Below are 136,865 nucleotides of genomic sequence, written 5' to 3'. Positions count from 1 at the left end.
AATTGATTAGATATGCATAATGAAGAAGCTAGCTTAGGTAGGAACAATAATTGTTTGTATTTGTAATAGGATATGAAGGTGGGGAATGAGCTAGCTACAGGAAAATCGAGATTTGTGGAAAGAATAGAGGAATCGATCAAGGGGACCGGACACATTGAAGTACCTTCAATAATGTTGCAGTAGTATTAGATTGCAAATAATTTATGTGTGATTATTCATTAATTGCAATTGTCAGTGCAGAAATGCCCCTACAGAATGCTACAGAATTATACGGGTGCTGTCATTAAAAGCAAGTCCAATTCTGCAAGTCATATCAGGCTTTTCCCTAGATTTGTGTTAAGTTAATTAATTACTTCGTGCCCCGAAATTAGTATATTAACCTATCTGATTTTCAAATTATATATATATATATATATTTGTTCATATTTAATTAAACAGCAATTTAGGCATCAATATTAGGGGACGAGTCTTTTTTTCTTTAAAAAAAAAGGAGTGTTAAATGAGACAGCTTTACGAATATAATTACAAAAACTGCTGTATTATTAAAAAAATATTATAACGACGTTCTTCTATAATTTCTTGGGAAAATTTTCCTTCTGTAGCTAAAAATTTTTATATTAATTTTCACAGCATAAAAACGAAATAATAATTTTCCAATATATAATGTATTTCCAATAAATACAGCAATAATTGTTCGTATTTGGATCGAGAGAAAAAAAAGATACAATATTTTTATAAATACATGACATGAAAAAAGGAAGTTAGTACAAAACTCGCATAGCATCCAATTCTTCCAAAAGTACTGCCAATTTATAGCTTCGGTAGGTTACTATGTCCCAAAATATGAAGCATATGGGAAAGAAGGTAGATGACAGTACTTGCGTTTTAGATAATAATTCAACTCAACTTGATTTTGTGCAATAATTATAAGTATTGACAAATATATCGACGTGTAAAATATATATATATATATATACATAGATCCAAAAGTATATAAATAATTTATTATTAAAAAATATATATATATAAATAAAAGTAAATGGATAATTACTCTACTTAACTAAATTTTATTTTTTTCTAAATTCAACACCGCAATTGTTGCTGTTTGTCTTTTTTCTATTTAATAATATTTTTTCACTCATAATTTTTTCTATCATTTTTTAATAATTAATTCTTTATTTACTTTTCAATATATATATATACACATATATATATATTCTTACTCATCTGTATATTTATCAACACTTGCAGTCATTACATAAAATAAAGTTAAGTCGAATCAAGATTTAACTCGAAAACCAAACGCAAGCTAAGTATCCGATAGTCATCTAAAACTCTAGAAACTATAGCCAGAAAAATAGAAAATCATCGGATGTAAAATGCACATACAGCAATTCAGTTATATAATATTCATCGTACTTGTCCTCATGAGAGAGGACAAAGGACAACAACCAATAACATCCGTGACTAGAATGACATGATTGTCGAGCAAAAAATGCGTGTGGAATCAAGAAAAACTTTGAACCATCAGGAAATATATATATATATATATATATTCTATATAACAATCTATATATCATCTCCCGACGAACTAGCTAGCTATATAAATTAATTAGATCTAATATAGTATAGGAGAAAATTAGTGGTTGTAGTTAGGTGGGAAGCCGAACTTGGCCTTTTCTTGGTGGACAGGAAAGTAATTTAAAAAAAGAATATTCGAGCAATTTAAATTCCTTTGATAGATCAACTTTTATTGTGTGGAAACACTAATAGTTAATTATTCCTAGGCACGGAATATTATACTTAATATTGTTAATTAAAATGAATAATATGCATGTGGCATGCGTAATTACAATGGTTTATCAATTCTGATTTGGCATGTGTTGTGAGAGCAACTGTGGCTACTAAACGGTATAAGGAGCAAGTTCGGTCCACTGCATATTAGATATACTTGCAAAGTTCGTGAATTCAAAATTATCGGTGCGTTTTCTAATCAACGCAGCATATTAAATTAATTATGATTGAGAAGACAATAAATAAATAAATAATAACATCCGATAATCAAACACTAAATCAATATGTGTCATCACTGCATATATATATACTAACAAGTCTAGAGTTAAGAGATTACGGCATTTACGACCAATTGCAAAGAGCAGGCCCTGCTGACGGTATGCTGACGCCATCAATAAGGAATAAAGCTTAAGTGTTAATAATGCGTTTTGCTTTATACGTAATCAACATACGTTCTTTCTTTTTTTTTTTTACTATGAGATTTTGCTCAATTTATCGACGAGGTTTAATGTTTATTCAATTTGATTATCGGCTTAGCTCTATTTGAGAGACTTTCCATAAGTTTTAAAATCATGCGCTTTATACACTTAAAATACAGTTTATCATCTGTGTCAGGCATCATAATATTTTTATATTATTTTATGTAATTTATAGTTCTTGCAAGTCATTCATGTCTGAGATGCCGGCTTGAAGAGGGGCATTGCCAACACGCCTTACCTGTAACGACCTGCACCATCCGATCCCCGTCAACGTGTACGGATGGGATCCAAGGAGATTAGAAAGGTGCGGATTAATTAATTAAAGCATTAATTAATTGAGCATTGATTAAATCATGGGGATTTAAAAAATTGGGATATTTGTCACTCTGAGCGTCTGATTGGTCGATCAAAGAGCCCATTCATTGTGTGATGGCAATGTGCCCACCTGACGGATGGTGGGAATTTGCCAGCCCCATTTTTAACTTTTTCTCGGCCTAATTGCCTTTCTTTCCTTTTCTTTTCCCCTTCTTTATTTCTGCATTTCTATTTCTATTAATATAATATAGGAAAAAGATTGAGTCCGGCCGACTTGAAATTGTTAGAAAAAAGAATTTATGCAAATTGTTAATTGCTCGATGAAGCTGAGACCGGTATTATGTTCAACTTGATAGATATTAATTCTTCCTCACCGACCATTGTTATAAGATTGAAAGTTGAACTTTGTATTGATTAAAATGGTTATATATATATATATATAATTGTGACGACTCCATTTTAATTTAAAAAAAAAGAAAACATGCTATGAAAAACTTTAACAAGAAGGCTGGCTTGATTAATGCCATAGCCAAAAACTTCATTTGAGTAGAAAATGGACATTCTTAATGTATATCTTGGTTTTATTTCGCGCGTATATGGAAAAAAAAAATTAGGGGATCGAACGGTTAATTTTTTTCAGGATAAAGTAGAATAAAAGGAATAAAATAACTTAATGAATGGAGAATAAACTTTTATGCGAACTAGAAAAAAATATATAAGAAGAGTCTACAAGGAGAAAATGTAAGACAAATCTTGTTTGCGAGATATCAATTAATCCGAATTTGTTGAAGCTAGTGATTTTCAATTAGTACCAGGTAATAAACTCGTATATAATTACAATAGAAAACAATAGTTACTAAATATTTAGTGAAAACAATAATTAATATGTGGTTTTCTTAAACCTAATCACGATATACTTTCAATAAAATTTTAATATTTACGCTGCATGTAAAATCTTTTCATTATCGATCATAATTTTATCGAAAAGTAGGTAAATAAGAGGCTCATACTGTACCGCATAAAAAGGTCTAATCACGTATGGGTATCTTAAGAGTTCATCACCTCTTTGGGTGACTCATACCGCAATAGCCGCACCAATCATGAGGCATTAGTTCATCTAATCTATAACTATCAAAAGGGCAACCCCAGACTTAAATTAAACTTTAATGCTTCCCCCTTTTTATATAATATATATATATATATATATTATATAAACAATAGACTTTGAGTTCTTATTTTCCTCTCCTTTTGGTCGAGCCGATTGCAGAACAATTAAATAAATTCATGCATCGACATCTAGAAATCGAAATATGTATGTATACATGTGTGTGTGTGTGTATTATAGGTGCTTGATCCGGCGTTGGCGCAAACAATACATTTTAGCTGACCGAGATTACATTTATTTAATTCTTCAAGACTTGCGAAACCGTATGATTTAATAATACGAATAACACGCAAAGAAAATTTTAATATGACAGTTATGGAGTCAGTTATTCAAAATATATTGAACTCGATATGTATGTGCATGGATCAGCCAATCTAAGGCGTGGTTAGGCCATCGGAATATTTATATTCTATGTTGAAGTCCTGCAGCAATCGTAGATCTCTGTCTCATACGTAGATCGACATAAACATTTATGTATAGGCGTATATAAATTATAAATATTTATATGCGTTGTATTATACGTATTTGATTCTATTCGGCCAACTATATAATGATCGGACGGCAAACCCTTCAGTCATGGCACCATGTGAGTGTTCACTATTCAATCTCCTTACTATGGGAAAAGCATAGCTTAACTAATCTAGGACTTTGTCATATGCATGTACCAATTAATGTTGCATGTCTTATTAACTATAAACAATTTGAATAAGATTCTTCGCACACACTAGCTCGCCAAAATTACAGCTGTGACATGAACATGAAATACAATATATTATGTTATATTATAAGTTTGGAAGGCTATCTTCTAAAACCAATGTACGCACCATAACATGTCGCAAATTGAAAGTGATAATGAATGTCCCGTTTACTTAATTAGATTTTCAGTTGACCATTTAATTATCCCTGCCACTCAGTATATACGAACAAATTCTTATTCCCAAATGTTAATATTCAGGTTTTGGTCCAAACTTGGGCAGGTAGAATTACATTAGAAAAAAAATAAAAAAAAATCCAAAGAAAGCACGCGTCCCAATCCACCGAAGAAGAACAAACCTTAGGGGCAAGCAAGTTCGCACTGAGCAGACAAAAAAATAACTAATCAAGCCGAAATATATATAGAATAGATCAAATATATACATCATAGATATATGTACACGTACGACCAATACAAAAAGGAGGAACATGTTATGAGTTTGTGTGCCTTTACACGTGTTCCAGTTGACAATCGCCTGTGCAATGCGGCTGCGGCTAATAAAGCATGCACTTTCATTTTCACCGCTTTTCCAAAACCCCCTCTTCTGATGAAGTACATTATTACACGAAACGTTAGTAATACTTTTCGATTGAAAGTGAGGTTGATTGTGTTTAACGTGATAATAGAGAAAAATAAAAATAAAGGAATATGAAAAGTTTTGTTGCACAAAAAAAATGAATTGGAAAAAATTATTTAATTCTAAACGAGAACGTATGTTATTGCGTTATATTTCATTCTCAATATTCCTATAATTATATTTTTCTTAAAAATATGGATGAGCCTTTTAAATATTTCCAAAGTGGTATATAAACAAACTCGTTAAAATAATGGATTTGATTTGTTGTTAAAGAGGATACTATAATGATACACGTTCTCGCTTGGTAATCAAAATGTTTCAAGTTTGATATTTGGTGTGACTACTTATGTCCTTTTATTATTATGTTTTTGTGTGAACTCCGGAATCTGGAAGCTTAATTGGACCCCGACTAATCTAGTTGAACCAGGTCGGTGCACTAAGGGATAAACCTCTCATAGCGTGAATTTTCTGCATTCATAAGAGTTCGAACCCGAGACATTACTTAAGCGGAACAAAAGTCGAACCATTTTAACCAACCCAAGTTGGCATGCCCCTTTATTAATTATTATTAGGATTTCTAGTTTTTTGTACTAGATCCGTAGACATCTCTTGTAATCGATAAATATAATAAAAGAGATGTAATAAACTGACAATATTACAATTGTAATTTGGATGTTTCAAATTCAATTTTTATGATAGGACAATTATTATCCTTTTATTATTTTTATGTTCTTTTATACTAGACTGATGGAGCTATCTCGTAACTAAAATATATGTATAATATATATATACGCGTGTAATATATATATATATATATATAATAAATGCATATAAGCCATGTGTGCATGTATTAATTAGAAGCCTTAATTGCTTGTTATTCGAAAGTCTTCACTTGTATATAATTCATACGTAGGACTGAGGTCCACCGAAATGTTTGGAAATCTGCAGGCCAGCAAATGGTTGTTTCAATCATTGCTGTTTATTCCAGCAAAAAGAAGAAAAAGGGAACATCAAATCACCCAAAGTTAGGAGGATTATGATTCATCTGATCGATTAATTCAAACATTTTCATATTATGTGTCTCAGTCTTTTAACAAACAAGGTGGATAAGGACCTCCCAACCAAAAGAACTCCGCCCACGGCACCAAGAAATAAGTTGCTTCATTTTGCTGGTTCACCGTTGACGGACTCGGATTAATAATACCTCTTAGATGGATCTCTCTGTAACCAAAGTTAGTCGATCTTATTATTGCAAAATATATACAGTCAGCCCTCCCTTTTATCATTCGATATATGGATTCTATTGATAAATCGTGTTCTTCAATTTTCAAGTGCTCTTGAAACTAATTAAAGAACTGCCTTCTCAAAGCATTACATTAATATTCCATACTGGCCGGCAGCCTTTTTTTCTTTTTTCTTTTTTAGTTGCGTGTTGGTTATGCATTTAAATTTGTACTTTCTGAACGACCGATAACTTATTAGCTGGCAGAAACGGAATGTAGCACTGTACATTCCATTGTAAAAAAGCAATATGCATGCGCCGCTCGTATTGCTTGCTTGATGATCATCGATTGGACATTATTAACTATATATCGTCTCTTTCATCACTGCAGTAATGTCGGACCGAAATTGGGAGCTCCTTTTGCAATGGGACAATGTCATGCGATAATGGTTTGTTGCATATATTGCAACCTAAGCTCATATCATCATCATTTGACAGCGTAGGCATATTTTCCCCCTATCGTGCCTCCCCTTTCAAAGTCACCGAGACATCAAAAGAGAGCCAGCTCAAGTCGCATTTCAAAAAATATGAGCCGTGCGATAGCGAGAGAGAGAGAGAGAGAGAGGCAAATAATTGAGGTGGCCCGAAGACTCTCCTCGAGTGAACTGGGAACTGGCTCCAGGTGTAATTCGACCGTTGGGTCCCACCCAAACCCCCACTGTTTGTTTTAATTATTTCCTTTGAGTTAACATCAAGGAATCGGAAAAAAGAAAAAAGAAAATTCTTACATAACTTGGTGTTACGTGACATTTTATATTGCGTCTAGTAATAGAATAAAATTTGATTTAGTTTGATTTCATGAGATAAAAACAAAAATAATTGGAAAAATTTATTGTTAATATTATAGAAGAAAATTGAAAAGTGATAATTATATTATTGAATTGATAAAAAAATAATAAATAGTCGAGATAATTTAAAATTAAAAAATAAATAATAAAAGTATGTGAGAGAATTTACTATTAAATTAAATAAAAAATAATGATTGTGTTGTTGAATTGAGGAAAAAGTAAAATAAAGTTAACTTTAATTTGATTTTGTTTCCAAATTTATAGTATTCCAGTTTGAGTATACTTTGTTTGGTTTTAGTGTTTAATTTATTTCACTCCGCTCCACTTAACTCCACTTTACTTTATTTTCAATTCAACAACACAATCATTACTTTTTCTCTTTTTTTTCAATTTTTTTTTCTTATCATTCAATTCAATTTTTAATACTAAATTCTCTCAATTATTTATTATTTTTCACATAATTCAATAATATAATCATTACTTTCCCTCAACAATTCATTACTTTTTCTTATTTTTTCTCATAATTCAATAACACAATTATTAATATTTTATTTTCTCCCCCAACCCCATTATTATATCCCAAATAAATAAATAAATAAATAAATATATATTTATATATATATATATATACATAGTTGGAGTGGAGTGGACCAAATGCTATATTAGCTTGTGTTTGTGTTTTGGAGCTGGATAATGATCCAACTCAACTTGATTTTGTGCAATGATTACAAATATTGACAAATATATTGATGTGTATGAATATATATAAGTATATATATATAGATGTGAAAGTGTTATTAAAAAATTGATATGTATATGTACATGTTAAAGTAGATAGAAAATTTATTATTAAAATGATTAAAAAGTAGAATTTATTATTTAATTAGAGAAAAAAGATAAAAATATAATGATTGTGTTGTTAAATTGATGAAAAAAAATGAGTTGAGTAAAATTTAGATTTAAAAACCAAACAAAACCTTAGTATTTTAATTCAAGTGTTTAATACTTTTGTTATTTATAATAGATGATACAAAATACTAAATATTTGAATTAAATTATTAAACACTTGAATTGAAAAAAAAAACTTATATTAATTACTTGTAATTCGACCGTTGGACCCCACCCAAACACCCCACCTTCGTTTTAATTATTTCGTTTGAGTTAACGTCAAGGGATAAGAAAAAAAGGCCTAATTACATGAGGACAAAGAATGATTGCAGGATTTGGAAAATGAAGCTTCCAACTGATAGAAGTGCGCCACGTGTCATAGTCGAGGAATCTCTCTCCCCCATCCCAAGAGAGAGAGGGAAAAAGGATCAATTATAAGTAGCTAGTGTTGGCTTGTCGAACTGATGTTTATTCGTGTCGATTCCGAGTCCGACTGACAGGCAACGTTTCCGCGTCGATAATGTTTGACAAAAGGATCTTGTGTTTTCTTTTTATCTGTGAACCTTGTGTTTTCTATTTTAGGCTAAAGCGTATCGATATCGTTCGAGCTCGGATTGACCGCGCTATGGTGCGATAGGCTGAAGTCGGGTTTTGATTGTCACCATGAAAGACGTTGAGCTGCAGCCAAAGCCCATTCAAATTCAATTGGGCTTTCACATGGGTTTTCGAAGCCTTTGAGCCTTGAAAAGGGAAGCCCATGCACAGCCCAAGCAGATCAAAAGCATCAAAATCCAAGAGAAAATGTAACCGCCGCCTGTAATGAAATCCACTTGGCAAAATCACAACCCTCTATGTTATCCTAATTTATATTGGTTCTTAGAAATATCGCAAAACTATAATTTTTAAGTGTTTTGTAATTTTTTCGCGTGAATTTCCACTACATATAACCGTTATACGCAAGACTTTCTCATAATCCAGAGGGAACCAAATGGTTCAAGGCGAGGCATACAAAAACATCTCGAGATGATCGCAATACTTCTTTTGGCCTATATATAGCATGGTACATATGCGAAATATAACTTGCGAACAAAATATTTTAAATGTATGAGTGCGTGTGCAATAACATTTTGGTTATATGATTATTCAGTTTTCACTTCGGTATTCGTAACTTCAATGGATTTCAACTAATCCATTCAAGTTAGGTTGGCTCACTAAGGAGTAAAACTCTCATAACGTAGATTTTCTCTATTCACAAGACTTGAACTCAAAACCTTACTTAAGAGGATTAAGAGTCGAACTGCTTGAACCATCTCACGTTAGCTATATGATTACTTGGAATTTAAAGTTCTTATAATAGGAAAAAATGAATAAAAAAGAAAACGTGGACGGGGATTTTCTTCGAAGAGTACATGGGTGTATATATATATATATTAAATTTGTAACCTTTCCTGAAAAGAAGGAGAATGATAAATAAATCGGTCTACCTGTCGCGGATTGTACGAGACTGGATATTTATATATTTTAATTAATATTTTGGATAATATATTTTTCAAATATAATGAATCGATCAATGCTATTACAAACTCGAATTTGTCTCTTAAAATTTACGATTTTACGTTTTTATATTTCATGGCGAGTCAATTTGCCATAGAAACTTAAATTTAGTAGACTCGTGCAGAAATGCGAGTTTGTCACTAAAATCAGTAGAAACTTGATACTACCGAGTCAAATATTGAACCAATTTATCATATTTTCATCCCAAATTAAGTTGATTGATAGACCTTTTAGCTTTTACGGCTTAGAAAAATGAAGAACTTATTTATAACTTCTTATACCCTCACTTTTTGTTCAAAATTGACATTCATGGAAAGTTCAACAATCATCATATAATAATCAAAAAATTGAAATAGAAAAGAACAAGGAGAGGAACCCGTCCTCTTCTTACCAAGACTACAAAATGTTCTTGTAAATTATGGCCCATACAAGTATATAAGCTGTGATTTCAAATCCAAAAGTTAATCATACTCTGGCAAGTTCACATTAAGGCAGAGTTCTCTCTTACTAACTGGAATCAAAGAATTAGCAGATATGTTCCGCCCAAAATGGGAATGGGCTAGGGTTATGAACTTATAATCTATAATCCGATGATCGAGTCGTGACTATAAGTTCATTCCATACCGGACCGAAATAAGGTTATAAATATTCTCATTTTGAGAATGGGTCATTTGAGCATATCTAAAGAAATTATAACAAGAATAAAATATTTGGTTGTTTTTATAGGATATTAGTAATAATGTAAAATGACAAGCAATTTTATCTCAAATAAGGTTATAACTCATGAAAATATGTATAGAATTATTTTCGAAGTACTATATTCACTATCCAAAAAATTTACAGTTTTACGATCCAATTTTACGTTTCGATTTTGTAGATCCTCCACCTTTTCTACTTCGAAACTCGATTTTGACTGCCCCGAAATGGACTTTTAATTGATATTTTATAAATAACATTTACATATATATTGCTAATGATGAAGAGTAAAATACGTAAGATTATTGAAAATATTATTGAAATTACTACTATATCGTAAATAGTATGTTAGATTTTCCACTTTTTGTTAATATATTCTTTAAATTTATGAAATAGTACTTGAAAGGAGGGGCTAATCACGGTCACATTAAAAATTTTATGTTACGTTTAGTAACGGAGTCAAGTTTGATTTAATTTGATTTAGTTTGATTTGAAGAGATGAAAACAAAAGTAATTGGTAAAAGTATGTGAGAGTATTTAAAGAATAAGATAAAAAAAAATAATGATTATGTTGTTGAATTGAAGAAAAATTGTTAAATAGTTGAGATGGTTTAGTATTAAAAATTAATTATAATAATATATAAGAAAAAATATGTGAGAATTTGAAAAAAAAAGATAAAAAAAGAATAATGATTGTATTGTTGAATTGAAAGAGAATGAAGTTAAATTAAGTTAAAAATTGAAATAGAAAAAAAAAAAGAGGAGGACCCTTCACGCTCTTAAATATTTAGTAGAGTCTTACTATAGTAATTAGACAAGAGCACTACTGTAGAATTTGAATTTAAAAATTAAGAATATATAAAATTTACACTGAAAGAATATAACCCTTTAGTGGGCCGAATTAATTCGATTGAATTAGTCGGGAATCAATTGGGCTTCTTGATATCAAGGTTCACGCCAAAAAATAATTTAAAAATTGGGGAGGGAGGAACATAATGAAGAGAAAAAAAAATGGCAAGTGGGAGTGAGGGATAAGTTGATAAGTAGTAGTTATCAATAAACTTATAATTTTAGTCTCGATTTATCGGTTTTCATTAATTAAAATTAGGTTACATACTCTTTATCTAGTCATATTTTATCAATACTTACATCATCAAATGTGCTTATCCAAAAAAAAATCAAATGTAAATAATCAATATATATTACGCGAAGGAATAAAAATAAGAAAATAAAATAAATATCTACTCTAATCTTTATAATAAAGCAACCAATATATATATATATATATAGAGAGAGATAGAGAGAGAGAGTAAATCTACCTTGGAGAAACACCATGTTCCCACCAAAAAAAAGGAAATATCATATATAAGAGTAAATGTCTCTAAAAAACTTAAACAAATAGAAGATATATGTATAAAACGAGTTTCCTAGTCCGCAATTTATAGGATTTTTGGTGCATTGAATTTGAAAAAATATTCGTATTTTGATGAGTTTTTAATATTCGAGAATCATTTTTTAAAAAGGCTCATAATCATATACCGATACATACAAATAATATGAAAATATATTGCAAGTTCGTTGAATATAATATATCAAATAAAATATGGCCAAAATTCATTTAATTAAAATTTGAAAAGACAAATACATAAATCTTCTCATTTGAAATTGAAATTTTCGAACAACTCTATAAAACAACTAAATCATGAGTCGAGAGTTTGTAAGAAACAAATTCTCATAATCCTTTGTAGACTTTTATATATTATAATAGGGATATATACAACATGGATGGTCGTAGAAAGTGAGATGAAAAGATCTTTGGGCTTTATATCGTATAAAAGAGAAATAGTAATGATCTCGGAATACTAAACGATGTCTTATCTTATAATAACATGTTGACATAGACCTAACAGAAATATCAGAATTTATCTTTTGGATTTTTTTTTTAAAAACTTCGAGCCGGAGGCCCAAGCAGATCGGAAGACGCTTCCTTGATGACCTATGGCTTTGCCACAACATTAACAACCAATGAGTATTTATGGGGTTCAGGTGGGCTGGAATAGTTGAGGTTTGTGTCGTGGAAGGTGCAAGGAAAAATATCCGCCTAGCCAACATATATAATGTCCAGTGTCGTAAAATTCGTAAATTATTTATACGTGTTTTCTTTTCTTTATCAAGTTAAACGTATGTCTAATGAACGGATAATATGTCAAACTCCGTATGATCGGGAAATGTTATACTGTACGATTGGATGTCCATCTAAAGATGGTTTTCTTTATAAACCAGGATCATATCTAACTTCACCAAGATTGTGTATCGGAAACATAAAGGATCTTATTGTAAAGGATCGGATCATATTCATAACCGATAAGTCGTAGGCCAAATTGCCAAAGTAGGTAAAGTTTGCTACTCCAACGACGGTGAGCCTATTGAGGCGCAAAAAAGAAATCATTTTATATGTTTCAAAATTATGTCTGAAAAATTAATAATAACGTATCGAATATCATAGTATGTTTAAATTCACTTTAGATGAGAATCTTATGTTTCATCCCTTCGACTGCATGCATGTCCAGCGACATTCGTAGATACTCTGCCCCGTTTGGTTTCAATTTTTTTTTAACTCTACTTCACTTACCTTCAATTCAACAATACAATCATTATTTTTTTTCTTCAATGTTTTTAACTATTCAATTTAATTTTGAATTCTAAATTATATCAATTATTCATTATTTTTTTCACGATTCAACAACGCAATGGTTACTCGCATTACGAGGTCCGGGGAGTTGGGAAGACCTGACCCGAGGGTAAAAACTAACCATGGTTAGGGCAATGTGGTGGCAGGTTTGGGTTCTTTAGAATAAGAGCAGAACTACAAGCCCTCACCGTGCAAAAGCCTTCCATTTGACAACACGTCCCGGTTTGAGGGATTGCTTTTGATTCTGCCCGGCCGATATATCGAGGGGCAGAAAGGAAAATACAACCGGCGACGGGATTGATGATGATGACGAAGCTACGTCGTTCATGGCGTCTCTGAGGATTCCCGGGCTCCCCAACCGTCAACGCCGGCGTTAGCTGTGATTAGAGGTAAAAATCGATTTGCCTTCCTCGCTCTGCGACGTTGGACTTGCGTGAACAGTGATCGGGGCCCGTTTGAGGGTTTCGTTCAGGTGCGGTTGCTGGGTTAGTGGGGATTCTTATGGGCTGAGCTGATCTAGGACTTCGTCTCGTAGATCTGCTGAAGATTTGCTTTGCTTTTAACCGGTTTCGTATAGATTGACTTGCTAGATTTGTTGTCCATTTCCTTCAACTGTCGAGGATTTTCTCTGGCATTTTGTCAATCGAAACGACAATTTTATTTATTTATTTATTTTTAAATTCCCTCCCAATCTGTTCGTCTTATATGGTAACGTTGTGCTGAAATGGAAGTCTGTCCTGCTGCTAGAAGTTTCTCGATTAATTGCTGTTTACATGTTGAGTTTCTGTGGAAGTTAGTGCTAAACTGTTCTTGCATTTTCCCTTTTCTTTTCCCGAAGCATCGAGTCCGCAGAACTGTTGGAACAGAGGATCCTGTAGCCATTGAAATTTGTTGTTGTAAACGGGGGATTTGTTGGCGAATTTGGAGAATTTAAATAGTTCTAACGGCCGGGATAGGCCGTTGGAATGGAGTGTAATAAAGATGAGGCCACGAGGGCAAAGGAGATTGCGGAGAAGAAGTTCACGGCAAAGGACATGGCGGGGGCAAAGAAATTCGCCCTCAAGGCTCAAAGTTTGTATCCTGAGCTTGAGGGCATCAACCAATTGTTGGCCACGCTGAATGTGTATGTTAGTGCAGAGAACAAAGTTCATGGCGAATCAGATTGGTATGGAATACTCGGTGTGAGTCCAATGGCCGATGAAGAGACCATAAGAAAACAGTTCAGGAAGCTCGCTCTAGTGCTGCACCCTGATAAGAACAAGTCCATTGGAGCCGATGGAGCATTTAAGCTCATCTCTGAGGCATTGAGTATGCTGTCAGATAAGGTTAAGAGAGCAGCATATGACCAAAAGAGACGGGCCAGGATATTCCAGAGGGTTTCAACTGCGACTGCCAGGTCAACTGGCCCTCCTCCAGGTGCCAATGGCTTTTCCAGTTTCACGAAACGTACGAATCCTCCCCCTAGCACGAAGGTGCACAAGGCCGCTTCTGAGCGAGCGGGCCATTCTCAATCTTCTCAGAAGCAACAGCCCGGTACCTTTTGGACTGTTTGTCATCGTTGCAAGACCCAATTTGAGTACCTCAGGGCATATGTCAACCACAATCTCTTATGCCCAAATTGCCGCGTGCCATTCTACGCAGTAGAAAGAAGCCCGCCAACTTTAAACGGTAATGTATCGTCAAAACCCTGGAATTTTTCTCTTCATCAGAAAGGTGGGAAAAATCAGGCAAGTAGTAAGGGGGCAGTAAATAAAGGAGGCAACAACATGGCTTCTTCTGGTGGTCATGATTCCTCCACCCAACAGACCTTCCATTGGGCCCCATTCAAGGGTGCCGGTAATGGTGCTTCAACTGCTGCTCAGGCTGCGACTGTGGTGCAGCAGGCATACGAGCAAGCGAAGAGGGTGAGGGAGGAGGCACAGGCAGCTTCAAAGAGAGAGGAGACCCTCAGAAGAAAGCAGGCGCACAAAAAAGGTAGTGGACCTGCTGGCACGGCGCTTACTGCTAGCTCTTATACTGCTGCAAAGCGAAGTACAGGTGATAACGATGTGAATAATCATGCAGCAACCATTACTGATCAGACAGGAGTTCAGAGTGGATTTGGTGGAGCAGGTGTGATTCAATCTTTTGCTTCGAAACAAGGAAATTTGGAAATGAGTAGGTTCGGTGGAACAGTTAAGCTCAATATGTTTAGAGAAGTACCTCAGAATGAATTACAGAGAATACTTGTTGAGAAGGCTAGGACAAAAATTCGCCAAAAACTAGATGAATGGGGAGGTGCTGTTAAAGTGAACAGGGAAGACAGGAAAGAGGATCATAGTAAAGTGGAAGAGGAACCTTTAGCAGAAGTCAACTCAGAAAAAGCAGGGACTAAAGCTCGTGCTTCAAAGGTGGTTTCAGGCATCAATGTACCAGACTCAGATTTCCATGATTTTGACTTAGACCGGACCGAGAAATCATTTGGAGAGAATGAGATTTGGGCTGCGTACGATGGTAATGATGGAATGCCTCGATATTATGCTCTCATTCAGAATGTCATCTCCTTGCATCCTTTCAAGTTGCAGATTAGTTGGCTCAATTCGAAGAGTAACACCGAGTTTGGGTCCTTGAGTTGGGTTGGTTTAGGTTTCATGAAAACCTGCGGGGAATTTAGAGTTGGCAAATATGAGACTAACAGCTCACTTAATTCTTTTTCGCACAAGGTCAGGTGGATGAAAGGTGCTCGAGGGGTCATCTGTATATATCCAAGAAAAGGCGATGTTTGGGCTCTCTACAGGAACTGGTCCCCCGACTGGAACGAGACCACCACAGGTGACATTATTCATAAGTACGATATGGTGGAAGTTCTTGAGGACTATGATGAAGAGCGAGGAGGGGTGACTGTTGTTCCCTTAGTTAAGGTTGCTGGGTTTAAGACGGTATTTTGCCGACATTTGGACCCGAAGGAGATCAGAAGAATCCCAAGAGAGGAGATGTTCCGATTCTCTCATCATGTCCCTTCTCGCCTGCTTACAGGTAAAGAAGCTCGCGGTGCTCCCAGGGGATGCTGGGAGCTCGATCCTGCGGCTACCCCACTGGAACTTATTCACGCTACTACAGTGACTGTTCAAGAAACGGAAAATCGGGAAACATTTGTCAATGAAGGTACATCGGATATCGAATATGACGTGCGAGCTGTTAAAAGGCGCAAGAAAAATGGAGAGGAATCTGGAGCACCGGAGATAATTGATGTGGAGGATTATCTTCAAACTAACAGCAAGTGATAGGCAGTTGAGTTTACATTTTGTGATATGCCCTTTTTGTCTGTGATGACTCCGATTTCGTCAATTATACCAATGTGCTACATTTTGATAACATATATCTTTCGACGAGTGATCCTCACCACCCCCCATCCCCGGATCTTCACTTAGATGTTCCAGCTCATTATAGGTACTGCGTAAATTTTGGAAAAATTAGGGTTGGTCAGTCTTCCTGCTAAATTTAGCGTATGATCCCATTTCAATTCCTTTTGATTACATTTCTGGATTGACTGTGTATATCTTCAGTGAGGGATGCCGTAATATCTTCTTATCCCCGCAATGTACTGCAAGCTAAAAGCCAGATTATTGAAGGGTTTGCGCCTTGCTTCTCTTAAGTAATGCTTGCGGTCTTCTCCATTAAATGTCGTCTCCTGCCCTTTGATGCTTAAGCTTGAAGGAGAGACCTTGAATTAGGTTCGTCTTCAGTTGACTTAGAATATCAAGAACTGCATTGACTGCTGCTAATGGTTAAGAAATTTTAGGCTGTTGTGTTTGCCGACAACGTATTTTCAGGTGTTCCGGATAATAGTCCTCTGTTCGAACGCTTGAAGTTTTCCTGCATTGTTGTTTACAGTTAATGAGATTCCGGTGAACAACCATTATGTGGTGACTAACTGCTGAAGGTTTTGTCTCGAAATATCTCTGGCTTTATGGAGAACAGTTGACTGTATCCACATTTCTGCTGTTTAACCGGGAGTTTGCAGAATCTCTTGTGCCCCTGCGGTTCGATCACTATAGTATGAACTGCATTTGTAAGGTGCCTGTATAGGGCACTTTTGCAACCGGCATGCTTCCTAAAAGTCCCTGCTGGTTGTTTTGCTGGTCTCTCAGAAATGTTTTACTCCTTATTTATATGTGCGCATTTGGGTTTGGTTTATCTTCAAGGGGCTCTTGAGGTAGCCTAGAGTTTGGTCAGTTAACAGATAACTGAGATGTGGAAGGGAGATGATTTCGGCTTACAGGCAAGGATTATCAATTTCACTCCTTATTTTCCTCAAAGGAACCTCGTCCTCCTCCCTACTCAAGTATGGTGGGTTGGTTGAGGAATGGATGAGTGAGGGGGTTGGAGAACAGCTGTTTGAGACAGCCTGAATGAAATGTTGGGAATCACTTGCCCACTTGAATTGGCAAAGTTAAAAGTCAACCCTCATCTTATCATAATCTTATAATAGTGGTGAAATATGGGTGGTCTGAGCTAATATTTGGTGAGTTATTAATTAGCCATTTTCGGTATAATATTCAATTAGAATATTTAAGAAGTATAAAATCGGCCACACAATAAGTTCATGAATAAAACATTATGATTGGATGTTAAACTAATTCAAAATGGATGAATAATATTTGATGAATATTTGGGGTGGGGTGGGGGGGGGGGGGTGGTTGTCAGTGGTGGGGACTACCTGGGACATTTATCACGGTTGGTTCGTCCTAGGGGTCCCAATTAAGGAGGTTGGGTACAATAGGAGCCTAAGCATCGCCTGTTATAGCAGTCTAAGGGCTTGGTTTGAGGTGGTCCTGCAAATATAAAAATACTAAAATATAATTGTTAAAAAATAAATGATGATTTTAGAATAAGTTAAAATGTTTAGAAGATAATAATTTGAGACTATTAAAATAAAAATTAATACCTGAAATAGAGGATAATTTATCAAAGAAAATTATATTTTCAATGATAGAAATTAACTAAATCATGTTTTACAAAATTTTATCAAAATTGCTTATACTAAAAAGTCAAAGTCGGTAAAACAAGTACTTATACAATCTCTACCACACTCTCAAATGGAGTCTCAACTAGATTTTAGGTGATAATGACGTTGGTTCAGTCAATTAAAATGATTTCATATACCAATGGTTCAGACAAGAAAGTCATTAGAATTTTTAGGGTGTGTTTATTTTTTTAAAAAATTTCAACTCAACTCAACTTAACTCTACTTATTTTCAAAACAACATCACAATCATTACTTTTTTTTTAAAAAAAAAATTTAACCATTCAATTCAATTTTTAATATTAAATTCTCTTAATTATTCATTACTTTTTCACAATTTAACAACACAATCATTACTTTATCTAAATTATTTATTACTTTTTCACATTTTTTCTCATAATTCAACAATACAATCATTACAAACCAATTAAAATCAAAACTCAACTCAACTCAACTCAAAATCCAAACGCACTCTTAACGGTTATGATTTCCCATCATTGGAGAAACAAATGAGAGTGTCATGTGCGAATCTTATCGTTAACAAACAATTTTTTTTAACCGTTTAGCTAAATTTGCCTTATAAAAGATTAAACTGATTTTCTATTGTAAGAGGAGCCACACTTCAAACATAATTCCTACCTAAGGTGATGTTCTCGGTGCGAATTCTGGTATTTGGAAACTCAATGGATCCAATCGAGTCGGGTCAGCCCACTAATAGACAAAACTCTCTCGTAGTGATTTTTTTTTTCATTCACGAGACTCGAACCTGAAATCTTACTTAAAAAAACAAGTGTCGAACCGTCTAAACAAATATACGTTAGTTAATTCCTAACTTAAGTGTTGAACCACTTGAACAAATCTACGTTAATTAATTCCTAAGTTAAGGTGTTATTTTGATATGAGGAAATCTAAACATATTATTGGTAATGTCAGATTTTGTTTCTTTCTTGTTTTTTTTTTTTTTGGGTGGACCTAGTAATGTTAGATGAATTTGCCGTCAACTTACAAGAAGATTGTTGTGTATAATTCCATCATATTATTAACAATCCTGATCGTCATGATAATGCAAGATCAAAGTGATGATATGAATAGTCTCCATGTAGGGCGTCGACATAAATCTTAACCTCGGTGGCAATCTCCAAACGCTTACATTCAACTTTACCGGTAATTAGTGATAATTCATATTGTCAATAGCATTTTTTTTTTGGTAATCTACCAAACTCTACCGACAAATGAGCATCTTTGATATGATGTAATGAATGGCAAGAGTGGGATTTGGATTACTGCATCTTTGATATCGTATCCTGACTGGTAAGAGCTTGATTTGGATTATGGCACTAGTTTTGTAGTTTTAGAATATTTCATTTTAATTTAAAACTTAAAAAGACAAAAAAAAGGGACAAAAAGAATAATGACGAAAGCCGTTAATATGGCCGGATCATCCGTGGGTTTGAAAACGGATCACAAGTCAAACACAGGTCGCAAAACCGCTCTTCCACGTCGCGTCACTGAGTAATCCACTTGGACGACCTGTTACGTTACGATTTCACGAACCAATGGGAACAAGACACGTGGAAGGATGAACGTGTCTAGCCCAATCACGAGGAGTCCGTCACGTTCCCTTCGGTAACTGTCGCTCCAACTTAACCCGCCTCAGAAATAAATCCACCAAAAAAAAAAAAGATAAAAAAAAAATCGGAGGTGCTATATAAACGGGACGGAAAGAGATCGTCGTTCATCCTCAGAGAGCGAGAGAGGAATTGAGAGAGAGAAAAGGGCTGGGAGAGTGGAGAAGCTCATCGATCCGTCTCGATCTCTGATTTCGCCTGCGTCGACGGTTCTCGGCTATCGGATCTCCCCGGCGACAATGGTATTCTAGCTCTCCGTTCCCGATCTCTTCGCCGTCGCGTCCTTAGCTTTCCTGCCGGTGGCGGAGTCTAGCAATCTCTCTAATCCCTGCCCTGCTTTCCAAATTTCGCTAGATTTTCCGGTTGTATTGCTGATCTATGATTTGTTTGGATAAATGCTGATTGATCTCTCCATGATCTGCCATTGTATGGTTCCCTGAGCTTCCAATCGTGCTCGAGGCGCTTTTTATAGGATCGTTTCGAATTTATTCTGCAGATCTTCGTACGAGCGTAGGTTATTTTCCGAATTCCACAAGCCCGAGCTCGTGGATGTCTTTGACGCTGCATTTCAGCTGCCATTTTAATACCATGGCGAAGATGTCGTCGATATGGTTAAATTGGATTGTTTGACAGTTAATTTACATAGGAAACTGGTTGAAAAGCCTCCGTAGTTTGCAGTAATTCTCGATATTTCATTTGGTGATGATGATGATAGCATTGGATAGATCCTTGTTTTGCATGTTCTTATGGTGATGATTGTGTATCGAAATTACTTATGTTCTCATCAATGCGCAAAGGAAGGTTTCCAGATACAGATAGTTATTGATTAGTCCATTTTTCTGGTTAGCCACAGATATCAAGTCCACTGAAGTAATTATATATCAATTTTTTCCTGCACATTTCGTATGTGGATATCGAAATTGCCTTTTGTACCAATAAGATATATAACATCAGTTTAAAATGGCTGATTGGTTGGAGTTATGTTCTTGCTTGCAAAGTTGAGTGTTATTAAGAGGGATCTGAGAGTGCATGTAGCCTAATCTGTGCAAATTCGTGGATATATCTCAAATAAGTCAAGGATACGGTCCAAACTAGATAATATGGTCGATGGATAATTGTGAGAAAAATAACAATTTCTGCTGCTAATCTGTAGCTTCACATGCATGTGATGTGCAATGAGAAAATGTAATCGAAGTAGCCTCGATAATGCGACATCATTGAGGTTTATTTATTTTTTGTTTTTTAAACATTAGGAGGTTCGGGATGTGGTCTTGTTCATGATTTATTTGATCAGACAATTATGTCTAATGGTTTTGGTTGGGGTGCTTTGGCAGACGACTTCAAGGCGTCTTGCAGATAGGAAGGTGTACAGGTTTGAAAAGAACATCACAAGAAGAGGATCTGTCCCTGAAACCAACACCAAAAAGGGGAAGGACTATCCAGTTGGCCCGCTGCTTTTGGGGTTCTTCGTCTTTGTAGTCATCGGCTCATGTGAGTATTCTTTTTCATGATTCTCCTGAAAATGATTTTTCTTTTTTTCGTCTTGATTTGCCGATGCTCAATAAGTTGATATTTCATAGATGCAAAAAGCCATCCTCCACTCGGTTTCCAAGTTGAAAAAGATACACATAACCTCGTTTTTCAAGCTGACACTTTACTTAGATGTAGGGATGTCTCTGCTTTATCTACGATTGAGAAGAAGTTGTTAAGGTGTGGGAGGAAGAAAAACCTCCAAATGATTGTGTTCTTTTCTTCGGGCGTGAGAAATTTAAGCAATGAAAAGTAGTGGTGATTACGTCATTTCGACCTGGCAAACTCTTATAGAAAACTTTTAATTCCTATATGAGAAGGGATAGGGAGCTAGTACAATGGATAAAGTAGCAGAATCTGCGGTAGAAAATTCTGAACCTCTCCTTTGTTAATCCAAGCAAAATGGTTGGAATTACTGATGCATAAAGTCATAACAAATTCTTCATTAAGCGGCGAGTGGAGTCACATTCCACAGCGAACTTATTCCTTCTTTCCCCAGAGAATCCAGCTCCTTAATTTTACCATGAAATTGTGCAGAAGCATGTTTCTTACTTAAGTTCAGATCTTTCAGTTACTACCCTTTCTCCTGATGAAACCTATAAAAAAACTTAAGTCAGCAACAACACATTGCTGTTTTTAGATTTGGAGATGGATTCACCTTTCTCATTTCCATGTTCTTTGTTCTGTGATAATATCTAACATCTAGCACTGTTTCTCATAATCTTGGAAATATTTATATAGTGCTCAACCAACTGCCATTGCCACATGCACCTATTGCAACAACTAGTTTCCTGAGGATCTGTTTCTTGTTCAGACCAGTCACATCTAGCCTCATGATTGCTTGTCTCGGCATAAGGACGCCAGTTTTTGCTTGTCTAGCTCTGTTATTGGCCTTGTTGCTCTCTCTGCTCTTCAGAAGGTTAGGCCAAACATTGAGTGATCTTAACTAGGTTCAAGCCAGGCTGAAGCCTTCTTGGGTTTGTAGTCGGACCTTACTCTCTGTTTGATTCGAGAGAAACGGAGGGAAAAGGAAGGGAGATTTGTAGTAGACTACCCAAAGGATCTTTACCTTCCATAACTATTTCTACCTTTTCCTCCATTGTCCTCTCATCTAAACAAGCAGTAAAGCATTAGGGCTGCAAGGCAGGACAGTAGACAGTGGGGAATTTTGGTAGTTACTTGCTAGGTGGAAAACTTGCTTCTTCTTCTTCTTCTTCTTCTTATTTTTTTTGTGTGAACCCTGATAAGCGGAAGCCTTCTCGACTAATTCAGTCGAGCTGGATCGGCTCACTAAGGAGTAAAACTCTCCCAGCGTGGATTTTCTGCATTCACAAAGACTTGATTTCGGGATCTTGCCTAAGTGGAACAAGTGTCGAACCGCTTGAACCAACCCACGTTGGTAGCTTGCTTATTATTCTTGTCTAGTGATAATCTAGTAATTTGGATAGGCCGGTAGGCAGTAGTAGGGTGGTGGTAAAATATATACAGTGCCTTGTCGCTAGTCCAATACTGAAGTTCAGCATCATCCTACTAATGTTATGTTACTCTCTTTTCTGTTCGTGACAGCGCTGTTCCAGATAATCAGAACTGCAACGAGTGGGGGTATGGCATGACTGCTTACTGGTAGGTGATGATTTTGACACAAGGAAAATGGCGGACGACTCTTTGGGCGGTTGGACTTTGTCATCTGTAGGAATGAATATGTGCATGTACTATTTACCGTAAAGTACATTATTAATAAATTCCGGAACTCGTTTCGGCTTTTCTCGGTGCAAATTAATCTTCGTCCCAGTGCCAATGTCTGCACAGTTCTCAAACGACGTTTTGATTATCTAACCTACTAAAGTTTCACCATCCAGGAGAAAATGAAATGAAAAGCATTTGTAATTTGCACTTATTATGCAAAACCTGGTACCCCACAGTGAGAGAGAGAGAGATAGAGAGCCGAAAGGTCTCACCAAAGTAATTTAGAGAGAACAACAAAGAAGCGTGGCTATTTAATTAACACAAGAGTGGGTGCTCCGTTTATTAAGGAGCCCGAGCCACTTATAGCAGTAGCGGCGAAATACTAACAACTTGGCTTGCGATATAGGGATTATTTGTCTTACACGTTTGTACACGATAAGGCAGACAGATAACGGGCTGCATTAACCCAATGTCATTAGTTACCATGGCAGAGAAAAATTTCCCCTTCACATTGAGGGGAAACGAAGAAGCAGCCAAAATCGACATTATAAATAAGAAAATGAAGAACCGGGACTACTAATTTGTAAAAGAAATCCAGATCCAGATCCCGAACCTTCTAAGGCACGGCAGTTAGGCAAGGGTGGAAGGCAGTTCCACAGGCAATCCACTGCCTCTTCCTCCCACTGCCACGTGGCACCGTGCACCCGGGCAGCTTCACCCACTCCCCAGTCGCCACATCGTACGTGACGAGACGGTTCATCTGCCTCGACCTGAGGGACAGCATGAGCAATCCCCTGTTCCCAAGGCAGGTCATCCGGACGTGCTTCCCATAGAACTCTAAGCACAACAAGTTTGGCATTCTGTCAACCTCCTTCCACAAGAGCGTCATCCTCTGCAGCTCCCATATGCACACGCACGTGGCCGCATTCTTTGTGAGCAGGCCTGCGAGGATGATCCTACCCTCACACTCAGCAAGGGTGTGGTCGGTTAGATGGGTTGGAAGCGGAATTATGAACTGCTTCCATGACCCAGTGGCCGTGTTGTAAGACACGATTCCGTCGGGATCTGAGCGCATGAAGTATAGTGTATCACCAATAGAGACGGTCTGCGACCTGATCATACAGAAACCTTTTCAAGCACAATCTCAGGAACCTACCATTTTACATAATATATTTCTCAATTTAGTGCTTTCCTGCCTCTGTTTGATGATAACTAAACTGAATTGAACCCACAGGCAGTGGCGAATTCTGACAGCAGAATAGACCTAATAAATTGAGTAGATCCCATTTCTTGCTGTGTCGTTCTTTATTCTTCCTTTATTTCTAATGAATTTCCCATTTATGCGCACTTATTTCATTTTGAAAATTTTCGGTCACTTTGCTGATTGCATTATTTTTATTAGTTATATATATATAGATTTACCTGAAGTTGAGCGACAGCGGAAGTTTAATGCTAGAGGGCATGCTCCCAGTTCGGGCCCATGAGTTCCTCAGTGAGTCGTAGACCTCACACTCTCCATCACAACCCAACCACACAATTTTGTAGGTACCGCTCCTGGTGTTCAGAGTCATTCCCACGGCAATACGAGACCAGATACGGACTGACCGGGGAGGAAGCTCTCTGGTGGACCGCATAAGAGGATTGCAAACGTAGAAATTCTTGTGGCCAATGTCAATGAAGCACACGAGCCCCCCAGCTGAAGTCACAGGCAGTACAATCATCTTTGATGGCAGGGAAGAGATGCTTGGGTGGTGGTGCCACTTCTTTGAGGCAGAGTCGTATATGGCCCCAGAATTCACGTTCTCATGGGTGATGGTGTAGAACCATGGGGAGCCTCTTCGAACCTCAGCACAGTGCTGAGAGAAGCTCTGGGACTCAAGCAAGGAATTCCATTTCCGACAGACAGCACGGAAGCGGAAAAATGCAGGAATAGGAAGTCTTGCAATGACAGCTTCATAAAGGTCTTCAGGAAATTCCTTCCAAATTTCTCGCTCCAAGACCTCACCTGAAGCGGCACTATTTGCCGCCAATTTGCCGTGGTTACGCTCCTTCCTAGATTTCTTGGTAGGCGGTGGCGTGCAGGGATCCAAATTCTTCAAACTCGATCTGGACTTTCCAGCTGCCATCACAGGACTACAGTATTCTAAGGAGCCATCATCAACATCAAGAAAGCACCACCTGTCCAAATGGGAGAGAGTTATTTCAGTAGAGTTAAATTTTTTTTCTTTTTCTTTTTCTTCTCCAGGAAAAATGGAATGTGCATCATCATGATATGATATTACTGGCAAAGAAGGTTATTTTACGAGTTGCATGTCATGTGAACGCAAGGCTTAGACAACAAATAAGAAGGAAATGCAAGCCTTGTCCCACAATATGGTCAGACAATTAGTCAAGCAAAAAATGATGGAACGTGTCTAGCAATAGACATTAAAACACATCTTTAGCCAGTCACCTCCACTCCATGGACGGTTTGAGATTAGGATATGTGATGGATTGTTACTCTTCACAAATTCCACCAGAGATTGACGGATAGTTGACCAATGGAAAAAGAGAACCGGCACAATCAAAAGGTTAAGAGAGCACAGATAGCAGCCTTCAAGCAAGAAAAAAGATTCAGCTAATAGAAGACGATGGAAAAGCGTAGACTAAATACAGAAGCTAATGCAACCAAATAAAGCAGTATTCAGCAATCATCTGCAAGCAAAGACTTGGCCAAGACCAGATACAGGAAACATGGGCAACCATGAAAACAAGAGAATGGAACAAGAAATGCAAGCACAGGCAGCCAACATCTTTGACAGAGACACCGTGCTCGGGACAAGTTAGATCAGCTGCCGAAATGCAAAAAAAAAAATATAATCGAAGGAAACATATTTAATGTGAAATTGAGATCAGCTTGTTCGCAAGTTTATGATGGTTATCTCGACAGTATTCATGCAAAAGGGAGAGTTGTCATGACTTTTAAGTATTCTAGGCAAAGGCATGTGTATTGCGCCATGTACTAAAAAAGAAATTAGTAAAAAAAGAATCCTAAGAATATTTATATAACTTTTAACAAAATTACACAAGAACGAAGAAGTTGGAAAAAGAAACAATACTGGCTCAGATATAAAATCATTGTTTGAAAAGCTGTGAATGAAGGAAAGCTATCAGTTGAGGATTAATATTGACATCCAACTCCAACCTAGAATAGATACATCACCAAGGACATCTACATCTAACCTTGAGGAACCACAACCAGCAGATAATATCAAAATCTGCACACACATAAATAAAGTCAACAAAGAGAGACAGAGGCAACACGTAATTCTTCGCCTTCTAATTTTTTTGGAACGGCAAACGCAATTCTTTGTCTCACCAGAGATTTTCACTTCACCCAAAAAAATTAGTAAAAGTTATACAGCATGACTGGAAGCTCATTTTCAGAGGTCACTTCCATGGCAAATTGGTGATTTATAATTAACTTCTACCTCAATTGTCGGACTGCCCTGCCGCTACATTTGCGATAAACAATACGGCATCCAGTGTCAAATTATGCAGAAAAAGAAGAAAAGTAGGAAATCTCAATATAGCACTGAATCCTCCATCTACTGCTAGCTCCATTTGACTACATACGTATGAGGAAGAAGCGAGATAATCAGAAAGCAACGAATAATACGAGGGTTCTACCGAAGCTATCCATGGCTAATTCCAATCAAAACTTCTGACACAAACAAAAGAAACGCAGCTAAGGCAACGCAGACAGAAACCGGTGTCAGATTCAATTGAGGAGTTAAGATCAGCCAGGTTGAACGACAGGTATAGCATCCACTGATATAGGAAATGAGGCCGACATCACTGATCAATGAATTCCTCACACAAGAATCAACAAATCTCCTGAATTAGAGGAGAAGCACGCGAAGTGTCAGAACTGGCGAGAACAAGAAGCATTGGACGCTAGAATAGGAATAACAGAGCTCTTAACGATTGACGGAATCGCTGAACAGGAAAAAGAGAAAAGGAGGAAAGGAATCGATGAAATCAACTCGCCGAGCACATTGCCGAGGCCGACTAAAACGGAAATCCGAGAAACGAGGCCTAAAATCGCAGAGAACAGGCGCGACAGACATGCGAGGATTAAGACTCGAAACCTAAGGGAGAGCAGAAACCGAAGAAATCAAGGAGCGGCCATTAGTTACGAGCTGAGGAAACGTATATCGTGGAGAGAGGAGAGGAGAGGAGAGGAGAGGAGAGGAGAGGACCTGTTGTTGTCGAGGGGGCAATGGTCGCGTGGGAGGAGGTGGTAGTGAGAGCCGTAGAGGTCAGAGAGCTCCTGAAGCTGACCGATGAGTTGCCTCAGCATGGCCAACTCCACTTCCATGCCCCTACCCTCAGAGCTCCCTACACGCCATTGACGAGGACGAAGCAGCTTCCCCTCCTCCGCCTACATTCCCTAGCAGCTGAAGCGTGACCCCTCATCGCTCCTCTCTCTCTCTCTCTCTCTCGCGGTGTGAGCTTTGTTGTTTCATGCTTCTCGGCCCGGCACTCTCGGGCTACCCACTCATCGGGTTCCACGTCAGCATAGTGAGGAGGGATTTGTCCTCAAGTTTTGTAATTATATGGAGGCTGGCGCTGGATTCCCCGCACGCAACTTTTTCCCTCTATACCCTTTTTCCTAATCCCATCCCCCGAAATGACGATCTTGCCATCCATTTCAAAACTATTAACCCGACCCGGTTCTCTCTACGGTATTCCAAGAGGAAGATGATGCGTTTCCTTTTCTTTCACCAAAAGAAAAAAAAAAAGATGCTTTTTACGTGAGATTCTGCCCTGTGGTTAGATTTGTAGGAGGCATACGCCTCGTGAGTTCTTCATCGTACTATTTATGTTCTTGAAGATCCTTACAAGGCAAATGAAAATGTAACGGTGCGTTTGGTTTCAGAATTAAAATAACTTTGTTGAGTTAAAGTTAAAGTTAAAATTTTTACTTGAAAAATGTGTATTTTCGTTGTGTAGTGGATTAAGTTAAAGTTAAAGTTAAAATTAAAATTTTTGTTATTTTAACCTATAAAACAAACGGGCCAAGCTTTCTGGATAAGTTCGAAAATAAATTATTGAGAAAATTCACCATCATCATGGATGAATGAAAAATCTCTCAGCTCCTCTATTCTAATCCCGCTTTCAAACTTGCTTGGAATTTGTCAATTCAATATTATAAATATGATAAACAATGCTACTACAGTGAACATATGAAGATAATAAACTGCATCCAACATGTTATCTATCAGTAATCAATCTGGTCGATATTCATTCTCCCGATCCAAAAGTAGAGTTTCATGGCGGTACAAAAGAGTAACCTAATAAGAGGGAGAATGGACCAATGACAAGTGAACTCATGGTCGAAGATTAAGAATCGGATGAAAGAGGTGGATGAACACTGCCTTCAGAAAGAGAGAGAATTGATTGGATTAGAAGTATCCTCTTGTACTAATACCGTAATTGCACCCGGAGAATGAGGATTAAAGTTCATTAGATTTTACAATGGTTGATTAGATTAATATCGCCACTTTAACCCTTCATCCGGGATTAGAAGGTTGCGGGTCGGGTAATTATACATACATATAGTCAGGGAAACCGGGGGCGAAGGGGTAAATGGACAAGCCACCACGTTAACGTACTTTGAATGATTCGGTTGAACGAGGGGGAGAGAGCGGGGGGCATGGGGAAGGGGGAGGGAATAATCATACCGTGCGGTGGTCGCACGTGTGAACGGGGAGGCTTCTCGGTCAAGAAGACCGATGGACCTTTTGAACCAAAGACTTGCCCTTTTTTGGTACGTGAGGTGAGATCAACGGCTGAGGTTAAATCTTTGGCCAACGCAAAGGCAAAACTTTCTTTTCTGGCTCGTGTGTGTGTGTGTGTGTGTGTGTGTATGATTCTTTCAATTCAACTCGGGCGGGGCACACCGCCCATGATTTGTCCTTACCATTCCCACCTTTTATCACATCTAATCCATTTGACAATAATGATTCTTCTTCTGTTAGAATTACGGAATTGCCTACCCTACTGATCATTGATTCATTCATTCGTAACATATGTAATGCGACTGTTCCTCATAAGCTACCAAATTGTCAAATTATACGGAACCAACGCGACCGCGGCATCGGTCGTTACATACTTATCTGCCGGAAAAAAGAAGAATAAAATATTAATTCTACAAAATTTTCTTCGCAATTATATCACATGCACGAAACTTTTTACCATTTCGTCTAAAACTAGTCAAATTGTACAGTGATAAGTCGGCTGCTCGGGCTTCAGCTATCACATCTTGAAGCATGGATTGATCGGTCCGGACGGACGCCAACATCATATTTCTCGATTAAGTGGCTCCGGATTTCTTCCCCATCAGATGCACTTTACATGGGTTGGCACTATGAGTTTGAAGATAAAAACAAATCGATCTCATTAACGAGAAGAAAAGTCATATCTTCGTCTGTGTTCGTAATAATTACGCATGTTATATAGAAAGTAAACTCGCACTATATCATGAGATGTGAAGAGTCGAAACCAATGCTGGAGTTATTTTCCTTTTAGAGCTGAATAACTACTCGAACATAAGAAAACAAAGCAAGTTGCAGAAAAACTGCAGGAGGAACGAAGAAAATATCGCATAATCGACCTGGATCTGTTCAAGCGGTTTGACTCTTGTTCGGCTTAAGTAAGGTATCGGATTCGAGCTCTTCAGAGATTTACCCCTTACTGGGTCGATTCGGCTGGACTAAATTAGTCGGGATCCAATTGAATTTTCGGATACCGCATAAGTAAAAACAATTGAAGAATCATGGCACATAAAAAACTGCGTTATGCATCCTCTCAATTTACAAAATCTAAACAATAGATAATGTGTAGCTTAAACCTTTACCCTCTCCACAACTATGCAATTATCTTTACCTATATTGTAATGAATGTTCATAATGAAGGGTTGCACCTACACACTGTAGTTTGTTGGGTGTACGAATTATAAATAAATTTGGGAGCAAATGCATGTGTTCTGTCGTTGAAAGGCATTTGCAGCGCCGTACTCTAGCCCTTTCTGTCACCAAATTAATATTACTCTCTCTCTTTTACTTTTTTCTTTTTTCTTTTTTTTTTCCCCTTCTTTGGTTGGTAATATAATAATTAAATTATTTTTTATTATTCTGGTGATGGATTTTGTCACCAAACTATTGGTACAAAGCAATCCTCGCACACCACGAAACGTTAGAAAAGGTCATTCATCATGGGACAACACTTAATTATCAATGTTCCCATAAGTCATCGTCTAGCTCGATCGAGCTATACACAATCGCAATTAACACACGTATTATTTACTTTGATGGACCGATAAATTGTTTGCTTGTCGCTTTTGTTAAGTGCAAATAAAAAAATTTCGATTTTTCATTTGCAAATAGCGCTCTCTTAACTTCACTTTTTAAAACTAAAAAAATGCTAAAACAGTAAAATTAGAAATCTTTTGATGACTCTAACTTACCAGAAGTGCGATAAAAGCATTGGTAATCGGCTCAATCAGATGACTAGCTTTTTTTTTTTTTTTTGGTGAAGCTGTATAAGCTCATTAGGAGTTTAGTGCTGCGTTTAGTTTGTAAGTAATATTTTAAAATCAAATTTTGATTTTGAAAAAGAATTATATAAATGATTATGTATGAGATTCACCATTTGACTTTATATGAGTTATATTATTTTGTTGTGAAAAAAAAGTAATATAAATAAAATCATTCCTCTAATTTTGTATAAGTTATTTTAAAGTCACACTAATAAATTAAACAAAGCATAGAACATCGGTTATGACAGCGAATTTTATTCATTAAAAAGAAAGAGAGAAGAAATTCATTGAGTAAAAAATATTGTAAATTGGGGATGTAGAGGAGAGTAATATAGTAAAAGAGGGGTCATCATTACGAAGAGAGAGAGAGATAAAGGTTACAAAATGGGGGGGTGGAGTTTGAGGAGGAGGAGGAGGAGGGGGTTTTCATAATGATGAGGTTTTGAGAAAAACAAAGAGGGATGGGAATTGGAATCCGGTGGAGTAATCATTCCTTTATTCTTCTCTTCTCTTCTCTAGGGAAGAGAGCGATGTGCTCTTGCCTCGGTGGAAAATGTATTTATGGCTCATAATGATCATAATCATGAAATTCCTTCTTTTACGTGTTATAGTTCCTCCTTTTTCTTCATTTTTCATTTTCCTTTTCGACTTATTTGCCCTTTTTCCACTATAAAAGTTGGGTGGAATGGAAATTTTCGACTATAATAGAGAAAGATGGACCTAATTGGAAGGATACCAAAAGAAAGAGAACAAGAAAATTAGAAGAAATTTCATTTGCAAGAATTAAATATAAAAATCTTTTAGTTTTGAATAAGAATATATACCGCTTCATTATAATCATTTTTCTTAACGCGGGTGGAAGTTAGAATCGAATGTTATGGATTCCACCTGCCAATGAAGATCAATGCCTTGGAGTCAAAACACCATTATTAGTAGATATTCTTTTTCCTTTCTTTAAAGTAACCTTTTGGACTCAATCGTTAGACCAAGACATTCTATGGTCCAACGATTTGATCTGGGATTTTCGGGTGTGTGAATGGCCCCCCCAATCAACCTTGGCTGTGCACCACAATGCCTTTGCTTTTTCACGGGTAAATGTGCGTGTCTTATTTGTTCGGAATAAGATTACCGGCTCAGTTCGTGATGGAGAACATAAAATGTCGTATAAAATGACATGACTGCTATTCTAGCGTTCGATAATACGATAAATTGGTAGGTCTATCTAGATTGTAAGTACAATGTACTTTTCTTCCATGTAAGACCACAAAGACAGGAAATTTCCAACACTACCAAACATTAGTGCATGAAACAATCCACGTTCATTTCCATTTGTCACTTTATGATGTTCCAAATGCCTATTTTTCTCAAGAGATGCATTTTAAAGATAATATTGTGCGAGTCAGCCCGCTAGGTCCGATATGAATGATATCCTCTGAGGAGAACCGCCGTCTCTCTAATATATGCTCAACATATATGGTCCATTATCATATTTTGGGCTGATACAGACATTAATTTAATTCATTGAGCCCAAATCATTTCAATGCTCAAGTCGAGTCAACACAGGAGAACGAAACGGGCGTCCGTCGAAACGTCACCTCCCCACCAGCGTTCAGCTACTCGAAACGTTTCTCCCGTTGCCCTTGCTGATCATCGGCGGCCGGTGGAAACGAGGCGCGAAACCCTATCGAGCGCCTCTCTGTGTGCCTGCCTTCTTCTTCTTCCCTCGGATCCGCCGTTCAGAAGCCGAGGAGCCCACCGCGACGGCGGAATGTACGGAGAGGGTAAAGGGCGGGAGCCGTCGGACTTGGAGCGGACCGCTTTCAGGAAGGCGGAGAAGAAGTACAAGCTCTACTACGACGATTCCTTCAAGTCCTCGAAGAAGTAGGCAACTCTGCTCTTGAGCTGAATCCTTCTATTTTCATAGCTTTCCCAGCTTCTTATGTATAGTATTTCCCGTTGCTGTTGATTCCAAGGAAGAAGCAGCCGAAACCCGTGGACCTGTCGGAGGTGCTCGATTTCAAGGCCATTTTGGGCTCATTCCGTCGGAACGGAGCACTCCCTCCGGGAGTTGCGGCACTTAGTAGCGGTTTCGACTGTCCTGTCTTCTGCTTAGACAATCGACCTGGTAAGAGATTCTTATTATCTGTCGTTTCATCAGAATTTCGTTGATTCCTCTTTTACTGCAATGGATACTGTTGCGATCCGCCCGCCACATTGCCGGGTTCTGTTTGCTCGTAAAAGTCAGATTCCTTTAAGAAGGAAAGTAGTGAATCATTGAATTAGCAAAAGTGTATCCATTGATGCCCTCGTGTTTAATGCAGGATTCTACTTTATTCCCGGGGCGTTGAGTATCGAAGAACAATGCCATTGGATCAGGGAGAGCTTAACTAGTTTCCCGCAGCCGCCCAATAGAACGAATCACAATGCAATATACGGGCCTATTCATGGGCTATTCGCAGCAGCAACAGAAAGAAAAGTCCTGGTCGAGGAGGGGAGTCCAGTTGCCAGTTTGGGTTCAGAATTTGACTGTTTCGAGAGCGAAGAAAGTGTTCAGCGATGGAAATTTTCGGAAGAAAACTCTGTGCCATCGAGAGGACATGGAGGCAAGTCCATTTCAGCCTCGGTCCTTTTGCGGAAACTGCGCTGGAGCACCCTTGGTCTCCAGTTTGATTGGTCCAAGGTAATTGCTAGCTATCCCTTTTAGATCTTCGTACGAAGCTTCTGATGTTGTTCCTTCTGTCATGATCTAGAGAAACAGGCTGTTGAATTTCCTGAAACAAGCTTGGGGTTGTTTGCGTGTTAATATCCTGACAAAACATTGATAGGACAAATAATTAATTAACTCATTTTTCTTAGGAGATAAATTGTACTCTGTTTCTTAATGCCTATCGGCAGCACGTCTCCATTGACGTCTCAGCTGTTTATATCTTCTGAATTTAGCGGAACTACGATGTGTCCCTCCCACATAATAAGATTCCTGATGCCCTCTGTCAACTGGCTAAACGAATGGCTGCTCCTACCATGCCCAAGGGGAAAGAATTTAAGCCTGAAGCTGCAATAGTGAATTACTTCGGTTCAGGTGACAAGATACTCGTTTATTCTAGAAGTGACTTGGTTTCAGAAATCACGCTTCTTAGCTCATACATGTTGCTGCTCTTTGCAGGTGATACGTTAGGGGGGCATCTTGATGATATGGAAGCTGATTGGAGTAAGCCCATTGTAAGCATGAGGTATCCTGATATTTCTTTTTGCCTTTCCCCCTCTAAGTTCTTCAGAGGAAATGACCTTATCTAGAAGAAATGATTTTCGAGTCTTAACAATTTTCCTCTGCCTCAGCCTCGGTTGCAAAGCCATCTTTCTGTTGGGAGGGAAATCTAGAGACGATGCACCAGTAGCAATGTTTCTTCGGAGTGGTGACATTGTTCTTATGGCAGGAGAAGCGAGGGAGTGTTTTCATGGTAAGCCTTTATACAATTTTGTAACTGCTGTCTGCTCCCGAGTGTCGAGATAATAATTTGGGCAGTAGACTACTTGCTCGGGAAATAAGAATTTTATGTACAAGATTAACAGATGTTTCAATTGATGAAGTCTCTGACTGCATTTTCTTAGAAATAATAATCTTCTAATTTCTATGATGCAGGTGTGCCTCGGATATTTACTGACAAAGAAAATGCTGAAATCGATCCTCTTGAATCGCATTTTTGGCACAAAGACGATCACTTCTTGGACTATATCAAAAGTTCCAGAATCAACATCAACATCCGACAAGTCTTCTGATGTGTTAGTGACTAAGTTCAACCCGATTTAGATTTATTAATTCTTTGAGCTCCATTGGCTTTTCTTCTCAAGCAGCCACCTCAAGAATTGAGCAAAGCTAAACAAGCTGTTCAAACCTCACAATTCGTTTATTCTAGTTTGAGAATTTTGCTCCTACCAAAATTAGAGACGGGAAAAATCGTGAATGGATTGATAGAGAAGCACGTCTCCATCAACCGAAGCACATGATGAAGGAAGAATTTCTAACTGGTTAGATTAGTTAATGAGGATTTTGGTATTCAGGTTTTACCTGGCATCCCTTTTCAGTTGGGTGTATAATATTTGCTTCTCGTCCGTCCTTATCCGTCCTTATTTATATGGATCATTTAAGCGAACTGAATCCGAAAATTATCCTGGGTAGTATCTGGTTGTTTTAATGATATGGAATGTCAATTGGACACTCGAGTTCGCGGGGATGAAGTCCTAACAAGTAACAACTACTTTGCGATTTGTACGTACTGCTGTCTTCCAGTGTAATCTTCTCTTGATTACTCGAGAAACCAAAAATAAAAATATATGTATGCATATAAAAATTGTGCAGAGGAATGTGGAAAGTGGGATTTGAACCCACGCCCTTTCGGACCAGAACCTTAATCTGGCGCCTTAGACCAACTCGGCCATCTCCACGAATTGCTGCTTTCCGTTTCATGACTACAATAGTTGACAGATGATTCATCTGGTAGGATTTCAACTATTAAAATATACTTCGGTATTTATTGACTTCCATATATTATACTCTTACCATTTGTACACACTATATATCGAGACACCCCTCTTTACCAACTTGTGAATATATATATACACACACGATATACTGACCCAATTGGATCGAGGCCTTCCAATATTCATATGGTATCAAGAACATAGGTTCAACCTTAACCTCTCAACCCTACCTTCCTCCCTATCTCAACTCTCCCACCCGCCATGGATCCCACCACCGACAATAACGCTCAGACCAGCAGCCCCTAGACCGACCCCATTCTCCCTCCTACATCTTCCTCTTCAGCCGAATGTTCCAGCCTCCTTAGTAACCCCACTAGCTGCCACAATCCCTCCCAGTTTTCCTCCTACTGAACCTTCCCCCAGCCTTCCGTCTCTTGTTTCTCCAACCGGTGCTATAGCCACCCTAAACATCACCAATTTTGTTACTATCACCTTAAGGCTTAAACCACTCGAACTACGTGGTTTGGATGTCCCTGTTTTCGACTTTTCTCTTGTCCCATGATCTTTTTTTGGCCACGTGGATGGCACTCTGCGCTGTCCCATCGAGTCTGATCCCCGTTTTGCGATTTGGCATCGGACTGATAAAATGATTCGCTCTTGGATTTTCTCTACCCTCTCTGAGGGGCCTCTGGAGGAGGTCCATGATCTCGCCATCTCCCATCTTGTGTGGATGGGGCTACACTCTCGGTTCCTTGAGTGTTCGCGCTCTCGGGCCCTTTGACACACGGCTTGAGCTAACTCGAGTCAAACTCTAGACTCAAAAGGGATGGAGAAATACATCCGCTCGTGCAAATCTCTTGCTGACCAGCTGCTAGAGATCGGGCGACCACTCTAGGACGAGGAACCATTCACCTACATCCTCGTTGGTCTTCCAAGAGAGTATGGAATCATTCATCACATCTTGGTCGCTTGATCGTGAAACTATGTCTTTTGAAATCTTCAGGAACAAACTCCTCAATCAGGAGTCCCCGCTTCGTCAGCCCTTTCCCGAGACATCAGCCCCACCTGCCACAGCGCTTCTGTTGCAGACACAGCCCAACAAAAGTGGCCGTGGGAATCAAAATGGTGGCAGTCGGGGCGGAAGCTCGAATAAAGGTGGTGGTCGCGGCTCGGGCCGTTTCAACGATTATGGGAATGGTCCAGGGCAGCAGCATTGGAACACAAATTCCGGTTCTAAATTCGGCCGGGGCTCTGGCGGTCGAGGACAACAAGGCCAGCGCGGAGGATACTCCCTGGTGGTGTACTGTAGGGGTCAATCGACATATACCCCGTTCTCGGTAAGGACAGCTGGTAATTCTCCCTCACCTTACGAAGGAATACTTGGGCATGGTCCTACAGCATTCATATGTCAGATTAGTAACAGTGCTGACCATACGACCCTTCATTGTCTTGAGTATTATAACCATAACCAGTCTCAGCCTGTTCCCAAATCCCTTGCTGCTCTCACCCTGAATGATCATCCTACCTGCTGATGCCTGCATGACTCCGGTGCCTCATCCCATATGGTGAACAACGAAGGTATACTACTTCACCATGCCCCATATGCTGGGTCAGAGTGCAAGTTCTGTGATAATTCCTACCAATCATAATCCACTGAAATTAAATAATGTGCTTTGCGTTCCCTCTCTCAAACATAATCTCATATCTACTCAACGTCTTTGTCATGAAAATTCTTGTCATGTTGTGTGTTCACTAACACGGGTTTCCTCTGCTTAACACCACTCAGTCATCGGTTCTCTGACAGCGCCGTCTAGGACATCCCAATAAGGCTATATTATCAATAATAGAGTCTCGGAATTTAATTCCGAATCTTTCTGTTCTTAATGATCCATGTGTTTCCTGTAATCTGGGAAAGTCTTCTAGGTTACCTTCTAATTGCCTGGAACATGATGCATCTTTCCCTTTATAGTTAATCCATGTCGATGTTTGGCATTCTCCTGCTTTATCTAATTTGGGTTACAAATACTACCAATTTACGCGGTTGTGTCCTTTGAAAAGCAAATCTGAGGTTTTTGCCAATTTTAAGACGTTCAAGACCAAAATGGAAAATATCTTACACAAGAAAGTCAAGTTTTTCCTATGCGATGGAAGCCTTGAATTTAATAATTCTCAATTCCAGGAACTTTAAAATGAATCGGGAATTTCTTTTCGGATGTCATGCCCACACACCCTTCAGCAAAATTGGGTAGCAGAAAGAAAGCATAGACATATTCCAGACACGGTCCACACATTTCTAATTCAAAGTGGTTTACACGATATATATTGACCCAATTGGGTCAAGGCCTTCCAATATTCATGTCAACAATCCATTCAACACAGAGGGGGTCGTCGGATGCCATTGAATCGTAGAACTGTAATCTGTCAAGGTTTGGAAGTAATTCAATCGGCCTGGCGTGAATTGAGACACGGTATGACTTACATATATCTGTGTCATATCTACATCCGCTCGTCTCACTGGATTTGCTGCATTTGCAGTTGAGAGACTATTACACTTTTGCAGTCTCTTGTGTATATTCATCGTTATAGCTGACAGCAAGATTTTTTTCTTCAAAAATCCTCGATCGTACTGAATGTGCTGGAATCTATGTATAGCACTAGTTATGATAGTCGATTAATTTGTAAGAACCCGGTGTTTCGGTAGGATATCATCTAACTTCATGGAAGCATTTGTACATTGGAGCAGCATTTTTCAGTTCTATAGGCAGTGAATCAAAACCAGAGTCACCACAAAGTTGCACTTGTACACATTTCCCTTTCAGTACAAACACAGCCCTTCTTCCTCAGGAAAAAGGATTTCATGTCATCAAATTCAACCTCTCCCTCCACACTTCAGCCCTTTCTTTCCCATTTACCCTTCACTCCATCACTTGGGAGTAAAAGCCTGCAAGCAATGCCAAACCCAAAGTCAATCGCTCAGTCGATATCGAGTATCAGTACAGATCCAGACCCGGATTAGATCTAAACGTAAATCAGTATATGTGGCATGTAGTTATAAGCTTTTGATGTATGATGATACTCACTGCGAAAATTGTGGCGTGACCGGGGTCAGCAAGGTGGGCGAAGAGGTTGTCAATGGGGCCGGTCCCCGTGTAGATGTGTTGGAACCAAGCGCCCATGACAGCCAACATAGCCAGCCTCCCGTTCTTGATCTCCTTCGTCCTCAGCTCCTTGACCTTCTCGGGCGAGCCTGAGCCCCAACCTAAAGGGTCGAACCACAGCCCGCCTGGGTAGCCCACGTCGGTGCCGGTGAGCTTGTTGTTGGGGAAGATTGGGTCGGTATTGACGCACCCGGGCTTGATGATGTCGGCCCATCTCCTGCCCTCGGCCCACCCGATGAAGATGAGCTCGATGATGAAGAGGGTGGTGGTGTCAGTGAAGTACTCCTGCTCGCCCGCGGTGTACCACGAGGGAGTGTTCAGGATCCCGATCTTGGTCAAGAATTCAGGGATGAAGATTCCGGCGGCTCCCAGCATGGCCCACCGACAGTGGACCAGCTCGGCTTGCTGGTTCCATCTCAAGGTCTCAGGATCAGATCCTATAAATCATCAACAATATATTAGTTCACAAACTATTCCTTGCATGCTCTAGACTTGAATTATGTACGATGATCATTCAATTAACATATATTTCATGACGAACAACAACTAATTATTGGACGTACCAAGACCAAGAGGGTCGAAGCCGAAGTCACCGGGGAGGCTGCATATATCACAAATTATAAACATCTTCATTACCTGAATGATTTTGAAGGGACAGAACTTTGAGAAGTAGGAATGAGCTCATGTGTACAGACCTGCCGTCCAGCCACGGAGGAGGGGTGCTGCCAGGGAACCAGAGGGGTCTGTCAGGATCGGCAGCAGCGCATACAGTCACCAATCTTCCGGCAGTGGGCGCCGTGAATTTGCTCACCCGCAGCCTCTTCCCGGACAGGAAAGAAGCCTTTGTGGACCCAACAACTGATCCACTCTTCTGAGCACTGCAAATGTTGACGAACCAAGTTCACTAATAGACCATTACTACATCATGTCATTCGACAACAATTTACTGATCGCAATACTCGAGAATACATGGCATATAGAATCACATACTTCCAATACTAGAAACATTATTTTAATTCTACCGATCTTCCATCGCCGATGAGATCCTAAAAAACGATATCCTACATAAGCATAATTAGCATAATCTGAATGACTGCTCACAAGTGATCGACACTAGACAGTCAGTACGTGCACGACTTGAGTGCTTAGATCATAAATCTGCCTCATTACTCAGCACCGTAATGTCTTCCATACGCACAATGTGCTGTAATATTATATATACGGACTCGGATATTGGTAATAAGCACCGATTGAGGAGTAGGACTTGCCTGGGAGAAGAGATGGCAACAGCCGCAATGGCAGAAGAAGCACAGACAGACGCCATTGTAAATTCCTTCCCGGAGGGCTAACACACGACACACTTCTTCCCCCTCTATTACCAAAAGAGAGATTTTGTACCTATGAATAACGTTACGTGTCGGAAATAAGGTCGATATGTATAATAGTGCATGTGAGCTTATCTTGAAGGATAGGAGGGGGAGCACCTGATTGGCCGGTCGGGTGCCACGTGGCGAGAAGAATCTAATACGAGGCCACTCTATCTCCACTCGTGAGAGGCTCATGGGTCAGATAAAATCTGGATCTGGTGGTTTACAATGCAAGCAAAGCAAAGACGATATCTGGCTCATCTCTCGACTTTCACTTGCCCAAGACAAAGAAGGAACGTGGGGTCATGCCAACGAAGCCTTTTACTTTCATCCGTTTTTCCTAGGGAGATGAAGTTATTGGACCTATAAGGGAGGATGCATCTCGGTCGTGGAACAGTTTGTTATTAGACCTTGTGGGTCTGGTCCAATATGCAGATATAATCCGAGCTATAATGGACCGAAGAGACCGAAGGTCGAGACATATGACGAAGAAGGGCTTATTTCTTCTTAAAAGACCAAAGGTCGACAGAGATACACAATGGACTTCCATGCCAAATTAAAGAAAGACCATTATGCGGGAGCTTGAGATTAATGAACAGCTTTCTATGGTCTCAGGTTAGGCCCATAGTCTCCTCAGGCATGAGGCTGCGGAGTTGCTTTGTGCAGTCTAACTATGGGCTCATGTGCGCAATCGGGAAAACTAAGAGCCCATTATTGGCCCCCGTGAATAACACACCTCGGAGAGTCGAGAGTGCCCTTCTCATTTTTCTGGTTACACGAGAGATTCACAGATCTAATAAGGGTAAAGAGAACATGTTAGCTACTCGAAGCTCAGTTGATTATCGTTTGAAGTAAAGCCCGATAGTTGGTCCAAATGAGTATCGCCATAAGTACAGTCTCCGCTACGGAATGTATTGCTAAGGTAATTAAGATATCCAAATGGATCATACCAAAACATGTGATCTAAAAAGAGCCTTCAGTCGGTCGACCCATCCATTTTTCGGTCATCGGATGGAGACCCCGACGGTTCCAACCAGAGCCGTTTGACTGAGATCGATCAACATAATAACATATGATTAGATAATCCATGAACTACAGAAGATCTTTTTCACTAAGTAGGTGCAATCATGCAACAAAATAACCTTAAGATCTTCTCATCCTGGCAAAGCACCGACCGGGAGTGGAGATTTTCGAGTTTGGTAAGCCTTGAAAGCATAGCCTGTCACTGCTTTTCTCAACCCCAACAACAGTAAATACATTACTGAAGAAGAGGGAGTCTTTTAAGGAAGCAAGATTAAATCTGGTTGGTGGGTCGTCATTGATTGTAATTGCAATCAGTGGAAGTAATTGGATGGGTCGGATCCCATCTCCCATGTCTGTCTGTCTCTACAAACAAAATCGATGCATGTTTGATTATAAATGGGATTTCATTTGAAACCTCAGTGTTTACTTTAAGAGAGCATATCGACTAGCTTGGAGGTCTATGGAGGTCAATTTGCGTAGTTCGTACGGGATAGAGGGAAATAAAGAGAATTCAGAAGTTTCAGTGTCAAAAACCGAAATCCAAACCTCTTAGTTCAGGCGGGGGCGTGTATCACTATAAGGATCATCAATTAATGCATGTTTGATTATAAACGGGACAATTTTAGAAACCTTAATTAGTATGAGAGTGGTTGGTTAGTCCTCTAATTAGTCCTTATATCAGCTTGCTTAATTATAATTGGAATCGATTAATCCCTTGGATTCTTTGCCTTCACTTTTCCGTGCAAGTATCATGTGCATGCAATTAGTACTGTAATTATGTGTTATGAGAAAATTTGGATGAAGCGCTCCCTTAAATATCATATATGTCATCTTAAAGGGAGTGGACTAAGAACCATATATAATGACAATATATCGACTAGGTAAAACTTTACTCCCATCCGTAACGAAAAAACGGCATAAATCTGCATTATATCTCTTTATAGACTTTTGTACATCCCATGTTAATTTGGAGAGTACATTAACATACATAGCTTATTATCTCCTAACTTTGATGTGCATATATATATATATATATATATAAAATCCTCTTTCGAGTTTCGACTCGATAGCTCGAAGTACCGGGTTATCGGTGGAATCATGTACAATGGGGGAAACAGGAGGCTCATGGGTTTCCCATAGTTGATGGGTCAAACCAGCATCATTAAAATTTTGGGAGGAATAAGGATAGAGACTGGCACCCAGTTGAGTTCGATTTCGATCGATCGGTTTCTGAAATTACTAGAAAGAGCTCATCGGTGGCTGCATTTGATTATTGTTCCTAAAATGGCCTCAAAAACATCATGATTGTCTGCTAAAAAAAAACCTCAAAAAAGTGGGATAATTTTGTCGGCCTAATTCCTTCAAATTTCGGACTCAAGAAATCATCATCATCATCATCACTATCGATGATATTCTCTCTGTTTAGCAATATGTATCATCAGTCGGTCCATGTCCATTGCAAGTTCATAATAATGAGACCATGTTCACTTACATGTTTGTAGGGTTACTTTGCTCATTAGAATCGGCTTCAGGTAAAGCCCGATCAATATCCGATATAAAGCACGGGAATGAGTAAATCACAAGCAATGCAAGAACAGTATCAAGGGTAAAACACTTCCATGTTTTTGCATTATGTGAGGGGAAATGCCCTGAAATCATAACCTTAAAGGACATCCACAGGACATGATTAATCATTAAGGTCATGACAGTTATCCTTGTACCTCGACCTAATAAGTTCACAAAATATCATATCGACTACGTGGTACGCGATTACGTTGGACCACATGATACTATTATATAGACCCAGTGATTGTTGTTCAAAATAATTGGTATTCGACGTATCAAATGCAACAATACTTTACGCACATGAGATCATAAATATTCAAGATATGATCAATGACTATAAAATATATTAAAATGTTCATAAAGTGCGACTAAATGGATATACATAACGCACACATATTAGGTTAAAAGCAAAGTCTACAATGATTTGGGCAGCTGACTCTCGTAATAGATAGCTGTTTCCTTCTTTATTTTCCGCTGCGATGATGACAGTCCCCAGCCCAATTCCATATCCATGTTAATGTTACACATAATATTTCTATTATTTCAAGAAAAGAGAATACGAAAAGAAAAAAGGTAAATAAATTTAAGCAGCCTCCGACCGCAACAATAATGTACTTATCATATAAGTCTACGAAAACTATGCATACCTTTCTTTTTCATGTTCATTCTTATATCCAAAAATTTAACATATTTTAATTAATTTAGTTCTAATTGAATCAGTTCATTAAACATATCATGAATTTTTTTCATTTAAAAGACTCGAATCTGATATATTATTCTACATACGTGTACCTTTATCAACATATTTCTGGATATATTTCTTGCTCAACACATGCATATATAAGTAAACAATTGAATTTCAAGAATCTCTAATTTTTTTAATATAAAATTATAATCTATTTATGATTGAAGGAAAATCAATAGGATCAGGTGAGGTCAAAATAAAAGGCACAATAAGAATCGTAAGCGAGAATTGAATATAAAACATTTTCATTTTTGGCAAAAGTGCTTGTCGTTGTACTATACTCATTTTCTCGAATGTCAATATCTAATTTTCCTTCTCCTTTTTTTTCCATATGAATGAGGCTTGTCGGGATCATTAGATAAGAGCAACGTATATCATAGTTTTTAATAGTGAGATTGTACTATAGAGAATTGGCAAACTAGTGCTCGGTGTTGATAGATTTTACCTGCAATTTAGGAATTGAAAATCGACTAAAAATATTTTGTAGGCAGGATTCAGCTAGCTACGTGTGTCTGGAGAATAATCTTAATCATTAAATTTAGAATATATCATGACCTTTTTTTTTTCTTTACCTTTTCGCTCGAAAGAAGGAACAGGGCCAAATATCAATCAATTTACCTATTAAGAAAAATGATGTGGCCGCCTGATTGTGACTGAAGAGTCCCTTTTTTTTTTTTTAATTGTAAGACTGGAGTTCACATCACATATAATTGACCAGCAATATGTTTTTTCATTTAGCAAACAATGACACAACACACTCCTGAAATAATTACAACAATATGGATATAGAAAACTTGTTAACCTATATATTCAACCCTATCCTATAACAAAGGATCAAAACTTATTTAATTATGGGTTTAGAAATTTAAGCAATAAATTTTTAAATGGGTGTACTTATATATACAAAGACATGTACAAATTAATGAATTATTATATCCAAAAATTTAGGGAACGTGGGAAGGTGAGAATTGGTAAGACTACTACTGCCTCTAATTGACAACCCAAAGTGTACCATTAAAGTGCATGAGCAAATTACTAAATAATTTAAGCAAGATTAGACACCGACCAAACGTTAAGGTTAATTTTATAAATCGAGAAATTATTAATGATGATGAAACTTTTACTTGCTAGACCACCTAATATCCATCTATCCTCAAAATATATACATGCCTATCATGTCGATTATCCCTTGGACGGTCATTTATCGTCATACTGTCTTACTTTGTGCTATGTTTCGCCGTCTTCTTCTCCTGCCCATTATATTAAATAGGGTAAATTGTAATGGTGGTCCAAAAAGTATTACAAATATTTCAATATGATACAAAATGTTTTTTCTGCTATTTGATAGTACAAAATGTTTCAAAGTTGTTTCAGTATAGTACAAACCGTTATCTCGCCATTGACGCAGTCAAGCCGTCCTTTACAAGATCTGTAAATTTTACACCATCATGTAACTTACGTAAAATATTTTGTACTATTAAATTACAACTTCAAAACATTTTACACCATCATGTAACGTCTCACAAAAATCGATTTCGCATCATCAGTGTGGGTTTGACGACGTCAATGATAACGATTTGTACTATACTAAAACAACTTTAAAATATCTTGTATAATCAAGTAACAAAAAAAAACTTTTTGTATCATATTGAAACATTTATAAAACTTTTTGGACCACCGTTGCAATTTACCTTATTAAATATGTCCTACAAACATATATAACAAAATTAATTTAGTGATTAATTAGAGCTAGCCATTGATTAACTAAAAAATATATATATATATATCCTTTTTGGCTTTATGATGTTACATTATTGTTGATTGCTGGTTAATTATTTTAAAACTAGATAATGCTCGGTCTAAGGTCAACCATAATTAGAACAAATTGAAGGGGGAAAACTAAAGATAAAGGTGATTAAATTAGATGAGATGGAGCTCTCAACGATGACATTTTAGTTAGTTGATTTTGCATGCCATGGTGATGCACAACGAGCTAAGGCGTGCTTCTGCATGGATTCTCGATCGATCTTAAAAAAGAAAATAATTATTATCTTGTTTTAAATTAATAAGTCTTGTCACCGCCCAATTAATTCAAGCCTGTTCAACGATGCTTGTGATACATATCATTTTTCTAGTTTTCTTTTTGCGACTTTTTAAGTTCAATTACGTACATGAATCGACTGGAAAGGCCGTCAAATCACTTTCTTTACTATAAGTTTTTATGAGGTGTGACAACTTTGAACGTTACTTCGACGTATTAAGCAAGAGTATTATATTTGTAAAAGAGAAAGTCTTAATGTATTTAAGTATACTTTTCTCGGTGGAATATTTAAGTATACTCAAAGAGAAGCAACTATTTCGAAACATCTAAAACTTAGCCCAAAAAATTTATACTTCTAATAAGTATATTTGATTCTGTGGGTTAACGTAAAAAGACCGATTACAACTAACATGAATAGTATAAACTATTTGGTATTTATTTTCTTTAAATGGGGTTTCAAGCTCAAGTCTTGTGAATCGATAAAATCTAAGTTAAGAAGAGTTTTACCTCGTAGTCAGTAGGTCCAGCTCGTACCAGATAAGTCGGGGTTCATTGGACTTTCGGATATTAGAATGCAAACAAACAAAATATTATTTACCCACAAAACATTAAAATAAAAGGGTAAAATACGCTCCACTTCCTTGAGGTTATACCTAATGACACTCTAACCTAACCTTGATCAAAATAGACACTCCACCCCCTTTCTTAATGGTAAAATCGATGATCTAATTGAAAAAAATTCTTTTAGTCCTTAAATTTTTAGCTTATTTTTCAATTTTGTCCTAATTCATATTATTTTTCAATATTATTTCCACGTGATATAGTTAGTCCAAGTTTGGGTCATATTATTTAAATTATCAATAAATTAGTTGACATGCAAATTTTTTGTGGATGAAAAAAGTTTGAAAATAAGGAAATACATAAAAAAATGCTTGTAACTGCTCTGTTCGAGATCATCGATGATCATTAAGGTCTTCGATAACCTATGGTGGAGTATTTGCCATTGGTGAGTCTCTACTTGTAACATTAACGTATTAAATTGGGACCTCTAAAATCTCAGTATTCGGCCAATGTTATAAACAGTGAAAATAATCATCCGTCACTTATTGGGAGTATTGATGGCATTTACTGCAAAACACGAGTATTCTATATGGGCATGATCTCTCAGTGTCAAATGTAGTAATTCTGGTCGCGATCTTAAAGAGTGGATATTTGGTTATTGGACACCTCTGGTTTATATTTATGATGAATGGATACCATTGCTTTAGACTGTTGAGAGCTCTAATGTTTGTTAACGAGTTGTTCTCTTCTCTTTTTTATTTTAAAATATATATTTTTATTTTTAAAAATATTACACATTAATAAGTTTATCGAAAATTCAAATAGTATAACCAAATTGAATAAACCGTGTAGCGTTGAAGATCAAAATAATTCAAAAGAACAAAGATATGATGAAAGTGAAAAGAAAATAAAGGTCAATGGTCAAAAGAAATTTATCTTATTAAGTTAACAAGGTTAATGGGGTGAATTGTCTATTTTAGTTAAGAATGGGATGAGCGTCATTATGCAAAATCGCAAGGGAGGGGAGTGTATTTTACTTTAAAGAAAAACTACTAATGGTAAATGACGTGACACGAAATACCGTGAACATGATAGACAGAGTGAATCATCATATTGATTTTCACGTTTGATGTGATAATTAAACTGATTTGAAAAGGAAAAAGAAATGACAAAGTCTAACGCATAATTTGACATGTCAATAGAGGAGCCTTCTTTTTCTTTTTTCTTTTTTTGGTGGGTAAACTGGTGGTCTAAATTACAAGCAGAGCCAAGCTCAAACTAGGAGGCTAAATATCGGCTCGTTATTTGCTCGTGACCACTAGCTCAGGCTCAAGTTCAAGCCTAGTCGAGCCTAAATATTCGAGTTCAAGCTCAGCTCATTGAACAAACAAGCTCGGGCCCGGGGTCGATAAGGCTTGGCCTAGTGAATAGAAAAGCTATGGCTAATATAGTCTCGGATGAGCTCATGTTTGTATAGGTTTAGATAAGCTCAAGCTCGTTTTGGCTCGAAACAAAATCAATAACTATAAGTTTGTAACTCATACGACAAACAATATCATAAAAGTATAACCTAACAATAATGATTATAATTATATATCAACGCTCGAAAGTTTCACAAGTCTAATATTATTGAGCTCGGTTCGGATTCGATAAGATAGAGCGGAATTCAAGCTTTCATTGAATTGAGCCCGAACCATATTGTTTACAGCACCACTATCTATATTAAAACTTTGAGCTCCTTTCAATTACGCATTAGTTGATTGATAGTGAAATTGGACGCATTAAATTATACTCAAGCCGTTACTCATCTATAAATGTATAGCTTTTCTTGTAGATGGGATTTAAACTATGTGTATATATATGCGCTTATAAATGTATTATATAAATTAATTTGAATACATGTTAACTCTCACTTACCATGCACGTCAAGCAGTTGGGAGTGCATGCGTCCCAATTCACGATGGGGCTATTCACGTTGCGAGCGCTCTTTGGACGACATTGAATTGAGTTAAAAGAAATGAGGGGGGAAGTTGAACATAAACGTGTAGTTTTTGGTTAGACAACCTCTAAGCTACGCCACACACCGTACATTATGTGAAACTTTATGAATGTGAAAGCTACATCAAACTAAAATTAGAGTGATTTGTGGGATTGGTAGTCTCCGATGACTACGCCGCTACGCGATATCGATGAGTTTGATTACCATAATTCTTTTTTGGTGCATCAGCCATATTTTTACTGATATAAGAAATAACCACAAGGCACTACATGAATCTGATGCGCAACTGCGAATTAATCATGATATCGAGAAGACTCAATCCCTTGACAAAAAATAATATGTGATAGCATTTTTAAATTTTTTTTCCGGTTTCAGGGACTTTTAATTAGATACGATCAATTATTCATTACGTAAGTTCGTAGACTTAACATAGTTACATCTATATGTGACACTTTTTTTTGTCGATTATGAAAGAGGTCATGTACCAGTACAAGAAAATGAAAAGGAAATCTAATTAGAACACATGTAATTCCCACAGATGATAATCGAATTTGAAACCTCTAGATTACAGGACAAATGGCGCATGGTACTACATTAAACCCCCTTTTCCCTCTCTATATGATATCCATATATATAGTAAAATTGACTTCACTTTGCATTAAATGAGGTCATAGTTATTAATGGGGTTAAAATTGGTCAATTTATAATTGGATAAAAATGAAATATTTGATTGGATATTATTATATAACTTATATTGAAAAAAAATTAATGGATCATATATAAGACTAAATCATAAACTATTGGCATGTGAAAGAAATTAAATATATGAAATTGAGTGTAAAAATGTATAAATTAAAATTTGTAAGAGAAATTTCAAAAAAAAACTAAATAAGTTAATTAGTCCAACTATATCGAAGGTTATCATCCAAAGGTTATTATGTGCATATTTTTATGATTCTTAAGAAGCAAATTATTTTTAAAATACATATAATTATTATGTAAATGAAATAAATGTATGAAAAGATGAAATCGCTTATAATACAGATATAATACTAAAAATATATAAAAATTTTCCAAAAAAATAACACATCATGAGTTCCACAAACTTGTGGTCTTATAACTAAAATTGATTGCTATATTGATAAATGATCTCTCATTACTCATTAGTGAGCAGAATTTTAAAAAGTTTAAGAGAACTGAATAAATTATGTAAATTTCACTTATTTAATTAGATATTAACCTAATTTCTATTATGAGATTAAATTGTTATTATTATCCATGAATTTAGATAATATAAAATATTAAACAAGGATGTCACAAAATTTCCACATTTAAAAAATGGGTAATGAAGTAAATATATATGAACTTATTATAAGGATGTCATCTACCACAAATCTCTATGATATACTTATTATTAAATAAATGTATAATATAATGCTTATTCATTGGGATTGTTTGTTCTAGAATATGTAACCAACCATGCAAAATTAGCCTAATTTTATTATTTAATTATCGCATGAAACACGAAATTAATTATAAAAAATATTTTATTGTGTTAAGAAGCCAATATGTTTTACAAAATTTAGAATAATTGGTAAAAAAATTATATATAAATATTTTAAGCTCAAAAATAAAAATATAATTTTGAAAAATTTATGGTCTTATAAATGAAAAATATTATGATATAGCGCTATAAGTTTAAACTCATAAATAAAATAAAAAAGTAAAATTTTAAAAATAAGAATCTCATAGATATTGTTTAAAAAATGAGCGCGAAATGAAGTTTTATTTTGATAATTAACAAAAATATGATGATGTATATCAATTGAAATAAATATTTTTGAGATATTATTATAATAATAAACTTTGTGTGTGGCAAAAAAAAAATTAACATGCTCTAATTTTTAACAAAAAATGTTAAGATAAATATTGAAATTAAAATTAATTCAATTTTTTATATATATTTTTAACAAAAATTTGTGTTTCAAAATGTAAATAATACAATAAAAATGGCATAGGAATACCTAAAAATAAACCCGTGCAATGCACGGGATATAATATTAGTTTAAAGTAAAATTAGAGGAAGCCAATCTTTCATCGGAAAAAAAAAGGAAGTCAATCATAATTTGTAAATTTATCGTGATCATTTTTGTTACTCGCAATATATTTTTTTTAGAGTTACAAAGTGATCTCATGAGTCCAATAAGAAATAGAAGAATGTGAACTGATGGTTATATATGAGAAGTTTCACTGATGATATTTTGTCGCGAATCTCTCAGTTCTAGATCGATAAATTTATTAAATTGTATCTCTGCTCTCCATATCCTTTCTCATTCCTAATAAGGATAGTAAAATTAATTAATTTCCATTTTTCTTTATTTTGCTTATCAAAGTGGTTTTGACCAAATCCTGACTTGACTTGTGTTCACAGGTTGCAAAAGCATGTATTAGTACCCAGAATTCAATAAATTCTCACATGCTTCAGCCCGATTTGTTTAATGGGGTGGGAGGATTATATATATAATCAGAGTATGAGCTGAGAATATGTTAGGACTAAGATAGATTCATCAGAGTTAGGAAATGTCTTCAAAACCACTCAAGCAAAAGCACGTGCGCACTTTCTCATGCATGCCACCCCCGCTGGACTGACTGGGATTCTTCTTAATAATCTCAGTCGATGCCAAATACGTTAAGCAACCATTCCACATATAATATATATCCTCCCTCTTAATCCTTCCCTTCGTCCTTATCCCATTTATGGTTCGTTACGCTAAATCCTCACAAATCCCAACATACATACAATACATGTAGCCCGCCCTTTCCATTATTATAATTCGATTCCGTATTAATTAAATAATTCTGCGATTATCGGTCGGTTGAAGCATTAGATTGAGCTATATCTGGGGACGAGGATGCATGACAACGTATCTTTACGCAACCCACATTGAGGCTTGAGTTGCTGGGAAAACCGAACGAGACTGTTTTCATGAGATTAGTTTATATATATATATATATATATATATGAAATTGTGTAAGATATAGCTATAAGCTTCGAATTTTGGAAAAATAAATAAATACAGTTCATTTCGCTTGGAAATGTAGGAAATCATCACATATATTTTCAAAAAAATATGAAATGCGTATTTTTATTTTTACAGCTAAGTGATATCTATCTATCCTTTCTATATACAGAAAAAGGAATTGAATTGCAAGATTACGAAAGAATCATTATCCCTTCTTCTTCCATTGTGGAGCGACACAGTTGGCCGTGAGAATCACAGAGAAAGTTAAGGTTGGACAGTTGTGATGGCTACTTGAATAGAAATAGAAACCACTAGAAAAAAGACGCATGATATATATTTGTGTGTGTGTGTATATATTGTGTGGGGGGGACTGGAGGAACAATTTGATCAGTTCTTCCTTTTTATTTCTTTTTCCTACTGTTGATGATCTTCGGCCTTCGATCGGATTTATAAGGTTGTGTGCATACATAATTATATATATGATATGATATATACATATTTATATATATCAAACATAATTTATTCACGCTATTCTCCACTTATAAATTAATATTATCTCTTTTTAATTAAATTATATATATATATATATATAATTGCCTCCGTAACTTTCCTTTTTATCAAAATCCCGCATATATTATTTTAATATTTGAGCAAATTTCCTATTTTTGGAACCTTACTTCAAATTTTCTCCCGTAAAAACTAATTAATTACCCTCTTTCTCTTTTAACTAAGGTGGGACACACTGTGATTGCTACCGCAAAGGCAAACATTGTATAGTGTGTGGGGGAATCGGAGGAATTTCAGTTTTCCTTTTTTCTTTTTCCCTTCGGCTTCTGATGATCTTGGCTCGGATTTGTAAGGTTATGTGTGCATAATATCAAATTATATATACATAGAACATAATTTTTGCATAATTCTCAACTTATATATTAATTTTATCTCTTTTTCATTATATTTTTTTTTCAATCGATATCTCTTTTTTATTATATTTCATATATATAATCACCTCCGTGAACTTTCGATTTTATATAATCCTGAATATATTATTTTAGCTTTTGAGCAAATTTCCTACTTTTGGCCTCTAACTTCAAAATTTTGAAGTAATTAAAACTAATTATTTACTCTCTTTTCTTTTCTTATTAATTTTTGTGTATTTATATCCATTTTATTTTATAAATTTCTATGTAAGCAAAGCAAATCATGAAATATATGAGAAAACTTTCATCATAAAAAAATATATATTACACAGCAAAGTGATTGTATAAAACTAAACCAATAACTTATACATATAAACTAAAAGATGCAATAATATAGAGCCCGTAAAGTTTGTCTTTCCATCTTATTCACATGCGTCGGTGTTAATTGAATTTTACACAATCACCTGAATATTATATCTGAAGTACATATATAAGGGGCAGCTACGCTAGAGATGAATTTGAGTTAGTTCACTTACCATGCAAGTAAAGGCAAAAGCCTAGCAAAGAAGTTAATGTCTGGGGACTGGGAGGCAAAAGGGGACTCCCTCCGATGTCCATTCCCTTCCCATATCCTCTCCAACTCCAACTCTCACTCCATCCACACACATATTGCTTGCACGGCCCATCGCAGCCCGACCGACGATCGAGAAGTAGAAAGAACCCATGCATATAACGTTCCACGCAAGAAACTCCCCACCCCACAAAACTACGACTTTTCTTTTTCTTTTTTCTTTTTTCTAACGAGGAATGTCCAGTTTTCACTAGATTAATTATCGGGATTGCATGAACACTTCATAAGTTCACAGGACAAATCAATCCGGTCACACAAGTCGTGTATGTGGTCCAATAAAAAGGACTTTCATGCACGGTAACAAATTAACTCAAATTTGTATTTTACGTAGAAAGTGACATCCTCAAACCATTAGGCCAATTCTTTTACACTTTACAACCTATCTTCATAATCATTGCTTGGAAAGGACGATCCCAACTCCCTATATTTTGGGGATTTGTACCTTAGAGCGGATGGCTCGGAGACGATGACGGAGCTGAATTCAGATTCAGAGAAGACGAACTTTGGAGACGATCGAAGAAGACGATGTTGATCTCGAATTCGGAGTTGAATGAAATGATAAACATGATCTTCAATGTTGAATAATTACTTCGAGAGATGAGTTAACGCTTTCCAAAAAGAGTTATTCGCCCCCGTACGAAATTACTATTGGGTTTCTGGTGAGTCTCTTCGAGTATTCAACGAAACCTTCGTGTGTTTTACAATTAACAAACTCGTAGAACACCCTAACTCTCTTACTTTTGTGTGTTTGGTTTTAGAATTAAGTAGAATTGAGTTTTGATTTTAATTGAGTTGTAATGATTATATTGTTGAATTATGAAAAAGATGTGAAAAAGTAATGAATAGTTGAGAGAAAGTAATGATTGTATTGTTGAATTATAGAAAAAGTAATGGATAGTTGAGAAAATTTAATATTTAAAATTGAATTGAATGGTTAAAAAAATTGAAGAAAAAGAAAAAAGTAATAATTGTGGTGTTGATTTTTGTTGTGTAGTGAGTAGAGTTAAAGTTATAATTAAAATTTTAAAATTTTGATTGCGAAATTAAATGGGGTTAATATTATGGAATTGTTTTGAATGATCTTGATTCTGACTATTGGTCATCGGAGCCTCTATTTATTTGTATTCAATGGGCATCATCAAGAGAAAAGACGTGTCTTTTATTTGATAAATGTCTCGCAAAGAAGCTTTTTAATTATTTATTTATTTATTTTAACTTTTAATGAAATGACTGTTTGTTTCAAATTACAACCGCTTCTGTCCTTTACAATCGTTGGTACTGTTTCGCATAAAGTAAAGGCACAAATGACTTAACCATTGTATATACATATACATATATATATACACATATATACATATATATATATATATTAAATTCAAATTTTGATTTTCGTTCACTAAGTACATGATTACACGAATAATTAATAAGTACATGATTACACGAATAATTAATCGAAAAACAAGCCCATTGAATTTGCAATATAATTTCTCAACAATCCCTCACTGGATTGTTTATTCTAGAAAATAAAGGATTACGGTTATGCATAAAGAGTGATAAAATTCGATAAGCCTTAAAATCTTGGGTATATCTCCAAGTATATCCATGATTGCTCTTAATCCCAACTTTATCTTCGTTGACCGGGAACACCATATGAAGCCAAACATCCCCGCACTTTGGAATTTTCAAAAATCACTTTTCTATCTTTACATAACTCATATGGAGAATATTTGACAATTATTGACAGTATTCTATTTGCATATAACACACTAGAAACAATGCCTCACAACATTGAATTAACAGTATCCACTAAAGTATGATATTTCCTCTCGATTGAATATAAATTCACACTTATCCAAAAAATCATTTACTTATAAAATGCCATTGTTCATCTGCAAATATTAACAAACTTAGATTAAATTGTGCAAACCTTGCACATCTCACAAAGAACATAAAATAACATCATAAGCAAATGAATAAGATTTAACGGTTTCGTTACTTACCTCGAATGCCAACGTTAGCCTCCACAACCATCACAAATAACTATTTCCGATTGGTTGGGGATTTATACCTTAGGGTGGATGGTTCGGAGATGATGACGGAGCAGAATTCGGAAAAGATGAACTTCAGAGACGGTCGAAGAAGACAATGTTGATCCCGAATTCGGAGTCGAAGAAGATGATAAACATGATCTTTGATGTTGAATAATCTCTTCGAGGTACAGATTAACACTTTCTGAAAAGAGTTATTTGCCCCTACATGAAATTGCTATTGGGTTTCTAGCTAGTCTCTTCGACGATATAACAAAACATTTGTGTGTTCTACTTAGCAAACTCACAGAATGCCTTAACTCTTTTACTCAACATTCTGTAATTGTTTTGAATGATCTTGATTATGACTATTGGATAACGGAGCCTCTATTTATTTATGTTCGATAGGCACTATCGGAGAGAAAAAACGTATCTTTTTTTTTGATGCGTCTTACAAAGAAACTTTTAAATTAATTAATTAATTAATTAATTTAACTTTCAGTCAAATAAATATTTGTTCCAAAATTACAACCACTTGTGTCCTTCACAATCGTTGATACTGTTTCACTTAAAGGCACAAATGATTTAACCATTATATACATATACACATATACATATATATATATTAAATTCAATTTTAATTTTCGTTCACTAAGTATAAACCCATTGAATTTACAATCTAATTTATCATCACTGTATTATTATAAGGATCTACCATTTTCCAAGTGACCTCAGTACTAAACTTGTTTAATAATTATTCATGTCCCGAAAAGAATTCACATGGAATTCTATGATATACCATCATGGTTGTACACAATTCTCACGGATCGACAGATCATTCGTAGTGACGACAAATCCAAGGAAAAGAAAACGAGGATCTGACGATCGTGGAGGGTGCGTCTCATGCCCATGAGGATTTCACCAGAGAAGATCTCTAACATTTTCTGGTTTTGAATGTTTGAGGCATATATTTCGCCGTAAATATCCTCCTAAAAGATTCCTTTTAATAAATCGCGTAATTTTGAAATATTATTTAATCATAGTAAGTAACATATGTTATAATTTAATGGATATCGTATAATTATTCATTATAAATGTGAGCATCATGAAATTATTAGATACATCTTTCAGGAGGATGTATATAGAAGGAAATAATATTGAGAGTTAAGATTCTCCTTATGATAGCGTACAGGACCTGTCAAATAATTGCGCAGATCAGAGAGAGACACGACAAATCAAGGAGCAGACAATGAAATGAGAGACAAAAAACATTAACACGGAAGTCGACAGACATTGGGGTGCCGTCTGAATCGACTCGTAAGCTTTTCCATCAGTATTTAAAAAAAGAAAAGAGAAATGTCAAAAAAGATGAATAGATTTCACACAGCACAGCAACCGCAGTAACAGTAACTGCACAGACAACTCGTAAGTGAAAGCTAGGCTTAGCCCCCCCCCCCCCCCCTCTCTCTCGTCGGTCAAACCACTTGCTAAATCCTACTTTCTGACTTTTTTTTTTTTTGGGGATGCCAAGGGGAAAGCAGTGAGCCTGACCATATAGCTTGCTCAGGGCAATAACAACAGTAAAGTAACAATCATTTCATCTGTCTATACTAATTTTCACCCTAATAAGATTATACAAGGTGGTCTCCAAAGTCGAACTCACTAGAGCAGAAGATACTGATTATTTGGAACGATTCAAGAATTATATAAGTATCACAGTGCAACTTGAGAAAACGATACATAATTTTTTTTACATAGTAATAAAGGATTGGTTTAGCGTACTCCTTTTTTTGAACTGTTATTATGTATGTTAGTCTTTGTCGAACACTTGGGGGGTTACTTTTTGGTCATTTTGAAGTGTGTAGTACGTACCCTATGGTATTGGTGTATTTTGGTGATTAATTGCATATGTACGTAGAAAGTATGTACAGAATACATGTCGTAAGCTGACCCCACTCAATACTTCCAAGTGGGGTTGACGACGACGTCGATCAACCGTACAACTTTTGTCTCATATAATCAAATAAACAGTATATACAATTCATAAGAAAGTACAAATACTTATGTTAGCGTTTGGTTTAAAGTTTAGTAGAATTGAGTTTTAGTTTTAATTAGATTGTAATATTGTGTTATTGAATTATGAGAAAATATATAAAAAAAAGTAATGAATTTTTGAGAGAAAATAATGATCATATTGTTGAATTATAAAAAAAGTAATGAATAGTTAAGAGAATTTAGTATTAAAAATTGAATTGATTGATTATAAAAATTAAAGAAAATAAAAAAATTAATAATTATATTATTAAATTAAAAATAAGTTGAATCAATTCGAGTAAAGTTAAAAAATAATTATAAAATCAAATTGCCTTTTAATTCTCCGGCTTATTTAAAAAAAAAAAAAAGACGGAAGGGTTATGACTTGGGCCATACTCAAGCGTGCATGGGTAGGGTGTGCTTTTGAGGCCGAATTTGGCAACACAATTTACGAGAACAAAAGTCTCACTTTTTACTCCATTAAATAATTAATTAATCGATTAATTAAAATCGTTGCTTATTATTCTGAGGAAGTATAATCAATCAAGTGGCTAATGCGTCAAGCAACATCCTCTACGTACAAACTCTCATTCTCTGATTCAGTCAGAGGAGGCAGTTGTTTATTCTCGAAGGTAAATCAATTTATTTGAAGTTCAATCGAATCTCCCTCTTGTTTTTTTCTTCTTCTTTTTAAATCCCAATGCTAAGGAATGAGCAAGGAATTAATGAGATTGACATGATTATACGTTAATTTAGGTAATTCGAGATCTTGAGGTAATTACAAGTTACCTAGTTCACTACACATGGCCTAATTATACATCGACTACACAAATTGACCATTTTGGACTCCAAATGAATTTATTTTCCGTTTTATTTTTTAGTAAGAGGTCCTCGGCCTATTTGGGCATCTATTGAACCTATTCACAAGTTACTTATCGAAAGGTAGGGAGCATAAATTCACCCTGGGAAGAAAAATAAGGCATATTCCAGAGGGCAAAAAAAAAGAAAAGAACCGTAACGCATGTAAGAAAATCTTGCTTATGACGGATTACTAGGTGACATATCTCACAAATCAAATCATCAATGGGTGCTAAGCATATTGACACTAGTGAGTCTTACAAATTTGAGAAATAGTCTTATTTGAAAAAATAGATTTTATTTTGTTTAATTGGCTTTTTTTTGTCATCTTCCTTCTCAAGATTTTCTACTTTCCGCTAATGAACTCAAAAGATGAATTAAAAAAAGAACCTCGAATTCAAAAGATAAATCAGAATTTTTAATGATTTTCTGAAAAAGAAGGGCCAGAGAATATATGCTGGCTGGCTGGCCCAGTTAGCCGGTGGAGATGGCCGGAGAAGGCGATTCAGGCGGAGTCGATCCGGCGAACGGATAGTTGGGGCAGGCCACAGCGCGCGGCACGTGAAAGACGCGCCACCGCCGTACCACCAGGCGGCAGAGACCAGGATGGCGCGCCACGTGTCGGGTGTAGGGAAGAGCCGTGCACTTCTAGGAGGGAACAACCCACCTGTCTCGAAACCTCCCAACCCAAGAGCGGGTCCCACCTTTTACAGCAGCATCAGCTGAAAATAGACCCGCCCACGTTTGATGAAAAGTGAATGTGATGGGGCATGGGGCATGCATCGCATTCAATGGTTCTAGGCTTGTGTACGATTATTATTAGAAGGTAAGCATGTGAATCGTGATATCGGTTCATCGTCTTGTGGGAAGACTTACCTGTCCTATATACTTAAGAGATCATGTGAGATGAATAGGGATGATCTTGAACACCTCTGAAAAAGTTCAGTTTCAGAATTTATTTTTCTAATTTCTCGTCGGTCTAACTACACATTCTAACTCTTCTTTACAAACCCAATCATATCGAATCTTGTGGTTTTCGAATGAGGACTGGTCAAGTTGTGATAAATTATTATTCGGTATTAGGGTTATCGGTGGTAGACATATATAGCTCTTACTATTAGCTACCATTCACAACCTCTATGAATTCCTCATTTTCTAACTAGTTTTGTAACCCATTTTCCATGTGGTCCATGTACTTTCATGATCTGCAAAGGAATTTAATAATATACGGCGCATTTATTATTTTACTAATTTTGATCTTTTTCGTTCCCCTTTTTTTTCATAATTTTCTGCCAAACTTTTACTTATGGGCACAAGTCGCGTAAAAGGAAGGAGGAAGAGATTACTCAAGTTTTGCTAGATGATCTTTACTTACGTGGGTTTCATCACTTGATTCTTTACTATTATTTCATTAATATCACGGAAACGTACAGGCATCGAGTGAGCATCTATATATAATAAGGTCCGACGTTTTCAGAAGCACCTGACTAATCTTATTCATCTGAAAGATCACAATTTCTAAAATGAACTGAGTTGACAATGACGCGGGTAACACGAGAGTTGGATGGATAAAATTTTTCGCCATTCGATTGACAAAATATTCGCGGTAATCTTCCATGAGTTTATACAAACTTCTGAAAAATTCATCAAACCGACGAAATCATATGGAAACGAGGTCACGAATCCAATTCCAACCACCAGAACTAGAGGTTACCACAACCAATTAAACCGGCTTCAATCCGCCAACTACCCCTTTAATTTTTACCTGTCTTGATTCGGAAAAAGAAAGCATCGTCAGTGCGTACCAGATGTTAGGGTCGTAGAAATTTCAAGAAATATCCATCCTTTTTTTATTTTCTTTTTTAGTTGATTCATTTAATATGTCGTGAATCATGATCGTTGTTTTTATTGTAAGAGAAAATCCTTGGACATTCAATTATTCATGCATGCGTGCATCCTTACGCTATGAGCCTGTCCCTTTTTTTACTTACCGACATGTTATTATATTATTTTTCTAAAAATATTCGACCTTTCCAACCAAAAAAAAAAAAGACTCTGGAAGGAAAATCGAGAGACATATGATTTTTCTTAGATATGCGAGGAATAAATTATATTTCATATTATAATTCAATTGGAGCTGGCTTCAATTCAAAGAGGAGACTAGTGAGAAAGGGGATGAAATGTTGTATCGTACGTTTTTACCTAATAATCATGGAGTTTCGGGTTCAATTCTCGTTATGAGACTATCTGTATTCTTTTATTATCTATTAAAAATTTTATTTCATTAGGTTAAATTCACTAACCTCCCTTGTAAATAGGAAAAGGAAAATGTGAAAAAAAAGAGGAGGCTAATTTAGTGGGGGCTTTTGGGTCCAAATATCAAATTGATTCACTCATTCAATCAATGTGACTTGGAAAAATTGGGCACGAACAGAACAATAATTAATTGCAAAATCATCGAACACAGATGCACAACACATCCCATCGGACAGACAAAAATTAGTAATCATCGGACTCAATTTTCCTTCGAAGGAAAAGGATTGGCAGATAATTACAAAAAAGGATAAAAGTTAAACATAGGATAGAACATAACGTGGGCAATTTTCCAGATATATATATATATATACATACATACATACATATATATAATTAATGAAACATCAAGAAACTCTTTCAAACTCCTCTCCTTGGAAGTGAAGGCACCAACTGCCCGCAATTGGATATATAATAAACAATACACACAAATCGTATTCAAGCTACACCAATCTAATCTGGTCAATCTCAAGACAAACTTCTAGAGTAACCCATATGCATGTAGATGAGTTATATAATTTTTAATGAGATCGCGGAATATTTTTACATTGACTTGCCTTGACCACGAAGTGTTTTATAGTAATTAGTTTCAGGCTCCTATATTAATGGTAATGTCTTGTCTATTTGATAAAGCAGTTTGTCAATTATATTGCATTTCATGATTAATGTATAATATATTAATTACATATTACAGTCAAATCACGTATTAACCATTAACTGCCATCCAAATGGGCAGCAATTTATTGGAAGGATTTCTAATTATTGTGCACAGATAACTGTTTTGATTGATTAATTATTGGAAAGATGGGGAAGTGATGTGTAGCGTTCGCTTGTGCTCTCTTCATTCAGGATGGACCTAAGATTTTGATGTAATAATGAGAATATAAGGCGGATAAGTACATATATATATATATATATTCTTGAGCATCACCAAAAAAAGAATTAGTATGAGTCGACGAGAAATATTTACCGAAATTACATGAAAGAGATATAAGAAATATAAGCATTAATATGGACAATTTACAGATTAAATTTGGCGGTTAGTGAGGGTATAAATGGTAGAGTAAGATATCGGGTCAAAATAAAAAAATGGTGTAATATAGTGACATACGTTCTCGTTTGATATTCATCAGATTCAAAATTCGATTTCATTCTGGACTCTTCAATTTAATTAGTTATTCTTTTTATTTTTTTATAGGGTAAATTACACTGGTGGTCCAAAAAATTTTAATAATATATCAGGTTGATCCAAAATGTTTTTTTTTGCTACTTGATGGTACAAAATGTTTTAAAGTTGTGACATGATAGTACAAACCGTTATCTCGCCATTGACGCCGTCAAATCAACACTGATGGTGCAAAATCGATTTTTGTGGGATGTTATATGATGATGTAAAATATTTTGAAGTTATAACTTAATAGTAAAAAATATTTTACGTAAGTTACATGATGGTGTAAAATTTACAATATTGTAAATGACGGCTTAACGGCGTCAATGGCGAGATTACGGTTTGTACTATCATATTACAATTTTAAAACATTTTATACCATCAAGTAGTAAAAAAAATATTTTAAATCAACCTGATACATTATTAAAATTTTTTAGACAATCAGGGTAATTAATCCCTTTTTGTATTGAATACATTGGCCTCTTATACAATATATATATATATAGAGAGAGTCGAAAGATGCAGACAAGAAGTTCTTTAATTATAAAGAAGAATATCGTGTGCTATGGAATTTAATAGCTTTTCTCGAATCAAATTCGTCAATTGGATATTACTGAAAAAAGAAAATCTCGTCAGTTGGCTCCTCACACCCAGACGCTTTATCGACCACTGTAACAATGCATTTCGATGCAATTTTCCTTACTAATTTGCCCGTTACTATGCCTATCTTTGTCCTTTTATTTTTATTTTTTTGTCATAAGGTATATAGGTTTGCTCGATTAATTCTCATAGTCACTCGTACGCAGTGCTGTCCTTTCATAGAAAAAATAAACCGGCCAAAATCATACAGATTGTCCCTAAAGAATTTCGAATCTGAAATAGAGTAATTATGCATACTCTTCTTTATCATCGGACTAAACTCCTCGGGATTCTATGCTTACCTTCCTTCTTTTTTTTGAATATGCCTACCTTCCTTCTTCTTATTCTTCTTTTTTTTTTCTGAATAAAATAGTGGGTAACAGTGATGGTAAACATTGCCGCTTCTCGCTACGCAATGTTCGGACGCTTGTGTTCAACCGCGAACATATCAGACGAACTGAACAGTCAGTGCAAACACTGCCTCTATCAGCTTAGTACCACCGGGAGTCTAGTATAGTTCACAGAAGACGGAAATGACTCCAGGCCCAAGCCAAAGAGCCCACCCTAACATATGTGCCCAGAGAGATTCGAACTCAAGATCTGAATGTCTCTAAACTGCATGGGAGTGAATTCATAATCAGTAGGCCATCACCCATTTTCATACAAATAGAATGTCGTCCTTGCTAGCTGTTATTAATAAATTATTAATAAATAAAAAATGCATGCGTGGCAGCTTGGGCGGGAAAAGGCCTCCAGGTGGAAAGGAGGGACAGGTGGGGCCTTTCTAGGCATGCATGTGTGGTCGACATGACTCTCTTCCTGTCCACGTCATCACTCAGTCTTTATCCATCTTTCCCTCGTCACGCAGAAATCCTCTGTTCTCTCTCTTTTTTTTGTTCTTTCCCCTCTTTTTTTAAGAATTATAAAATGATTTTTTTTAATTTTCATCTTCTTAACAACAGAAGGAATTTTATTTATGTATTTGCTGAATGGGTAATATAGAAGGAATATTCTTTTGATTCAACTTGTGAACTTACTAATATACGCAAACGGTTTATTCATATAGGATGTACGTGATTTGAATAAATAGAACAGGATCCCTAAGGAGATGAATAAGAGTATAATATTTTCGAATTAGGAGGCAAATATATGTAATCTTATTGAAATCAAAGAACAATATAGAAACACTTTTTGAAGTTTCGTCAGGTTTTTTAAGGGGATCAATTCCCACTCTCATTTCATCCCTATTTGTGGAAAAAATTCGTTTATATATATATATATATATATTATACTTTTATGACTTCAATAAATTTTCATTGAAATTTATATCAAGATAATTAAATGAAAATACAAATGGAACTAAAGTTATATATCTTTTCTAGCACATATATATTGAGACAAACTCGCATCAAAATATTGAGATAAACTATAATGTAACTTGACGTGAGCATGCTTTCATCTATCCCAAAAAAAAAATAAAGAAGACTCGAACTGCTTTCATGTCATGATATAATTGTAAATACAAAAGTATTTACAAACTCATTCGGACCCGTGTCAGAGACAAGTGGAGCTCTAAAAGAGAATTAAATTCGGACTATAGATAAAGACATGCCATGCGATAAATTTTACATAGTAATTAAAATTATAAAATGCATGTAAAATGGACGGACTGCTTGACTAGTTTTTAATTAACTTGCCCTAGCGGCGCAAGTTAATGATGGGATCAAAGAAAACTACTCTTTTCGAGAACAAAGTCAACAGCATCATATATAAAAGTAGTTTTCAATTCCGACCAATTTTCGCGTTTTCCTCACACAAACAAATCTAATTGGGTTCTCTCTCAATTTTTTCTTTACGATAAATGATGGCGGCTTTTGAATTTGTCCTCTAACGATCGAATAATAGACTGTAAAAGGCATATTTCGTGGTGGCTAAATGAGATTTTTATACTAAACAAATATTCTCAGGCACGTCAGTGTCTTGATGTGACGGCCAGCTGTTAATTAATTCTTACGGCCGCAAACGATCGACTCGATTGTCTGTGTTCCTACGCACACTTCAGTGGTATGGGGACACTGATTCTTGATCTTATATGTAGTTTGAGTACGTAGGAGGGCGTCTGTTTTTCTCATGAATAGCCCGGGAGCGGCACGGTTCTTCGAACGGACGATATAAATCCTGGAATCAGAAGTTTGATACCGAGAATATCAGAATGATATGATTCTAAGGTCCACGGATATCGTGGACCGTTCATTGTGTGCATAAAAGAGTGATTTCAATGATCTGTTTCGTTGTACTGAAAAGTAATCTAAACGTAATGATGTGTTATAAAAAAATGACTGGACGAAACGATCGGTTATTTGACTAAAGACATTCGAATGGCTACATGGAAGAAGGCAATTTTGGCCCTTCAAACATGTTGAAATTGTGTCTTCCTTTTTGTTCTCTTTATAAGTCTCTCGAGTCTGCTCAGCTCTCTGGAGCTTGAGTGACCTGTTATCGAAATCCGCTTAGTCAAACTAATCCTAGAAAATCATATATGTTATATCTATATCTTTTTTTCTCCATTTCTTTTTCTTCTAAGCATAAAATTGATCATCGTTTTATCCTCCTTTTTGGTTACCTAGGACTGCCAATTTAAAGTCTCGTTTGAAATCAAAGTGAGATTTTAAAATCTCACTTTGACTTAATTTTACTCACAATAAAACAAAATAACTCATACAAAGTCAAAGGATGAGTCCCATTTATATAATTTTTTTTCAAAATCAAAATCACATAACTCAAATAATATCAAAGGGTAGACTCCATACATAACCATTTATACTACTCTTTTTCAAAATCTGATTTTAAAATGTTACTTACAAACCAAACGCAGCATAAAACTTTATTATATACTCATTCCGTTTGCATAATGCCCTTTTTGGAAATTAGGATTAAAATTATAATATGAAAACATATAAATTCAATTATAAGGAAGTCAAAAGTTGTTAAAGTCGTAAATCAGTGCAATCCATGAGCAATATATTAGTAATGTGTAGATATCCTTTAAAAAAAATCTAAGGCAGACAACAAGAGTCGATTCAAACGATTTGAATCTTATTATATTTAATTAAGATATTGGATTCGAGTATTGTGAATGGAGAAAATCCTTTATTAAGAGAGCTTTACTTTTTGGTGGGTCGATCGATTCGAATTGAATTAGTCAAGTTCTTTTAGATTTCTAGAAATCAAGGTAAAAAGAAAATACTGAGTCAACTTTAATTGTTTTTAAACGTTTTTCTCATAAGTGGTAGAATACCATTTATGAATGAAAAATTGATCCTTTTTTAATTAGTACTCTCCATTTTTTATTTTTTATTTTTTATTTTTGTGTGGAGTCCACCTGAACTTGTTTCTAGTGCCAAGGATCCAAATTTTCTGTTCAAAAGACCTACCCCAAGAAGAATCAAGTGCCCGTCTGATTCGTTTAAAATAAGAGGGGAGTCAAAATCAAAATGAATCATTCCGAGTGTAGTTGTTCGGTTGAAAGGAGCTGGTTTCCAATTCCCTCGGACTGGAGAAATGATTATGCCATACTGGGAATCAGTCATTCCTCAGAGCCCCTAGGAAATGAAGACGAAGAGTGGAAAATAATTTACATTTTCACCCTTATATAATTATACGCTGAATTTTTTATTAAATAATAAAATATCTTATATCTTATCCCATCTCAAATTATTTATGCAAAAAATTTACATCGTAACCACTTTAATTTTGTTGTATAGTTTGATCTTATTGTAAATATCCCTCCTACTTGTTCTTATTCTCTTAATTCAATGTAAACAAAAATAAAAACCAGTCACTTTCTTTCCATTAAAAAGACCACGCATCTTTACTTAATTAGCATTGGAAAAGTAAATCATAATTCCCATAAATCTAGCAATTCATGAACAATTTGTCAGGTATTCCACTTCATGAACAATTTAGACTAGTGTCCAACTTCTTCAACTGTTTATTTATTTTGAGTAATTATGAACCAATCTTACAATGTTTTCTAGGAATTCTAATCAAACTTTTTTTTTTAAACTTTGCAATGCCCATATTATTGAATAAATTTGGTACATTTAATAATTTCTTAAATTATTTATATAGGTTATATGAATAGTTATTGACATAGTAGATACTTGTTAGTTGTTTAATTGAAATATTACAATTGGTTCCAATTACATAAGCAATGAACTAAATAAAATAAAATTGAATTATAATTCCTTATTAAATCAAATAAAAAGAAAAAATTGTCATTTTATTTCTAAATTCTATCCCACTCCAATCTCATTTCGATTCGGTTTCCATTTTCGTTTCTGAAGTTTAAACCAAACGGCCCCAATTTCTTACTCCACCATAATGGCCTGAATCGATCTTTGTTCTCATCCTCATTATTCGATAAACGCACATATCAAAAACTAACAAATTGAGAATTTCTTTTATATGAAATGTTAATAAGCAAATGATAGCATTTTGGTAAACCATTCATTAACCGTCGGATTCTGTAACGGTAATCGGCGCATTTCAATCAGATTTAATACGTGATTGCGTTGGCCGGGTAGCAAACTTTTTTCAATTTGTCCAAGGATCCAACCTTGTTCACAAAATATGCCAACTATGAGATCGTACCCAAAGAGGATTAGATTTTTTTTACTTCATGGAGATGATCTCTTGTAGCATCCTCATTCTTCTATAAAATTAGTCGAGGATTAGTTTTATATCGAATTTTGCTAATTTAGCAACCACTGTCAGCTTCTACAACGGCCATTGTTACGAACAATGGCCAAGGATCATACTTTGTTTAAAAAGTATGCCAAGAATGAGACGATTCGATTTTTTACTCCGTCGTTCCAGATTGATTAATCTCTGTTAACATCCTCATTCTTTCTTAAAATAACTTATCAGTGAATAAAAAGTCGAGAATTAGTTCTCTATGAAATTTCGATAATTTAGCAGTCAGATCTCGACGAACTATACAAGAACTATCGGATTTTGTAATAGCAAATCTATACGTCATGATCAAATATAAGATCAAGAATATGTGGGTGAACCCCAGGAGATTAATATTTTTCACACGTCGTTACAAATTGATATTTTTCCCCGAGAGGATTTGGTTTTTTCACTCTGTAGTTATAGATTGAAATGACATTTGCTAACATCTTTCTTATATATTCCAACAACGAGGCCTACCTCAAGAAGAAACGATCTTTTTTTTATATTCCATTGTAACTAAAGCTTGAAATGGATTTCTATTTCATCCCCATATTTCGGTGTAAGTAACTGTCAACGAATAAAAAGATGGGGATCAGTTCTGTATGGAATGTCAACAATTTAAGTAGTCAACGTTCTGAAAAATCGAACTGCCTCACCCTGTAAACGGCAATAGACACGTTGCGCTCGACTGGGAAAATTGTTGGCAATCGTCAAACGCTAAGTTCAAACATTATTTGGCAACTGTAATTATTTGTTGAGGGAGAAGAAAATTTAAACTGAAAAATCGGGGTCAATAGTGACAATCAAAAGCAGCAAAGAATCAAGAAAAAGAAGGAAATTTCCGATTCAAATGGCTAATTTAAAAATAAATAAATGAAAGACAGAAAAAGGAGAGCTTGGGCCGATTCAAATGGCTAATTCCGTTTCAAACGTTGGTCGATAAAAGTTCGATACTTGTTTTATTTAAGTAAGATCTCGAATTTAAATTTTTATAAATATAAAAAATTTATAATGTAAGAATTTTACTTTTTAATTGATTAATTGAATTAATTGAAATTCAATTAAATTTTCAGATCAGATTTACGCCCAATAAAAAAAGAAAGAAATGGAGTAACTGAATAAATCCAACTGCTGACTCATCGTTTTGACCTTTACTGGCCGGGTCTTCGCCCAGAAACCGCTACCCCTGAGTTTGTTTCCGTTGTCCCTCAGGGAGCTCCCCGCACTCGCCGGCAGAGGCGCGTGCCTCGCACGTACTGGGAGAAAGAACCGACCCTCCGCGTGCCCCACACGCCCGCATCCCACGGGGCCCCACCACCCAGCCAGGTAAAAAATTCATAACTTTACCCCCAGAAAATTGACCGCGCGGTTAGTTGGCCTTTTACTCAACTGCATCCGGTCCATGGAGGGGAAGGGATTCTTTTTACCTTGTTACGGCGTGGTCAATATAAATTACTCTCCCCCCTCCATCGTTCCTCTCCCTCACGCCCCCCCCCCCCCTCTTACTGTTCTTCTTCTTCTTCTTCTGAGAAACGTGCAGACAAGGAGGAAGCATTTCTCTTGCGCTGCCACTCTGCAAAAAACTGAAAAAATTGATAACCGAAGACGAAAGGACGGATCTGGGTCAACGGGGTTTGACCAGTAAAACGACAACCCAGGGGCAGTTTCGTGATTTCGTAACGGACTAAGGGTATGGGTTATGGTGGTGGTGGTGTGTTATTTATCTCCAGCACTCTGCCCATTTCCTTCTTCTTTGTTGCTCTCGGCTCCCTCTCTTTTCCCGTCTCGTCTTCCTCCTGAGAAAACGCCATAGAACTCTGCAAGAGATAGGGAGAGGGATGAGGACCCGTAAAAGAGTCTGCAATCAGGATGGTGTGGGCATCTTCTCGGACGCGGGGACGGCTTCGGGAAAGAGGAGTCGGCGGAGGAGGACGGTGGACGGGGAGGCGGAGGCAAGGTTCTCTGCAGGGAAGCGCCAGAGGAGGGGTATTGATATGTTCGACTCCCTGCCCGATGACCTCGTCCTCTGTATCCTCTCCAAGCTCAGCGCCTCTGCCGGCTGCCCTTCCGATTTCATGAACGTCCTTCTAACGTACGTCGCTGAATCTCCTCACCCCGTTTGATTTTCATCTCATCGCATTTCTGGGATTTCTTGTATCGGTTTTTTTTCTTTTTTTCCCCCCCTTTTCAGCGGGTTTGATGAATACTATGATTTTAACTAATGGATTTTGTGACCGTACAGGTGCAAGAGACTGAAGGGGTTGGCCCTCAATTCTCAGGTTCTGTCCGTGGCGTCGTCTAAAGCTTTTGCCGTTAAAGCTGAGAACTGGTGTGACTCCGCTCACCGGTTTCTGAAGGTCTGCGCCGATTCCGGCAACCTCGAGGCCTCCTATACCCTCGGCATGGTACGGTTCTCTCATTTGATCTTCCTCCATATGGGAGGAAAATGCCTCATTTCCTGATAGGAGACTGAGTTTACTGAATTTCCTCTCTTTTTTCTCCCCTTTTTGGGGTGCAGATCCGTTTTTACTGTTTGGAGAACCGGGGTAGCGGGGCTTCTCTGATGGCTAAGGCCGCGATTGCGTCGCACGCGCCGGCGCTCTATTCACTCGCGGTCGTCCAGTTCAACGGAAGCGGAGGGTCGAAGGACGACAAGGACTTGAAGGCGGGGGTGGCCCTGTGCGCACGGGCCGCGTTCCTCGGCCACATCGACGCCATGAGGGAGCTCGGCCACTGTCTTCAGGATGGCTACGGCATCCGCCAGAACATCGCCGAGGGCCGGCGCTTCCTTGTCCAGGCCAATGCCCGGGAGCTCGCCGCCGTACTATCCACCTCCACCACGGCCGCTGTGCTGTGCTCTCGCGCATGGCTCGCCTGGGGCCAGAACTCTGGCACTAACCACCGCCATGTGGGTGGCGCGGGGTGCCCGCTGCTGAGCGACTTCGGGTGCAACGTCCCGGCCCCCGAGGCGCACCCGGCGAACCGGTTCCTGGCCGAGTGGTTTGCCGCACGGGACTGCTCACCGGGGCCGGGGCTGAGGCTGTGCTCTCACGTCGGCTGCGGGAGGCCCGAGTCAAGGCGGCACGAGTTCCGGAGGTGCTCGGTGTGCGGGACCGTCAACTATTGCTCCCGCGCGTGTCAGGCGCTTGACTGGAAGCTCCGGCACAAGTCTGAGTGTGTGCCGGCGGAGCGGTGGGTGAACGAGGACGGCGGCGAAGGCAGGGAAAACAACGGGGCGGCTGACGGTGGGCGTGACATGATGGAGGAGAGTTGACGGTGATGGAAATGGCAGCTAGTGTTCTGTTCTTTCCGGGGAGGACGAAAGTGAAAACTATCAAAAAGATGAGGGGAGAAAATATCAAGGCCAATTTTGGATGGGTAAGTCAGGCTAAAAAGAGTAGTCTTATTTGGAATCCCTTATGCGGTCAAGATTTTGTACAGAGGGAAAAACGGTTCGCGTAAATAGTCAGGAGAATTTTTACTTCATTTTCATTTTCTTTTTTCTGAATTATTTTCACCATAGTGCAATGGCAGGACGCAGGAGACTCAATTTCGTAAATTAAATTAAATTTATTTCAGAAAATGTGGGCTCCCTCTTTGAGTCTAAACAATGGTATATCTTGCGAAATAAATTTAAATATGTGATAGGCGAATGAATGAGCTCGCAGGCGTAGCTTTCTCGATCGCGGAATGCCAATAATCATATGTTTTGTATGAGTTGTGAGGGGATTTCTATCAGTAATTTGTGATATGGGAGAAAAGGCCATCAAAATGGACAGGACAGCCAAACCCACCACATGAGTCCCTCATTAATGGATGGGGGGGGGGGGGAGGAGAGGAGGAAGGGGGCATTTGCCTTAGCTTTGAGGTAAAGTTAAAAGGAAAAGGAGGCCTATGTTTTTTTCTTGTCTTAGATTTGCTAAAACAAGTCAAATTTTGAAATATCAAACCCAACAATAGCTCATATTGATTTCACTTCCCTTTCATGATAGAAGAAAACTAAGCAAATTGAGATGGGAGGGCAAGCGAGAATACAAAATTTAATAATTAATTTTTCCCCCTTAGCTTTTCTTTTCTTTTGCGAAATATTTTCTTCTTCTATTTTTGGTGGCCAAAAAAGGGCCAACACATGGTGGATTTATTGGGAGATTTGATGAATGGAGGGAAAGCAAATAGAATTGTGAAAGAGGAGACGACCATTTTTGTGGGTAGTGGAGGAGTGTGGTTGTCTCCAAAGCTTTATGCGAGGCCACAAAATAAAAAAAAAGGAAAAAAAAATGGAATAAAGTGAGAAATAAAAAATATGTGCCCCAAAAAAAAAGAAAAAGAAAAAAAGAGGAGGATGAAAGGGGAAAGGAGGAAGCATCTCATTGTGGGTGTTGCACTTATTCTTATTTCCTTTTATCCATCATTATTATTCTCCCTTTTTCTTTGGGGGGTTTCCCTATTTTCGTAGCTTTTTTATGCGCCTCATAGAAGTTGAATTCTTAATTCATGAAGGGGTGAATCTTGGATTTCATGTATGGATCACAAGTATTTTTGTGTAATTTTTCTTAACTTAGATCGATATCGAAATCAATATCCAGATTTGTTAGTATTAGTGAATATAAATCTTCAAATATTATATCGGTTTTCTTCAAAAGAAAATGTCTTCTTATGTGTGTATCCAAAAGATGGCAAAAGGAAAAATTAATTCTCCTTTATTTTGTTTTAATTTTTTTCGAAAAATTTTATTTCTTTAAAATGAGACTCTTTTTTTTTTCTGAGTAATTGAGACTTTAAAATTTAAACTTTAAATTGAGACTTGAGATTTAGTGTGGTAGTTACCAGACAAAAATTGGGGATACAAAAGGTGGTACGAGGCTAGGCCCATCAAAGGACAGTGGTTGGGTTGGCAGTTGGGGGATTTCATGCTTTGGGCTTCTTAAAGGTGTGTACATAGACGTGTGCATACATTTGAGTACGTAGGTGTATTTATATCCCGGGAAAAAGGTTCAATGAGGGAAGTCATGCGAAACAGGAAGAGATTCTAAAATCATGAACTAAATCAAGAGATTCTAAATCGGGATAATATTCACGAAGGATCGCTTTAATTGGGAATCCATTTTTAGTCTAGCTCGAGTCCTAATCTGGTCATCAAACCACTGCGTGTCTCTCCATTTCTCGAGCTACCTCACAAGCATGGTGCTTGTTTCTTAATACTTCGATCGGCCTTAAAAGTATCTCAAAATCCCTGCAGCATTAATTTTGTGCCAGCAACATGTAAGGTGCAGCTCGTTCAATATCAGATTTTCTCTGTCCAGATGGAACGTAGAGAAACATGTGAATAGCAAAATGATCACCGCTCGAAACATGCTGTCTGATTATTCAGTTGGGTTCGTTAGCTGCGATGCCGAAGAACTAAAGAATGGAATGGAATGGAATGAAATGATTCGTAGATTGCAATAATTCGGAGGTCAACAGGCCGATCACATTGGATGGCTTTGCCCTAGATAAAGCTATCAAAGCTCATTTGTTGCTTTGCTTGAATTAAGGGATTGATAGGGTACAATCACCATCCCTGGACCTTTCCCATAGAGGGGCTCTGAGCTCTCAGAGTCTGAAAGATGGTCGAGCCACTTTGGTATATATAATGAATGAGAAGGGGCCCCAGGAGGAAGGAATCTGCAAGTCCAAGGCCACATTTTGGTATTTTTATAACGAATGAGAAGAGCTTGATGGGCTTCAGCTCGAGAGTGGTGGACTCTGCTCCATGCCTTGGTATGCCCTTAAATCTGTTTTGCAAGATAACAATCATGGACCGAACCGGACATTCGGTAAGCCCACCGAGTTTGCTTGGATGGCGTGGGAGGGAGGGTAGTGGACGGGATCGTACTGCCTTGATTATACCGAGATCAAGGGTTCAGTTTTTTTTTTTTGGTGCAATCCATTCTCTTGTTGGGATAATGTTTAAAACCCATTTTGGCAAATCAACTGATTCTAGGTTTGTGTCAGATGCAGTCGGCCTTTTGCTTGTAATGGCAAGCGTATCTGGATTAACATCGAAAGATCGGGTCAAGGCCGTGCCAGACGACAGTGTTCATCTAGAGGGTAAGGCTCCCCCAATTGACCTTGTGCTAAGGCCGTAGTGGCTTATTTTGAGCCATCTTGACCAATAGTAAATTTTCTAGGCTAGACCATAGCCGGGGTGGTGGCTCAACCTGAGCCACTGCACTCGGATGGAGGATGACACTGAGTCACTGACATCAGGGAATGCCCACACCCCCATCGATGAATACGCAGATGATTCATCTCAAGTTGGCTTTTGGACAATCTATCTGGCTTGTACATCCCGCCCGAGGTGACTGTAGCAAAGAGGATAACAGTGTTGCTCTTCTTAAGAACGTCGCTATGCTGGAGATAACCACCTCTATTGACCACAAAAATTTTCCCGACTCAACACCGGACGTACTGCTGTCGGTAAGACATCAGAAGCAAAACAGATCACAACTGGGGAATGGTACTAGCAATGAAATTTCCCCAAATCATTGAACGCTGGTTCTCATGAAAGTGGGGCAGAACAAGACCAAGAGAGTTCTTTAGGATGATACATAGTTGTCAACATTTTTCGTTTTTTACAATCTACCAGACAACCACTTGCAATACCCATAAACTTCTACCACATTCGGGTTCACACACACCAGTCTCCCGCAGTTCACGAAAATCCAATCAATCTGAGTCCGAACTCGAATCGTGCACAGCGCCAGTATCTTCCTTCTCCTCTGCCTGTCCCTGCTTGAATGCCTTGGCCATCTCATCCACAGGAATCAGGGGAAAGTACCCAAACACAGGGTACCCTTTCCTCGACATCTTCTTCACTGTGTGGTTGTACTTCTTCGACCAGTGAGCTGCCGTGGGGACGGCCATTTCTGCCACATTGTGCAAGGGAGGGACCTCGTTCAGCTTGTCCCAGACCTTCACGCTCTGGCTCAGTACGAGCTGCTTCGACTCCCTGCCGGCATAGTGAAAGGCTGCCCAAGGGCCCCCGGTCTGAGCCTCGTGCACGAGCTTCTGGGCCTTGTGCGATGCAATCTCGAATAAGCCATGGACTTGGTACGCGATTTTCTTTGCTATTGGAGGAGCATGCTCATCAAACTTGTGCGAAGCTTCATCTGCCTGAAAACAGTGTTATTTCTTCAAATCAATCTTAGCAAAAATCAACACGCCAAGTTTCTGATCCTACATGCAGATTCTCGGTACATCATATCGCAAATCGCATCATATGAAATTATATTCAAAAACTGATGCATCATATGAAAACCAATGCTTAATTGCATCAATCTGCACTGCAGCTAGCTCGATCGTACCGGAACTACTCAGTCATAATTGCTTAGAAATAAATCGAAAGATACGTTGAAACAATCTAAGCTGTCGAGCTTAGCAGGCAAAGGAACAGCATCAGTAGGGATCAACAGAACATTTCTCGGAGCAATGCATCGATCTGAAGCTAAGAATCTAGGAGATTTACCTTCTCATCGAGGAACGCCAGGAGATCATCGGGAACTCCCTTGAACTTCTCGTACACAGGACCCACCACGGCGGTCACCGCACCTTCGACGGTCCCAACCGTGGATCTCAGGGGTCCGGAGTTCCGCTTGGCGTAATCGTACAGGCTCGAGATGCAGACCACCGCGTGGATCGTGGCGACCCTAACGAACCCCAGGTGCTTCAGCTCGTGGCTCTTCTTCGGGTTCTCGACCTCCATCTGCAAACAAACACGAGAGGGATGGTTTGGATCGAAACGAGAAGATGGATTCGAGCTGAAGGAGGATCCCGATTGGTGAGGATTCCGTCCAAACGCAGATTGATGATCGAATCCGATACCTGCTCCATGGGAAATTGAGCGGCGATTCCTTCGCTTGGTTCTCGCGACTTCTTCTTCTTCGTCGTCTTCTTCTTTGCTCTGTCTGAAGCGAGAGGCTTTAGGGCTGATGTCTGATTAAATATTAGTGGCCATAACGTATATTAATTTTCGTATTTATTAAGAATAATATGGGGCGAAAGGTTGATCGGACGGCTGAGGTTGGACCCGTGGTTTGCTGTGGGGTCCGATGGCGGAATCTAAAGTGCATGGACTAGTGGGTTTACGGGCACGTGGGGCCCAGTCGGGATGTTTCTAGGAGAGAGTAGCGGCCTCGGGAAGGACACGTGGCGACCCTGACATCAGATCCAGAGATATCATGGAAGGAGGCTATATTAGATTTGATCTTATTTTGTTTATTTATCAGATTTGTGATTGGTTGATCAACGTACGTTATGGAGGGAAGTGCATGGGGTCCACTTCCTTGGAATCTTGCAGGGATTGGATCTTCTCAACACACACACGCGCATATATATATATATATATATATATATAATTTAATATTCAATTTGATATTCCATTGTATATCCTTATGGTCGAAGAAAGCAGGTAAGTGAAAATTATTTCAAAAATTGTGACATCGTTAATTCATTTCATCGTCCGCATGATAGTGATTGTCAAGTGGGGCTATGATGCCGAAAACGACATCCGCTCACAATTTGATCAACCTTACGATTTTATATCTATTTTTCAACAAGTGTTTTACTTTCTTTCGGTCCTCTCTGCAATGACTCGAGTTTAGATAAGATTTATCTTCATGATAGTGAGAACGACAAGGCCCCGGGTTTACATTCCATGGGCTGCCGATGGCTTGCTTCGAGATGGATCGAAAAGTGAATCAGGACACGACAACACAACTTACGTCCAACCAGTTGAAGTCTTTATCCATATGAATTATGACCCATTGAAGACTTTCTCCATATGCAGTCGTAAAGGTCCCTCATCGATGAAAGAAGAAAGTTAACCTCAAGGAACTCGTTAAGTGTCCGAGTTCATGAGCAACCGGAGTCCCATGGCATAAAACATTTGCACGGAAATGTATTTTCCTCGATTGTCCCCGAGGATTGGACTAAAAAATTTCCAAAATGGAAGTATATAGACAACCACCTAACCAAATGAAATCATAGATTTTTATTTCACATCTTACAGTCCCCACTCCTCAAGAGAGAGCAAATGCAAAGAGAAGGCGGTATTTCTAGAACCAATTAAACAATAAATAGTGCAGAAAGGAGACCTAGATTGATAGATAAACAGCACATACTATGCAATAATCGATTGTCACCTCTCGAGAGGGTCTCCTCTCCTCAAGTTCGAGGGTGGATAAACAGCCGCCGCTATCTTCTCCTGAAGATTATACTTGTTGGCGATCAGAGGCCGAACATCATCAACTCCAGCTAAGCTCTCCAAGAACGGAAGCAGCCGCAGCAATTCTTGATCAGTACGGTCATCAAACCAGCTCTCGATAGGTATTCCATTATCCACCTGAAACCCAAAAGCCTACAATAAAGTATGTCAGTATTTTTGGAATTTGAGATTTTTCACTTTTTCGGAAACAGAAAGTTGATGGCAGTCAGCAACTAGAGACTCTTGACAACGTGTTCGCTATTTTTAAGCACAGATTCCCCAGAACAAGCAAATTATTAGACGATATCTTAATGATAAAAAACTGGAAAGATTCAAAAAATCATACTACTATCCGAAAATGTAGCAATATTCATGTTTTGTAATTCTTGCTTATTCAACAATTAATATCACATACTGCATCGGTATTTCTTGAAAGCAATAAATTACTGAAGGCAACTTCTGTGTGAGAATATATGAGAATACCTGCGGTGAGTTGTCTATGATGATGACATGTGCCAGATCACGCCCGAGAACAGACAAATCCTTGAGGTAATTTCCCTCCACATAAACACAGGAATCACGGTAAACCCGATGGCGAAATATTTTCCTTTTCGGGTCCAGCACATTCAAGAGTTGCTCTGCATATATACTCTGGCTAGCTGTAAAAATAATGATCTCAAAGAGGGTGGCGACTCTCTCCATAAAATCTCTGAGATGGGGCCGGCAACGGACATAAACTGTATATTCTTGTAGGTTAAAATTTACGGGAAATGTGAAGTCTGCATCATCACAAGGTTCTAATGTCGAGTGCACCAGCGTTTCTGCAAAGTCGGTGTCACCCTTTTAGCCTGGTCACTCGAATCAAATTTCAATTGAAACAAGAGGGTATGGCAGAAACAGAACACTGGAGAAGGTTGACTAAAAAAAATACAATTGTTTGGTAATGGAAAATAATAATAATAATAATGCCCAGTCATATGAGTTTACCTTAAAGAATCCTCAAGGGAGGGCCTAATGTTTCCAATAATCTTTTATCATCCATGATTATGAATTTTGCAGCATAAAAAGAATACGAAAAATTATCTTTTTCACTAGTAAATTCCTTACCATCCAAGTCCAACACAAGAGATGTTGAGGGGCAGCTTCGTGTCTGCTTAGGTAGCAACATGGGTCGGAAAGTGGGGACAACTGATGATAAGTCAGGTAGATTTTTTATGAAGAAGTAAGGGTCGAAGTCATCAAAGTCATCATACTCTGTGTCCTGAACGCATACATCTGCTACAACTGTTTCCTGCCCATGCTCATCAACACATTCAAGCTTGGAGTTCTTCATCGCGAAATATATGGCAGAAACTTCAGATGAAAGCCTTGTTCCATCAACCTCCATATCACAATTAGTATCCAGGGCATCTGGATATGTATTAAACACCATATCACCAAAACTAGTATCCAAAGTTTTGGATGACGTATCTTCATTTATCTCAAGATTGGAAGAACAAATTCTGTCAGTAGAAGTTGGTAAATGATCAACGCATTTCTTCTCTTCTACAAACATGCATTCTGAATAACTAACAGTATGATGATCATCCCGCATATCAGCATGCAACTGATCTATTCCTTGATGCAGGTAATTGTTTTGGTCAGAGTTAACTACATAAGATGAAACACAACACCATCAAAAATAAATGAGGAAGAAAAACCAAAGATTTTCAGAGAAACAATATGTGAGTTCTAGAAGAGTAATTGTACAGCATTTCTTACTTACCTCCTTTGGTAAGATTCGCTTCCACAATTTTAGATGAATGAAAGGTAGGAGAAAATATAGTTTGCTCAGCGGAACGACCTGCTACTTCCTCGCAGCTCTGTGAAAAGAAAACCAATAATTATGAACTTCAATAATGGCACTAACTCCACTATTTAAAGCTAAATAAATAATTTTTTTTCGACCACGCTGCAATGTTAATTTACCCCTGAAGATCAACAGTTTCTGCTATCAAAGGCCGTAAACAACAATAACAAAAAGGTATTAAAAGAACAAGAAGCTACGCTACCATACTATATAGCTCAACTAGATTTCAATTAGAAACAAAAATCTGATATGCTTTCCATAAGATGTGACAAAGAAATCGACTATGCTTTCCATAAAATACAACAAAGAATTTAAGGATAAGAAAGAAATCAAAATGAGTAGAATTTAAGATGGTTATGGAGAAATAAGCGTATCTATGTGTACGCATGAAAATCAAGCCTTAATGCATAAGCTCTCACTAGTTGGCCTGCTGCTAGACTCTTGAGCCAACTAATTACATTCGCCCTAACACCCTGAATTGGAAAAATTTATGGTGGGAAAACATCATAAAAAAGAGACCTAGAAAATCCAAATGCACGTACTAATACCTTATGGTCCAAGGAAGCACCAGTGATCTCATTATGGCTTGGGCAAGCATCTGCAGTCTCATGCTGCACCAAGGAATACCCTCTATTTGAACCCTTTGCCGAGACAGGAATTTCATTCTTCTTTTGAAGAGAACCAGCTACAGTAATAACAGTACTATCAATAAACCAATAAAATGTTTCAAATTATCTTACGCCCAAACAATGAAATGCACACTGATATAGCAATTGAGAATGATACTGTAACTCCTAAGGACGATAGGTCCTAATTATAACTGATGGAAGTCTACAATGTAAGGGCCAGAGATGCCTAAGATGCCAGAGTTCAGCAAAGAAATATAGCCCAAGCATCAATCGCGCGAGCGCAGATGTATTTGCTTAGAATGTGCAGGGCAAACAACAAGATCGTCCCAAATTAGTTTCTTAGGCAAGGAGATTGCATCTTTGGAATCCTAATAGGAAGAAAAAGTAGATAAATTGCTCCCTAAAAATGTAAAAACTAGTTGAAAATAAACGGAAACTTAAAACCTCGTTGTCTTCTCGCCGAGGAGGTTATTAGCTCAGAGACTTTCTTCGCTGCTACTTGGGCATTTTCAGAACATCTTTTCTGAGATCTAGAAACCCTTGGACTTGTGGGTTCCCTCGACACATTTCTTCCACATCCATTTTTCTTTGTTTGCATTCTCGCTTCTGGCAGAATTCCTCCACTTATAGTGATGCCTGCAGCACCCTGTACCAACAGGGTCAGATATCAGATTCAACTACTGACCAAAAAAATGTTCTTTCCCAAGTAATGGTTGATGAGAGCGAGAGAGAATATGCCAAAGTGCAATAAACTATGTATAATTTCAACCCGGGGGCCTAATAACAGAGAACCTAAGAATCATTTGTGTCCTAAAAAGCCCCTTACAGCAACTGGATGGCGAATTATCTTGTCTAGTCTATATGGTCCAGACTACAGGTTAAATTCGCAGTTCCCTCCCAACAAAAGATTAGAGATTTATCATTCATGTCGCTACAGGCTATGCTCTGGTGATTCTCTGGGCTAGTAAAGTAAACTAATTTGCAGATCTACCTAAACATAATTAACAGTTTGGTGCATCATTCCCAGTTTCATCACCGAAAAGTATCCGTCCCATTGAAATTACAGTCTTTTGAGAAATTACACATTTAAATCAGATCACTCTGAAAGTCAGATAGATAGCTAATAGAAAAGGCTGTGTAGGATGAAAAGAAAATGAACCGCAGTATTATATACTCCCTGTGAATAGATTTCCTCAAGTAATCGATAAAATGTTCTACCTTTGGTAGATTTCCTCAACAAATATAAGCAATATGATTGCGAAAAAAAGAAACATAAATCATGGAACCCACTACATTAACTAGCAACGGCACATAGCAGAAAGCCAGAGCTTTACAGAACTGAAGTTACAGTTGCAGAAATCGGTGCCATCATTCACCCAGAAATGCAAAAAGCCTGCAGGTTCAAGTCCATTCTACCTTGGGAACAGCACATTAGTAAAAAGAAGAGGCTTTTATCCTCTAAGTCCCAGCTCAAACCCTAGATTGTAGGTCCTGAACACTACAAGGCGATTCAGAACATGCAAGTCCAATCACACCAAATTCAGCTACGCCGCCAGCAGAATTCAATCAAAGACCATTATATCAGCTCAAACGACCCAAATGAATGCAGAAGCTTATGAATCACCATGTGCTGAGCTAGTTCAGAACTCCAGCTAAAGAAACCCTAACAGAACAAACCAACACAAGACCGAGGACAGACAATGCAGCAAACTCGAGCAAGCAGCTGGTGAAGTTCGAGGAACGTACTTGGGTTCAAATTGAACATCAAAAGGATCGAAGAACCGAAGCCACACAGTGGCAGTGAGCTCCGTGAGGGAGCAGAACCAAGTCAATCCAGCCGGGGGTGGACTCAACTGAACCGAGCTGGGTCAGAGGAAGCGGAGAAGATCGGATTCCTCGCCGGCGGGAGGAGGAGAAGAAGCTGTGGGAAGGGCTTTGGGGTTTGGAAGTTTTCCCTCCAAGGAAGAGAGATGAGAGGGAAAATGAAAAAACTTTTTGGATCGGAGAAATCTTTTTGTTCTTCTGTCTGAAAACAGAGCACGAAATTTCCCGAATTTTCAAACAGGGGAGCTGGAGCTCTGCATTAAGGAGCTTCCCTTTTGAAATCAAACACTCGCGGTGGGCGAGATTCAACTGCACGCGCAATGATAGCATGCCACGTACCAATGGCTTCGCGCGTGGTGGGTACTCTCGTAGGAGTGGCGGTGGTCGGGAGGCTGGGATGATGGTATGGGAACCCAGTCAAGTGTACGACGTCGTTGTCTGTAAAATTGATTTTGGAGTTATCTCCCCTTTCTTTCGTCTCTTATTTTCATTTTTCCCCAAATAAGCAAGACCAGTGGTAGTGGATTTCTTTTTTCTTTTTTCCCCCTACCCTACCTTTCTGTTTTTCTATAAAATTGCGTGGAAATTCCAGCTTCTCATTTATGACGTCAGCCCCTCGGGATTCCTGCCATGCCCCTTTAGTTGTTCGCGAACATTTTTTTTTTCCTTAAATGGTAATTAAATGTGCACAAAGAGTAGCATTAACATTAGGTGATAAGACTGGTTACAAAGTTACAAATTTAATTAATTAAGTTGATGACAAGGAGTTTCGGTTGCATATTTTGTATTTTCGGTTTAAATATTTAGCACTTCAAATTCAAGTTTTTTTTTTCGGTAGAGAAAAATTCAAGTGTTTAGTACTTCTATTATTCGCGAAGAGCATCGTGGAGTACTATACACTTGAACTAACCATAACTATTCAAGAGCAAATTTGTCATATAGTATCCCTTGTCATATTAGACGGACCATAACTATTAAATACAATTGATAAGATTTTAGCAAAAAAATACAAATAATGATAAGATTAGTCACAACATTAGAAGATATATATATATATTAAAAAAAAAAGGAAAAGGACATCATATAACAAAATAATTTGAAAGCAGGTTGGGCATGGATCATTCTTGGAAGCGCCATCACCTAAGATCACGAATCATTCTTCGAGTCTTGCAGTTATCATATCTGACCCAAACTAGAAGTAACTAACGAGTGTCTTTGAAAATGTTTCAGCAAAAAAAAAAGAAGAAAGAGTGTCTTTGAAAATGGGCCATGCAACAGGAGCAATGCGTTTGTTTTCGGAGTTAAAGTCACGAATTTGTGATTGTGATTGTGATTGTAGAAGAAAACAAAAATATATGGGGCCCACCAGTTTGACTTTTGAAATATAAAATGAATGGAAGGTAGAGATAATTAATTATAATGGGATTGTATTTTAATAATATATGGGGCCCACCAATTTGACTTTTGAAATGTGTGTTTTGTTGTGTAGTGTTTTGAGTTAAAGTTAAAGTTAAAATCTTAAATCACGACTTTGATAACAAACGGAGCAGAGGTGTCCCGTGACTAGAAGTCTGGCTTCAATCATTTGTGATTAGAATGGGAAGGTCATCTCGAGAAAGAACAATAGCAATCTTTAATTCAGAAAGCTCTGTCCGATTAGAATTAGAAAGCACCTGAGATCTCCTGTCTGCATTTGGTGACTCCTAGGAGGGAAGAAAAAACTGGTTTCTGACTTTTGACATGCTGATAGTTACATTATAACCGGATCGGATCGGATCGGATCGGGCTGTTTACCTCCATCGAACTCGAAAGCGCGCGGGGAGATGCATGAGCCCATGGCTGTGAAAGTCAGTCCCAACAGGGCCCTACGAACTTGTGGCCCATCGCTCATGGTTCAACGGGCCCTTACAGCGGGCAGGGGCTGGCTGCGGGGTTCAACCAACGCTTCCCCTTAAGGAAGGAGCTTAACAAGCTCCTCCCCAATGGCCAAGGGCTCGTGAGCCACACTCAAGGTTCACGAGCCTTGAGTTCGTCGAATTAGGACTTTGGAGACCTGAGATGGCTAGAGAGAGTTTGAACCGGCTTGCAAAGCCGGTGCTTCAGAGGTTTTCCTTTAAAATATTTATTATATATTATATTAATTGCATTTTGAATGTAATATTTATTTATCAACAAAAAAAAAATCAGTTCCTCGTATTCCTGTCAAATAATCAACATTTTAATCAGTTGCAATTGGATTCCCCAGCCAATTCATATCCCCGTATATTATATTCTCTATCATATCACGGCCAACCTAACATGCAGCAAAAGATTTTGGATTGAACTCTTATTGACAGAATTTTGTGCCTCTTAATTTTTTTATTTTTTATTTTTAGGCTTATGAAATTTTCTTAATATATAACCAGATAACAAAAAGCGATAACTATTTAGTTACAAAAAAGCAACATAAACCCAATATTTAAAAAAAAAAAGTTAAATAGAAGAGTATAAATAATTCCACTAGCGAGAATTAAATCTAAAACATGTTAATTATTACACGAGGAGATGTGCCACTATACTGCACCTTATTTCTCTAGCGATGGTAACTTTTATATAAACATTTTGCATGGATGGAGAGATAGATTAGTTTTTGTGATACGATTGTAAGGTTGCCTCCTCACGGATCTCACACTTTTGTAACAAGGTTGATACAATTATTCTCTCTCTTTTTTCTCTTTTTTTTTTCCCTGATAGATGGTTGATACAATTATTCTACATATATAATATAGAATCCTCCGAGCATATGATACTTTGTCAAGACAAAGATACACGAGGAATAATAACTCTACCTCCGACCATTTCTCGTTGGAGGTTATGATTATGAAAGTAGTAATTTACAGATTTTTGCAGGAGCGTGTTATGCGGCACGATTGACGCGATAAAACTATCACGACCCTGCAACTCGCCTCTTGTAAAGAACACTCATGTCGGGAGGGGAATGTCATACCGGCGAACGGCATAACAAGATAGAGCCTTTTTCATTTCAAGAGACAGCCTCAGGCATTCTGATAGATCGACTGGATGGGCTGGAAGCCACTTGAACTGGTGGAGAAGCCGAGCAAGCCACAGGTGCACGGTGGCGAGGCCCATCGCTCTTCCCGGGCACACCCTCCTGCCCGCCCCAAAAGGAGCGAGCCTCAAGTCAGAGCCCATCACGGACACGTCCTCTTCGAGGAACCGATCTGGATTGAAAGCCCACGGGTCTTTCCACAAGGACGGGTCATGGGTTATGGCCCACATATTGACCATCGCGGTCGTGCCAGCAGGGACGAGGAGCTTGCCCACGTGGACGTCGCGGATGGCGAGACGAGCCCATGAGAGGAGTGGGCCAGGAGGGTGCAGCCTCAGGGCTTCCTTGACGATGGACTGGAGGTAAGGGAGGTTAGGGATGTCGGAGTCTTGCACGTGTCGGCCACTTCCCACGAGCGTGTCGATCTCTTGCTGGGCCTTTGCTTGCACGTGCGGATGAAGGACCATCCGGGCCATTATCCATTCGAGAAGTATTGCCACCGTGTCCGTTCCTCGAAATATCATCTCCTTCATAATATTTAAACGAATAAAATAAGACGAAGAAAGAAAAAAGTTCTTCAAGGCCAACTCAAGTATGAGGTATATACAGAAGGCATACGTAAAAGGTTGAGTTGAAGGATCCTTATTCATTGAGTAGCACTCTTACACTGCTCAAAATAAAGAGATTTCGGGTTCAATTTTACCATCAAGACTCCCGACTTATTCATTACTAGACTCATGGATCTTAATTGAAAAATAAAAAATAAAAAATCAGTGACCCAGCCGCAATCAGTATCAGGTGAATAGAAGACTCGGTTTAACTTCTGCAATACAGAATTCCTTTTTCTCTTTTTCTGCTTTTTTTTTTTTTGGGTTCACACCTGTACGGAAAAGGTAAGGTACTTGCTACTTATGTTTCCATGCAGTGGACAACCTTAAACACAGAACAAGTCCTAAAATCTACGGCTAACAGGACTTGATGCCACTACGACCTATACATCTAGTAAACACTAAACAATTTGATGCCATTTAGGAATAATTTTAAATATTCCGACGAAAAACTATCGGTACAATCGAATGCTTAAATGAGAATATTATCGCATTTAGTATTTCCGGAACTGAATAAAACCGCTTTTGCCTCAGTCAGCTAATTCAATCGCAATCAAGAATTCATGCAGCTTACTATAGGGGTCGAAGAGGGGAGGGAGAAGAAGGGAGTCCTTACCCACAAAACGGCCACTGTGTCCGAATCATTCAGCTGATCTTCCTCTGGCAAAGAGAGCAAAGCACTGAGGAAATCATTGCCGTTACCAAACCCTAGCCCAACTCTTGCCTTCTTCCTGTCTTCCACGACCTTCCCCAAGACATGTCTAACCTTAAGAGCCAACTCATGACACCGTCTCTTCACTCCATTGAAGTCCAACAGCCTCAGGGGGAAATGGTCTTCCCAGTTGAATTTAGCCATCAGCTCATACCCTTCCCTCACCAAAACTCCCAACTCCTCCCTTCCCAATAACTCCACACTCTCACTCCCAAACACACTCTCCAGCACGTTGCTCAGCGATCCCTTCTGCAGTGTCCCTCTCAGTTCGACGAATCCTCGACCTCCCATTTCCCTGCTCACTTCCTTCACCATCTCGTCAGCGACCCTCCCCCGGAGCCCTTCTAGGCCGCTGATCCTCCTGGGGGAGAACATGTGGCTCGCAGCGATCCTGCGGAGGTGGCGCCAGTAGGTGCCAGAAGGGGCAAAGCCGATCGCCCGCTCGAACATCAGGAGATGAGCGGAGGCCTTGACGGGACGGTCCGAGAAAGAAGGGCTGCAGAGTATCTCCCTGGCGGTCTCGGGGTCGCTACTGATGATCACCGGTGTCAGCCCCAGGCTGAGGGCCATCGCAGGCTTTGCACCCAATGAAGACGCCATAGCGGCCAACTTACGGTGGGCAAGTGAGCCCATTGAGGGTATAGAGCCCAGTATGGGCCACCCCATCGGGCCCTTGAGTTTCGTGGGGCCGGTGCTGCGGTAGTTCCTCCATGCAAGGCCGCCTGGAACTAACCAGAAGCGAATCAGTGGAAGGAAGAGGCAGAGAAGTGAGAGCAAGCAAGGAGAGACAATTGGCCATGACCCCTTTATTAGTGCAATAATAAAAAGAGGGACTAATGGAATTACTAGATTGATCATATTAATTTTCATCATTCTTTCGAAATGTGAGTTCTAATGATGAGAGCTTTAGAGAGAAATGTCTAGAGGAGGACGTTTGTCAGTGTGAGGATTGCATGCGGGACGACTTGTATATATATACAACGTGGAAAGTGGAGTTTTGAGTGGGTTAAGTGTCCGATGTTGGGTTAAGTATTTAACCATGGTTAGCATCTCAAAAGCCTTAAATGATGGACTCTCCAAGGACATAGGAATCTATATAGGCCAAACTTTGACCATGCACATGTACCAAAATGTGCATCCCATGCACAGATGCAAGTATTACTTTTGCTTACAATACTGCTTAGAATTGACTTATTTTTTCAGCATTATAACATGGTAGGAAGGTCATATTAGGCGGGTGTAGTACATAGTGAATACATACGCATACATAACACCCGTAATTATGTAAGGATTCATGCCTTATTAACCACAGAACTTAATGACAACTCCCGACGAGCTTTTCAAGAAAAAGGCGATGGCTGCACTGAGGACCACATGCCCAATTCTCCGTTTGTATGCATACCTAATCAACTACAGGTTAAAAAAGAACCATATGAATGTGGAAAACAGATATGCCATATATCAATGCAAAATATCGATATGCACATATGGTTATACGGACGTAAATTATTGGAGTGTCCATGTCACGGATTATCTGCCAATGCTAAGAGTAATTATCATGTTGCCTGTGTCAATACGGAAGTGAGAGGTCATCTTTGTTTATGAAATGATTCCTTCTTTTTTTTTTTTTTTCTGGATCAGTGTGATTTCCCATGAATCTCTAGGTTTCTTCCTTCCTTTTATCTTGAGAGCAGAAGCAACATAACTCCTGTAGTAATGTACTGCGGGCCTGCATGGACAGATTTCTTTTTATCTAGCTTCAATAATTATCAGAGTGTACTATAACTGTCCTATGGGTTTTACAGGCCGCGTGTTATACAAAATCCAAGTGGGTCGGATTTGCAGGTACCAGTGGGCAACGGTATGCTTCCCACCGTAAACATATTTCTGCACCATAATGCAATGTCATGGATGCAGAGGACCGGACATAGGTGCCCTTTACATGATAGGAGTCGTCCTCGACCTCATGCTCTCCATCTCTGCATGTGACACTTCCACTATGTGGCTCATATGATTATCTGTACCTTCAGTCCTTCACTTCAGACGACTAGCTAGGCTCTTGAATGTTCGTCCAGAGCAGCAATCAACTGGTTCAGGTCTCTTGAATCATAACCGACTGTTGGGACTAAATCTGACCTTTCGTTCCTAATAAAAGCTTAAGCTTGACAGGGGTGAACCCTGCATATCGATCTTCGGTAAAAAAACAGAGGCGAACTTTGTGATCCAATTAGAGCAATACAGTTAAAAATCAAGCATGGGCTACCATCAGATGGCCAATAAAGCAGTTCTGTTTGTCTTTAGCCCAAGGAAGGATGGGCCAAGGCAAAAGCAAATGAATAATGTTAAAGGGCCTTCAAAAAATTGAATTATGCTATTAAATATTGCCGTATAAGTTCCCCTCCAATGCCTTATCCAAAACAGGCTCCTCCAATATCTCGACGGCAACATAGAACAGAGCACTTACTGCATCCACGGCACAACTGAGCAATGGAATAATGCTTAACAAAACAAGATTGTCATTGTTTGGCTGATCATTCACAAGTTAGGCATTTCAGTGGTTGCATAACTTTGGTGGAACAGCTTTTTCCTGAACCACTGATAAAGAAAGAACTGACCTAGTCTTAATCCTTATTCAGTTTTGTCTCACTGAGACAAGATAACATGATCTGCTGGGATCTCTGAATAGTAACCCAGTTTGGAATGCTTCTTTCTTCTATCAACGAGAGGACTCGCACGCCGAGATAAAGAAAACCTTAGAGACTGGGGAGCGAGTACTATGAAGACGGTCCAATCTATTTTAAGCCAAATTGCCACCGAGTAATACATACTCGTAACAAGAAACCATAACAGAACACCTATACAACGGCCAATCGTATTTGCTAATAGCCATGGACGGCTTACATCTAGCCGTCACCGGCAATTAGATAGATTTGGTCAACCAAACCAACCATGCTCCATATAACGGGAAAGTCAAACCACCAAACAGTGACAGATTCCCACCCACATCCTTCTAGAGTTGAATTTTAGTATAACCAGAGTGGAAAGAATAGAGGAATAGTCCCTGAAAGAGTACCTCACTAGCATAGAAAACGAGTTTTCTTGCCAGCAAAAGCATCCAATAGCCTGATGCAAATCCAATTACTTTCTCTTCTCATTCGTCCCCAGAAGCACCCAATGATTCCCAGGCCTCAACAAATCTTCCATATAAATATCATACCAGGGAACCGACAAATCTTCCATATAATATCATGCTAGAGAACCAGCGAATCCTAGAATAGCATTTCCCAGAAAAAAGGTATAGGGGAGGCGTGGGAGCCCTCCCACCCGCAAAAAAAAAGAAACTGAGATTTTACATTTCCTTGGTCTTAATGACTCCTACTTTGCTGAAAGTATTGCTACAGAGCATCTCCCACTATCCTATTTCTATCACTAAGGAACCCTAAAAGCTTATTGGGGCAAAGAACCATATAATGGCCTCTGCAACAATGATAATAACAATTCTAAGAGCTAAAACAAATGAGTACTCAGCCAAGAGGATCATTTTGGAATGATTAGCTGTTGGGCTTAATATGAAGACTAAAGCAGAGCCCCTTTACGGCTTGTATGGATATTAAAATTTGATTAAAGTAACCGTATAAGAGCATAAAAGAAGGCTTACCTTAGTGGATACTTTAGTCAATCTTTTATATTTTTTTTATATGAACCCTGACATTAAATTATTATCATAGAACTCCCGGCTTCGACAACTCAGTGTCCCTGCAAATTGAGAAAGCTTAATGTCACTCTGGTCCCAACAGGTTTGTTTCCACTAATGGCAAAGTGTTGCAGCATATCTGCCAGCTTATTCACCACTAAATACTGATAAAAGGAAAGTGGCTTGCGGGCCAGGACCAGCTAGAACATCCTCATTCCTATATAGAATGCTGTAACTAGACCAAATATATCGATCACAAAAGGAAGCAAAGGCTCGCTACCTAGTGATGCGCGGGTCTGAATACTATATTTTTTTCACGATACCTGGACCCTACCCTGCAGAAGATAGGTTTCAAGATTCTAAAACCGGATCCTACCATGTTAAGTCTTGAAACTTGAACCTGTATCATACCACAGATTCCGGGTACCCTATTGGAATCTATAAATTTTTTTGGTCTCCCTAAATAAAATCGAAAATGTTTCATCCATAATCAGTAATCACACAAAACAGAATGATGGTATAAATTTAGATTTTATTTTAAATTAGTGACTATATTTTTTAAATATAGAAATATCTGAATATAACTATATATATATATATATATAATGGAGAAAGTTATTATCCGGGTTTGGCTATTGATTTCGGTTTTGGGTACTTTATATGCAAGAATTGGAACCATAATCGATTTTCACTAGTTCCTTATTTTAATACATAGACCTCATCATATTTTCAATATGAGTTACCCGAACTCTACCCTAACTGGTAGATTACCGGTTCCGAATATATCCGGTATCCATGCATACCCCTATCGCTAACCTTGATTGGTGCCAAGTACATCCTGCTGAGACCAACATTGATCTCTCTGCCCGATGGTAGCATCAAATAATTATACACCTTTATCCACAAGAAAACTCAGAGAGGGAAGTGCAAATGTAATTATAGGAGTTTAATCCATATAAAGATCTACTCTTGCTAACCAAAATTGAAAATAACACAGCTCTGATTCATTGAGTAAGGCACTTTTCGTATTAGTGCATCATTGAGTATTCATTGTTTAGTGAAAAATAAATGGTCCAGACATTAATCTAGGGTGAGTAAAGAGAAAATCTTCAATCACTCCTAACAGGACTGATATGTTATATGATTTCTAAAACACGCGTTATATAGACAGAGGAGAAGCTATATTGCCTAAAACATTGGATTCCACCAGTGTAACAATCAACAAAAGTAACTTTTCAAATTAATGGGCAAATATTTAATGGAAATTAGCTTTACAGGACCACTTTTTGCTAATAACCATCCACCATTAGATCCATTAAAATAAATTATAAATGATGATTAGTCGCTTGTCACCATTCCTAAAGGAAAGAGTCCTTGAGAATTTTTCTAGCAATCACTGATCAGAGGCCAAAATCACTGAATAAATCCAAATTTTATCAGTGAAAGACTAACAACGAGTCAATGATGCAACGGTATTCAGAGCGTTAGTCTACCTGCAGAATCCAAGTTCTTCAGCTATGGACAACTTCTATATAAGAACAACCTTCGGTTCCAGAATGATGATTGTGCATTAGCAGATAACCAAGTATCAAAGTGTCGCATTTCCACCAATCTTATTATCTTAATATCCCACCCTTGGGATATTCCAAAGAATATATCATGAATTCATCTCGTCTCTTGTAACCGATTGGTCTGCTTTTAGCTTCTTACCCATGAAGCAAAAGACATTCTCACTATTCAAGTTCTAATATTAGCTGATTAACTCATATTAGAGGTCAAACAACCAAATATACAAAGAGAGAATGATTTTGAAATCCATACCAACAAAAGAGGCATCAAAGATCTCATAGGAGAGTAGAAAACTGTTATGTAAAATCTTAAAATATCCAAGATGCTGTATAATCTTACAAAACGGGAATAGGCCAATACACCCCAAAACACTCCTGCAATCCGACTAATCTTACTTCTCGTCCACCCGGTGTCCCTCTTTAACGAGGAAATGAACATCACAAAAAGAGGATGCTGGAGCAGCAGGGCAGTTCTCCAGTTTAGTTGATAGCTTCTAGAGAAAGTTCTCCAATAAGAGAAGATAAAAATAAAAATAAAAACAACACACCATTTTTCTTGGTTTATTTAGTTCTGCATTCAATTTAAATGAGACTAAAGTCAATCTAATTTGTATCATAAGAGTTAAACTCTGACACTGCAATGCAAGAGATATTTGAAAAACTCAAAAGAATAATGATCCACCAGTATGCTGATCAACCTATTTCAGAAGGCATTAAGGAAATTGGTAATGGCCTCCTAAACATGCAGGACAAAAAAACTTCATTGCCAGGGACCTGCATAAACAAACTTAAAATTTTGGCGATGCCCATGTTTCATTGCGGCACAGCCACCACATGCCGCAATAATTTGAAAACCTCGTACATCCAACTTATCGCCAAAAATAAAATAAAATCCTAAGTCCTCTAACTGTACTCGGATATGTCACCTTTGGTGGATGAAAGATGACCATGTGCACAATGCTCTCCCCTTGATTAAGTTATCATCCCACAAAAGGAATTATAAAGCTTTTGGAGCAGTACTTATGGGCCATCATTTCCATTGTCAAAGATGGCCTGCGCATCTACTTTGGCAACCACAGGAATATCGAGTTTCCAAGCTTTACGTCCTTAGTTTTATCATTGGAAGCACTGACTACAGCTCATTCCTAAGAAAAATTTCCATGTAATAATGATAATGAAATTGATGAAGAAACTGAAAGGAACAGACCTCTGAGCATCTACACCAATAAAAACCCATTAAAGATAAATACAAAGATTCAAAACTATTTGTCAAGAAAAAGATGAGTTCTCTACTGGATAACTATACTCGATTCTTCAACATAACCATCTCAATGGAAGCAAAAGCTTCTTAAGCTGGCTGATGAACTTATGAGAATCACTTGTCTAACAATACGAGAGTTCAAGATCAGATCACATGACTGGACAAATAGAGGTTAAGAAGCCAAATCAAGTCTACCGCCATGAATAATCTTAAATTCAACTTAGTTGAAAAATCGCACTATTCTAACATGAGTTACTCTTTGAGCCTGAATTTTTTTTTGAATGACTTCATGACAATTCTTGTTCATTCAAAAAATTCGATTGTCTCACCTGAACTGTGGAAAAGCAAAGTACTGCTTTTAATGACTATATTATATCCATCTCATACTTATTAAAGTTACTGCTCAGGAGACTTGCCATTTCCAAACTGAATTTCAAATTCGACTACTGAAAACTGATAGAGCCGGGCGTAATAGCATACGAGTGCCTACTCAGGTGCACCCAGCAGAAATTTATAGTAGGAACCATCAGAAAGAAAGTGATAGTAGAAGCTCAATATGACAAGCCTGAGTGCAGTAATTCAAGAAACAGTCCAGGAATTGATGTTTAACCACAGTGAGACCCCAGCACTAGCTCAGCGATGTACTACTAGTTCAGACTACAACTTCAACGTACATAATCCTAGCCATTAAAAATTTAATGACATCTTAGCGCCTATCTACAATGGGTGACGGATGAAATTCTGGATCGATCAGAGAGACAACACCCAACAGCATTGACCATAAGAGATTAATTCACTGCTTGTAACGAGGTGCCTCCATGTTTCAACCATGCCATCCCGTCTTACTGCCGTCTCAACATAACATGTATAGCACTCTCCTAGGAAGATAAAGGTAACTATACCAACTCCATGTTTTCGGACGCACTGCTCATGCATATACAAAATTACAAATCCTGAGATTCATAGGAATCACCTTACCCTTGTGAGCTGGAACAATGCATGCAGTCTTGTACCTCCGCGGCCCACAGATGATCGCAAGTAATCCCAAGTAATCATACACACAAAACAGGACGTGAGCTCAAACTTCATAAATCTATCAGCCGAGCCGACTAACCGGCAACAAGTTGAACTTACAAGAGCAGCAATTTTAGTCTAAGGCAAGCGAGAATCCATATTACCGCCGAAGGAAGAGGAAATTATGTGAATTTCAAGGCAGAAACACGCTGAAAGATTTTTTTTTTTTTTTTTTTAAAGAAGAATCCTCATCAAGCAAGCCAAACACAGCAGTGTATCGAACGATATATACAGAGAGAGTGAAAGAAACCATAAACGGAAGAAGAGCTTCAGCTCAATGATGGCAATGGCGCGAGGGAGTAAGAGCACAGCTTTGTCATGGCGGAAAGGTTTTGTTGTCATTTGAGCGCGGATGAGTGGCAAAACTGGAAAGCTTTGGAGTGAGAAAGAAAAGCGTCGGATAGAGCCGAAAGAGAGAGATCGCTTAACGGACAGAGCAGGTAATGTTTGGGCTGGGCCTCAGGCCTTTTTCTTCTCTGTTAATGGGCCTTGGGCCCAAATCAGTTGAAAGTCTTTGAGAAATTATTACTACTGGATCTTTTTTTTTTCAATTAATATTCATGAGTTTAGTACAATGGAATATAATTCATCATAAATAATAAAGGAGTATGGTTAGTCCCACGAGCATCTGACCCGAAACCTCTAGGCCTAGATATTTTCACTACAAGCTCATTTTCGAAATTCAGCACAATTATAGCATCCGATAGACAATAAAAATAATTTCTAAGGAATCACAAATTTTTCTCGAGTGCTTATTAGAAGTTTTTAAGAGGGTCACCTTGCTAAATTAATCGTAGCTATTAGCACGTTTTTCATTATCGTCTAAATGATAAACAATATTAGGTGATGGCATTTGGTATATGAAGAATTCATGTCCTCAAAGCTGCTTGAACTGCTTGCGGGTCGACTTCGAAAAAGCTGTATGGATTACGATAATCAATGGTTGTGATCGTACGGTCTAAATTATAATTGGGCTGCCACTCACCACTTTGTTTAATTGGGCTTTTGGGCCTAATGTAAGTGGGCTTAGAGAAGCCCAGCCCACAAATCAACTCCCCCTTCCAAAGAGCTAGGGTTTTACATGTCAGAGCTTTGCCACTTCGTTTCTGCTACAAACCACAGCCGAGAGAGCTTCACCGAGGAGGAGGGCAGCCGCATCGTCGCCATGGTAACCCTAACCTCTCGATCTCCCTCTGCATATCCTCTGCTCCGAGTTTCAATTATCATTGCTGCACTCTGTTTCTGATTTGTGATCTTTTTTCTTCTGCAACTCATCAGGTGAAGTACTCGAGAGAGCCCGAGAACCCTACCAAGTGTAAGCTCTGCGAGCTGTGAATTGGAATGTTACTCGCATTAGTTCTTGCCGGAACAGTTTTGTCCTTTGTTTGGTTTTGTGTAACATGTTTCGGGTCTAAGTTTTGGTTTTTGGCTCAATTTTTAGCTTGCAAGGCAAAGGGATCGGACCTCAGGGTTCATTTCAAGGTAACATAGATATGAAGTTCATAACTTTATGTTCTGTTGGATTTCCTATCAATGGTAGTGTTGCCGCAGTTCCATGGGCATGCTCATTTGATGCCATTGTTAATCTTTTTGTTCGACGATATGATTGTGAATAAATCCCCCGTAATTGTAAGCGTGTTGGATCAGGAGGATTTGTTTTGCATCCTTCAATGGCTTCTGGTCTTTTGAATTCAAACATCAATTGCTTCATCTGCAGCTTGATGCTGTATAGTTGTCAGGCATAGAGTTCTTTGTGATCATTTTATGTGCGTGTTTTGTTGGTGAATTGTTGGATCAAATGAACATGATAGAAATGCCCAGTTTAGTATACATTTGAGACGGAAGATTGATGCAACGTAATAGGGAGAAAACTGGGACTTGATCTTTTTTGCCGCCCCCCCCCCCCCCTCCCCCCCCATTGTTGCTTTTATTTTTGGATTTTTGCCTTTTACCCCCATCTAGAGAGCTATAACATGTAAAGCGAAGTTTTTCTTCGTGTGATTCTGAAGTAGTAGATGAGTAAAGTGAGGCCTTGGTCATCTCTTTTACTTGAGCTCCCTGTGAACTTTTGGAAAGTCAATTCCATTTTCATTAAGTAAGCCTTTTTATAATTTGTCACACATCATTCAGTCAGTGATGTTATCATTTGATTTTTAAGTTATCTCGATTTGCTGTCATCTCTCTTAGTCTTTTTTAGCTCGTAGAAGCTTGGTTTTCGTGGTTTCTAGATTTTAGAGGATGATATTGTGTGAAATGTATTTGAAATTTTTCTGATACGGATTTAGCCTGCTAGTTTAGTTTTGACTCACTCTTACTGTCGATCATGTTCCAGAACACAAGGGAGACAGCTTTCGCCATCAGGAAGCTGCCCTTGCTCAAAGCAAAGAGATACTTGGAGGATGTTTTGGCCCACAAGCAGGCCATCCCCTTCCGCCGCTTCTGTAGGGGTGTTGGAAGGACCGCTCAGGCCAAGAACAGGCACTCCAATGGGCAGGGTCGTTGGCCCGTGAAGTCTGCCCAATTCATCCTCAACCTGTTGAAGAATGCTGAGAGCAACGCTGAAGTATGTCCTTTTTTCAACTGTCCAGAGGCATCATTTATGGACCTTTTGCTGATCAGAACCCTTTGAACTGGTTATTCAGGTGAAAGGTTTGGACATCGATGCCCTCTACGTCTCCCACATTCAGGTCAACCAGGCCCAGAAGCAGAGGCGTCGCACTTACCGTGCCCATGGAAGAATCAACCGTAAGTAACAATTCAAAATTAATTTTTTATCGGCTCTCTCTACCCCCTTTAATATATGGCTAAACTGATGGTTGTCCAATTGTGATTTTACAGCTTATATGTCATCTCCCTGCCACATCGAGCTGATCCTGTCTGAAAAGGAAGAACCTGTCAAGAAGGAGGTGAGTTCCTCTATATCTACGTCGAAGAATTCAGATAGCTTCAGTTTTGTGATCCACATAGTTTCGGTCCTGAGACATTCTTTTGATTTTGCAGCCCGAGACTCAGTTGGCAACCAGCAAAGCTAAGAAGTGAAAGATCCTGGTTGGGCGGTTGCTCCTCCTTATTCATTCGGATAGTGCTCGAAGAAACTCGTTTCTTCCAGAGATTTTTGTCATTTTTCTGGTCTTTCTTTTCTTTGAGCAAACGACTCTGCAGAAGTTTCAGACGGCCAGTTGTGTTGAACTTAGAAGATGTGCTTAACTATGCAGTTTTATGATGTTCTTTAACTGTCCCTACGAGGGTTGATGGAGCTTTTCATCTTTCCCTTCGCCTTCTATATTTCCTCTTCTCTAGAGTGAACTTTTGAAAGCTACTTCTCGAAGCAGATTCTTTGACTACAATGAACAAGGTACTGCCATGGAAGGTGTCGTGCTGTCCCATTTTCAATGCGTATGAAGCAAGAACAACATATATCAATGGGTTCCTGTATAAATCTCTCTATCCATCTGCCCGCCCTAGAAGGAAGAACTCTAATGATAATGCGAATCTACCGACAAGTAACTTTATCTTTTCACAGAAAAAGGAATTATTATGGGACGGTTATCAGCCTGTGGTAAAATATATGGATGATAGTGCAGTCTGTATATACGTATGCATACCTAAGAATTGGCACTGCTTTTAAAATTAGCGGCGCTGCGACGAGACGAATCATGTCGGATCATTTAATTACCTATTTGTGATCAATGCCTGATTCGTCTCATTTAATTACCTATTTGTGATCAATGCCAGCTCCCGCGAAAAGAATTATTCCCATCCATATACTTACATGGAACAGCTTCCATGCAACTTCCTCGATGTTAGCGGGTTTCATATTCATGCGGCAGTAGAACCAGCCAATGTGAAGATTATCGAGCATCGATGATGTGTGGACCTCCTCTATGGAGCACCAAGTACCCGGTCTCAAGACGAGAAGAAGAGCGATATTACATCCAACAACTCTTCACAAATTCAAAAGGTCTCGTGTTGCCGGCGAGGTACAAAGGGAAGAAGAAGGGGGTGTTGGCGGTGGAAGGGGAAGTGGAATGGGGAGCTTTTTGTTTTTTGTCCCACATCGAGCGGAGTTAGGGAGGGCATGAGGGCTGAGCAAAGATAAAAGGAAAGGCCGGGGAAAAGGGTAAATGCATCTTTGCGCTTGGGGCAATGACGCAGCTAGTGAGGTTCTAACCGAGGCGCGTCAATTGCTGGTTGAAAACTATTTCCAAACCCCCTCTTCGGCCTGGGCTTTGCCCCACGGCCGTTGAGAATTTCTGGAAGGGCTCCCCTCCCTCGGACGGGGTAAAGCCCTACAATTCTGCAGTCTCAAAAATCTTTGAACGAGTCTCAAGGACGAGATGACGTAAGCTTCTCCTGTACTTAAAAATTAAATATACCACCTAAAGAATCTACAAATTGTTTCTGTTTTAATTTTTTGGGGGGAGGGGGAATCTTTGTATCTTCTGTTATTCAAATCAATTTATTTTCATCGTTTGTATGGACGACCGATCCAACTATAATATGTTATATAAGCAAAACATTTAAGGACGCGACGATAATATGTTATATAAGCATAAGCAAAACATTTAAAGAAGTAACCTACTTAATTCTTTCTATTGATCTACCGAGATCAGGATTTCTCCTAATTCCTATGTGACTAATTATTATCTAAAGGGATCAAGTATTACTCAGATCATTGATCGAGAGTGGGTTTCTTCCTTGTATGGCGGATCGTGTGCGAACCTCGAAATTGTGGATTGCATGGCTTGATCACAGCTTGAGAATAAGTCTCACATTGCCAAATTGCAAAGAGAAGACATCTCACACAAAAGCTTGACCATCGCATTCGAGTTCAAGTCGAGATCACAGATCTGATTTGCTTCCGATTAGATTTTGAAAAGTGCGCTCCAATTTGCACAGAAAGATCCGGGAAAGAACCTTCAAGCAGATCCCGTGAGAGGATATTTACAATTCGCCGCGTCATCAGGTAACTTAAACTATAAAGGCTAGGCACGGGTTACTGGGTTTCGTTTCTTAGTGCCCGCAGTACGGGATCACTCTCCTCGTCCAGCAAGTTTTCGTCATCATCCAGCTCGTCCAACTCGTCCATTATCGATTGGTTGATCGTCTTACGCGACTTCCTTCTGTGCTTCTTCGGCTCCAACCGTGGTTCGGCCTGTTGGACGCCCATGTCACCTACCTTGTACCTGCGAGGATGCAATAAGAAGACATTCAGAAGCCTATAGATTAGTTGAAATATTGACTTCTAAACTATGGGGATCGTTTTGCTCATTGCAAATTTCCCTAAATATTTCCAGTCTCATTTGACTATGCTGAAAAGATACCCGAGGCAATACCTATATAAGAAAACGAACAGTGGCCAATAATGTCCGACAAGCTGCAATTTCTTATCGTATTATTATTATTTTACAGGCAAGAACAAGCAGCAATGTTGAGAGGTATATACCTGACATCGCCCTCTCTTTTGGTTCCAAATGTCCTAAACTGAAATTCTTCTCTGATTTTGATTTCATCAAGTAGCTGGAAGTAGTAAGGATATCTTTCAAACATATTCCCATCCAGCACACACCCAGGTTCGCCGACATGCAAGCAGTTACTGAATGCGCAGTTAGCTGAGTCGCTGGCTTTGAGAACCCTTCTGAACTGAATCAAAAGAAGACGACCTAGATTATGAAGTTCGATATACACGAAATAACTCCTCACTAATGCTGGAAAAAATCATTAAAAGAACCACCACCTCCATATGTACAGCTCAAAAAAAAAGAAAGAAAAAGAAATACCTCAGGGAAAGCTTCTGCAAGAGATTGCTTAGTAACTTTTAATAGGCTAGGCTGGTTAAACCCGGGAGTGTCTGCAAGATAGCCCCCTCCAGCTACTGGTAGTAAAGAAACATTGCGAGTAGTGTGCTTTCCTCTGCCGCTTCTTGCCGACACTTCCCCTACCCTTTGATCTTCAAACCATTTGCTACCTAAAATCTGTCAAGAGAGATGTCCAAGTGAAAAAGATTGAGAAGGGTGCTTAAAAGAAAACCAATGCATATTTATTGCTACCGCACAAGCGAAAAAAAACCTACAGGCTCAAACCAATTATCCTCAGCTGCTACATCACGGGGGTGGTAATCGCTTCTCAAAGCATTAATCAGACTCGATTTTCCAACTCCACTTGGACCGACAATAACAGTTGTTTGATCTCTCAGACTAAAAGCAAGGGTGTCCAGCCCAAGTTTAGATTCCACACTGCAGAAGATTGGCTCATAGCCCCAACTTCGCAACCTCGACTTCCATGTAACCAATGCCTGCATTTTCATAGAGTAGAAACTCCAAAAGTTCATGATTGCATTATTAGAAGGTATAAATTCATGAAGAATTAAGAGCCTAACTACGAATGTGAGAAATTCAGAGGGCGTGTTATAATTCAATAAATCCCGTGCAGTGCCCCACTAATACCAGTACTGACATGAACCACAATACAGAGAAGCTCAATAAGGCGAAGATTGGCACTATATGAATTATCACCCCTAACTGGAAAACACAAACAAAATAGCCGTTTGTATAACATTAACTACAGGATTCATCACCACTTCAGGTATCTCTCCCGACTCTGTCTCCTTTTAACAGGAGACAATTCTCTATTCTTGCATAGAGGAAAACCTAAGTAGTCATTATATCAGCCGTTGCCAAGAGGAAATGCCCAGCCCCCATAACCCAGCAGAGTTTATCAAAAGAATAGAAAGAAATACTACACAAACTCATAAAACAATCCCTCGGGTGCAGAACATTCTGAATGCACATAGCCAACCGTTATTGAATTTCCGATGAACAACACTCCAGTAACACCAATGGCGAAATATACCAAGTCTCACTGCATCTCTATCACAGATTGAGACTAGGAGCCGCAGCAGTTTAGCCAATGACCATTTGAACAATAAAATCAATCGTATCGCCACGTTCTGCTTCAATGCATTAAATCTAACGCGGAGCTAGCGCTGCACATCATCACGGTAACCAAAAGTATATCTTAAGGCAAAATTCTCGATTTCGAAGCTGTTCAATCACGAGTCAATAAGTGGTAAAAGCCTAGTCAAACTTGACAACTGACAGCAACTACCGAACCTCTTCATCTGCCAGCTCTGCTTTATTCAAAGCAAGAGTAAGCGGTATCCCAGTCGATTCGGCCTCCACTAAGAACCTGGTGAGCAAAAATGGCTCCAGCTTGGGCTGCTCCATCGAGAAAAGCACGAGCAAGTGGTCCACATTGGCCACGGGAGGGTCGACAATCTCCGTCTTCCGCTGAAACACATTCTCGATCCAACCCCTGCGGTCTACCCAATCAATGCTCCCTACCACCACTCTGTCCCCAACCAGAACCCTCCGCTTAATCTTCTTCAGCACCGCCTTCACCACGCACAGCAGCTCTACTCCGACTCCAGAACCATACGCACTGTTCCCGGAGCTTCCAGAAGGAGTTGCTTCGGGCGGAAATGACTGCACGATCACGCGCATGAAGTTGGCCTGAGCTGCGGCCACCATGCCGATCGCCTGGGATTCCGAGAGGGAGGGGGCATCGTCGGGAGAGAGGATCGGCGCTAGGGAGGAGTACTCCTTGACGATCAGCTGCTTCGCTCTGAGCAAGTTCTTGCTCGGCTGCTGCTGCTGGTGCTTCCTGGAGATTCTGCTAGGATTCTGGTGCCTGGCGGCACAGAGAGGGCCGGAGAAGTGGCGGAGCTGGAGCAGAGAGGCGGCGGCACGGTGGCGGAGGACGGAGAATGAAGTGATCGGCATTGAGGCGAGCTGAACACCGAATGATCAAAGATTATCTAGGGTTTGGCCTGGGGAGAAGAAGAGATGTTCAGAGAGGGAGCGGCCATTTTTATCCATTGGAGCTTTCTGTTTGAGCTCTCCAGTGTGCAGCCGTTTCTTCACCGCTCTCGAGAAGCTGCCGACTGCCACGTCACCGTTTTGATCACTATATTGCGAAAACTGGGCCTCATCATTTCGGCACAATAAGGCCCCCAATTCATTGCTATCGTGGTCTGGGCCGGAGAGGCATGAAATCCCAATCAAACGTCTACTTCGGGCGGGAGGGCAGGGATGCAATGGTCAAATATCCTGGTGGTCCCGCTGCAGTTGCAGCTTGAAAAGTCGTATCATATGATCGGTTCATTGATCAAATCACTGTGCCGAGAGGATTCCGAAGGCTATCCTATAATGAACTTTGATTGGACGTGTCACGCGTTATCAGATCGTATCAGTCTTTGTATTATAAACCGATCCTATAAGACAGTTTCGGCCCTCCGATGAGAGCTCTAAATTATGATTTTACAGTATTCCCTTTGCCTTTTCGAGTGGATTAGCATAGCAGGAGACTCAAAGAGATGCCGGATTCGTGATGCGGCCCGAGGACATCGGGATTTCGGCGTATTAGATATAGACACTTGAAGGGCTGGCGAGGAAGAGACCTAAGCCCGCTAAAGCTGATAAGTTGTCCACGCAAGGAGCATCGAGAACGTTCTCTTGGAAATACAAAGAGTCATTTTGGTTAAGGGAAAAAAAATTTTGAAAAAATGAGACAAATCATCCCGACAAATTGATATTTATAAGGTAGGCTGCATACAGGTATACATATTTTACAATATCTACGATGGAGGAAGCTTCCTTTGCCGGCTAACCTTAACATAAACAAAAGAATATAGTTAAAATTTGAGAGATTACATAACTCGTTATTGAGGAAAAAAATAAAAACAAAAAGAGGTAAGATAAGACGGCAAGAGGGGATGGGTTCTTAGTTTGACATTGCCATGCCTCGACTTATCGTATCGGCACTATGTGTCAACAGATCGGAGAAGTATCATCCCTGAATAAACAAAAAACCATAGAAAATACTAAAAACCATGCTGCTGCTCGAAGCCTTCTCAGTCTTCCTAATTGACCAAAAACCATGGTATATATATTTCTTAACGGGGAGCTAAATTCCCAGCCACCTTAAATACCTGGAATATATATATATATATATATATTTATTTATTTATCGGTTGTATTGTGAGATATTTTCGATATCTTCCAATATTAGTCGATAATATCTCGGGATAGACATTGTATTATAATCCTGGTTATAATCCATGGTTATAATCCTGGGTGTATAGGGCGGCTTCGTGCCCTGAGGTGCGCATAACGCGCATGTATGCGCGGGTCCGTATGACCCGTAGGCTCGAGTGTAAGCCTAACGTGCGCTTCGAGCAGGCACCCGTTGTTTCCAATGTCGGGATATCGAAGTGAGGGCGGGTGTGATTAAGTCGTGTGGTCCCGTCGATTGATTAAGGTCACGTGGCTCGTGTAAGACGACACGATACCATGTGAAGGCGGGATGTTGGAGAAAAATTGGGGAGTGTGAGAGGACAAAATGTCCAACGCCGGTTGAAAGGAAAATATGGAAAAAAAAGTTTATAAAAGATAAATGCCCAGTAACCCATTGGCTTAACCTTTTGGGTTGCATATGGGCTCGAGTCCGAATTAGGCCCATTTTATTTAAAAATTTATCTAACTGGTATCAGAGCAAGATTTTCTCGAAGACCTCTTAAATCGGGATTTTTGTTTAAGGAAGGATGATGAAAAAGGAGGATAAAGCTGAAGACTCCGGTAAAGGAGTGCAGACTTCAGCAATTTTCAAGATTAGAGCTTCAGATTCAATAGGATTACAGATCACTTCTTGTCTTCTCAATGGAGATAATTATTTGACGTGGTCAAGAGCGATGAGGATTGCGCTCACCCCCAAAGGGAAGTTAGGGTTCGTGGAAGGAAAAGTCCTGAAGCCACCAGCAGGAGACCCGATCTTGGAGAGCTGGGAGATGTGCAACTCCCTCGTGTTGGCATGGATATTCAATGGGTTGGAGAACATCTCTCTCGTGTTGGCATGGATATTCAATGGGTTGGAGAAAGAGCTTCAGCTGAGTGCCGCCTACGCCACTGAAGCGAAAGCTCTTTGGGATGATTTCAAGGAGATATATTCGCAAGGAAATGAAATGAGGATTTACCAATTGAAATCGGATATCAGTATCTACAGGCAGAAAGGCAAAATGATTCAGAGATACTACTCAGGCATCAAGATACTATGGGATAAGCTCGAAAATATCTCACAATAGGTTGCACTAATAACATAGAAAATAAAACTATATGCATGATTTTTTTTTTGGCATTTTCCTGGTGGATATTTATTTGGAATTAGATGAAGCCAAATGTCATGAGAGAACGTGCAGATCGTAAGCCCAATGGGAGTGAACTCATCAGAATTCTGTGTCTCGATTGACTATCGGATCCATATTGATCACGTATAGTATACGAGTTGGTTTGGGAGCGTGAGAGATTTCATAATCATTTTTCTTTGTAATTTAAAATAGATTTGGTGTTTGATGAGAGTTTTTTAAATCACGATTTGGGTCGAAATTGCGATTGCAAACGTGATTTCTTTCAGCGAGTTAATATGTGCTTATAAAATATGCTTATGCTTATTTTGTTTCGAGTATAAATAATTACATTTTAACTTAGGTGGTGTTTGATAAATTAAGTGCTTAAAAATTAAACACTTAATTAGTTAAGGGATGAAATGTATAGGATGCGAGGATGAAAAAAGTTTTGTAAGGAGTAAAAAGCACCAATAAGTGAAAAAATGACTTATTTTTTAGTCAAAATTTTCTACTTATTTCATTAAGTGATTTTATATTTAATGATTAAGTAGTTTAGACATTCATTTCTCATCTTTCTCTATTTCTTCCATTTATTTTCTTTCGTAATTAACTTGTAAGCGCTTATTTAATTAAATTGAAAGAAATACACTCTTATTTTAAAATCATCACTTATTTTTCAACAATTTTATTTTCGTACTTCTCCAGCAGGAAGAATATTCCCGAACTAAGCATTATTGGATCCATGTGGTCCAACAAACGATGATTTTGTGGGGGTCGGTGGGACGAGGAATTCACATTCATGGCCGATTTCTGATAGCGATTATATATTTTGATATTAAACCAAACCTAGCTCGAGTCGGTAAAAAGCAATGAAGGAATTGGTATGACAGCAAAGCAACGAGCTAAGTTCCCTTATTATTATATATATGTAATATGTAGAGATACATTGTCATAATCTTATTGGTACACTATATATCCCATCTTACATATCACGTGTCGACTCTCTTCTTTAAGCCGTATAGGTCCTGCAAATAAGAGGCTTCTCATGAGAGCAATATATCGATAATCAATATAGCAATATATCAACTCTATTCTTTTATAAATTCAATAATCATTATTATTTTATCTTTTTCTTTCTTTCTAATAATAATATTTCACTCATTTTTTTCTAACTATTTTTATAATCAATTTTTAATAATAAATCTCATATTTCATTTACATCTATATATACATACATATATATTTTTACACATCCATATATTTTTCAACATTTATATTAAATATTTTTTATCTTTTTTTATTTCCAAAAATTGAGTTGAATTAAGTTAAAATATGAACTCAAAAACCAAATACATCACCCAAATTATTTTATAATCCTTGCATATCTCAAACATATATTCACAGTCTTAGTCAGACGTTAATGAAACAAAATCTTGTGGCACATCTGAAGCCGAGGAATTATATTTTTAATAGACGTAAGGATGATCATACTTCGATATGAAAGTTCCAAATGTCGGAATCAGTTTGACACTCCGTTTCAATATTAATATACACCGCAATAAAAAAGAAAAGTACAAGAAGACGAGAACGATTTTCCAATGGAGATAATGTTTCGCATTCAAGAGATTCCTCGTCACGGGAACATATTCTATTATTCCCATTGGGACCTAAATATCTGTTTTCGGAAAAAAAAAATACATATAAATAATATATCACGTGACAATACCATAAATCAATAGAATTTTTCATTTCATCTTAATTTTTAATATATAATAAAAAGAGTTGATAATTTTTTTTTATGCGTGGTGACGTACTGATTACGCACAATACCTTCTTTTCGACGTCGACCACGATTCCGAGTCGATCCCGACTAGCCACTTGTGTGATGCTGATCTGTTCACCGGTCAACTGCATTACGAGAGGATTCATTCATGTGGGTGGTTTTAACCTGTGGTGAGCGTAACTTTCCCGCGCAGTGCGACTGTTCCACAATCTGCCACGTGCATGGTCAGCTCTGCCTTCGGCTGTCTTGGACGCTGATGGATTCTGATGGGCGTTTGGCGCACTCCCTGCGGCTCCACTCGATCATTTTCCGTCCCGTCGCTTGTCGGTCAACGTCAAGGGGGTGGTGGAGTGGCATCGATGTAAGTTTTGGCGAGATATGGGGGTAAGAGTAAGGGGTGACGTGGTCGTCTAGTTAGGATGGATTGAATGGTCTTTGGGCTGGTGGGAGTGGGATGAAGGATGGACGGCGGTGGAAGCAACAGAACCGGTCCAATTTGACGGCTCATGGGCCAATTAGCAGCTGCTTATTTGTCAAGGTGAGTAATTAATTTTTTTTTTTAAGAAGGTATATGAATCAAGTATTATAAAAATAAAAATTTTAAATATCTAATAGAGGAATACAAATAATTCACTAGATATTGAATTTGAAACTTTTTGATCACTAGGCGAGATGTGCGTTACTGTACTATATCGTCTATTGATTTATAATTAACTTGCTAAATAGCATTTCACCCCAAAAAGATTTGCTAAATAGCGATATATAAATAAATCCTCAAGAAGCTATTTTTGTCAAAGGATGAAAAGGTTACATCTCGTAATATAATATCACGAATTTCAATTTTCTAAGAAAGAGAGTTCGTTCCAATCTTTAGGTACTCTTAAATGGATGACCTATTCAGATTTATTTGATTTATCTTATTCATTCATACGTCTTTTATCTCTTGGTCTCGCATTATTGGAGGTTTTCCTGTAATCCCACGGGCAAAGGTTTGGTTTAACTTACATCTCTTGGTACTATGCCCGTAGGTTTTCCTGTAATCCTATGGACAAAGTTTTTATGAATGGTGTTACGGAATAAATATAGTCCATCTAAAAGTAGTCAATTCCTCATGTTAATGTCTAGTGCATTCTACAGGATCATCAAATTGCTCATTAATCATTACTGAAAATACTCATGACACTCGGTCCATCTAATGGTAATTAGAAATCGAAAATGAAGCCCGTAACGGCACGACGAAAGTCTCAAGGCAAAGGTTTTTGCGTAAGCTCCCAATAAGTTAAAGGAAAAGCATCTACCTGTATTTTACTAGACGATCACTATGTCAAGTCGAGGAGAGGTGAGGTGAAGCAGCTGAAATTCCAAGCGAGGACTAACGAGCATTGATAGGTTGGTTTGTACAGGAATGGAAGAGGAGGACCTTGACAACTCGTTGTTGGCATGTCGCACTAATTAAATCCAATGTTTCCGGGATTCATGGACTCGCATTATGGATCGATAGATCGGATCACCAAAAATGTTTTGTGAAATACCATCGATTATCAATAGTCTCACTTTGAACGTACCTGCAGCGGAGGTCGTCCTTCATTCACAGGGGTGGATTATCTTATTTCAGATCATCCTTGCCCCGCAATCCATTTCTATGATTCTGTGTCTCCTTAGCTCTGCAAGCTAAGCTGATCGGTTCAAATTTCAGATTTAGATATAGATCATTAATTAGTCCCTAACCTCACATGCACCTCCTTATAAATAAAAGAACTCGTGATGCGCATTTTATTTTCTTACGGCCAATTTTTCCCGCAGGAGTCAATATAGTTTGTCACGATATAATTAATAAAAATCTAAATAAATGAATAGATATTAAAGAAGATATTCACCCAAAAAAAAAGTGACGATAACAATGATTTCTTTTTGTCGAAATAAAATAATAGTAGATGCCCTTTTTAGGAGGAGCACGAAATAAGATAATCTGGAAAAAAAATCCCATGTCCTGTCGCGGCCTTGTCAGAATTATCCCCCTTGCCCTTTTCCTTCTCTTTTTCCTATTTTTCGTAGTACATGAATGCTGAATAGTCTAATGAGTGAAACCAATCCGGATCGAAGCAGCTTGGTCCTCGATAAGCTACTTTCAGTGACTTTCAAACTTCCTCTACGGGCGATGTCCGACGTATAAACAGTGCAATTTACTTACCGACTACTGCATTACAGCTCGTGGATCGTGATTTATGATTTTTTATTCCCCGATAAATACAGTATAAAATAAACATTCCCTCCCCCTACGCTGTACGCTCATCACAACGTACCTTATTCTTCGCCTCTTTCCTCTCTTGTGTCTCATTGAGTAGCTCTCAACCTCCGTTTCCGTCGGCCAGACTCCTCCATTTCAGGTAAGGAATCTCATCCATGTCCGTTGAGATCTCTGCTTCAACAGCTTTTCGTTGGCATTTCTCATGCCTCTCTCGGATAAGATGTCTGCTGTATAGAACAAAGCTCGATGGATTTACAGACTTGGTTTGCTATATTTTGCTCATAAAGAGCTTCTGCGATAGGCGTAGATCTCGGTGTTTTGGCTCAGATGAGTATACGTACAATAGCGCTGCTGTGGGATAGCCAGAGTTGTGTTGCTGTCGTATCTAGGCTTTTGATCTGAAACTGTATCCCTTTTGCTGTTTCAGTCCCCGATCTTAGCTCGTGCGAGCTGAAATTTCTGGATATGCTGCGCGACTCATGGTTTTTTTAGCTGATGAACAACTGATAGTTTGGTCTCTCAAATCTTAGTTTGCGTACATGAAGTTCTGTTCAGCTCTGTTCTTATCCAAGCGATTCACTATCAGCTCATTACATTACACCCGTGTTTCGTGTCGTATGGATTGAGTTCTCTTTTACTGTTGCGGATGTCGAAGAAAGAAAATCGGGAATTGGATTTTTTCTTATTCTGCTTTTTGAGGCTATATGGTGATTGGTTGTTTTGGAAAGTTTTGATAAGCTTTCATTGGATGAAGGTAGGTTGGCAGGTGGGATTGGTTAGTTGAACTTCAGATGTATGTATCTAATCTGACCACAATGTGGAGAGGGTTTGGCTTATTGATCTTGTACGTTTGATTGGTCAACTGCTAAATGTAAAGTGATCCTTTCTGCTTTGGGTTATAAACTATTACATAAGGTTTGGCGTGCCTGGGCGAAGTGAGTTCGTTTTCCCCCTCCCTTCCTTTCGACTGCCAGTCTGTCTCTGTGTTAATTCTTTTTTCCGAATCTTGTGGTTCCTTCTCGGTTGCATGAAGGGAAAAATTCTTACTTGGAACACCAAGAAGAGAAAATATCTTTCAGATTAGAGTTTAAAGATATCGCAGAGCAATGATCAGATTTTCCTGAGATCGCCATTTTACTTCGATGTTTTCTGAGACGGAGAAATTTGCAGCTACTGGCTATTGTTTTTCTACCCTGAGAAACTATTCCATAATTGAGCTGTAGAATGTTATAATCACGCTTTCTGCCCATTGAATATATATTCGGTACTCTCTGGGTGGTTGTATGCAGGTAACGGTCAAATTCGATGAAGATGGAAGTCATAGGTGGCTAAAGGTTATATTTAAGTTTGCTTTGACTGGTACGATGTTTAAATCCTCCAATTTTACTCTGCAAAGTATTTGACAGTCATTCTCCCATTCATAATGGCTGTTCTGACTAATATAACTGATGTAGTTATTAAGGCAATGTGTGGAGGACGGACTAAATTTGGAGGTTTGGGAAGTGCTTTGCGTAAGGGAACCCAGGGGAACTGCTCTCGAAACAGGAAATCTGGAATGGAATTTGAATCGGACTGGACAAGACACAGAAAGTCCTCTGTTTTGACTGCTCGAGCAATCCGTTCTGCAACAGCTTTTATGCCTTGGTCCCGTAAAATCCCTATAGGTGAAGGATATCATGAATTCCTCTAATTAGATCTTTCTTCAAGAAGGTTCGCACTTTCCCTGGAGAGGGACAATTTGTTTTACACGACCATAAGTTGCCTTAAGCTCTAGTTTCAATAATGCCGGCCTTTGTAAGTGGGAAGAAGAGATTTACCGAACAAGCTGGTTGTTTCTCTGATATGGTCAAGCAAAATTCATCACTCGTTTCAAAGAGTAACGTTCATCAGCATGATGATGATTTTGATAGCCCGATTCTGCCCGGGCTTCCGGATGATGTGGCAAAACAGTCCCTCGCACTCGTTCCTCATTCCAACTTCCCTTCCATGGCTGCTGTTTGTAAGAAGTGGAGGTCATTTCTGCGAAGCAAAGAGTTCCTTGCCGTGCGCAAATTAGCTGGGCTGCTTGAGGAGTGGCTATATGTATTAACCATTGATCCTGAAGGGAAGGAAAGCCACTGGGAAGTTTTGGATTGTTTCGGTAGAAAGCACCGCCAACTGCCACCAATGCCTGGTGAGGCCAAGGCTGGGTTCGGTGTGGTGGTTCTCAATGGAAAGCTTCTAGTAATCGCTGGCTATTCAGCAGGTAATGGGAGGGGCCTTGCTTCAGATGAAGTTTACCAGTATGATTCTTGTCTCAACAGGTATTGTCATCCTCCATTTCCTCCTCATAATTGCCTATTTTCTGCATTTCCATTTCGTCCTTATTTCTCTTTTTTCTTAATTATTAAAAGCTAATAGTATCAAAGACATTTGGAATGTAGAAGATGGATTTAGCTCTAACATGTGGTAGCGAATGGTATGTGCTTTGCTATGCAGCTGGAGCCGACTGGCAAATATGAATGTGGCCCGCTATGACTTTGCATGTGCAGCAGTCAATGGTAAGGTGTATGCTGTTGGCGGCTATGGTATTGAAGGTGATAGCCTGTCCAGTGCCGAAGTGTATGACCCGGACACGGACAAGTGGACCCTGATAGAGTCCCTTCGACGCCCCAGGTGGGGCTGCTTCGCCTGCGGCGTTGAGGGCAAGCTCTATGTAATGGGTGGGAGGTCGAGCTTCTCCATTGGGAACTCGAGGTTCGTGGACGTTTACAACCCGGAGAAGCACGCATGGGGCGAGATGAAGAACGGGTGCGTCATGGTCACAGCCCACGCTGTGATCGGAAAGAAGCTCTTCTGCATGGAGTGGAAAAACCAGAGGAAGCTGGTGATATTCAATGCTGAGGATAGCTCGTGGAAGGTGGTGCCGGTCCCCTTAACTGGGAGCACGAGTATAGGTTTTCGTTTTGGAATATTGGGTGGGAAGCTGCTGTTATTTTCACTCGAGGAGGATCCTGCGTATCGTACTCTGTTGTATGATCCCGATGCAGCCCCGGGATCTGAGTGGCAGACCTCAGAGATAAAGCCATCCGGGATGTGCCTGTGCTGCGTGACCATAAAAGCGTGAAGGGCAGGACCATTCGAAGACGTGGAGTTCCTCGGGCGATTGGTTAACCGTGTGGGGTCCTGTGATTTGCATTCGATGGATAAATTATATCACATTTGGCAGACATTATTATATCTTTCCATTGCTTTTCCCTTCTCTGGAGCAAACATTGATTTGGTTAGCTCTGTATCTGCACGTGAATCTAGATTTATATGGCACTTACATAAATTTGAACGTGAGTTTTATGTGCATGACTTCATTACTTAAAGATGCAGAAAGCCAATACCAAGTCCGACAAAACAACCGTAATGCCACAGAGATGTAGAAGCTGCCACATTCTCTGCAGCAAGTCTAATATAATCGCTGTCAGAAGAAAGAATCGTTTCTCTGATTCTTTTGCTACTCATCCAGTCATCCCTCTCAGTTGCGAGGAAGGAGACAGATCTCAAGAATTCGACTTACACACAACCATTTCTCGAACAAAATCACTCCTTTTTTTTTTTTCCTGCGTTAGTTGCGACACAATATATACACGTATTTTACAACCCGAGCTTCTTAGGCCTTAAATAAGTCGAAGCCCCCTGCTTCAGTCCGGGCATGGAGACCCGTTGTTGCTGCTTTGCTCTCTTCTTCCTCTCCTTCTCCCTGCTCTCCTTCTCGGCCTCTGCCTGAGACTTCCTCAGGTTTTCCATTTCCTCTTCCATGGCTGTCTTCTCCTCCTTCTGCCTCTTCTTGTGCTCGAGGAGAGACGTGTCCGAGTCCTTTACCGAGAAGAACATGGGCCCCATCTCTGCTAGCCACTGGGGCTCCACTGCAGTTGCCGACTGCATGTACTCCTTAGTAGTCAAGACTAGTTCGTGGTAGACAACATACTCGGGAGTGTGACCCATCCCGTAGAGGGCACTGCTCGGGTGCAAGTGACAGGGCATCCCACTCCTGCAATTCACGTACTCTCCCACACCCTTAAGTTTCGCAGCATTATGGAAATAAGCCGAGCAGATTGCCTTCCTTACCACGTCCAAATCGGGCCAGCTCGAAGTCAACGGGATCTTCAGGGTCTTAAGGATATCAAGAAGTTGTGACCTCACCTCTCTCGCTTTCTTCAACCCCTTCACATGCAGGTAGTGGTCGTTACACCAGTCCCCTCTATACTCATGGCTCTTCCACTGTTGGTAAACATTGTATAGAGTCAAGTGGTCAGACTCCGGCATGAAGAACTTTTCCCTTGCGGCGTCACTCTCCTCCGCCCTGTCCTTAGGTCGGAAAAACACCGAAGGGACTGAGAGCATGGAGACTATAGTCAAGACCTCGTCCAAGCACTTGAGCCTCTCACCCATCAGAAGCATCTTTGCAAGGGGAGGATCCAACGGGAACTCTACCATTTTCCATCCGAGCTCAGTTAAGCCCCCCACATTGTTCAGCGCCCCCAATACCCATAGCTGGTACATTGAATTAAGGATATTTTCCTGTGGTGGTGGGTCCATGAAATCAAAATCGAGCAAGTTCTCGACCTTAAGTGACTTTAGCAACAAGACGACGTTCCCTAGGTTGGTCCTCTGAATCTCAGGCACGGGACTTGCAAGCATCTCATTCAGGTAAGCATTTTCTGTATAGAGACGATAGCATGTGCCTGGGCCCGTCCGGCCTGCCCTGCCCGCCCGCTGATCAGCAGCAGCTCGGCTGATTGGGAAGACCTGGAGAGCATCCATACCCATCTTAGGATTGTACACCTTCATCTTCCCGTATCCCGTGTCGATAACATAATAGATCCCATCCACAGTCAATGAGGTCTCAGCAATGTTAGTGGCCACAATGCATTTTCGAGCCCCGCCCTCAGCTTTCTGGAATATCTTCGCCTGCAGATCGGCAGGGAGCTGTGAGTAGATAGGGAGGATAAGGAGCTTGTTCACGCCTTGCTTCGTGGAAGCGATGAGCTGCTCCATGCGCTCTGCTAGAGCATAACATGCTGCTTCGATCTCGTCCTGCCCCGTCATGAAGATAAGGATGTCACCAGGCGGGCTGCTGATGTGGATCGACATTGCTTGCTTGACAGCCGCTTCAACGTAATCTTCGCAGGGAGTTTTACTATACAAGGTATTGACTGGGAATGTCCTCCCAGGGATGTGAAAAATCGGTACGCTGCAAATGATAAAAAATTATGTTTAGGTGGCGACTTACAATTTAAATGAGTGAGAAACTGAATTTTCTAAAATGGTACCCTAATTCTTTTACTTACCTTCCAAAGAAGTTTGAGAATTTCTGAGCATTTAAGGTTGCAGATGTGACGATGAGCTTGAAATCGCGGCGGCGGGCAACCACTTTCTTCAATATTCCAAAGAGCACATCAGTGCTCAGGGATCGCTCGTGTGCTTCGTCCATCACGATAACTCTGCAACCGACAAACCATGAACAAATTTGATCTATTTTAATTGCAATAAATATCCAAGGAAAAAAAGAGAGAGAGAGAGAGAGGGAAGCAACGTATTTCCCATACCGGTATTTATCCAGGTCATCATCTTTCAGAGTTTCACGAAGCAGCACTCCATCAGTCATATACTGCAAAATTAGTAATCAGACTATTACGATAGTTCAAGGTATGCTAACCAAAGCTTATGAACTTATTTTCTTGGAGTTGCGCAGGTAATTGACACGAAAAATTTATTTAGCAGCTGGATTAAACACATACCTTTATTATAGTCTCAGGCCCAGTAACATCCTCGAAACGAATGGCATATCCCACTTTATCGCCGAGATCGGTTCCCATCTCTTCACTCACTCGCTTAGCCACACTCATAGCTGCAACACGCCTAGGCTGGGTACAACCCACTATACCATTCACTGTGTAGCCATCTTCATGCAAATACTGTCGAAAGCATGGAGATGTGTAAGTTGATGTGCTAATTTTATCAACCACAGGAACCTTAACAAACAAGGATCTATTCCAATAAGGATCAAGATACAAAGAGAGAAAATCACCTGTGTCAGCTGCGTCGTCTTTCCTGAACCTGTTTCTCCGACAACCACCACCACTTGATTCTCTCGGATAACCTGCGGGGATGTAAATTAACATTCACTATCACATGCTGTATGGGACATTGAGAAAGATGAAGACATGAAAATGGATGCAATTCAGAAAGCATGAAACTGTAAATACACCGGAGACGCCAATAATTGTCACTACAGGACTGAAAGGTGATCTTTCTCCAGGAGAACATAAATTATTTTTCTTGAGAACAAGCATATAGTTTTAGTCAAAAGATGTGGTGGTGCAATATGATAATTGAAGACCAACATATCAAACGTCTTCACAGTTGGTGCAGTTTCCAGTGTAAGACATTGCCTGGAAAGAGAGGTGTAAAAAAAAAGGGGAACACAGATCACGGAACCTTCACAGGAGGTCTTGCATATCCTAAAAGTGAGAAATTATCAGAAGAAATCGGTTTCTAAGTCATGCCTGCACATCAACTTATGATGCCCAGACCTCTCTTCTTTCTATACATATATAAGAGAAGACCATTTTCTCGATAAAGAGCAAAATCAAGGAGTCATACAGACCCACACGGATCAGATTCTCATTCACAGACTTCTCACAATCAAATCTTCAATATGCGATATGAATTATTTTCCATCAGAAAAGGAAAAACTCACCTGGAGCAACTCATCCCGCACTGAATATATTGGGAGATACCGTCGCTGTTCAGATAGAGTTTTTGTCATTGCAAAATCACTAACGGCATCGCCATTCTTCTTCATGTGCTGTGCAAACTTTGCCTCTTCCTTAAAATCCACCTCGCCATGTTCACCAACCACAGCTGTGTCTGCATCAATCTATAATTATAAAAAACAACATAGCTGTCAATACAATAGAATGAGCAAAGCTCACGAACAAAAGTAAATAGATGAACTTTAATCTAAATTTTCAAGACAGTACCTGTTCTGCTGTTTTCTCGACACCAAGAATATCCCCCAGTTTTGAACCAGCAAGCTCCCAGAAACGTTGGCGTGACTTATTCATGCTCTGCTTCTCATGTATCTCCCTCACCAATGCAGATCCTTTTCGTGAGATAATAGCCATGTCTGAAGTGGGATCCTTGATCGGCATTACGGGCTCGGCTTGTTTGGTAAAAACGACTCTCCCATCCAAGAAAGGAGGTTTTGTATCTGCGACAATGAGAGGATTTTAGCACATAGGTACAGGAAGCAGATGTGGATCTAGCAGCAATTCATACAAGCGACCGACAAAGTGTTATAGCTCTCTTACCGTGTACAAGAAGAATAACCTTGCATTCTTCATCATCATCAAAGTCAGTCTGCACCTCTGTGCCTCTAACAGCTCCTGAATTCAGGAGTTGGCGATCTTCCCACTGGGCATTATCAGCAGTTCGCTGTGACAACTTCTTGCTCTGAGCAAGAGTCATCTTTGTACCATCCCGTCGAACCTGTAATTAGAAATTCGTAGTTTATAGATAACATGACCAAGTAAACTAATCCGTATCCATACTTATCCCAAAAAAAAAGAGCTCTGCGGTACTCTTCCAAATATAAGGTTGGACAGATAGTTACCAGTTTCTTTGCTAGTTCTGCTTCTTTCTTTCGGAAAGAGGCCTCATCCCCAAAGAAAAATAATGAATTATCAGCATCAAACGCACTGCTACTTTCTTCCTGGTTATACCTGCATGTGAGACATTTCGTTGGTCAAAAACAACATACATCTCATGGAAAAGAAGTTAGAGCATAATCACAACTCATGAAATAGGTCAACTAACAGCTGAGCTAAGTCTAATGTCTAAGTGAACAAACAACTAATTACATCGAAGAAATGATTTCATGAGTTTGTCCTATAATAATTGATCAATACAATACCCCATCATAGAGGAAAATGTCACATACCATGCACGGTCACTTTCATACTCCAATTCATGGCGCATGTCCTCAGACATCTCATACTTCTGTTCATCCGCCAAGTCAACCCCATTGGCTTCTCCATCCTAAAACAGACAGAAGGTGCACAAATTAGAATAAACTCAGCAAATGTATTAAAAGATGGTATACCTAACTTAGATGCTTATGTAAACAGCAGAATTCTTCCAGTCCCTTTTTTTATTTTTCTAAAAGGAAACTCACAACACCCTTTCAGTTTGGAAGTATAAGTGCTCACTGTCATGATGCAAAAAAGTACCTGAAAAGAATCCGATTTTCCACCAGAAAATGTTAATTGATGAGACCTTCCACTGTATCTGGAACTCGAAGATTTAACTGATGCACCAGATGCTCGAATAGGAACTGGTGAAGGAGAGACATGATCCCAAGGAGAAGCGGCATGCCCTACAAAGTGAAAACGAAGTTAGACTCATACATTCTACCTACAATATTGGTGAGACTATCATATAATAAAAGTTCACATCAGCAACAATGTACTTGAAGAGCGTGGTGTGTGACCATCCAACCACGGGGAAACCAATCTTGCATCAGGTGATGCCCCAACAAACATAGGCGATGGTGAAGGTAGATGCCGTCTTTTACTACTATAATGACCATCCCTGCGCGGTGTGTCCTGCCACTCCCATCTCCCATCATCCCACTCAGATCGACCTTCAAGATTGGAAATTTTCATTTTAGATACAGAATGTAGTAGAGGACCCTAAATCAATTGCACAAGAAATCTACAGAATATCCAGCCCAATCGGACCTAAACAGGTGAAGGAATCTAATCAGAGGATGTTCCTATTAGATTACAAATATCCTATATCTTGTTCGTGGAAATGGCAGCAGGTTTCATAGGAAAAGAGATGGAAGTATCACTCGCCAGGAGTCTGACGTTCACCATCATATCTGCTCCGTCTATAGCTATATTCTCCACCATAACTTTGTTGATAGCGTTCCCGTCCCTTTCCATATCTTTCTCTACTGTCCCTCCCATATCTGTCTCCAGATCTACGATTTCCACCATCGTCATGCTCAGAATCTCTTCTTTCAAAGTGACGATCTTTGTCATCACTTCGACTGCTACGGGACTTCATGCTCTGCGAAGTGATGACTGATCTTTCTGAAACCTTCAGACCAGAAATAACATGAATGTCAATCAGCAATCTTGAATGATAAGGCATGATAGAAGAGCAAATTTACCGTAAAGCACCCCCAAAATCAAGATTACGTCATAAAAAAAACTATGCATTTGCTAACTGGATGTACGCTTCACCTTAGAGATCTTTGTTTCTATTCAGACTGAGTGTTGGTTCTTGCGGCATATTTTTTTTCAAATGGAAGAGTACAATTGAATTTAACATGTGACAATAAAGAAGAGACCTCGTGCACTTACTTCTGAATGCATTGCATCACTTGAACGATGACTTTGAGGTGTAGAGGCCCCATACTCCCCTTCGGTGAAGGTGCTCTCTGCAGCAAATAATAGATGAATAAAAGAATTCAAGTTACGGAAAGGAACTTCCACAGCTCTCAAAGTTTAATGATGGTAAGCATATTTATCCTTATGTTCAATACTGACAACTCGAAAGATGCCAAGATTTTACTGAAGAAATGAACTATCAAAAAAATAACTAAATACAAGAGGCATCGAGATGCAGATAATTCTAGGGCCTTTTGAGCTAGGTTTAGCCAAAAGCAACAATTGAGGAAATGCAAAAAATCTCATAGACATTATTAAATCCAGGTTGTTCTTTCAGGGACAAAGAAGCACCTAAAAAATGCTTAATAGCTCACTCCAGCTAATAATTTTCAGAACTCAATGACTCAAAAACCAGTCATGCTGACAATCACAGAAGAAAAGTCGCATGTTTAACGTAACTGGTACATGATCTAGCATCTATCAGCATAAACCAATTACATCAAAGCTTACTAAACTGATACGAGATAAGGCAAACCTGCATAAGAGTCCTCCTTTCTAGCCACGTCACGATATCGCCTATTAGCAATTCGTGCAACCTTAACCCCATTACTCCCTTCTTCATCTGTTACAATAGGTTCTGGGGTCTCCTCTTCTTCCATGGTAGAAGCAATTGAAGGAACTCTTTCCTTTGGGACCTTAAATCCAGAAGTGTTGTTCGAGGCTTCACGCTTGAACTTTGCTAGAACATCTAACCCTGTCACATAAACTTAACATTATTTGGAAGTTCGGTGGCAGGAAAGTCATGCCACCATTAGTATCACGGGAAGAAACAGATGTTTTTCAAAATATGGGGGCAACAAAATACAAGTGATCTCAAGTAGCAGTCTCCGTGAACAAGATTTCACTGACTAATTATGTGAGAGCTCATTAAGCATGATAAGTTTTTAGGTGAACTCCTAAGCAGGTGAACAACAATGAATGAGCATAATTAACCCAGAATCGAAAGCTTTCCACCATGAAGATTCAGTACATAGCAAAAAAATCTCAACTGAAAAATACCAGGTTTAATATTAACGAGGCAAATTACAGTGATTATTCAAGGATGAATCAAGTCAACATTATCTTGCCACACGAATCCAATGAAATTAGTCATCAAGTCTAAATCTCACCTAGTAAAGATTTCCTCCCGGAGGGTCTAAACAGAACCCGGTCCTTCCCAGGCACGTAGAGCTCAGCACGTTCAACATCATTCTTAGCACCATCCTCCATTGCCAATTGATTAATTATCAGGTCCGCGCGCCTGCACATCATAAAATCCCGAGTCACCATGAATTCGACACAGCGCAATGCCGAGGACAATCAATCATAGAAAGTTTGCCCCCGGAAAAGATTGAAACTTGTCTCCTGATGGTATCGGGGAACATCACAATCAGGGCAACAATTGACTAGAGACTAATTAACCCACTCGCCAATTTCGGACCAAGAAAATCTACAAACTCAAAAAATACCTAACAGTGCAGGCCCGTCACCTCTTTCACTTCAGCAGGCGAAAAGAAGAGCGGCTGAAACAAGCTGAAGTTGCAGGTCAGAGGTCGCCGAGAATCGGAGGAGCCGGAGACAGAAGGGGGAAGACAGCAGCGTACTAAATCGAATTAAGTTTTTTTTCCCCCTAATATGGAATAAATTTTCACTTTTTGGTTAAACCGACTCTGTCAGGCCCGGACCGAATGACGGTTGGATCAGAAACGGACCGAAGAAGAGGCGGGGCGGGCCCGTGGGCCAACATTTTATGAGAACGTAGTCCAGGGTACACGGCCAGGGGCGAGCTCGGCTCGATTAGGAAAAGTGATGAGGTCGAGCTCGAGGTCTACGTGAGCTCGATTTCCTTCGAGCTCAAGCGAGCTCAGTTTGATCTAATCGAGTAGCTCGAGCTTGAACCCTCATAGAACGCATAAGAAAATGTCAAGAGTAAAACGCTATATTTTCATTTCAAATCACGACACTACACGACTTACAAGAAGCTTTAGAACAATCAAGGATTCCTTCAAGGGAAGGTCTTCATCGAGACAATGGCGGGGAGAGAGAGATAATTCTGATTTTTCAATATAAGAATAAATAATACTAATTATGATTTGTTATAATGGGCTGAATAAATAATATAAGAATGTGATATTTGGGCCTATATATTGGGGTGGATCGGGTTTATATTATTGTATAGGCATATATTAATCGGGTATAAGCTCGCAAGCTACTTGAGTCGAAGCAGTGGCGAGCTCAAGCTCGACTCGCTTGACTATGAAGCAAGACTCGAGCTTGATAAGATCAAGACAGTTTCGAGCATTCATCGATGCGATCTCAAGTAATTTGTGAATTGGCTCATCTGGATAGCACCCCTAAATATAATATGCGCATGATATTTTTTAGTATCCTGATAAATTCTAACTATTGTTTATTTTACTGGAAAAATCAAGATCTTTTCTATTCCAATTCAAATCAGTCCTTTCGGATCAACTACGAGAACATGACTCGAGACCGAGAGGCATGAATCGGGTGTTTGCTTTGATTTTGTCATATTTTTAACGGATATTCTGCACTATTTTTGTCCATTGCAGGCATTTGTTAGACTACGTCCTCGTCAAAATGACTATTTCGATTAATGTTCTACAATCATTGATTGGATGCACGATATGCACAACATTGATAGGATAGACATTAGAGTGTGGAGCAAAGACAACATTACAAAAATCAACATTTTCATTTTGGCTAAATTATTACATCAACCATAGGGAGGAAATGAGATACAATTTCTTAAATAACAAATGAAGGTAATTTCCTAAAATGCCCACCCAAAAAAAAAAATTTGTTACGTACACATTTCCCAATTACAGCGTTGTATTAAAAAAAAAAAAGGAAAAGAAATTGAACCTCCAGAAAATATTTTGCTCACTGCTAAGGATCCGAATAAGCCACGGTATAAAACTCTGCACGAACCTTAAAACCTCTTCAAAAATTCCATCCAGCGCAATGCGCAGATCACGAGATCGATAAATTCCCGAACCTCGCAGTAACTCGATGAAGCTGATCGAATCAATGCCCATGATCCATATCTCATGTTCCGATCTTTTCGAGGTTCTCAGCCACAGTCTTCATTCTAGGCCTAACCTCAGGGTCGGCTTCCGTGCAAGCCAGGGCAACGTGGAATGCTGCTAAGACCTCCTTCTTTGCGTGCACTTCCTGGAGCAGCACAGGGTCCACCATGTCCGAGAGCGGGACCTCCTCCTCGAACCCTTTCCTCACCCACTTCACGAGGTCGGGCACCTCGATGGAGGTTGACGTGGTGGGAGAAAGCTCAGGGGACTTCCCACTAAGGAGTTCGAGCAGGACAACCCCGAAAGAGTAGATGTCCCATTTTTGGGTGGGCTTGCTCCCAGGAACCCGGGCCTCGGGGGCCTTGTAGTTGTTGGTCCTCTCCGATTGGACCGACTTGAGGTAAGGGAGGGCGCCCCCAATGAACCCGCCCGACGACGAAGGATTGTTGCCAGTGATGGTAATGAGGCGGTTCAGGCCAAAATCAGAGATGTGGGGCTGGAAATCAGAGTCTAGGAGAATGTTGGATGGCTTGATGTCTCCGTGCACGAATTTTCTGGGGCTGCACTCATGAAGGTAGGCTAGGCCTCGGGCTGTCCCCTTGGCAATCCTCAGTCGGGTCGACCACGAGAGGCTCGAAGAAGGCTGACCGCTCTTCCCTGACAAATCAAAGCAGCGGTTAGCTCCAAACCGTATCAGAAATTTATTGGATACTCTTAGAATGCATCTCGTTGGGCTCTCTTTAGCCAAAACGATTAAGATTTATGGTCCCCGCGAACTGTTTTTGCAATAAATATCGGAGACCGTTGCCTCCAGAGCTCGCAATAATTCCTCTTCTGTATCTTATCAACAGAGTGAAGGGCATTGATAGAAGGCATTGCTGTAAATGAAGTACTGGGCATGAGTTAGCACCATCAAGCAGAAAGTAACAAGAAGCTATTGGAACTTGAGGTTAATGTTAAAACAGCAAGCACGCTATCAGATTAATTCAAGCATTTAATTCGACCATCTTCCCAAATGTACTTGGGAACGGCTCCAGCACATCATTTTGGTGGGCATAACCAGTAGTTTGCACGTTCATGGGTAAAGCTACACTATAAAGGCCGGGATCAGATTCACATTTAACCTATTCAAATGAATGGAACTACCAAAACATGCTACAATTGTCTTATTTGTTGAATTAAACTCAACGAGATAAGACGCCTCGACAAGAGAACAAGATAAGCTACTTTAGTTTTAGAGGAGGGACCATTTAACATTATTGCGGGCAGTAACAACAACACAGGAAAGCTCCAACAACCTCTTTGGTCCCACATCTTCAAGATTATAGGTAAATGGAAAGCAAACAAGAAGGAAGAGTCCCTCAAAAGGCAAGACAAACATCAGCTTGCCTCCGATTGCAAAGGAACTTGCACTGGAAGTAAGAGCAAGGCCCAACAGACTTTTCGTTTAAGGCAATGCCAGATAAAGAGGATCTTCAGCAAACCACTTTTGATATGTGAAGCTGAAATTTTGAGGAGATAAGCCTTTTGGGCATTCTGGAAATTTTTTCAGAAATTATAGGCAGCAGTGACATTGAATGTAAAGCACCATCTCCACCATTAGTGAAAATAGTATTGGGTCACCAAAAAGAAGAGCTGGAATTGAAGCATGGTTGTTGCAGCATTTATTTATCAAACGATGGCCCGCCAGGCGGAGTGATTGACCTCTGGCAAGTAGAAATTCTCAATAAGCGAAAAATCATTGCTACTCTATCACTTGTCCTGGCCTTTGTCTGAAGGAAGAGAAGGGCCAGAGGCCAAGCTGAGGGGGACCCTATAATTACTTTGGCTATCATCCTAGCAGAACCTCAAAAAAGTAGCTACAACTACAAGCATCCGAGAGAAAAAGGCCAGGGCCCCGAAATAAAGTAATGCGCCTGAGAGAGAATATCGTTAGATCGGTCGTGAAAAAATTCTTTTTAGTAAAGCTAATCATGGCTACTGAATCTAACGCAACCCACATTCCGTCTAGACAATTTTTCTTTACCTGAATCTCATGAATCCGTGTCCAGTATTTTCATCCTGTTGTCTACCTAATGTTGAAACTAAGCTTTGTTTTGTATATAAGCAGAGAATATCTTGGTAGCTTGTCTAGTTCCATCAACTGCAAAGGCCAAAATTTATAACCCAAACAAAAATCTCGTAAAGCTGCGGTTGATGGGACAATTTTCATTAATGCTAGCACTTGAAGCTTCTCCTGAATGACGAATCTTCCAATTTTGGATTAACTCTGAGTACAATTAAGTCACTATGAGCCGCTGAGTTCGATAATTTCCGAAGACACCCCAATAAATTCTAATGGAGATAGGACCTCTGATGAGCAGTTGAGCCCACCAAGGCCTACAACACGTAGAGTACATAGATATTGAATATTAAGCCACATGGAATCAATAAGAACCCACCAAGGCCTACAACACAGCAGCAGTTTGCTAGCAACCATACCTTCCAAGTTGACTTAAAACCAAGCTAACTATCTTAATTTAATCGCTTAACGCCCCAAATTCCAAGGGAAACAGAAACCGTTCGCCAGAAAATGTTCTTGTACATTAGTAAATCCAAATGTCGATTTCAATTCGGAATCCATAAGAGATTGTTCCATAGACCCCACAATTTGGCCAGAAAAACTCTTTCCAAGAGTAATTGTATATTAAATTTAGTTGATTTTTCATGTAATAGCTGCGGTTGATCAATTACATGGCTTTAATAACCCAAACAGCGATCTAGGAGACGAGATTTTGATGAACACGGGCTAAAACAGTCACTGCAATCATGCCAGTATGATACGATGAGAATATAATGAAATTTAATCGCCGTATATGGACGGATCATTTGTTCTATATGGGTTCCATTCTATTCAATTTCCATTTCATCGAGTCAAATATGGAAGGGAGGCAGGGAGAGAGAACAGGACTGACCTCTGAGGGCGGAGGCAAGATTGCCATTAGAGATGAAATCACTGATGAGGAGCTTCTCATCGGGGGCCCAATAGTATGCCCTGAGCCTCACGATGTTGGGGTGCTTGACCCGACCAATGGCCTGGACCTCGGCAACAAATTCCTTGTACCGCTGTTCGCCACCTTCCCCGAGCCGCCGCACGGCCACGGGGATCCCATTCCCTAGCACAACCTTGTAGACAATCCCCAGACCGCTCTTTCCCAGAACATACGCCGACGCCCTCAGCAGCTCGTCCAGCTCGAATGTGAACCCCTTATCTATTGCCACCAGATCCCCCTCTCCTCTACCTTCTTCATTCAAATGAACAAAAAGCCAAGAAATTTACTAAGACGATTCGCAAAAATGGCACCTTTGATGATCACAGACATGTCTATCCTTTGTCGGCAATAAGACAATCCAATGTAAACAGTACACACGCATCAACATTTTTACCTCTGTCTGCCTTCTCGGGGTCCTCCATTTCCGAGTCATCGCCTGCCTTCAAGCTCATCCCGGCGAGGCAGGGGAAGATACAGTTACGCCCTCTGTCGTTCCCACCCAGCTTCCCCTTCCCCGTACAGCTGCAGCTGTTGCTGTCCTTCTTCTTCCAGTAGACATAGACGATGACAAGGCCGATGAGGGCGACCCCGGCAGCATCCGCAGCCGAGATTAGTACGATCAGCCCCGTGCTCAAGCCCCTCTTGGGACTCTCTCTCGGCCGTGCCGCGCCTTGGGCCCCACCCGAGGGAGACGATGGCGAGTTCTTGCAGGGCTTCTGGAGCGGGAACCCGCAGAGGAGCGGGTTGTTGAGGAATGCAGTTGGTCCCTGGTTCGAGAACGAGCCCGTCTGGGGGATCTCGCCACTGAGGTTGTTGCCCTTGAGGTCGAAGCTCACCGCCATCGGCAAGTTCCCGAGCGATTTCGGGATTTCGCCTGTGAGGTGGTTGTAGGACAGGTTGAGCGTGCCGGAGAGTGATTTGAGCTCTCCGATTTCCTTCGGGATCGACCCGTTGAGCTTGTTCGACGACAGGTCCAGTTGCACCAGGTTGTCCATTGGCGGCCAGATTCCGCCCGGAATGTCGCCGGAGAAGTCGTTGCGGGCGAGGTTGAGCCTCTGCAGCTGCCTGCAGTTCCCGAGGCTTTCGGGGAGGGAACCAGAGAGGGAATTGTTCGACAGGTCGAGGTTTTGGAGCCGCGGGAGGTTGCAGATCGAGGAGGGGAGGGGCCCGGAGAGATTGTTGCTGTAGAGGAAGAGGCTGTGGAGCGACGTGGCATTGAAGAGCGGCTCGGGGACGGGACCGTACAGGTTGTTGCTGTGGAGATTGAGGCGGCGGAGGTACACCAGCGTGCCGAGCTCGGAGGGGATGTAACCCCGTAGGTTCTTCCCCGCCACGGCCAGCCCGACCACACGCGGGTCGGGGTCCCCGGAGATGTTCATGCAGGAGACGCCGGTCCAGCGGCACGGGGTGGCGTCGTCCTCGTTCCAGTCGGAGAAGGCACTTCCGCCGCCGCCGTCCACGGCGGACTTGAGGGACAGGAGGGACAGGCCGTCGGGGGTGAGGGACAGGGTGAGCTGGTGCAGGGAGTGATGAATTACGATCAGAGCGAGCAGTAAGCTCTTGTTCCTCATTTACAGCGAAGGGCTGTGCCGCGGAAGAGAGTTACCCTGTCGGGGGTTGTATGGAAGCTGCAGTCGTCTTCTTCCTCTGCTCCTTGACTGATCCTCGTCGGAGTTGCAGTGACTGTGAGAGAGCAAGAAGAAGACGAAGAAGTAGAAGAAGGAGCAGCGTGAAGTTAGTTGGGTGAAGGGTATTTATGAGAAAGAGACTTAAAAAAGACGAGATTTTGATCAAGTGGGCCCCCCTCTCCCGCCAAATAAAAAACAGAAAGTGAAGTGAAAATGGAAACATAATCATATATTATTACGAGGTGCTGACAAATTCGGTATTAGCGGATGGAATATATCCGCATACATGAGTTTGGAATTATACCAACCCAGGACTTACTTCGTGGATCGTGCTCATGGCAAGAGGATGCCTTAGTGCAGATTTATTTCACACGATAGAACTTACAAAACATGTTATGTTACGGTCAGTAAATTCATCGATAGCGTGTAAAATTTAACCGCATAAGAGTTTAAAATCTATTAAAAACAATCGTTGTCGTGATAAGAGGATGATCGTGTGGGGATTCATTTCATACAACAGGCGAAGAACGCAATGCGTACCAAAAACCAAAAATAAAAGGAAAATAGAAAGGGAGGTGAGGAAGAGTAGAAGAAAAGCGAGGGGCTGTTTAAGTGCGTGCGAATGTGAAGTATGAGTGCTCCATTATCACCTCTACTCTATCCCGTAGATAAGAGGCATCATATGATCACGCCATCCAATTTCTTCGTGTCTAATTCTTTACAAGATTCGTATCTGTTCGATTTCGGGTTGCAGTCATGAAAAGTATTAGGCTCCAAGCACATTCACTGGACCTTTTTTCTCCTATCCTTGCATTGGCACCAAAATATTGAGGGGGAATCCACGCATAGTTCGGATTAGCACTAATCAAAAATGTCATTTTTTTCATGTAAAACCTTGTATTTGAAACTCCGAAGAATCACAATTGATCTAGTTCGAACCAAATCGACTAATTAAGAGATAAAACTCTCTAAATCATGAATTTTACTATTTATAAAATTCGAAATCAAGCGTCTATTTAAAATAAATAAGGGTTGAATCAAATTCATATTGAATAATCATAAATGTCTTTGTTATATTATTACTGTCGGGAATTGAATATTTTTGCAGGAAAGAACCTCGTGATTGATGAAGCAAAAGATTTTATTCATCGTATATTTCATTTAATGGATTTTGTTTTGGGGACACTGAAATCCTAAAAATGGCACGTTCCTGACATTAAACGCCGCGTTTGTATTTGGTGTTAGAACCTTTACATAGTGGCAGTGGCAGTTGGGTTTTCTAAAATTCTGCCTTCAATTAACACCAACATTTGTCACAGCCCTCGAAGTTCGTATACAAATTATCCAGATTAAAGAAATAAAAATATTTTAAATGATTTTACCGCGCGGTTACTTCGTGATTTTAATTCGTATTCACTCCTTTACTGCAATCTTCAAGGAAAAATGATGATATACTCTTGGCAATCATGTAACCTCCCTTTGTATGATGAATAGATGTTTGCAACATCTTTATATACTAATTTTGAAGCACGTATAATTAATTATTAATTGATTAATTAATACTGGGGAGGGGGTGTAATGATTTTAATGAGGTTAGTGCCTAGTGGGGGAAGATGGGTTGATGATTTTATCTCACTCCCAATCATGAATACATGCTTAGAAGCTAACATACCTGCACGACACTTGACTTACAGACCCAAAAAAGAGAAGGGATAGACAGGACTTACTAATATTAATAATATCTTAGCTGTTCTTCGTTGTTGGGTTATTAATGTTTCTTTCTGTCTTGTTTGGATATATTGGTCTGAGTTTCTGAGATGTACTCCTTGACCTTCTTAATAAAAATATTGACAAAAAAATCTGTAATACACATGGTAACCAGAGACAAGATCGGGATCGTGTTTACAGTCAAATTTCGATATAGGCGTAGATTGTAACGTTACAGAAGATGCGTACGTATATTGATGATTATCATGAGTCTTCCCGTCCTTTACATTTATTTATCATGAGCGATGATCTGATCTCATACCAATTCCTACACATACTCGGGCATAATTTTGTAATGAATCGAGACCTCGACGCACCAAAATCTCCAACCCGAAATGGAAGAATCTGTTCATTTCATTACGTTGGTTAAAACCTAAAATGCCGAAGGTCCCCGTCAGTCAGGTCTGGTCCTCTTTCCCAGTTTTTTCAGTTGTTCATACTCTTCACGGCTCGAATATGGACGACGAAGATTTGATATAAAGAGACACGAAAAATCCTTATACAAGAGTTCGACGCACCGACTCTCACTTCCCATTTTTCGTACTTCATTGCAATCATGCAATTTCAGCATCAGAGGAGACAATCGCAGAGAGATTACAAATATTTGCAATGATCTACATCATTAGCGTCTAATGATGGCTTCCCTCCTTTATCACAAGGGACAATATTGAAATTCTCTCGGAAACGAACATCCCAATCTTTGCTTCGGCCTCAAGGGAGAGGGACAACATTACCTACTATCACTACACAATGACCATTCCACAGCTGAAATCAATTCCACTTCCTTTCCTCCCTGGAAAGAATATGAATCAATCCATCGCATCTCGTCAATCTATTTAGCAGCGCATTGATCTAACTTTGTTCGTGGTAGAAAAATTGTGATATTTCTCCAATAAATAACGATATGCTTTCGGATTGAACACTCTCTTCCTGACTGCCCACAAGAATTGACTTAACACCCATATCAGCCAACATCCCAGCCTTGGTTTAATAGTAAAATCACACATAAAAGTGCAGATTCATAAACTTGGGGGACGGTTTCTAGGAAAGGAGCTTTCTGTACGAAGTTGAAATTACATGGCTAGGAACATCCAAAAGATTGTGCCCAAGAGGGTGCTGGGAGCAGCGGGAACAATACGCCCTCTCAAGGTCCAGCTACTTCGGCCATTTCTTGTTCCACTGTGCTCGGCGTTACGGGATAGTACTTGTAGTGGAGCTCACCGACATCATCCCCTGAAAGCTTCTTCCACCCGTTGGGCCCAACATGGTAGACTGGTTCAAAGTGGAAGATTATAGATCATTAAGTCCATACACAAATGCAAGCAAGCACATAAATACACTCAGAGGGAAGAGAGAGAGAGTACCGCTGGCAACTCCACCGCTAGCCCCATCCCTGTAGGTGGCATGGTAAATGGCTCTTCTTGCCAGCTCCGCAGCTTCTTCGACCGACATATCATAACGGTACCTAGGCATTATACAGATGTGTCAGCCGGAACATTTGCTAACTCCAAGCACAGGATAAGCCAATGCATATAGGCAGGAGTACATTCAGCAGTATATCATCAATCAACAGTATCAGAACAGATAACAAGTATAGGCAGGTGAATTGAGTCTAAGTGAAAGTCATTAACATGATATGAAATGGGGCTGATTTTGGATTTAAAGAAGGTTGATGAAAACATTTCAGAGTATACAATCTCAGCAGCTAAAGGACATTAGACGAGCATAAGATATTAAGCTGTGATAATAGGTGCATAAGACCCCAAGGAAACCAACAAAACGTCACATACCCACTGTCCAGAACCCCATAAGCATATGGCGACCCAGACCCAACAGAAAATCTGTTCCCTTTCAGCCTTCCTCCTTCACTATCTACATAGTAGAGTGCTGGACCCTGCAACCGGCAGAGGAGATATGTACAATAATCAATCGTCCCAGAAGTACCAAGTCCCAATGAGAGATTCCAAAGACTAATAGCAGTAACAGTTTTGAGTTCATGTGTGAATACCGTCTCATCCCATCCAGCAATCATGGTCCCAACAGATAGACCCATGCCTCGATAAGAGTATAAGATGTTAGCTAGCAGCTTCGATGCTCCTGTAACTGAAATCCTCCTTTTGTTGGCCAATTCATGCAGCCGACACTAATTCATATAAGGAATACCATCAGCAGCTTTCCTCGTTTAAAAGTTTGTGAAAGTTTAGGCCACAAACACAGCAGATTAATCAGGACCAGAAAATATAACCTTACACACACCCTGACATTTAACCATCTTTTTTGTCACATTTTGCTACACATTCTAGTGCTTTGTTGCACATGAATGAAAGTTAACTGTGCTCCACTAGAAAGCAAAAAATACTTTATCCTTGGGTTGCACGGTTATTAAATGGAGAAAAGTAATAGACACTGCTCTCTATGAGATTAGGAGAACAAAGACATATGCAGAAGTAGAACAAGAAGACCATCCACTGTATTCCTATCATATCTCAATCGAACCATTAATAAGCTCCATTGACAATCAACGCCACACAATTTTGACCTCCAAGTAATACACTGATCCAACTAATTTCCACCAGAACCTCGGCTTCCACTGTATCATCTATCAAATGATATGAACATTCGAGAAGATTACAGGACCATAGCATCCATATCAACAATTGTAACATGTTACCTTAATACCAAGATTCCTGTGCCAGAATTGGCAGTCAGCAGCACCACCAGCCATGGTACCAAGCATGTAAGGATTGATCTCGATGATCTTCTTCACCGTTTGTGACGCTGCAAAGAAAGGAATAATATTTAATGCAGGGGCCATTGACTATGAAGGCAAACCAATGAATGTACACACACGCATTCATAAGAAAACTTTCGGCGGGATTAGCAAGTTCGTGCAACCACCTACATAGAGTCCATGAAGTAAATTATTCTGACATCCAATCACACCATAATACAAGAGAGTGTGAAAGTAAACAGCCAAACACATAATCATATTTGCCAGCAAAGAATTTCAAGTATGTTTTTCAAAGGTATTCATCTTTTTTCAAGACTATGTCGAGGCAATAATTTGACCTGAACTACAGAGCTGTGACCACTTAGGAGGCAAAACAAGGCTAAGCTTAACTAAACAAAATTACTCACAGATATAGGCTCCCATGCTAGCCCTGGAATCGGCAGCGACCATAACTCCCTCTTTGAAGATGAAAGCGAGTGTTGTCGTACCCTTGGCAGGCTTCAGCTCCGCCATAGCTTCTTTTACAAAGCCATCGAACTGAAAGCAGAATACATACATCCATCCATTCAATCTCCAGTCAAGAACGCCAGCAAGTAGAAACGAATTATCAAGTGCTTCAGAACTTACATCAGAAGCATTGGGAAGTTCAAATGCCGGCGCACCCTGGATGGCATCATCGAGGTCGCCAACTCCTCTAAGAACCGGATAAGCTGACTCGAGGCCGCTTGTATCGAGCTTCATTGTCAGACCTGAAGCAAGCGTTTCAAGCAACAAATTATGCTTTCCACACATTAGCAACCAATCACCTGCCAGTTCATTATACACTACCATATACGCTAATTCACAGTTATAGCAACTCAATCACGTGCATCAGAAGAAGAAGAAGAAGAAGAAGACGAAGACGAACAATCATCAATAGCATGAGCTAGGGATTGGAAAATTAAGCATATGGAGATCTGTGAAGCTCTCGAACTCGGAGCAATCAATTCGAGCACTGCCATGGATTCATCAGCGATCAGGGGATCAAGAGGAGTACCTGAGCGGAGAAATCAGCGAAAGCGATTGCGGGAAGACGACCTTGAAGTGGGGAAGTGTTAACAATGGCGAGTGTGCGTGAAGAGGTACCTTTGAGGATTTCTGCTTTCTTGCGCGAGAGGAAAGAGACGGAACACCCCCGAAAACCCCGAGACTGCAAGTTGGGCTTGGGCTGAATTTATTTTGGGCTGTGAAAATAATTCCTATTGGGCCGGCCCAAATTTCCAAAATGGAGTTGGCCCACATGTTTGAGAAGTTCCTTCTTATTTATTTATATTTATACACTATAAATAATGCTCTACAGATGCATCAAATGTTTGGCCGGAAATCAAAATTTCAGCAAATTTGAATTCGAAAGAAAATCGAACAATCGTATAGTTACGTATAGATGCATCAGACGAGGGTGCTGGGAATCAAAGTTCGAATGCGCTGCAGTCAGACCTCGTGCTGAACTTTTATTCATCAGCTGGGCTGATTCACGAGGATTCAGTGATTCTTTATCCGTGTCAAATACTCCGAAGGTCAAGTTCTTTTGGTCTCGTATAGAATGGTTCGGTCCTTTTCCAATTGATAATTTCTTGGACTTATGAGAATATGCGAGATATCCATATATATCACCGAAAGTATAAGAATAAATCATCATATCTTTTATACTATATTTAATAATTATGGACTAGTAAAAGAACAAAATTACAGTGCCCAATAATTATTGCTTTTGAGTCACAATTTCATTTTTCTTCTTGGGGCAATTTCATTTTTAATTTTTGAAGGAATTTTGAAGTGCAGAAAAGTATGGGATTGGATTGCACGTCGGCCTAGAATAGTGGGCCAGCCAGCTTCTTGGAAGCTTGTCGTATGGCCTTATCTGATGGCCCAAGTTGGGCAAACATAATAATGGCATAATGCCAAGGATGTGGACTTTTGAAGTCAAATTTGGTGGACTTGCTAGATTTTGAGTCAAAACTCCTTTATCCCATAATAGCCAAAGAACCAGAAGGTGTCATGAATAAAAATATATTATGAAATCGATCTGGTGTGAAGTATAAACTCCGAACCACATTCATCATGTTTTCATGATATAAAGCGGAAGTTTTAGGATTTATCAGAACTTTCATTACCGAAATATATATATCGCAACAGTTAATTTTTGGTAATCTTTTATCGTTGTATACATTTCGATGGTTTTCTTTTATGGGACTTCGGAATTCAGGCTATGGATATGTACAACTTGTTTGACAAAGAAAACGACACGAGGACCACATTGGATGACATGTCAGGTTCAACTACCTCTATCCTCGATCTTTCCACATGTATACAATATTATGAATATGATTACAACTTCTGATACAATCCTTCGTAACATATAAAATATATATATATATATATATATATAACTTGCGATGACAGCCTTCAGGATGCCTCCTGATTTCATTTCATATGTTTTCGGGGTCAAAATCGAGATCAGTACGTCGCGTTAGTTTTCTTTCTAATTACTGCTAGGGGATTGATCGAGCTTTAATGTTTCATGAGGAGAACGTGCATGGACACACAACATCCTTAGCACTTTGTTATCTTTTTGTGCAACTTTCTGGGACATCACATGCAGCAGGTGATCGTCTCTTCCCGCCATTTATTGTCTCCACCGCTGATGATGACCTGACCACCCCTTGCTCGAAATTTAGCCAAATTACGGGCAAGTTGATCCTGAATTCCCGACCGTTGGACGAACAATGCAGTATGTTGAGGGAATAGATATAATCTGACTCACCCTTTCCCCCTTTTGCTTTCTATGTGTCTTACTGATACATTTAGGTCCAGTCGACTCTCATCTTATACCAACGACACTAATCATGTATATGAAGCTAAAGACAGGTTGAAACCTATTCTAGCATAAGAAATATTGAGATATGTATGATTTCTAGGGTTTGAATTTAGACAAAAAGAAAAGATAAATCTATGTGCATGTACATGTATATGCATTAATTAATATTCATTAATTCAAGGACGTGGATGATCATGGGGGGTTATTACCGAGCATGGGAAAGTTTGAGGGGCCACGTTACAGGGGATGCCAATTATTCTAGGAACACATTCATTGTGGTATATGGTTCGGCATAGGTTCCAATATACATTAAATAATGTTGAACTTCCTGAATCTTACACGGGAATAAATTACCATATCAATATATCCAAAGAGTTACCAATCGATAACCGGCGAATATTACTGTAGATCCGTGAATTATTGATGATGAAAGGGCGATCGTAACTGCACTGGAATGCATATATTCGAGACGGGACTCTCTGTAACGTTGATGTTGTCCTTGTTTTTTCAATGGAAAAAGAGCGATAAGTCGATAACGACCTCAATGACGATGGTGTGGTCGATATTAATTAGACCTAAGTGTCGACCGAGAAGTCATTCCTTATGAGGACATCAATAAATTCCCAACCCCACAAGCAACTGCTCGATGAAGGCGATGACTGATTTCTTAATTGTCAGTATGAACAAGCTACTCTCGAGCAATTACTTCATCCCAAAAATCATAATATAAACAAAGAAATAACTATAAGAATATTTTCTTATTTTCAAATGTTTATTCCAAACATTAAATCAAAGGTAATATTAATTGTAGAAGGAGGTTTAGATCTCCGACAACAGTTCCCGACTCGATACTAAGAGGTTCATGATTCGATCATCGGCAATAGGACTTCTCAATCAATGACCACACCACCTCCATCATACATACGACATTACATGACACGAGAGTGCATGATCAACACACACCTAAAGCGCCTACATTCCGCCTGCAGTCAATACAATCACAACTTAACTTGCACGAGATTCAACGACCGAAGCTACTAGTAGTCCTGAGGGGACGACCGGTGCATCAAAGAAGTCTTCGAGGAAGAGGGACCACGCACTAAGGTGATACCATACTTCTTCATTTCACTTTTATTCTTATACTAAATTTATGATATCTGTTGTAATCGAAAAAAAATCAATATTAATTACTATTTTAGGTGATAAAAGAGTATTTTCTAAAATTATTTTTCTTTTGGCGAAAGTCTTTTCTTCAATATGTATACTAATAAACATGTGTAATTATTTTCGGTGAATATAATCATTTGCAATTATCAATTAATGAGTTAAAGAAGGGTGGGTAAATGATAAAAATCTCATCACGTACGCCCGCACTTTGTTTCGCTAATTTGGAAAAATTAACGGCCACTAGTTTCAAATTGATAAGCAGTGGTCAACTTACTTACGATTAGGGCATCAGGGCCCCACAAAGGAATGATTGTGTTAAGAATGATGTGAGGAGAGGTTGCTTTGGATTAATTAAATTATTATTATTAGTCAATTTCTTTGTTCTTTCAGTGAGCTCAAACACCAGTTCAGAGGTAGTTGGGCGATCAATCTCACCTACTAATATCTATGTATGTTTACACTCAAAATTAGTTAGAAGACTGATATACTTCTAATCATGTTGATAGATATTTATAAAGTTGATTATGACATACTATTTTTAAAATCAACAGTATCTAATCAAGTCATTGTCACACTAACTAAGATATTCGCTATATTTATTTCCAAGCATCAGTAACAGTGGAAGGTTATTGCATGTTTTTCTTAAATTTCTTACTGAAGCAGCGTTATTAATCAAATGAATTTATAAACCATTATGGAAATATACATATTATATATTCACGAATGTTTTAAATATGTCCAAGTTGAATCAATAAAAAGATTTTATATGGCGCTGACATTAAAATAAAACGAAACAACTCAAAATTAACATCGATCGACATCACTTTCGTTCCTCACTCTCCCCAAGGATACAATCATTAGTAGTATTTTTAACCTTGGAGGGTAAATTCCATAGCAATCATGTCGCCAAATTCAAACATCAGGACCCATTGACAACGTTTCTCAGCTGATGATCATCATATGATTTGACGTGTGTTTGACTTTTTACGCATGGAAATTCCACCTTATTTTCTAATTACTTTTTGTTTAATTTAATTACAAATAAAAATTAACTGCAGTCAACTATGTGTTTTTGACTCGAATGACCACGCCGCTTGGCCTAAAAGGCATCGTATTGTTTTTGCCTTTCACGTTTCACGCAGTTCACATGTTATTTGTGAAATCCGATAATTTTTTAGTCAAGTCATGGACTCTTTGGGCTCTATTTTGTCTTTTCTAGATAATTCATATTTTAATTCATTTATGTTGTATTATGATTCATAAACTCTTCAGACGATTGATTACATATACATTATGTCGGTTGTTTTGCGTTTTAAACTACATGATGTAGCAGACAGTATGTACAGCAGTTGACTGTCAAAAGAATTTATTTTTCAAAGTACGATATAAATGAACTAGAATACAACACAAGTACGATACTTTCAGAAAAGTTCAAATATCGTTGGAGGGTCGTTGACTTGATTGAAAATTTTTCGTGTGAAATCTTGCCTATCTTATGAAGTTAATATCTATTAAGAATGGAAGTGAAATCATTTGGGGAGGTTTTGGATTGTCAGAAAATTCCATCTTCCCTAGTAACATCCTCGACTTTATGTTTGGACGGAAAGTCTTAACCGGAGAAAATTCTCATGGTTAAAATTTTCCAATCATAGGCAGGAAAGACTTTCACTTCATGAAACTTTATATTTCGGAATACCATCGCGAGTCTCACAAGTAACATATTAACTCTCATAAATAAATTAAATATTATATTAATCATTCACTTTCTCAGTAAATCCACCGTATTTTCCAAACATAACAATTTCATATCTCTTCCTATATTCCTTGCAAAATGATTCCATGATTAAAAATTTTCCTTACAATCTTAAATTCTTGATAATTTAATCATACTTGAATCAAATAGGCCCTTAGTTGGTGGGATACTTGGTGGGACAACGTGTTCATTTATTAGTTATTAGGTTTTTCTAATTTTTAATATTAGGCCCGTGAGCTTTCCCCATAACAAAAAGTCCCTTAATTATTTTGGGGTAACTTTGACAATAGTAATTTATTCAGGACCAAATGAAAATTGACAGTTAGAAATCAGCTGAAAAAATAAGAAATCCAAAAAAAAAAGTGAAGAGGATAAGTTTTTTAGGAAAATATTTAATATTTTTATATCTTTTTTTTTTCGAAAATCAATGAATGTTCATTGATAACAAAAACGAGTACAATGGGAAAATGTTCAATATGGTACATTACAGAGCTTGTAATAACAACAAATCCACCTAGATCTCTTCAAATGAAGATACAAGTGATTAAAGCATATCAGATAATCATAGATACAATTGTAGAGATCATTCCAGTTACCGTATTTCGTTTTTAACCTCTTGCGACTAAACTGTATATGGACCCCGATGAAAACCGATAAGTAGAGCTTAACGCAATTCATATAAAGACTACTTCACAGGGAAGCAGAGCCAAGAGGAGTTTTGGATTGGTTCTCGACGCTAGAACCCGCCATAGATCACACATCTGGATCAATCAAACAACCAATTTCGAAACGGCTAATCCAAGACATTTAAATCAATTCAGCAAGATTCCTATGATCAGTTCAAACCTGTGGCAGCCCAACTAATAAAAACTAGCCAGACCATCAAATCAGAGTATTTTGTTTCTTTGATTGGTTCAAACCAACGAATATTATCAAGAAGCCGAAACCTACAAAAACCCAATACAAAAAAGGCGGAGCCACAAATGGTCGGATTTGTAGGCAATTGGTACAATCAACCGGCCTAAGAGTACAATCCTTTGTGGTGGAGGGAGGGGATTCTATTGTTTGGGAGATGGTGGTTGTCTGCAGATAAGATGTCGTCGTTTAAGAGGGGAGGGAGTTGGATAATCCGGGGAGTACGCCGCCGTTGTGCCTTAGGTCGGGGAGCTATTAGCTGGTTGAACGATGGGAAGTGAACTGCTGTCGAGTCAGGGGAAGAAGGGTTACTTGGGTCGGTTTAGCCGAAGTCGGATATGTTATATTAGGTCGAGTCGTGGCAATTTGGGGTCAGCTTGATTTGGGATACCGCCCTCCGCCACAATCGCCGACAACTCGTAATCTAAGGTTGTTTCTCATTCCGCTCCATATCTACTCGGAGAAGGTGAAGGGATGACCCCGATGAGGAGCGGGAGACTACTCTATCGAGGGACACATCTCTGCACCACTGGAAACGAAGAGGAGGAGGATGAGGGCTGCTTTGACCTTTGGGACTCCTTTGAACACATTCTCCGTGTTGGACAACCTTATGCTCCGAGGATAGCTGACGATGAGCGACTATGGAGGTTGAGCCACTGCCTTGAACGCAACCAAGAATCCTCATAGAATGTCTTTGTGAAGTGCCACCATGGACAACAACATGCTAGGGCAGTGAAGCTTGATGACCGCATCGTGGAGGTGCTCCATGAAGGGGTGCCTTGACCCGTGTTGAGAGTAAAAATCTGACACGGAAAAATTAAGAAAAATCAAATGGATTTATAAGAGATTGGATATCACAATCTATCAGCTCGAGCTTTTGGGTTGGAGATGGGTCCAATCGCTTATAGGTCCAATGGATATTTTTATATGGTATCAGAGCGGATTACGCTTCCGCGCGCATGTGTGTGGGTTCACATCACGCCAGTTGAAATGTCTCTTTGTCGATGGGCAGCCGAAGTGCGCCCATGTTTCGCCTGAGTGTGGAACTCGTGGTCTCTTTGAAATCTGAGTGCGGAGAAAAACCCGCCTCGTCTTAGTCCGGCCCAATTGTGACCTCATTGTCAATTGTCGTCCCCCCTCCTCCCGAGCACGGAAGTCCAGTCCCGGCTCGTAGTTAGTTCTTGAGGGCGGGTTGTTCTAGTCCACGTGGCATGTGTAAGTGAATGTCAAAGTCACACGTTGCCACGTGAATGCGGGTGTTGAGAGTAAAAATCTCACTCGGAAAAACTAAGAAAAATCCAATGGATTTATAAGAGATTAGATATCACAATCTATCAGCTCGAGCTTTTGGGTTGGAGATGGGTCCAATCGCTTATAGGCTCAATGGATATTTTATAACCCGAGTTGAGGCAGTAAAGCTCGAGATGCCCTGACTGCGACTAAGATGTCAATACCGATAGCTCGGGTTGAGCCGTTGAGTGTGGTACCTCCCTATCTATCCTAATGGGTGAAAAGAGTAGGGAGAAGATGAGGAAATGAGAGAAACCACCAAGAACGGAGACAACTGACGGAAAAGAGGGCACCACCAGCTTTTCGATCTCAGTAGAGGTGCAACTGAACGCGTTCGGAATGCGTCGGTGGAAGGGGCATTGTTTTAGGATTTCTCTTCAAAAGGGTGAACAGGAAGAGAGAGAAGGGAAAATCAATTTATATAGGTAATTTATATCTTACATATATAGAATATAATGTCAAAAATATCTTCTCTATCTCTTACACGCACCCACCCCTTTATAAGCTAAGAGAGAGTTTTAAGCAACTCCCGCACATGGTCACGTAAGTAGGAATAAATAGTGGTAAGAGCTTTATTTATTAATTTAATAAATTATAAAAGCATAAAAGAATGGAAGAGTAAAAGTACCTTTTTTTCTCACGGTGATAATACAACCTTATTTTCGTTTCGGCAAAAGAGTCTCTTTTTTATGCAACTCTTTTAAAGTGTTTTTAGTAGTACTATTTTGTGAAGTTATTCATATTTTTTAGTTAAATAGAATTATGGGATCATTTTCTCACATGCTGTTATCATACCTACAAATATAAGAAACTGATAGCATGTAATCGATCATCGTTATCTGATCTATGTACAATAGAAGTTTTCATGTAAAGACTCGACAATGATATTAATTAATATTTTATAGTTACATAATTAATGCAAATTATATATTACGCAACTCATTGGCAGATTTATTCGTGATATTGATATTCATAGATGATTTCGATTGACTCGATGAAACTGCAGCAACGCGTAAAGGCTTTACAGTAGTAGAATGTAAAATAAAAGAAAAATGTGAACAATCGATAAAAATGTAAAAACACATAAATTTTAATGATTGGATATCATTCACGAATTTGAAGTTTTAAAAGAATGAGTCGTACCGCATTTTTTATTGCTTGTTGCCTTTTTATATATTATAAAATTTTTGTTGAATTTTATATATTACAGATGATTATGTCATATGAATATCTCCATATCCTATGTAATCTTCTCGAACCCCGTCCTTAAAATTCAAAATATACTGGCCTAACTCCGACCAAATTCCTTCTTCGGTCCGAAACCAGAGTTTGATATTTTAGTTGGAAGCACTAAGTTAGTTGGAACAGTCTTCGGGATATTAGAAGAGTTTGATAATCAGTAGAAACAGCGGTTTTTTTGTCTACTATTCCCGGTTTCAACTCCCAGTCAAACCCGAAACACTTTCTTCGTAGATTTTTATAGTTATTATTAGGAAAATTATATATTTTATACTCTAAATTTGATCACTTTTCTATTTTAACTCTTATTTTAATCTTTTACATATTATATCTTTGAATTTTTTTATTTCAATCTTTTTCCCCCAATACCTTTGAGTTTAAATCCTTTTATCAAAATAATTATTAAAAAAATATAATTTTGGTCCTCGACCTTTTTTTACTATTATTTTTGTCCTAATTCCTTTTTATTCATCAAATATTGCCTCGACGTTAAACTTCTTACTAGCGTGACATATCTTATAATGAAAATTACTTTTAAAATT

At 39.0% G+C, this 136,865-nt stretch overlaps 15 protein-coding genes and 2 non-coding genes across 20 annotated transcripts; 8 read left to right on the top strand and 9 right to left on the bottom strand.

The window, feature by feature from the left end:
* Window positions 1-13,164: 13,164 nt before the first annotated feature.
* On the top strand, window positions 13,165-16,618 carry LOC116211207. The gene is made up of 2 exons (XM_031545477.1): window positions 13,165-13,373; window positions 13,823-16,618. Exon 2 carries the CDS (start codon window positions 13,950-13,952, stop codon window positions 16,245-16,247), a length of 2,298 nt encoding a protein of 765 aa, XP_031401337.1. The 5' UTR covers window positions 13,165-13,373; window positions 13,823-13,949; the 3' UTR covers window positions 16,248-16,618.
* Window positions 16,619-19,702: 3,084 nt separating this feature from the next.
* On the top strand, window positions 19,703-22,923 carry LOC116210507 (stress-associated endoplasmic reticulum protein 2-like). The gene is made up of 3 exons (XM_031544391.1): window positions 19,703-19,859; window positions 20,952-21,108; window positions 22,714-22,923. The coding sequence occupies exons 1-3, from the start codon at window positions 19,857-19,859 to the stop codon at window positions 22,758-22,760; spliced, it is 207 nt and encodes a 68-aa protein (XP_031400251.1). The 5' UTR covers window positions 19,703-19,856; the 3' UTR covers window positions 22,761-22,923.
* A 197-nt stretch (window positions 22,924-23,120) lies between these two features.
* Window positions 23,121-27,359, bottom strand: LOC116210506 (F-box only protein 6). Of its 2 annotated transcripts, none has more exons than XM_031544389.1 (3): window positions 27,075-27,359; window positions 24,256-25,011; window positions 23,121-23,945 (listed from the first exon to the last, which is right to left on the bottom strand). In XM_031544389.1, exons 1-3 carry the CDS (start codon window positions 27,191-27,193, stop codon window positions 23,450-23,452), a joined length of 1,371 nt encoding a protein of 456 aa, XP_031400249.1. In that variant the 5' UTR covers window positions 27,194-27,359; the 3' UTR covers window positions 23,121-23,449. The 2 variants fall into 2 exon arrangements, with proteins under 2 accessions (XP_031400249.1, XP_031400250.1); XM_031544390.1 differs by lacking the exon at window positions 27,075-27,359 and adding an exon at window positions 25,286-25,311.
* Window positions 27,360-31,902: 4,543 nt separating this feature from the next.
* LOC116209871 (alpha-ketoglutarate-dependent dioxygenase alkB) lies at window positions 31,903-34,566 on the top strand. The gene is made up of 7 exons (XM_031543607.1): window positions 31,903-32,296; window positions 32,389-32,540; window positions 32,737-33,095; window positions 33,356-33,494; window positions 33,579-33,645; window positions 33,752-33,873; window positions 34,056-34,566. Exons 1-7 carry the CDS (start codon window positions 31,956-31,958, stop codon window positions 34,190-34,192), a joined length of 1,317 nt encoding a protein of 438 aa, XP_031399467.1. The 5' UTR covers window positions 31,903-31,955; the 3' UTR covers window positions 34,193-34,566.
* A 211-nt stretch (window positions 34,567-34,777) lies between these two features.
* Window positions 34,778-34,858, bottom strand: TRNAL-AAG. The gene has a single exon. It is a non-coding gene; the product is annotated as a tRNA-Leu (tRNA).
* Window positions 34,859-37,565: 2,707 nt separating this feature from the next.
* Window positions 37,566-39,474, bottom strand: LOC116212466 (chlorophyll a-b binding protein 7, chloroplastic). The gene is made up of 5 exons (XM_031547096.1): window positions 39,321-39,474; window positions 38,748-38,930; window positions 38,616-38,653; window positions 37,975-38,489; window positions 37,566-37,835 (listed from the first exon to the last, which is right to left on the bottom strand). Exons 1-5 carry the CDS (start codon window positions 39,374-39,376, stop codon window positions 37,818-37,820), a joined length of 810 nt encoding a protein of 269 aa, XP_031402956.1. The 5' UTR covers window positions 39,377-39,474; the 3' UTR covers window positions 37,566-37,817.
* A 27,760-nt stretch (window positions 39,475-67,234) lies between these two features.
* Window positions 67,235-69,284, top strand: LOC116212030 (F-box protein At1g67340). The gene is made up of 3 exons (XM_031546606.1): window positions 67,235-67,793; window positions 67,944-68,106; window positions 68,220-69,284. The coding sequence occupies exons 1-3, from the start codon at window positions 67,540-67,542 to the stop codon at window positions 68,973-68,975; spliced, it is 1,173 nt and encodes a 390-aa protein (XP_031402466.1). The 5' UTR covers window positions 67,235-67,539; the 3' UTR covers window positions 68,976-69,284.
* Window positions 69,285-72,171: 2,887 nt separating this feature from the next.
* Window positions 72,172-79,433, bottom strand: LOC116210600. The gene is given in 9 exon segments (XM_031544520.1): window positions 72,172-72,856; window positions 73,209-73,500; window positions 74,854-75,098; window positions 75,429-75,766; window positions 76,053-76,595; window positions 76,711-76,807; window positions 77,343-77,479; window positions 77,868-78,069; window positions 79,170-79,433. Coding segments are annotated over 8 exon segments (2,253 nt in total). The 5' UTR covers window positions 78,022-78,069; window positions 79,170-79,433; the 3' UTR covers window positions 72,172-72,409.
* A 2,498-nt stretch (window positions 79,434-81,931) lies between these two features.
* On the bottom strand, window positions 81,932-84,568 carry LOC116210085 (cytochrome P450 78A4-like). The gene is made up of 2 exons (XM_031543896.1): window positions 83,521-84,568; window positions 81,932-82,823 (listed from the first exon to the last, which is right to left on the bottom strand). The coding sequence occupies exons 1-2, from the start codon at window positions 84,487-84,489 to the stop codon at window positions 82,209-82,211; spliced, it is 1,584 nt and encodes a 527-aa protein (XP_031399756.1). The 5' UTR covers window positions 84,490-84,568; the 3' UTR covers window positions 81,932-82,208.
* A 7,690-nt stretch (window positions 84,569-92,258) lies between these two features.
* On the top strand, window positions 92,259-94,544 carry LOC116210838 (60S ribosomal protein L17-2-like). Its single transcript, XM_031544926.1, has 7 exons — window positions 92,259-92,381; window positions 92,492-92,528; window positions 92,655-92,695; window positions 93,546-93,776; window positions 93,856-93,958; window positions 94,052-94,119; window positions 94,214-94,544. Exons 1-7 carry the CDS (start codon window positions 92,295-92,297, stop codon window positions 94,250-94,252), a joined length of 606 nt encoding a protein of 201 aa, XP_031400786.1. The 5' UTR covers window positions 92,259-92,294; the 3' UTR covers window positions 94,253-94,544.
* Window positions 94,545-95,341: 797 nt separating this feature from the next.
* LOC116212570 lies at window positions 95,342-95,502 on the top strand. The gene has a single exon (XR_004157882.1). It is a non-coding gene; the product is annotated as a U4 spliceosomal RNA (small nuclear RNA).
* A 510-nt stretch (window positions 95,503-96,012) lies between these two features.
* On the bottom strand, window positions 96,013-99,146 carry LOC116210837 (small ribosomal subunit biogenesis GTPase RsgA 1, mitochondrial-like). The gene is made up of 5 exons (XM_031544925.1): window positions 98,326-99,146; window positions 97,287-97,508; window positions 96,994-97,188; window positions 96,660-96,856; window positions 96,013-96,399 (listed from the first exon to the last, which is right to left on the bottom strand). Exons 1-5 carry the CDS (start codon window positions 98,992-98,994, stop codon window positions 96,210-96,212), a joined length of 1,473 nt encoding a protein of 490 aa, XP_031400785.1. The 5' UTR covers window positions 98,995-99,146; the 3' UTR covers window positions 96,013-96,209.
* A 1,668-nt stretch (window positions 99,147-100,814) lies between these two features.
* On the top strand, window positions 100,815-101,351 carry LOC116212276. The gene has a single exon (XM_031546838.1). The coding sequence runs from the start codon at window positions 100,815-100,817 to the stop codon at window positions 101,349-101,351; it is 537 nt and encodes a 178-aa protein (XP_031402698.1).
* Window positions 101,352-105,214: 3,863 nt separating this feature from the next.
* Window positions 105,215-108,737, top strand: LOC116212014 (F-box/kelch-repeat protein At1g67480). Its single transcript, XM_031546585.1, has 4 exons — window positions 105,215-105,563; window positions 106,714-106,783; window positions 106,879-107,727; window positions 107,903-108,737. Exons 3-4 carry the CDS (start codon window positions 107,207-107,209, stop codon window positions 108,528-108,530), a joined length of 1,149 nt encoding a protein of 382 aa, XP_031402445.1. The 5' UTR covers window positions 105,215-105,563; window positions 106,714-106,783; window positions 106,879-107,206; the 3' UTR covers window positions 108,531-108,737.
* A 92-nt stretch (window positions 108,738-108,829) lies between these two features.
* On the bottom strand, window positions 108,830-116,531 carry LOC116212013 (pre-mRNA-splicing factor ATP-dependent RNA helicase DEAH7-like). Of its 2 annotated transcripts, none has more exons than XM_031546583.1 (17): window positions 116,385-116,531; window positions 116,025-116,155; window positions 115,391-115,609; window positions 114,829-114,905; window positions 114,316-114,562; window positions 113,928-114,101; window positions 113,689-113,834; window positions 113,400-113,497; window positions 113,073-113,181; window positions 112,771-112,948; window positions 112,441-112,670; window positions 112,158-112,337; window positions 111,486-111,557; window positions 111,196-111,372; window positions 111,004-111,065; window positions 110,746-110,898; window positions 108,830-110,648 (listed from the first exon to the last, which is right to left on the bottom strand). In XM_031546583.1, the coding sequence occupies exons 2-17, from the start codon at window positions 116,122-116,124 to the stop codon at window positions 109,049-109,051; spliced, it is 3,822 nt and encodes a 1,273-aa protein (XP_031402443.1). In that variant the 5' UTR covers window positions 116,125-116,155; window positions 116,385-116,531; the 3' UTR covers window positions 108,830-109,048. The 2 variants fall into 2 exon arrangements, with proteins under 2 accessions (XP_031402443.1, XP_031402442.1); XM_031546582.1 differs by having other exon boundaries at window positions 116,364-116,523.
* A 1,060-nt stretch (window positions 116,532-117,591) lies between these two features.
* Window positions 117,592-122,712, bottom strand: LOC116211313 (receptor protein kinase-like protein ZAR1). Of its 2 annotated transcripts, none has more exons than XM_031545634.1 (3): window positions 121,371-122,712; window positions 120,899-121,228; window positions 117,592-118,601 (listed from the first exon to the last, which is right to left on the bottom strand). In XM_031545634.1, the coding sequence occupies exons 1-3, from the start codon at window positions 122,545-122,547 to the stop codon at window positions 117,964-117,966; spliced, it is 2,145 nt and encodes a 714-aa protein (XP_031401494.1). In that variant the 5' UTR covers window positions 122,548-122,712; the 3' UTR covers window positions 117,592-117,963. The 2 variants fall into 2 exon arrangements, with proteins under 2 accessions (XP_031401494.1, XP_031401495.1); XM_031545635.1 differs by having other exon boundaries at window positions 120,899-121,225.
* Window positions 122,713-125,255: 2,543 nt separating this feature from the next.
* Window positions 125,256-128,282, bottom strand: LOC116212409 (proteasome subunit beta type-5-like). The gene is made up of 8 exons (XM_031547008.1): window positions 128,139-128,282; window positions 127,730-127,851; window positions 127,510-127,639; window positions 127,043-127,149; window positions 126,380-126,514; window positions 126,162-126,265; window positions 125,736-125,836; window positions 125,256-125,643 (listed from the first exon to the last, which is right to left on the bottom strand). The coding sequence occupies exons 2-8, from the start codon at window positions 127,841-127,843 to the stop codon at window positions 125,516-125,518; spliced, it is 819 nt and encodes a 272-aa protein (XP_031402868.1). The 5' UTR covers window positions 127,844-127,851; window positions 128,139-128,282; the 3' UTR covers window positions 125,256-125,515.
* Between the last annotated feature and the right edge of the window lie 8,583 nt (window positions 128,283-136,865).

The sequence above is a fragment of the Punica granatum genome, chromosome 6, assembly GCF_007655135.1.
Source record: "Punica granatum isolate Tunisia-2019 chromosome 6, ASM765513v2, whole genome shotgun sequence".
Taxonomy (NCBI): Eukaryota; Viridiplantae; Streptophyta; class Magnoliopsida; order Myrtales; family Lythraceae; genus Punica; species Punica granatum.
This window is presented reverse-complemented; position numbering and strand designations above follow the sequence as displayed.

Coding starts and splice junctions, on each gene's coding strand:
- LOC116211207 (XM_031545477.1), top strand. CDS start 13,950: ATGGAGTGTAATAAAGATGAGGCCACGAGGGCAAAGGAGATTGCGGAG.
- LOC116210507 (XM_031544391.1), top strand. Junction 21,109..22,713: donor CTTTGTAGTCATCGGCTCAT/GTGAGTATTCTT, acceptor TGTTCGTGACAG/CGCTGTTCCAGATAATCAGA.
- LOC116210506 (XM_031544389.1), bottom strand. CDS start 27,193: ATGGAAGTGGAGTTGGCCATGCTGAGGCAACTCATCGGTCAGCTTCAG. Junction 25,012..27,074: donor TGCCCCCTCGACAACAACAG/GTCCTCTCCTCT, acceptor CCATTTGGACAG/GTGGTGCTTTCTTGATGTTG. Junction 23,946..24,255: donor CCGCTGTCGCTCAACTTCAG/GTAAATCTATAT, acceptor CTGTATGATCAG/GTCGCAGACCGTCTCTATTG.
- LOC116209871 (XM_031543607.1), top strand. CDS start 31,956: ATGCTCAAGTCGAGTCAACACAGGAGAACGAAACGGGCGTCCGTCGAA. Junction 32,297..32,388: donor TCCTTCAAGTCCTCGAAGAA/GTAGGCAACTCT, acceptor GTTGATTCCAAG/GAAGAAGCAGCCGAAACCCG. Junction 33,646..33,751: donor AAGCCCATTGTAAGCATGAG/GTATCCTGATAT, acceptor CCTCTGCCTCAG/CCTCGGTTGCAAAGCCATCT.
- LOC116212466 (XM_031547096.1), bottom strand. CDS start 39,376: ATGGCGTCTGTCTGTGCTTCTTCTGCCATTGCGGCTGTTGCCATCTCT. Junction 38,654..38,747: donor CCTCCGTGGCTGGACGGCAG/GTCTGTACACAT, acceptor TGATATATGCAG/CCTCCCCGGTGACTTCGGCT. Junction 38,490..38,615: donor CTTCGACCCTCTTGGTCTTG/GTACGTCCAATA, acceptor GATGATTTATAG/GATCTGATCCTGAGACCTTG.
- LOC116212030 (XM_031546606.1), top strand. CDS start 67,540: ATGAGGACCCGTAAAAGAGTCTGCAATCAGGATGGTGTGGGCATCTTC. Junction 67,794..67,943: donor TTCATGAACGTCCTTCTAAC/GTACGTCGCTGA, acceptor GTGACCGTACAG/GTGCAAGAGACTGAAGGGGT. Junction 68,107..68,219: donor CCTCCTATACCCTCGGCATG/GTACGGTTCTCT, acceptor TTTGGGGTGCAG/ATCCGTTTTTACTGTTTGGA.
- LOC116210085 (XM_031543896.1), bottom strand. CDS start 84,489: ATGATGAAAATTAATATGATCAATCTAGTAATTCCATTAGTCCCTCTT. Junction 82,824..83,520: donor ACACAGTGGCCGTTTTGTGG/GTAAGGACTCCC, acceptor AATATTATGAAG/GAGATGATATTTCGAGGAAC.
- LOC116210838 (XM_031544926.1), top strand. CDS start 92,295: ATGTCAGAGCTTTGCCACTTCGTTTCTGCTACAAACCACAGCCGAGAG. Junction 93,777..93,855: donor ATGCTGAGAGCAACGCTGAA/GTATGTCCTTTT, acceptor CTGGTTATTCAG/GTGAAAGGTTTGGACATCGA. Junction 93,959..94,051: donor TGCCCATGGAAGAATCAACC/GTAAGTAACAAT, acceptor GTGATTTTACAG/CTTATATGTCATCTCCCTGC.
- LOC116210837 (XM_031544925.1), bottom strand. CDS start 98,994: ATGCCGATCACTTCATTCTCCGTCCTCCGCCACCGTGCCGCCGCCTCT. Junction 97,189..97,286: donor AGGATAATTGGTTTGAGCCT/GTAGGTTTTTTT, acceptor CTCTCTTGACAG/ATTTTAGGTAGCAAATGGTT. Junction 96,400..96,659: donor AAAAGAGAGGGCGATGTCAG/GTATATACCTCT, acceptor GCATCCTCGCAG/GTACAAGGTAGGTGACATGG.
- LOC116212276 (XM_031546838.1), top strand. CDS start 100,815: ATGATGAAAAAGGAGGATAAAGCTGAAGACTCCGGTAAAGGAGTGCAG.
- LOC116212014 (XM_031546585.1), top strand. CDS start 107,207: ATGCCGGCCTTTGTAAGTGGGAAGAAGAGATTTACCGAACAAGCTGGT. Junction 107,728..107,902: donor TATGATTCTTGTCTCAACAG/GTATTGTCATCC, acceptor TTTGCTATGCAG/CTGGAGCCGACTGGCAAATA.
- LOC116212013 (XM_031546583.1), bottom strand. CDS start 116,124: ATGGAGGATGGTGCTAAGAATGATGTTGAACGTGCTGAGCTCTACGTG. Junction 114,563..114,828: donor GTGATGCAATGCATTCAGAA/GTAAGTGCACGA, acceptor TCTGGTCTGAAG/GTTTCAGAAAGATCAGTCAT. Junction 113,182..113,399: donor TATGAAAGTGACCGTGCATG/GTATGTGACATT, acceptor TCTCACATGCAG/GTATAACCAGGAAGAAAGTA.
- LOC116211313 (XM_031545634.1), bottom strand. CDS start 122,547: ATGAGGAACAAGAGCTTACTGCTCGCTCTGATCGTAATTCATCACTCC. Junction 121,229..121,370: donor CCCCGAGAAGGCAGACAGAG/GTAAAAATGTTG, acceptor ATTTGAATGAAG/AAGGTAGAGGAGAGGGGGAT. Junction 118,602..120,898: donor TCTTGCCTCCGCCCTCAGAG/GTCAGTCCTGTT, acceptor TTGATTTGTCAG/GGAAGAGCGGTCAGCCTTCT.
- LOC116212409 (XM_031547008.1), bottom strand. CDS start 127,843: ATGAAGCTCGATACAAGCGGCCTCGAGTCAGCTTATCCGGTTCTTAGA. Junction 127,640..127,729: donor AACTTCCCAATGCTTCTGAT/GTAAGTTCTGAA, acceptor TTCTGCTTTCAG/TTCGATGGCTTTGTAAAAGA. Junction 126,266..126,379: donor TTGCTGGATGGGATGAGACG/GTATTCACACAT, acceptor TGCCGGTTGCAG/GGTCCAGCACTCTACTATGT.